The sequence below is a fragment of the Martes martes genome, assembly GCF_963455335.1.
Source record: "Martes martes genome assembly, chromosome: 10".
NCBI lineage: Eukaryota > Metazoa > Chordata > Mammalia > Carnivora > Mustelidae > Martes > Martes martes.
Window position 1 is genome coordinate 13,585,631 of NC_137898.1, and position 144,179 is coordinate 13,729,809.

A 144,179-nucleotide genomic window follows, 5' to 3' on the forward strand; every position below is an offset into this window, starting at 1 on the left:
GGTGAAGTAAAAGCTAGAATTAAATTTAAAACACAACATAAAAGGAATGATGCATTTCAAGATATATGATAGGATCCAAATCTGAACTACAATCTCAAATAGTTATCATTACTAATAGGAAAAAAAATGTAAATTGATCAATTAAACATATAATTCCAAGTGTTAGAAAGATGAAAAAGTAAATATAAAACATATTTTTATATAAAGCAATTTTGTTTTATATATTTGTTTTATATAAAACAAATAAAGTGAGATTCACAAACATAAAAGCAAAAATTGATAAAGGAAAGAGTAGGATTGATATTTGATGAAATCAAAGATCTTGTTCTTGAGTATCTGGGGTTGGACATTTACACATAGGGACAAATTGCCAGGTAGAATTATCAACATTAAGTGGAATTATGAAACATAATATTAGAATTTTGCTTCTTTCATAAAATTTGCAAGAGGTATTCCAATTCATGGCAGGAGGCTCCTTTTCATGCAGTCATGCAGAGTTTCTAATTTTCAGTCCTCTGCCCTCAACAAAGTCACTTTAAGCATCTAGATGCAGCTGTCAGAAGTTGGAGAAATAATAGGGAAGTCATCCATACTTTTTTAAAACAGTCTCTCGGTTGCACACTTCCAATCCATTGGTGAGAACTAGTCATGTTGTAGCACCTAAACCAGAATTGGTGGTGCTCTAACTTCCAAGCAACAACCCCACCTTAAGGACCCAGAGATCTATACTGAACATATTCCCCAAATCTGAGGACCTCTCCCCACCTTTCCTGCTCTACCCTGGTCCTAGCAACCATCTCTCTTGCCTGAATTATGTGATAATTCATAATAATAATACATAATAATTATGTAACTTCCCCCTGTCCAAGTGCCTCTACACTTCATTCTAAATTCAAAAACAGAAGTGGGTGTTTTAAAATGCAAGTAATCATATTGCTACTGAACATGGAAACCTTCCACAGCTTCTCATTTTTCCTCAAAGGAAAAAACCTCCCAATGGCACACACATCTTAAATAATTGGCCAGTGTGACCCTATTATGCCTTTAATCTCATATTCCCTCAATTATCTCATTGACCTGGGCTTCAGCAGCAATGGCTTCTAATCAGTCCTTGAAACACAGCCCTTTTCACCAGCAGTTCTCTGTGCCTACAGCACCCACCCCCCACCCCCATACACACAACACACACCTGCTCGGCTAATATCTAGACAACCTTCATGAAGTTTTTTTTACTATCATCTGCTCAATAAAATTTACCCCGGTTCTATGCCTGAGCCAGAGACCCTCCTGTGCTCCTTTATCCTACAGTATTTTTTTTTCAGATTTTGCCATACAGTCACTAACATATGATTCACTTGTGTATTATGATAATTGCGTATGTATGTCTCACACCACAAGAATACAAGCCTAATGAGACCTGTGCCTGACACACTGCTCATCTCCTGGTTGAAATTTATGTGATAAAAATCAGATGGAGATGGACAACACAAGAGATGGCTTTCGTCCTTCCTAGACTATTGGGAGAGACTGAGGCAAAGGGAAAGTGTTGCACGATACGTCCTCTCTGCCAAAATGGCATTTTCAGAGAGGTGTTACTTCATCTAACCACAAATTTGTAAAAGAGGAATAGAAGGCATTATCAACTCTGTAGGAGATCAGCTTTGCTCTGCAGGGAGATTTACATGATCCACTCACCTTCTTCCAAATAATTAGTCATTTTCCACACATTAGACAAGAAAGCTGCTTATGCTCTCAGCCTAACTACCCAAGCATTCTTAAGAAACATTTTTCACAAAGTTATTGATTTACTGGATGATAAATAAACCACACGATTAAGATATAATGAAAACATTTTAATTGCTTCTTTTTCAGTTATGGCAAATGTAATCAAGACATAGAAGAAAAAGATAAATCGTTTTAGGAAGTGAGGAGAGTATCAGTGAGTAAATCATACCATACGAGCTGAGTCTCCAGCTCCAAAAGGTCTCAAATTTTGGTAGCTGTTTAACGATAAATTTGGACAGAATGAGATTCAAATTGTTAATACTAAGGACATCCATCTATGTCTGCCAACTCAGTCTGTGGCAGGATATATGTAGCAGGATCAACTGTCACCCAGTTTGTTCAAGAGTTTCCTGGTCTAGGAATGGAAGTTGTGCATTTATCAGTCAAAAAGTTTTCACCTTAGTTTTAAGTTATAAGGTTAGAGAAATGTGTGCAGGAAACATTGAGCTGGATAGCAGAAAAGTCCATTAAGTGTTCCATAAACTGATATTTGCTGACTCAACACAATATTTATTTTAAAAAGAGGAAAAAGAAAAAACTCGATGAAACAAACTACTACTTCCCATTCTGCCTTATCTGAGGGGCCATGGACCACCTAACATATGGCAGCAACCAAAGTGTGGACATGAACACAAACTAGTACAGTCTGTTTACCTTGTCAACTATGGCAATGCACAGTGCCTTCCAGTAAAGAAGGGAACCACTTATTTGGCATCAGCTTTTCCCATCGTTTCTCCCATTTATTACACTTCAGCCACATGTCTTTCCTTCTGTGTCTTCAACATGCCAGGCTTCACCCTGAAACTTCGGACTTAGTGATTCTCCAGGTTACAGTTCCCAACAATCTGTGTATGTTTGTCTTCTGATCCAAGAGGCTGAGATTCAAAGTGTCACCTTTTCCAAGGGTCCTTTCCCAGCCCCTGAAATTGCCACATAAGCAACAACCCCCAGTTTTGAAGCTGCAAGTCACTGTCTTCCACATTGCCTTGCTGTACTTTCTCCATTGTGCTTACCAGTGCCTGAAATACTTTATCTGTATGCATGCTTTGCTTTTGAAATATCCCCACCTCTAAAACATAATGAAGGACATTTCCTGCCTTGTGTATACCTGAATCTCTAGTCTGTAGCATTTTTGCCCAGTAATCAACATAGTTTGAATGAATGAGACATTTTAAACCAAGACTAGCGATCAGTATCTCCAGATAACAGCTCTGCAACAAACCTAGAGAGCAACCACTGCAGAATCCAACCTGAGGAGAGAAAGTTCCTAGGGAGAAAATGAGTAAATTATAGATCACCTATGGTTTTTCTCTATAAAAGGGGCTTTATAGTTCAGTGTGAATTTGGATAGAAATAGCAAATTTTTAAAGAAAGTAAAAACAACTAATAACTTTGACAATCAAACTATTGTGCAAAATTTGAATTATGGGAGCCATTCATAATGTCATTCATAGTGTTGGTAGTCAGTTTTTATAATGTTCATAGGGCTACTCTTATTATCTTCCAATACTACCAGTGATACATTTAGAGTTATTTTAACCACATATATCAATCGAAGGAAACCTTCGAATGTGACCATATCGGAAAGATGAGGAGAAAGAAGTGGTGGTTCTTGGGTAGGAATGCAGGGATTGGCAGAAGAAGGTTTATAATTTAACTTTAGTAAAAAGTTGTCAATAAACCATGCACGAGTTTGAAAATCAATACATAGACATATAAACCGATAATGTAAAATGAGTTAATGCCCAAAGACAGGAATAAGGTGTTTATATATGGGGAGGTAGGGAGGGGAGAAGTGAGACAGGAGTGTGTATAACCCTGTAGTACTATTTGATATTTTAAACGAGATATATGCTTTATATTAACAATTTTAAATAATTACAATAAGAAATTTTAACTCAAACGCACATATTTGTAGAAACAGAAAAAAACAAAACACAAAATCTCAAATATGATTTTTTGAGGGCTGTAGTGCTTAATTTCCGTTATATGCATTCACATGTTTGAGTTTTGTATAGTTACTATAGTATCAGTCAGAAGAGGGTACTCACTGCCATGGAAATGAGTAACTCAACATATGGTTATAGCTTGTAAGACAGAGGGCACTTCTCATCCATTCCACATTTCTAATGTGAGTTGGTGGAGGGAGCATTTCCACATGTCCTCACTCAAGAACCCATCCTTACATCTTAAATATTAAATACTGCTTGTCACCAGGACAAGGAAAAAAAAAAAAAAACACTGAAAGGTTTTCTCATGAACAATTAAATGCTCAGCTTGGAAGTGATGAGTATGAATTCTAATCTAACTCATTGTCTAGAAATACTTCCACCTAAACCCAAAACAGGAGAAATAAAATGCCATCATGTGCACAAAAGGCAAAGAAATTACAATAACCAGTGAGTATAATGAATAACTACAAACATGCCAGTTTTTGTAATGAAATTTTACTTCTCGTGTTTAAATCTCTAAAAATTATTAGAAGCTTTAAAAATGCAATGTCCCCTTTTGATGTACCATATTTCTCATTTCATTATCAATTCTACCCTGTAAATTTGGAAAAAGTTTTAGAAAAATTTTGGGAACCAGAAGAATAATGATAGATTCTAAGAAAATCTCTGTTTTCTTAACAACTCTTTGGTCAATGCTTCTTTCACATCTTTATTCCTAAGGCTATAAATCATGGGATTCAACATGGGGATGACCGTTGTATAAAATACAGCTACCATTTTACCTTGTTCCACAGATTCCTTTGAGGGACGTCTGAGATACATGACGAACAGGGTCACATAGAATATGGTGACAGCTGTGAGATGGGAGCCACAGGTAGAGAAGGCTTTGTGCCTGCCTTCTGTGGAACGAATCCTCAGGATAGTAGGAAAAATATAAAGGTAGGAAATCAGGATGATGAGCAGAGAAAAGGAGAGGTTGCATCCAGCCACAACAAACATCGACAGCTCCTTGTTGGAAGTGTCAGAACAGGCCAGCTTAATCAGTGGTGGGTCAGCACAGTAGAAGTGGTTAATTTCATTGGGGCCACAGAAGGCAAGGCTGTAGGTCCACATGGTCTCCATGAGGCCCGTGAGTGCCCCATACACGTAAGGCCCCATGATGAGGGTCGTGCACACACTCTTGGACATCTTGCTGCCATACAGCAGAGGGTTGCAGATGGCCATGTACCGATCAAAGGCCATCGCAGCCAGGATGTACATCTCCACATGGACCAAGGCGATAAAGAAGTAACACTGCACCAGACAAGCAGGATAGGAAATGGTTTCCTTCTCCAACAAGAAGATCTCCAGCATCTTGGGAGTCACGTTGGAAGAGAAGCACAGATCCACAAAGGACAAGTGGCTCAGGAAAAAGTACATGGGTTTGTGGAGCCGGGCATTGACCTGGATGAGGACAATCATGCCAACATTCCCTGTGACCGTGACCATGTAAATGGCCAGAAACAGCAGGAAGAGGACAATCTGCAGTTCCAGGCGACTGGTCAGTCCAAGGAGAATGAACTCAGTCACTGAGGTGAAGTTTCTCCTCATCACTTCCTTCAGTGGGAAATGAGAACATTGGATCAGTAAAAAATGGAAAATTTTTTAAAGGCAAAAGAGAAAGTCATATTTTCTTAGAACATCATTTTGGACCTTTTTTCTCTACATTTTTTCTTTCCTTTTCTATGACTCGTTGTCCCTGGGGACACTAGAAATAGTATTTCACTTGAAACAGTATCCAATTAAACACTAGTGACTGCAAACTTCTGGGTTCCAGTCACTAGTGGGCTTGAAGTCTTCTTCTTTGTTAATTATCCTCTTATTTCTCTACTTACATTTTTGGTGTCTGTCAGGATATTTCGTACCCACCTGCACTTCTACTTTGTCTATCTTCAATACTTAACCTAACCTCACATTTATTTTCTTCACCCCAGATTTTGCCAATCAGTATCAATCAACAAACAAAAATCCACCACTGAAAAATGAATTTACCCGATAACTTAATTAGAAGTTCAGAATCTTGTACCAGAAGTTCTTTTCCTGATAACAGTGATTTCTTCCAGAAGATGCCACATTAACTCCTTAGGTTCTTTGTAAAAGGGAACGAAGTGATACATTAGAAGATGCATCTTAATTCATTCTTTGTGAGATATAAGGAATCAGTACTTCCTACTTTAGACTAGATGTTATATGAGGGGGATGTGAAAGGAAAGAAATCTTTGAGAAGTTGAGTGATTGTACATGTTTTACCATGAATGGCTACAGATATAATGCACAGGAAAGCTTTCAGAAAGTCTTCTAACATTTTCCAGTCAATTCAGTACATTGAGAGAAGCTAATTTTTCAGTCTATCAGATCTGAATTAGACAACAGAAATGACTTGGACCAGTATGTTTGTCTAGACTGGAGAAAGCAGGTGGAACTTCAAAGTGACAGCCACGAGGCAGAGACGGCTTTGACAGAGCCGGGGCCAGAAGCAGTACCTCCCCTCTATCCATGTTAGTGCTGTTGGAGCCAGAGTGGGTCTTTATGGAACAGTACTTCAAACAAACAAATAAGCAAAAACAAAGCAAGACCAAAGTAAATAAAACATCACAACCACAAAGTTTCCCTTCTCTTTGTTTATTCTCAAACTAGATTTTCTATGACCAAAGAGTATGCTCTAGGCAAGAGAATGTGGTGAAAGAGAAGTGTACAATTTTTATCCATCCCTTTATGGCATAGGATTGCCCTTCCCTTCCTCCTTTCTGCTTCCTACTGGCAGCTCATATGGATGTAGTGCTGAACTATCCTGGAACCCACAGATGAGATGGCAGAAAAATGAGGGAGTCATGACTCCTAAAATCGTGGCTGACCTCAACTGACATACCAGCTCAGAATTTGATAGCAGTGAGAGTTGGACTTCTAACTTAACTATTACTTTGTTTTGCTGTTGTAGGAGTTGAAATCATTATCCAACTAATAGAGACCTCTAGGATCAGTGCCAAAGATTATCATAAGACTCTATAGAGCTTGTCCTGGTTTTCAGATTTGCATTCATCAGTACTACTTTCTTATAGGTTTTTAAGGTACAGGCAATCTAGAATCTATACTCTTGTTGGACCAAACTTACTTAAAATCTGTGACAAACACAACTCTTAAGAGTTGGAAACATCAGTCATTAATTAATTCAATCCGAATGCATTCAAAAAATTTCCCCTTCCATAACTAAAAAAAAAAAAAAAACCGTTATTAAACTATAACCAGAAAATAAATGTAAATTCCCAGACAAATCTATATGTAATTTTGAATTTTATTTTCCACTCAATCAACAAGATCCTTCTTGAAAAAAGAAAGTTTTATCTATATAAGAAAAAACTCTATCAGGTGATAATTATTAGTTAGAATTTAATTAATTCCTCAGAGGTGATGCCCAAAGCAATTTTATGACTTAAAAACTGTGATGACAGTGTTTAAATAATCACAAGCCTCTTGAGACCTTTTAAATTTGTCATAAACCTGCTTCACATCCATTCCATGATCACACACACACACACACACACACACACACACACATCACAACTCTATCAAATGAAGATGAAAGCTATTGAATATAAAATAATTTAAAAATAAAATTAGTCATATGTATTCTTTAAGCTGTCCTCCTGCACCCTAACCACAGAGGATTTTTTCCAGAACTATTGTACAGTACTTAATCCCCAGCTTCCGAACGCATGTCTGATTTCTCTAATTTCCTCCCTACTCATATGTCTCAGCTCTACCGCTTCTCTCCTGGAATAACCTCAGGACCTCCATTTTTCCTGAGCTGTCCACCTTTTGCTGGCTCCTATCCTTGAGCTCAGCTCTAAACTGATGGTTACCTAGTGAATACATCAAGATGTTTTGCAAAGCTAAAAGGCTTGTCATATAATAGGAACCATCATCTCTAGAAAGATGGTTATTTGGGAGCACCTGGGTGGCACAGTTTGTTGCATGTTGGACTCCTGATTTCAGCTCCGGTGGTAATCTCAGGGTTGTGAGATCAAGCTCCCCATTGGGCACAGTGCTCAGCGTGGAGTCTGCTTGAGATTCTTTCTCCGTCTCCTTTTGCCTCTCTGCCCTGCCCTTTCTCTCTCTCTAAAATAAATAAATAAATCTTAAGAAAAAGAGAGAGAAGAAAAATGGTTATTTGTTGTATCTATGTATGGGGTGGCTCACTATCTTTTTCTCACCTTTTACTGGAGAACAGTGAAACATCATGTTGCCCCCTTCTATGTATTCATGCCCCCCTTCTATGTATTCATTCATCCTTCCTTCCTGCCTTCTGTAAAAATAATCTACTAAGGTATCTTTGGGCTTTCCAAAACTTTAGAAAATCATTTTCATGTTAAAATATTCTCAGTATCCTTAATACTGATGTTCATCTCACAGGTTTTGCAACTGCGCAGATTCAATTTGAAAAAATATAACTGTGCTGCCTATTTATTCTGTGATGACGGATATCTTAATCTTTATGAGACTGAGTTTTCTCACATTGAAAATATTGCTGCAGGATTGTTCTCTGAAGATTTTAAAACTTAGAGTATATGTAAATATCTGGCCATGTGGAAAGCATGTAAGTCTATCACAAAAAAATTTTAGTGTCTAACACCCCTTTGTTTATTATTGAGAAAAATAAAAAATTCCCCAATTTTGCACTTTGGTATTTATCATGTGACCAGCTCTAGTTTTTGTCTAAGTAGCCATTTACCTATTTCTAACCATGCACTTATTCCTACTAAATAAGAAGTTGGAATCCAAGTATAAGTAGTAATACTTTGCTCACTCGTAAAACACAAAATAAACAGCCCTACCTACAAAAAAGTTGGAAAACCAATACACTTTCAAAAAGTAAGTAAGGGGAATTGTTTCTTGTATTTATAAGGGTGATTATTTTTCCCTATGGTATTTTTAAAATATCAAGATGAAGCAATCAATTCTGCTAATTAAAAGTTTCCTGAAGACAACTCTCAAGGATTAACAACAGGAGAGCTAGGAGTGGTGTAAGCTTCCCTTCTGTGTCTTCTTTGTCTCTCTCAGTAATGGCCTTACTGACTACTTACCATGCATTGCCTGGTCCTTTCTCCCTCACTGACTCCAAGACTCAGCAGAACAAGTTGCACTCTAAAGAAAGTCAGTTAGTTACTCATTAATTGTACCTTTCCACCAATGTGGCACAGGCACATTCTACCGTATGGTATTACTGCAGCAATCATACATTCCTTTGATAAAAATGGGTATTTTAGACGCCTTTTTTGGTTGTTTTATATTTTTTTTTGTGTTTTTGTTTTGTTTTGTTTTTTGGTTTTTTGTTCTTTAGAAAAGCCTGAGAGGAAACGAAAGTAATTGGAACAAAAGTAATTGGAGACACCAGTTCACAGGATGGATAGTGCTTCCAATTCCTTACTTTTCTAGGCCACGATGTACTTTGTATAGCTGTTGAATTTCTTAGTGGTCATGTGTTTTTCATGTGTTTGATTAATAAAGTAACTAAATTCATTAAATTTGACATACTGAACCTTTTTCATATAAGATTTTTTCAAAAACTCATTTAAAAATATCAGGTTAATATTATTAAACCTATCTCACAGCTGAAGGAACTGAGCCTTAGAAAAGATAATTAATTCTCTCAAAATCAAGGAGCTACTGAGTGACCAGGATGCGATGAGAAAGCAGATCTGACTGCAACCCTCTGTCCTTAACCACTAACACCCATGGCTTTCCTCAGAGTTAGTTCATGTCGTTTCACGAGGTGGATTGAACATCATCTCATTTCACAAAGGGATTGAACATCTACAACAATGCATCAAAAGTGCCCATGCTTTCTAGGTTAAGGGAAGCAATTTCTAATAAATTTATTACAACATTTGGCTAGAGAAAGAACCAAGTAAAGTGGGTTTAGTTCCACTGAGGAATTCTGTTTACAAAGGTTAGTCCTGGGGCGCCTGGGTGGCTCAGTGGGTTAAAGCCTCTGCCTTCGGCTTGGGTCTTGGTCCCAGGGTCCTGGGATCGAGCCCCACATCTGGCTCTCTGCTCAGCGGGGAGCCTGCTTCCCCTCTCTCTCTCTGCCTGCCTCTCTGCCTACTTGTGATCTCTGTCTGTCAAATAAATAAATAAAATCTTAAAAAAAAAAAGGTTAGTCCTTTAGTGCTAGGCAAGTTATTGTCCTTTAAGTTCTTCATCTTTAAAACGCATGAATGTCAGGGCCCTGGGATTGAGCCCCACATCAGGCTCCATGCTCAGTGGGGAGACTGCTTATCCCTCTCCCTCTGCCCCTCCCCCTCTCTTTCTCTCTTCCTCTCTCCCTCTCTCTTTCTCTCAATAAATAAGTAAAATCTTCTTTAAAAAATAAAATGCATGAGTGTATACTACAGTATATCTTAGGTCATTTCCAATTCAAATGTTCTGCACTTTGAATATCATAATATCAATAAAATTGAGAAAATCATATACAAATGACTTCCTCTATTAGTAAGCTTTTTCTTTTCTTTTTTCCCCTGAGAGCTTAGTGAAACTCAGCTTTTGCTCAGCAACTTGGGGAACAAGGAGCGATTTACCACCATGCACTTTGGGATCTTGATAGTAGGGAAGTGGGCAGGAGAACACTAAATGCATAAGGAAATAGGGTGCTAGGAAGGTAGCAAGGACATAGGAATAGATAAATTCATGACCAGTTCAAATATTCCTCCTAAAGTCAACCTCAAGATGGAAGGAAAGAGCTAGAAATTTTGGTTTGGGAAGAAGACTCTCATTTGCTGGATTGATAATGATCATGTCCAGTCATGCAGTCTCTCTCTATCTTGGTTAAAACAAGATTATTGCTCTTCATGGAATTCTTGACTCCAAGTCACATGCTGAATCATGACTGGAAGTCATATTGCCTTCATATCACTAAGATTAGGAAATGTTAGTTCTTCCTCTCCTATTCCAAATTGAATCTAAGTACGCTAGCAAAGCATTCCTTCTCTCCTCATCTAATCTAGTTTACTATTCAACCGCATATTTTCTCACTTTCTTATCTGTGACTGGTGTCCCAGGTACAACCAAGTTATCCTCCATGGACCAGCTGGTTCCTTCTGCAGGAAATGACTTTCCCCATTCCCTGCCTTTGAAGATCTACTCAGCTTCCAAAGCTCAGATCAATGGTTACTTCCTCTGGGAGAACTACCTTAATAGCCTTGAGCAGAGTGGATACTTCTCTTCCTCTGTGCCCAGAAAACAATTTAAACAAATACTTCAACTGTTTCCCTTATCAAAGCAAGTCTTATGGTAAAATAGTTTTGAAGTTTCTCCATAAATAAGTTTTACTCTTCAGAAGGAGTGGAAATATATTTTAAAACCTACCATGCCTTGCCTTTGATAGACCTCAATAACTTTTTGTTGAGCTGAGTTAAATTAACATGTGACCACAAATACACTAAGATATTTCTATCAGTTGAATTGTAAAGCAAGAGGTAACTTGTCCTCAACATTGTCTTGCTTGTGTGAAAATATTACCAATAAGGTCACTAAATGAAGCAAGTCTTCTAGGGGGAAAAAAGTCCATTTTATTATAACAGATCTTCCAATTCAAGGTCATCAGAATAAGTAATGATTTTAAAGGTATTATAACCCCAGGACATCTGGGTGGCAAAGTCAGTTGTGCATCCAACTCTTTTTTTTTTTTTTTAATTTTATTTATTTATTTTGACAGAGAGAGAGAGAACACAAGTAGGCAGAGAGGCAGGGGGAAGCAGGCTCCCGCTGAGCAGAGAGACTGATGTGGGGCTCCATCCCAGGACCCTGAGATCATGAGCTGAGCTGAAGGCAGAGGCTTAACCCACTGAGCCACCCAGGCCCCCAAGCATTCAACTCTTGATTTCAGCTCAGGTCCTGATCTCAGGGTCCTGGGATTTAGCCCTATGCTGGGCTCCATGCTTAGCTGTGAGTTCTTCTTGAGAATTCTCTGTCTCTCTTTCAGCCCCTTGCCCTGCCCATGTGCACTCTCTAAAACAATAAATAAACATTTAAAGAGATAAATGCATTACAATTCTCAAATCAATGGCTACTTCCATATGCATTCTGATTTCCTAAGCTTATTCATCAGAGCATCACACCAATTTTTTTTTATTTAATTTTATTATTATTTATTTGACAGAGAGAGAGAGAGCAAGAGAGGGAACACAAAGCAGGGGGAGTGGGATAGGGAGAAGCAGGCTTCTCACCGAGCAGGGAGCTCGATACGGGGCTCAATCCCAGGACCCTAGGAACATGACCTGAGCTGAAAGCAGATGTTTAATGACTAAGCCACCAATCACATCATTTCTTAAATGCTCCTTAAAACTCAAGAAAATTACTTCAACGATGAAATCAAACATACTTGTAAGATATGAGACAGTTAGGATTTATAAAGAGAGGAATCAGGTTTCCAAGCCAAAGATTTGCCATAAGTCACATATATAGCTATCATTCTTCACTTTTGATTGGACATTCTTTGGAAATTTACTCTACAATATTTTTATTCTGTTGGTTAAATAAGAAATCACTTTGGGGCACCTGGGTGGCTCAGTCCATTAAGCATCCAACTCTTGATTTCAGCCCATGTCATGAACTCAGGGTTGTCAGATCAAGCCCCATGTTAGGCTCCATGCTGTGCTTGGGTCTATTTGAGTTCTCTCTCTCTCCCTGTGCCTCCCCTCACCCCCTGCTCATGGTCTTTCTCTCTCAAAAAAAAAAAAATTAAATCACTTTCCCTATAGAAAGGCAAACAAAAAACACTTTTTTACATTACATAATAAAAATTCAATCCATATAAGACTTTCAAATTATTCATGTGGTGATTCTTCATGGTATGACTAAAAAAGATTCGTGTAGTAACTCAACTTTAGGTTTCCTCATATTTTCAGATATTACATTCTTTCTCTTTATTATTTGATAGTTCAAAAGAAGAGGCACAACATATTAGAGAGATACAGTTTTAATTTTGCTACTGATTTTTTCAAGGAGGTGCCATTGCCCAGGGTATTTCTAAGATAGAATTCAAAAGCAGAGAGGTTTCTCTGGCTTACAGTGACTGGAAAGATTGAAAATTTGCTCATAAAAGTGGTAACTTGAGACTCCCATATACTCCTAAGCATGTTCTGGAGTTTCCATTTGGTCTATAGTAAAGTCTAATTTTTTCAGAAGCTATGAAGCAGCAGGATGTGATGATAATGTTCCATGTTGCCAGCACTTGAGAAAACAGCTGTGATGTTACACAAATCTAGATGAAACCGATAAATAGACAATGGCAGCCGTATAAATGTAGAGCACTTTGAATCTGATCTTGTAAATACATGAAAAGCAAATGATCATGTGGCTGTGATTGTCAGAGATAGCATCAGAGACAAAATATCGAGTTAACAGGAAAGTGACCATGTTATACTGTTCAAATAAAGTGATCAAGGAAATGATCTTCTTAAATAAAAAGTTAACCAGAGTATGTGGGATGGGCAGATCAGTGAAGAGATCGTATGAGGATGTGATCCGCAGTGTTAGGCTCAAGACTTCCGGAAGAAAGAGAATACAAATAACTAGAAACAAGACAAAAAAGAAAAGCTGCCACACTGGATAACTGGTCCACCCCAGGAGGATAAATTCCTTCTCTCTGGTCTGATTTATCCGGAACATGCCAGATGAATTCTTCTGTTGGAGGAAATAAAAAGAGATTGACTAACTGTACATGAGTAAATCATACACAACTAAGGTTCCATCAGTGTGTGTCATGTTTTCTGATTGTTGTCACCTTTCACAACTGATCTAATTTCCAATTTGAAAGAATCCTTTAATTTCGATCTATCTATCTATCTATCTATCATCTATCATCTGTCAATCACCTTTCTAGTGTTTAAGGGGGCACAGACAATGTACCAAGCTGAACAACAGAGAAATAATTGCTTTCAAATTTTAGATATGACCTTGTGGTATTTACAAGATGTGGAACACAGGAATTAATTAAGTAACCAAAACTATAAGGGCATTATATCTGAAGAATGATAAATGTAATAACAGAAAAATATTGAAACCTATGAGAGTAAACCAAGTCTCAAAATGGTGAAGGAACTTTCTAGTTAATAATACAAATCAGTTCACTTTTATTAAGTGAACACTATGTATTGGACATTGTGCTAAGTACTTTATAGGTATTTCTTAAATGTTTTTATTTAAGTAGAGTTGACACACAATGTTACCTTAGTTTCAGGTGTACAACATAGGTATTAATCCATTTTTCCACCCAGCTTCTCTATGAGAAAGTACTATATATATTTATTTTATAAAAGAAAATACTGAGGCAGAGAGAGATTAATTTGATCAATAAATCTGATCCTAGAATTTATGTTCATGACTATTAATTTGGCTGATAAATGATGGAGTCAGGATCTGACTACAAAGTTCACTTTATTGAAAAATATGAATTTGTATAAACACTATAAAATAGGATCTTTTCTCATAGTAGATTATATTGGTCAGTGTGCATTCAGCTTTCAAATACCCAATCAACAGTATTTTTAGAATACAGAAAATGATAGTTTTACTCATTCCATGGCTTTTCCCTTCAAAAAAGTATAGTGAAAAACAGTATATCATAGTAGAAAAAAGAAACAATAAATGTCAAAGCCGGACACATTTGGATTTCTCTTCACAGCTATGTGATTTTAGGCAAGCAATTATTTGTGAGTTTCTGCTAAACTTTAAAATGGGATGACAATTCTATAATCATGGTATTGATGGGCAGATTAAGTGAAACAACATATGTTAAAACAGGGCCTGAACTTTGGTGAACATTGTTATTCCCTTCTCTCCCCTTCATGTGTGCGTGTATGAGTGTCAGAGTCTAAACATTCTTCAGATTTCCAGTGCTCCAAGGAAATATATGAGATATGAAGAAAAATATTAGATTTACAGCATTATCATTCCCTGGGATATTTGTTTATTTTTTTAAGGACACATCGATCGGATTTCCTGAGAAAACGACCAATTGGATTCATGACCTTTAGATAGGTGGGAAGAAAAGTATAAAATATCTTATAATTATTGTTCCTTAAGGAAGTGTGGAAAATATTCTCTATTTTCTCATAGATTCTTCCAATATCACCTTGCTTAATTTGTTCAATGAATCTAGAATCCAGCAAAATCAACTTTAAAAGAAGAAGAGCAAGAGTTTAAGAGCTTGTTCTTAAAATTCCTCACGGGAGATGTTTTCATTAATAAGGGAATTCAAATAATTCATACACAAAGCACTGCAAAAGCACAAACTTACTCTATCTCCAGCACAGCACAATATGAACTAAAAAATAGATTCTCTATGGTGTAATTCCTAACAGCCAACCAATTCATGAAAGCACTTGGTGAAATCCCTCTTTATTTTAGATGTTCATACATGTAGTCAAAACTATGGCTTCATGTTGCTAATACCAGTCATAAATGTCAATGACATCATGGTCACAGGTATTTCTGAAAAATACTGTTAGCTTATAGCTCACATATTTCCACAAAGTCCTTTGTTGGTTCATTCAAAGACATTCTCCGACATGTGCAAACTGGAGGTACTTTGTTCACGTTCAAAATGGAGGGTCACTTAATTTTTTTCTATGTTGCAATCATTAAGAAAGCTTCATTTAGGGCCAAGCTAGTCTGTAAAACTACAGACATGGACCCTGAAATTAGAATATTGGAAAAATAAGGGAGCTGGTTTTGTATAATTGCATATGTGTGTGTGCTTAAACAGCAAAAGATCCTAGGATTTGTTTAAGTATAATCCAACACACTATTAATTGGATGTTAAAATTTACAAAAAAAAAAAAAACAATTTGTTTAGATGTGTATTTTACCAGCATTCATAGACAATTTGACTTTTTTTTTAAGGTTTTTATTTATTTATTTGAGAGAGAGAGAGAGAGAGAGACAGTGACAGAGATAGCGAGAAAGAGCACAAGCAAGGAGAAGTGGTAGAAGCAGGCTCCCACTAAGCAGGGAGCCTCATGCAGGGCACATCCCAGGACTCTGGGATCATGACCTGAGCTGAAGGCAGATGCTTAACCCACTAAGCCACCCAGGTGCCCCGACAATTTGACTCTCAAAATAAAAATATTTAAAGAACAACATCTAGTAATAGAAAAGTTGCAATAATTATATGGAATAACAGAGAATTAATAAATATGAAAATGTTATCTTATAGAAAACATTGAGGAGAAATAAGGTCTTGGGTAGAAAAGAAGCTTTGAAATACAACTGAGAAATACATGTCCAGGGGTGAGTGAATAATTACAGTTCTGTGGCTTTTCCTTTCTCATTGAAAGCAACATGTACACATGTGATCACGAATCACATCTAATACTTATTTTGTTCAGACCCTGCCTGTTCTGATATCACATTGTACTAGTAGCTATGAGTATGCTGGAACAGGTGCACAAAGGATGAACAAGTTCTCTTCTTGTACAATCCTATGAGACCAACTTCAATTTAGAATACATTCTTTCTTTCCTCTGTTGCATTAGCAATTTCATTTTCTTGTATTACAGCACTTAACAAATTGTATTGATTCTTCTCTTTACAGTTTCATGAATTCTACAAAACTATACAGTCCTAGAGCTCCTCGGGGAATCTTTGGTAATGGAGCAGTACTTGGCTTATAGATACTCTGTAAACATTTCATCAACTCTGCTTATGCTTTGTAGCTGCAAAGTCACCTGAAAAGTTAACATCTTAAAAATTAACTTGTCTTTTGAATTCTTTAGCATCAAAATATTTACAAATAAGTCACAATGTTGAATTCTAAAATTAGATATGTAGTACCTAATTGTGGCAAAGGGCAACTTTTGTGGATAAAATTAGCATTATGCTGAGATAGATAGATATATATATATTATATATATATATATATATAATATATATATATATCTGTCCCACCCTGAAAATAGGTTAACAGGCAAAGATGAAGGAAGGCGTAAAAACCGCAGAGCCTAGGAGTCTGTGATGTCACAGATAAACTCCACAGAGTCACGATTTCTTTTGAGGCAAGCCATGTGTTTTTGTAAGAGACATCCGTTGCCTGCTTCAAGAGTTAATATCTAAAAACTAATTGGAAGTTTTTGTGTACTGTTATGGCAGAAGGAAGTAAGTGTCTTATTAAAAATGATTCTTTTAAGCAGGGAGGAATAAATGGACATCAGGCATGGACATGGAGCTGTTATCTTGACTTTTTTCTACCAGAGGTGACAGCAAGTCTCAATCAGCAGTTGTGGTCACAATGCTCTAGACCATGCAGTGGAAACCACTGCATAGCAAATGCTACAGAATTACAAACTACTAAAAGTTAACTCATAAGAGTCAACGTGTGTATTGACAAATGTGTGTGTGTGTGTGTGTGTGTGTGTGTGTGTGTGTGCATATATAGCCATACATTGGTTTGTAGATGCAGAGAAATTTTCCACAAACATAAGAAACTGTTAATAATAGTAACCTTAAAAGGAGACAATGGAAGATCAGGGTGGGAGAAGAAAAAGGGAAAAATCTTTTATTTTTTATTTTTTATTTATTTATTATTTATTTTATTTATATTTTACTATAAGAATGTATAATTTTATAGTGTGAAAGTAACAAATGATGTAAAAGTGTTTAAGAGAAATTATCCACTATACCTACATATCTGACCTCCAACCCTTTGCACACTCGATGCACACTCACACATCACCTGTAAAACTATAAATCTCCTGTACCTACGTCTTGAATGTTTTGTCATTAGATTTTAGCTTTTCATTATAGATTTAAAATAACTTTACTGTAAATGCAGTTAAAGTTGGATCCAGTTCTTATGAATATAGCTTTTATTTAATTTATAATGAAAGATACATTGTAATTTTACTTCAAAAGTACATTTTTTCTGATCAGTTTCCAAAAAGCTTGTTTCACATTCTTGTTCCTCAGACTGTAAATGATGGGGTTCAACATAGGGCTTATAAAAGTGTAGAAAACAGCAATAACTTTAGACTGCTCCACTGACTTGTCCGTGGGAGGTCTAACATACATGCAGAACAATGTCCCATAAAATACAGTCACTGCCACCAGATGGGACCCACAGGTGGAAAAAGCTTTGTGCCTGCCTTCAGCAGACTGCATCCTCAGGATGGCAGTGAGTATAAAGATATAGGAGATGAGGATTATAAGGAGGGAGTTGGAGAGGTTAAATCCTGCTACCACAAACATGGATGTCTCCTTAATGAAAGTGTCAGAGCAGGAGAGCTGGATAAGAGGAGGGTCAGCACAGTAGAAGTGATTAATAATATTGGAGTCACAGAAGGTCAAGCGGCAGGTCCACATGGTTTCCATCAGGCCACTAAGGAACCCATAGACATACGGACCAACGATCAGGCGGATACATACCCCTCTGGACATCTTGCTGCTGTAAAGCAAAGGGTTACAGATGGCCATGTATCTATCATAAGCCATTACAGCTAGCATGTAATATTCGGTAATAACCATGGCAATGAAGAAATAACACTGGACTAAACAAGCAGCATAGGAAATGGTTTTCTTCTCCGATAAGAAGTTCACCAACATCTTGGGAGTCACATTCGTGGAATAGCACAAATCCAAGCAAGACAAACTGGCGAGAAAGTAGTACATGGGGGTATGGAGGCGTGAATCTATCCTGATCAATACCAACATCCCAAGGTTCCCCCCCACAGTGATCAAATAGATCACCAGAAACAGCACAAAGAGGACGGGCTGAAGCTCTGGACGATCTGTTAATCCCAAGAGAACAAATTCAGTCACCAGGGTGGAATTTCCTCCGACCATTTTCTTAGCTGCCAGCGTGTTCACTTAGATGAATAAAATAAAGAAGTGAGTCAGAAATCCATTATATATTTCTTTCTTTCTCTCATTCTCCATTCTCACACTCTCCATCATCCTCACACAAAACTGTTATCAGTGTCTGCAGTTGGAAAAGCTGAGACTTTTAAGAAGGTCAGAGCCCTTATGAGCTGGGTGTGTAACGTGCAGATGATTCCCAAGACAACAGACCCTGTGACACAGTCTGTTCTGGAATGGGGAGCCTTATGACCCAAAAAGTTTGTCTACAAATGGATTGAATGACCAGTTGTCACTTACAGTTCACTGTAAAATCATGGGCTTCATCACTGATCCCGGGAATGGTGCCCGACAAAATGGCGACATGTGTTTGAAAATACTCAACAGTCAACGGTGTTTGAATATTTAGAAGCTCAACTCTTGAGACTTGCACCCCCTACTGGCTGTATTAAAGAGCCCCAAATTATAGCGGTTTGAAGGAAATTCTCTGGAACCTGTTTCGCTGCTCTATCAATAAAATACAGGGAAATGTGGTATTCCTATGCAAGTAGACCAAAGATAAAGATCCCAAATTTGAAAATAACAAAGCCCAATATAAATTACTAATGAAGGGACTTTCATTCAGAAGCACTTGTATGAATAAAGAAAGGGAGACACGGGTTTTGGGGGGAAGAGAAGTAGCCAAAACTTATAGTTTTGTTTGTTTATCCATTTTTTTAAATTTATCTCAGGAAGCATTTAAGGGGTTCACAGCATAGTTGGCTGTGTGTGCTACTGAGACAACACAAATTGGACTCTAAACTTTTTAGCAGCATTATGTAAATAGTTCAACCTTCTTCACCACAGAATTACAATGCCCAGAAATTATAAAGCAAAAATCAATTAGAAGAGATAGAATCATTCTTAGCACAGAGTTCAGGTGATGCTAATTATAAAAAAAGGATTACACTTTTAGATAAAATTATCAGTTCATTATAATATGAATTATAATTTAAAAATTAAATGATGAATTATTTTTCTGGAGTCTGGAGAATGTATTTTGATCATGGATTCTCTGTGTTTTCCTGTGTTATTTTTTAAGTGATAGACTAAATAAGATAAGGGATCAGAACTCAAATGACTCTGGGAGCCATTTGGATAATAAGAATGAGTGATGTGGGCTGGGTCTAAAGGTGAACAGAAGTGAACCAAAAAGCCAGCAGCCACTCAGGTTACTATACAGTGATGTGGTCTCCATGTTCCAAGATCTTAAGAGTTCCAGATTTAAACAGGTATCAGAATTCACTTTTTAATGTGAAACTTACCACATGCAATGTTGGCAAATAATTCCATTTGTAAACCTATCCTTACCAGAGTGCCACAAAAGAAGTCTGTAAGACTGATCCACTGAGATGCAAATAGTAATATCATTCAATGTCAATGTCAACCGACTATATTTCTATTCTAGTATCTGAGCTGTTCCTGAAGATTGAAGCAAGTACCCTCCAAAGTTAGCTACTTTGGCTCAGTGATGTTTAGGCAGATTAAGTAGTGGGTAATAGTGCTTCTCCTGAGAACACTGGTTGGTATCTTCATGGTAAAGGAGGCATATGAAGAGAAAGTTAAGGTTATAATGGGATCAATAATAAATATTTTAACATAGTAAATGTGTTCAGAAATCAGGATAGCATCAAAGATTGATAACGTTTAACTGGCACTTGCTGGATAACTAAGAAGTTTCTAGAAGGGAGGACTTCAAGAGAAGGGAAGCAAGAGAAGGGAGGACTTTCAGAGGATGTGACTACATACAGAGACAGGAGGCTTGCCAGAGAAATCAAAGATATTGCACATAGATGCAGAGGTGGGTCTTCTATTGTGCCAAATAAAACATTTAAGAAGTGGTAAGCAGCCAAACTAAAGTCCCTATCCCAAGCCAAGAAGTATGATCACTCCTGAAATCTACACGGTAGCGTATCTTTGGGATATATATCTGAGAGGGTGTGTGTGTCTATATCCACCACACCTAAATTATGGTGATGGGTTAGAACCAACATTCCCTGTTAAGTTGAAGTGGAAGTAAGTTGCAGGGCTTAAGTCTACAACTTTGGCCGTTGAGAAGAAAAATCACTCTAATTTGAGAATCTGGATTTGTATAAATAGCATAAGTGCTTTTTCCTCACTCACCAGAAAGATGACTCTACTTGGAAAATATTCACTTCCACATGTAAATCTTCCATTTTGATGGCATTATGAGACTCATCTAATCTTTAAATCTGTATAACTATGCCCTAAATACTAGCACCTGCTTGGCCATCATATTACATTTAACAACTAATAAGGACAATAAAAATATAAAGGAGAGGGCACCTAGGTGGCTCAGTGGGTTAAGCTTCTGCCTTCAGCTCAGGTTATGATCTCAGGGTCCTGGGATCGAGCCCCGCATAAGGCTCTCTTCTCAGGGGGGAGCCTGCTTCCCCTCTCTCTCTGCCTGCTTCTCTGCCTACTTGTGATTTCTCTCTCTGTGTCAAATAAATAAATAAAGTATTTAAATATATATATAAAGGAGAGATGGGAATTTAACTTGCCTGTTTCAATTCCCCTTAAATAGTGTAGCAACCATGTTCTACACTTTAGGAAGAAAAGACTACATTCTGATTACAGTACTTTTTTCCATGCACATAGGCACTTCCGGTTTACAAAGCAATGACACTATTCTATTTTATTTTACCTTTAGAAGAATGCTACAACTCATATAGAGCAAGTACAATTAGAAACGAGGCCCCCACATATCTTAAGTTTGCTGGCACCTGAGTTTTTAGATTAGTATTTTCAAAACTATGTGCAGCAGAATAACTGGATATCAGGCAACAAAATAGGTCTACGGTAAAATTAAGTTTGAAAAATGCTGAGTGAAATAAGTCAGGCAGAGAGAGTCAATTATCATATGGTTTCACTTACTTGTGGAGCATAAGGAATAACACGGAGGACATTGGGAGGGAAGGAGAAGTGAGTTGGGGAAAATCGGAGGGGAGAGAAACTATGAGAGACTGTGGACTCTGAGAAACAAACTGAGGGTTTTGGAGGGGAGAAGGGTGGAGGGATGGGTGAGTCTGGTGGTGGGTATTAAGGAGGGCATGTATTGCATGGAGCGCTGGGTGTGGCACGTAAACAACGAATCTTGGAACACTGAAAAAAAAATAAAATTACCAAAAAAAACCCCAAAAACTTAAAAAAAAAAAAGATATACTTTATAGGAAATAACCAGGAACAGAAGGAAAGATGCAAAGAGAGGAAAAACTGTACTTTCTTTTTCATAAGAAGATTAAGTATGTAAAGAAAAATCATCCTATCTGAATGACTGGATGAATTAATATGCTCACAATCAAACCAACTAAAAAAATGTTTGTGGTGCTTTGATTTTTAATAAAATGATTCTTAATTTAAAAAAAAATGCTGAGTTTTGCAAAAGAAAAGGAAAATGGGTTTCTGGATTGCAGGGAATCTCAGGTCTCAGAGCCTTTTACATGCCCACAATCCATTGTGAAGCTTCAGAAGGTGGGCAAGAACATGCAGCCTTTCCCAAGCTTACCAGTTCAAAGAGCCTGGAGCATCTCAAGTGTTTTCTTAGAAACCCTAATTCCACACTGAGTACCAGAGATTGCTAAAATCCTTGCACCTCAGCACCAAAACAAAATACAGGGATGTAAGATCTATTTTGCTCTATTTGGAAAACACCTTCCTTCAGTAGTGCCCCTGGTAGAATATTAAAGCACTTTTGAATTTATCACTGACTCACGGTCTCAAAAAAAAAACAAAAACAAAAACAAACAAACAAAAAAACACAACTGTTTGAAGGACTACAGAGCATGGAAGAGGAACTCTGTAAATGGGAAGGAATAGAAGCAAGCAGAAAAACATCTAAGCGCTCCCAGGGCAATAGAATGCAATGTGACAACAGAGCTCTGTATATCAATCACAGGTGAGCACAGGACTTTTCTACTCCCAAACGCATATCTCTACAGCAGGACCCCAAGCATGAGCACCTATTCGCACATCATATCATATCAAACAAATTAATAATGGTTGCTTATTAAGTGTTTGGGATAAGGTATATAATAATTTACATATATATGGATATAAAATAAGTTCCAAATATTTTAAATACCCTCATATAATTTGCACATATTTTAACTTTTTTGTGTTGAAACTACTACATGTTCTTTTAAAGTCATGCCTCCCTAGTAGCTCTTCCTGTCTTTTTATAACTCTATCTTGCCATCCATGACTCTAATTTCCAAAACCAATTTAACTGAGTTTCTTGCCTGATTCAAATTTTATAAAGACCAGAAATATCTGAGAACATGATTCTCAATATCTCAAAAAAAAGAAGACATTTGAGATCGGAAATGTGTATTTGACAAATACTGTTGGCAAATTTAAATCTCTTTGGTAGACCTCAATGGTAAATTCAAATTTGCTGCATTAGAACTAAAGCCTTTTTTCCACTGGAAGTAAGTACCTGAATGATTTGGGGATACTTGCTAGAGATTCAACTGAAGGTTATTTCCATCTCTATAAACAAAAGTTTGTAGAGCTTGCACTTCTAGTGGGAACTGCCTTAGATATCTTCCTATTTAAGTTTACTGGACCCAGCAAGCCCCATAGTTGGAAAGATGGTTCACTTATTTGATAATTATTCAAGGAGTAGCAAAATTTATCCTCCATGACTCTTATTTTCTGACTCCTATTTCAATGCAGAGTGCCAAGTAATTCATACTGAATTACTGGAGAGATTGCTCATGCATATTTTGCTGCCTGTTATGAGAAATATCACACAGAAAAATAATTAAATTTCAGTGAGGAAAGGAACCAGACATCCTCCCAAACAAGTGGCTCCTTATGACATTGGCATCCAATTTGAAACTTCTGGGTAATTAGAAGTCAGTGTAAGTAGCAATGATTTTTTTATCTATGTCCTTTATTTAAAAAAAAAATGTAATGAAAATAAAACTCAGCATAAGGTTTCACTGCCTCAATAATGTCAAATTGCTTTTCTCTGGATTGGAATGCTCATAGATAAACAAGATAATAGACTACACAGATTTTTTTCATGCCGATGAGGTTGATTCACAAGGATATTGATACGCATATGTATTTTTATTACATAAAAATGCAAGAAAACAAAACATTACTTTGTAAATTAGTAGGGATTATTGAGCAAAAAAACGCGTCCTATGGGGTAAATTGGTAAACATGATGAATATATGGTGAAAATGTGGAGTTCCAAGAATTTCCTATTTTCCCACTTAAAATCAAAGTGCAAAGCTCATTTCTGTAAGTTATCACTGGTTCTGGACACCCTGCATGTTGAAATGTTCATTTGGGGAAAAGTTTGCCCTCTTCAGGGTCCAGTTAAAATGCACATGTCCAAGGGAGCAGGATAAGGTTGAGCTGCCGTTATACTTAGGAACTATTCCATGTGCATAACGTCACCATTTTGTTGTCTTATAAGATGGATTGAGTGTGAGACTAGGAGATAATTGAAGCCAAGGAAAGGACCACAGACAATAGAAATAAGGATTATTGAACTATAGGGTCAGTAATCCAGCATACACACAACCTCAATGGGTCATAGAGATAGGTAAATATTCAGGAATATCTGGAAAAATAGTGATATTTTAAGGTAGGAAATGAAAAAAACAGGTAAACAAGTCAGTTAGTTGATGGAGCCATCAATCATCTCGTGTGAATATTAATTTCCCTTCCTTGTCTCCTCCACCATAATGAGCTCCAGCATCTTCCCCTCTCAATTTCCATTCCGAAGTCTCACAAATTTAAGAGCAGGGTACATTACCTGATTACAATGAATGAACCTAAATTTTGGATCATGTTACATAGGATGGCTTCGTACCAATGAATACTATCAGTAAAAACTCTTTTGAGTCTTCATTTAGAAAACAACTTTTTTTTACCTTGACATAGTGAGTTTCCTTGTTTGGACTTTGGCCCCTATTAATTCAATATCAGGACTTTGACTAAATAAATTCTAAAATGTCCATCATTGATAACATTCTGACTCAACATGTTGTTACAAATGTAGTTACAAATCCTACACTCACTACTAGCCATGTGTCTCTTAGTTAATATTAAATTTTCCCCAAAAGTTTCTCTCTCAAATAATTTTTGAAAAGATTTATGAAGTTCTATAAGAGCTTTATTTTTTCTAGAATGAGTATAACAATTCCTGTTTCTGTCTCTTTTCAATTATTTAAGTTTTTGGGGGGTATTCATTCAACAGATACTATTCTTAAAAATTATGAGATTATCAGGTGCTTCGTCGAACATGTTTATTCAGTGTGTGTTAAATTATTGAATGACTGGAGAGAACAATATATTTAAAGTAAAATGATTAGTGTAAACCCATAATTTCAATGAGACTTTTATGTTTTCTAGTGAATAATTAAAAAAAAAATACACACCAACTCATTCTAACTGGCCAAGAAATTAAGCTAACATTCAAAGTTGCTTTTGTTGTCACCTAACTCTTACTGATTAAAATCCAAAACTGAAACAAGAAGAGAAAGTGCAGGTATAGAAGTCAGAGTTGTCATTCCTACCTGACCCCAGGAAAGATTCAGACACTAGTGGTCCAAGGGATGAGTTCCTGGGAGTGATTTATACCCAAACTGTAATTTGAAGCTCTTATTCCAAAAATATTTTTACCTACCCTGAAGAACTAATTACAGTATTACTAAAGTAGAAAACTCCAGGGAAATAGTTATTTATATAGATACACTAATTAGCATCTTGGGATTTTCACAATGTGTTTGCATCAGTTAGTAGTAATTTTTTTGAAAGATTTATTTATTTATTTTGAGAGAGAGAGAGCATGTGGTGGGGAAAGGGCAGAAGAAAAGGGGGAAAGAGAGAGAAAATCTGCAGCAGACTCCCTGCTGAGCACAGGTCCCATGGTGGGGCTGGATCTCATAATCCTGAGATCATGACCCTGAGATCATGACCTGAGCCAAAATCAAGAGCTGGATGTTTAAACAACTGAGCCACCCAGGCACCCCGAGTTTGTAATCATTTTGAGCTGATTGCTTTGAGTGATCAGAAGTTTATTCTCATGGAATCTTTGCATTATGGATCACCATTTATTTTGGTCAGGTAAATAAGACAATTAATAAAGACATAAAATAATAATGTAATCCATGGGATTCATGTTTTTGTGCATTTTGCCACACAGTTGCTATTGAATGAATGTTTGCTGAAAGGACTTTGATATCTAGAATAAAGCGGTGAGGTTATTAAACCCAGTGAGTAAAACCATTTGGATAAGATATCATAATAAGCCATGGCAGATTTCATTCAGTGTTAGAAGATAATATCTCGTGAAAAACTTGGTGAACATATCATTTAACAACAAGTTGTTCATCTGCCCACAAGTGAAAACAAACACACTAAATGTGAAAATAGTATGTCTATCTTTTCTTACCATTTACCAAGCGTCCAATTATCCACTCATCCACCAGATACAAAGACAAAATGATATGGTCCATGTGCTCATAGTCCTTAATCTAACTGTGAAGTCTTCAGTTGTGGCACATTCCTCAAATGATGTATTGAAATCAAAGTTCCTAATATCATCTGCCTCTACGTTTTCTGTCAATCTCTCCCTCATCTACTGGTTTAGCCATGCTGGTCTCATGACAACCTTTTTTTCAAATTCAGAAATTTCTGGTAAGCTGTGTCCCTGCTTTGAATACCACTTCTCCCAAACGTCCTAGGGTTCATGCCTGCTCATACTTTAGACTGCAGCTTCAATGTCAATTTCTGAGAGAGGAATTCCTCCACCTAATTAAGCCTCCTCACCACAGTAACTGTTCTCACTTATGTCACCTCGTTCAGTTCCTTTATGATATTCATTACAATGCTAATTGTAAATGGAATGTCTGTTGGCTCAAGATTTGTCTTTCCTTCCAGGCCATGAATTCCGAGAGGATCAGAGACTGAAATTTTATATTCACTCTATACACAACACTGAGCACAGGGATTCAAACATGCTAAGTGCTCCATACATATATTTTGAGTGAATTTGCTGGAAAAATAGAGCAGTATTTCACCTACCAATGCCTTTGGGTTGACATAGCATTTTTAAATTGATAAATTTTGCACTAATTACAAAATCATGAAATTCCTCTAAAGATCAGTATAATCTGACTCTGCATGGCTTGCATTCTAGCATGGAAGCACATGAGAGCTGAGGAGAAGCTTCCTACATTACAGGACAAGTGCTCTGTGGTTTGCTGAAGATCCCTAAACTTATTATTCTCTTCTAATGCCCCATCCCAATGTCACAACCTAATTTAATTTTTTGGCCCTATTATGGAATATAGTGGAAATGCACCCAAAATTTTAGTTACAAAGTAGAATAGGAACATTAGTATGGAAAATGATCAGTTCTGCCTACAAAAGTCTAGCAAGGTGACTCATAGGTGATGAATTTATATCCATGCTGCCTTGATCAGTTGAGGAAGAAAGAAAAAGGTACCCTTTACATAAGAAGGTAGAAAGTCATGGTTTTTCATTGAATCACATCTGTTCCATGTGAGTTTATATCAAGTTGGTGGGAGAATCTTATTTTGCCCTTGAAATCACTCCTTTGTTAAGACTGACACTTACGACAGTCTGATACTTAATGAAATGACTCAGATTCCAATAACGGAAGGGTGGATAAACACATTGTGGTAAATTTTAAAAATGCAATCCTATTCATTAATAGAAAATATATCAAATTATGGATTCATAGAGTAACTGTAGATGATTCTCAAAAATATTTTGTTAAGTCCAAGAATATGCACACAAAATACTGTATATAGCTTCATTCCATTTATACGAAATATAGTTAGGAAAGTACATTGTGATTATCAAAAGCTAGGTATGCAAGAAAGTAACTGTCAGCAAAGGATAAAAAGGAAATTTTGTAAGTGATAAAATGTTCTATATATCAATTGTGGTGGCAGTTATAAGGATATACATATTTGTCAAAATACATTGAGTTGTGCTTAAAATGGACACATTTTATTGCATGTAAATTACACAACAATAAAGTAATATTTTTAAAAACCTATAATATTTTATTATTATTACCAAATAAAAGTAAGTTAAGGATAAAAAAAGTTAAATCCCTTGTTCAGAGTACACATATCAAACTTTAAAAGCAAAATTCAAATATATTTGTACCCATTATCTATTATATAGTACACTTTATCTATAGGGATTTGTTATTTGTGAAGAAAAAGATGTATCCATTAATAGAATAAAATATTAAAATTATATGATCATTTCAATAGATGCATAAAAAGTATTTTACAATACTCACCGTCCTATCATAAAAACTCTCAACAAATTGGGTATAGAAAAAGCCTACATGAATATAATAGAGGCTATATTTGACAAGCCCACAACTAATATCATATTTCATGGTGAAAACTTGAAAGTTTTCCTCTATGGTCAGAAATTAGACAAAGGTGACCACTATTGCCACTCTTATTCAACATAATACTGGAAGTCCAAGCTAGAACAATTAGGCAAGAAAAAAGGGTCCAATATCAGAAAGAAAGAAGTAAAATTGTCTCTACAGATGATATGATCTTATACAGAAAAAACCCTAAAAACACTATTAAACAACTGTTAGAATAAATGAATTCAGTAAGTTTATGCAGAATTAAAAATTAAAATGCAAAAATAAGTTACATCTTTATATAGTAATAACAATGGGCTATTTGAGGAAGAAATAAAGAAAAAATCCCTTTTAAAATAACATGAAGAAAAATAAAATACTTAGGAATAAATTTAACCAAAACATAAAGATCTTGGGGCACCTGGGTGACTCAGTGGGTTAAGCCTTTGCTTTCAGCTCGGGTCATGATCTCAGGGTCCTGGAATCGAGCCACATTGGGCTCTCTGCTCGGCAGGGAGCCTCCTTCCCCCCTCTCTCTCTCTGCCTGCCTCTCTGCCTAGTTGTGATCTCTCTGTTAAAGAAATAAATAAAATCTTTAAAAAAGCATAAAGATCTGTACACTAAAAACAAGTCTTTGGTGAAAGAAATTGAAAAAGACATAAATAAAAAAGATACCAAGTGTTTATGGATTCAAAGAAAGTTAAAATTGTTAAAATGTCCATACTCCCCAAACCCATCTGTGAGTTCAATGCCATTAAAAAAAAAAAAAAAGTCCTAAAATTCATATGGAACCACAAAAGACCTCAAATAGCCAAGACAAACATGAGAAAGGACAAAGCCAGAGGCATCACACTTCCTAGTTTCAAATTATTTTACAAAGCTATAATAATGAAAACAACATGGTACTGGCATAAAACAAAACAAAACAAAACAAAACAGAAAAAAAAAAAAAAAAAAACACCGACACATAGACCAATGAAACAGAATTGTGAGCCTAGAAATAAACCCATGCATATAAGGTCAACTGATATTTGACAAGGGAGTCAAAAATACTCAATGTGGAAAGGATAGTTTCTTCAGTGAGTGGTGATGAGAAAACTGGATAACCACATGCCGAACAATTACATTGGACCTCTATCTTATACCACACACAGACAAATTAACTTGAAATGGATTAAGGACTTAAATCTAAGACCTGCCATAGGAAATAAGTTATTTGACATTGATCTTGGCAGTGGTTCTCTGTTTTGACACCAAAAGCACAAGCAACAAAAGAAAAATCAGACTACATCAAATTTAAAAGCTTCTGCACAGCAAAAGAAACAATCAACAAAATGAAAACACAACCTATGGATTGGGAGACAATATTTGCAAACAATGTATCCAAGAAGAGGTTAACGTCCAAAATATATGAAGAACTTATACAACTCAATACAAAAAACAAAGAACCAATTAAGGAGTGGACAAGGGATCTGAATAAATTTTTCCCAAGAAAACATGCAAATAACCAACAGGTAATGAAAAAGTGTTTCAGAGAAATGCAAATGAAAGCCACAGTGAGCTATAACTTCACAACTATTAGAATGGCTATTATCAAAAAGACGAAAGATAACAAGTTCTGGAGAAGACATGGAGAAAAAGCAACCCATGTGCATTTGCTGATGGAAATGTAAATCGGTACAGTCAATATGGAAACAGTAGGGAACTTGCTCAAAAAATCAAAAATAGAACGATGATGCAATCCAGTAAGCCCTCTTTCTGGGGATATATCCAGAGGAAATGAAATCATGATCTTGTAGAGATATCTGCACCCTCACATGCACTGCAGCATTAATCACAATAGTCAAGACATGGAAACAAGTGTCCATTTGCAGATAGATGAAGGAACAAAGATGATATACAATGGAAGATTATCCCATCATTAGAAAGTGGAAATTGCCATTGGTGTCAACATGGAAGAGCCTTGAGGGTATTAGGTTAAGTGAAATAAGTCAGAGAGACTAAGACTATATGATCTAACTTTTATGTGGAATCTAAAAAAGTCAGACTCACAGAAACAGAGTACAACGCTGCTTGGCAGGGCTGGGGATGTGAGAAATGGGGAGATGTTTGTCAAAGACAACAAGCCTTCAGTTATAAGATGAATAAGTTCTGGGGAATCTAATGTATTACACGGTGACTACAGTTAACAATACTGTCCTATATACTGGAAAGTGCTAAGAGAAGAGATCTTCAGTGTTTTCACCACTACCACCACTACACACAAACAAATCATGCTTATATGACACAATTCATGTGTTAACTAATAGTCTTTTGATAATCATTTCACAACATATATGTGTATCAAATCATCAAATTGTACACCTTAAGCTGCTACAGTGTTATATGTCAATTATATCTCAATACAGCTAGAAAAAAACACTAGACTTAGTAAATTTCCAAGGTTAAAATCATAAGGCATATGCTCTCAGACAACAAAACTAAATTGCAAATAAATAACAATGAAATATCTTCTAAAGTTCCAAATACATGGTAATTAAGCACGGTCTTCTGAATGACCTATAGGCTAAGAAGGCGGCACTGGGAAAATAAGAAAATTTTGCAAACTGAATGTAAAAAGTACCAAATTTAGTGGTTTTCAACTAAAGTCGTGTTTAGGTAAAATGCATAAACATTTATATGAGAAAAGAAGTGAAACTCAAATCAATAACCTAAACTTTCACTTAAAAATCTGGGAAAGAAGATAAACGATAATGCCAAGTAATTTTCAATTTTTAAAATTCAAGTGACACAGAGAGTATTCTTCCTTTTCCTAGACCTGAGTATGTAAATTCAGGCTTGCAGGTCAGAAGGAAGAAGTCAGTCTCTATAGTTCAGAGGCCACAGACAGGATCCACAAACTCTGATGCAGGCAAAAAAAAAAAAAAAAAAAAAAAAAAAAAAAATCGCTGTATTCCTCTCTTCCCATTCCCTTATTGACCTTTTCTAAAAGCATATTCACAAGAAACAAGAATCACTCTCGTGACTCATGGTTTTTAGCTTTACTTAGTAGGTCAGAGAAGTATAGAAAGATGTTTCATAAAGACTCCTAGTTCCAAAAGACAGATGGTGATAAGAATAAAATAAATCCAAGGAACTGAGCTAAGAGCATTTTTATCCTGTTTATCATTGTAAACTATAAGAACACAGGAATGTCCTATGACATATTAAGTGGGAATTTTCTCTTAGAACAGTGCTTCTCAAATTTAATATGCTTTCAAATCACCTATGATGTGATTAAAACCCATATTTGGATGTAGTGGATCTAAGTGCAGAATGTGGTGCTTAATTTCTAACAAACCCCAAGATGATGTTGTTGCTGCTGATCTGTGGACCACATGTTGAGGGACAAGAGCCTAGATTAATAAGTGAAACTCATTTTTTCCCAGACTTGAGATTTTTAGCTGAGATATTTGAGACATATTCATAGAAAATATCAAAATACATCATCAGGATGCAAAGATATTTGAGCCAAAGGTTCACTTATGATTTACTGGAAACTGGAGGCAGTTCCATTTTAGTGACTGTATTTCTTCTGAGGACATTCTTCAAGGCTTGCTTTACATCTTTGTTCCGTAGACTGTATATCAGTGGATTAAGCAGCGGACTTACAAAGGTGTAGAAGACAGCTATGATTTTGGATTCCTCAACAGTCTTATCTGTTGGTGGTCTTACATACATGCAGAAGAGTGTCCCATAAAATAGGGTCACGGCCATCATGTGGGAACCACAGGTGGAGAATGCCTTGTGCCTTCCCTCTGCTGATTTGATCCGGAAGATGGCAGCAATAATGAAGGTGTAGGACACCAGGATGATGCTGAGGGAGTTGGAGAGGTTGAAGCCAGCTGATATGAGCATGGCATGCTCTTTGACATAAGTATCGGAGCAAGAAAGCTTAATCAGTGGTGGGTCAGCACAGTAGAAGTGGTTGATGACATTGGATCTACAGAAGTTCAAGCGGAAGGTCAGGATGGCCTGCAAGAGCCCATCTGAGAAGCCGTAGACGTAAGGAAATGTGACCAAGCAGATGCAGATGCACCTGGACATTTTCGTACTATAGCGTAAAGGGTTACATATGGCCACATAGCGGTCATAGGCCATTGCTGCCAGCATGTAAAACTCGGTGAGGAGAAGTGCGATGAAAATGTAACACTGTGTAAAGCAGCCAGCAAAGGTGATGGTCTTCTTCTCTGACAAGAAATGACTCAACATCTGCGGGGTGGCATTTGAGGTGTAGCACAAGTCTACAAAGGCCAAATTAGTGAGGAAGAAGTACATGGGCGTGTGAAGGTGGGAGTCCAGCCTGATCAATAGTATCAGGCCCAGGTTGCCCAAGAGGGTGGCGAGGTACACACCCAGAAACAGCACAAAGAGGAGAGGCTGGAGTTCGCGGCGATCTGTAAGCCCCAAGAGTATGAATTCTGTTATTGCACTCTCATTTGTGATGGACATTTTCTCAGAGTCTGGACCTGTGCTAGAAACAATAGAAATGAAGCAGACAAGGAGATACAAATCATACTAATGACTATTGAAATGATTTTTCTCAGTATCTCCATGTATCATTCATATTATACTACCCTAAACAAATTCTTTACTTCTACTAATCCATTATTTCATTTGTCTTTGTATTGAATTACTATTATATTTCTCTATATAGACACCTACATTTATACCTATAGCTATACCTAAGGATAACAATATTTATATCTATTCCTATATCCATATATACAATTGAGCTACCTATCCTCTTTTTCTCTGCAATATTTTTGGCGTCTCAAACTCTACTTATCCTATAAGGCTTGGTATGTTCTATGCTTCCAGCACAAGCTGCCTACTTCTCATTCATTCTGTAGCCATTACATCACCATAATGTGTCTCCTTTCCACTCCTCATATACTCCTTCCTCAGGGACAGGGACAAAGTCTAGCTCATTATTGCACTGTGATTTCTTTCTTTCTTTTTTTTTTTTTTTTTAGATTTTATTTATTTATTTAGAGAGAATGTGTGTGAGTTGGGGGACAGATGGGCAAGGGGCAGAAGGAGATTAAACAATCTCTGGCAGACTCTGTGCTGAGCTCAGAACTGGGTGGGGGACTTAATCCCACAAACACTGAGACATGACGTGAACCGAAATCAAGAGTTGGATGCTCCGCCAACAGAGCCACCCAGATGCCCTGCGTACTCTGACTTCTAAATACTTTATATGGACTGAATTTTAAAAATAAAAAAAAAATAGGGTAAGCATGAAAAATGAATTACTTATAAGTGTTTTACTCATCTCTGTAACCCCACGGAGCTTGACATGACAGCATGTCCTTAGGAAAATTAAGAGCTTTTGAATTTTAGTGTACAAAGATATTTCTTAGAAAGCTTCTTAATCAAGAAAAGTCACAGAAAGTTTGTTTAAGAATCTCTTACGTGGGATATGGGTATCTTCATATGTAGCAAATTATCCAGGAGATTATAAAGCAGATGTTCCCAGATTCACAATTTTAAAAGACGCAGTCATAGAGTTCTCAGAAACTTACGGCAAATAAATGAACAAAGAATCATCAAGTCACATTAATTCTCACTCAGTATTTTGCAAACAGTCTACAGTAATGATATAATGTGCCAATAAAGAAACAAGTTTTGCATAGTCAGTATTTATGTTGTTAATCACAACTTCTTTCTATCTGTAGGTATGACAATCCCCATGGCTTTTTTAACTCTCCTTTACATCATTACTGGTGTTGAATTTCCTCTTCCTTCCTCTCAAATGCCTTTTTTTGCCTTCTCCCTTCTCTCATACTCAATTTTTTTAAAAAACTTGCCTGATTCTTATCTCATTTCAAAATGAGTCACTGAAACATAGTTTAGTCTAAGTTTTAGAAAGCCAATGATGGTGTCTTTTTGTGCTTTATCTCCTTTACCAGAAGGGTAAGTACTTAACATTTGTTGAATGCACTAGTAACAGCTACTGATAATGACCAAGGATCCTTAAGCATGAGTTTTCATTTCCCCATTTGTAAATGGGAATGAGAACATCTGTTCTGCCTGCCCCTAAAGTCATTGTGGACATCACACTAGATGTTCATAAAGTAAGTGTGTATTTATACTCCACATATCATGTGGATAAGACCCTGCAGATGCCAAAATGAACAGAACCTTCAAAAATCCCTGCCCTTCTAGCATTTGCATCCAGTAGACAGAGACAAAGAGGAATGCAACTAAGTAAATGGTGATTCAAATGGCAGTGTTAGAGAGAAAAATTAAGAAAATGGAGTTTTGGAGGGGAGGAGAGTGGGGGTTTGGGTGAGCCTGGCAGCAGCTATTAAGGAGGGCACATATTGCATGGAGCACTGGGTGTGGTGCGTAAACAGTGAATCTTGGAACACTGAAAAAATAAAATAAAATTTTTAAAAAAGAAAGAAAAAGAATGCAAATGGAGTTTTGTGGAGAGGGTGTTCAACTTTTAAATAGTAACATCACTGAAGTACTCGTGAAAAGTTGACATTTTTTAGCAACAAACTGAAGGAGGATGAGCACAAGCAGTGAGCTTATTTTAAGAAGGTATTCTAGGAAGAATAAAGAACAGAGACAAAGGCACCATATGTGATCTTTCTTTGGAACTGCTAAGGATGTGTGTATGTGTACAGGTTTCATGCAGAGGAGTGCAAAAATCCCAGGTTAGATGTTCCCTAAAATGTAAATGATTCACTTCTTTGGAAGCCTGATTCATCTCCACTTATGAGTTTCCTACCAAGAATAAAAATGACCTTCACTGCAGAACAAAAGTCAGTAGAGAGTTGCAGCTACACTTCTGGAAGTGTCTAGCAGGAAATTACCCATTAAACAGCATATCTCTTTAAATGACATCAAAAGGGTGGCAAAGGAGATAATTTCATATTCATTTGCACCCAGGAAACCCTAGAAAGAGTGTAGACAGTGTTCCCAGGACTGAGAAAAAAGGAAAGAAAGAGATCAGGATTTCATACAAAATTTCAGATTTATAAAACGCATGGCAGGAAATTGGACTTGAAAGTCTCAGTTGCAGAAAAACTCATTTATTGCATATCACTTTAATGACTACCTGTGGGATCTGAAATAGTCTGGACCCATGAACTCAGTGACTTGTTGGGATCCAGAAATATCCACTCAAAAGTGGCACAGAAGTCCTTATTAGACAGGCACAAAAAAGACAATGAATAACATGTGTTTGCAGAGAAAGAAGATCACAGACGACCCAGGTGCCTGTGTCAAGCCAGAGTGAAAGGTGAGCATCTTCTGAACAAGTTGTGGGTTTAGTAGTTTACAACCAAGCAAAGTCCCTAACTAATGAGGAAAGAACCAAGAAAGGAGTTGCAAAAGGACAGTACAAAGTTGCATGTGGTAAAACCTGGAACTAGGATTAGCTAATAAATAGGGTCCAGTACAAAATAAGAATGTTAGTTATCTATGTTCAAAAATTATCAAGCATTTCAGGATGGTGACTGCTGAGCATGAAACCTAGCTTAACATGCTTCTGAAATCAGGTGAGGTCAACTGCACAAGATACTTGCCCATGAAGCCAGGCGTTTCTGGAACACAGAGACTAACAGAGCTGGTAATGGGGATATAGAAGGAGGATAGCACCCCTGTGAAAAGAGGAAGTGAACAGAAGAAAAAGGATAAAAGGGAAAAAAAAGTCAGGCAAGGATTCAGCCCTGGTGAGAATGTGCTAGAGGGCAACACGATTCAATGGGTTAGCTGTCTAGATCAATTTTGTAGCCTATTCAGTTACAAGAGAATGAGAAAACATATCGTTTCTGAAAATAAAATAATAATAATAATAAAAAGAAAGTAAGTTAAGGAGAACTCTTAGCAGGAATTCAGTGGAAGAATGGTCCTTAGGCTGCCTCCTTTTTTTTTTTCTAATACAAATTTCATAAAAATCTAATGAAACCACCGTAACTATGGATCCACAAAGAGGATAAATGTACACACTCAAAATCTTGCCAAAAAGTAAAGAAATAGATAGATAGGTGATGCTGGATAGATAGATACATAGATAAATAAATAGATAAATAGATAATAGATGATGATGATAAATGAAATATCAATTGATAGATAGTGGATAGATGATAGATGATAGAGAGATGATAGAGAGATAGATGATAGCTGGTGATGACAGATGATAGATAGATGATAGATAGATAGATAGATAGATAGATAGAGATAGATAGATAGATGGATGATAGGTGATAGATAGATAAAAGTAAAGGGCTTTTAGATCCCCTGGCTCCAGCTCTAAGAACTTTATGTTAGGGTAAACGCTAACCCATGCCTGAAAATGTCCTCATGTTTTTCTATAACAAGTAGAACTTTTGCCTTTTTTTTCTTCTGTACCTGTGACAGATCTGTAAAATATTATCAAGGGAGATCAATAGAAATTTCAAAAACCTGTTTTTTAAGGAAATTAGTTGAGGTTCAAACTCAGGAACTGAGAACAGAAGGGTTTGCCTGGGCATATTTCACGCAAACAAGGTGCAAATTACTGTGCCTCAGTTTGAGACGTTTTGCAATCTCCTCTTGGCTAAAAATAAAGAACATGAAAACACAAACACTTACTTCTAGTTCTGAAATGCACCTATTTTCTCGTCTCTGATTAAGGAACTTCACTGGGGCCTTTCTAGGCTATGAAAAGTAGCTACCTTTATACTAGGATGTGGGAGGTACAGACAGGTCGTCAAGCAAGTCTCAGAAGATCTTGAGAATAACATCAATGAGTGTTACATGGGGAATCAGGTCTCTGCGGAATAATTAGGACACTCTGGGATCAGAAAGCTAATCAAATGTCACAATCTTGTTTTCCATCATTCAAAATTTCCTATTTGCCCTAAGATCTCTGGGGAAGGCACACCAGAAAAGCTCCATCTCAAAATTTTGATGATCATCTGATTTTTCCATTTCTTTCTTTCACACTAAGACTGTTTTCTCCCCTAAACTCCAGAGCTCTCAGAATGGCCCTGAGAGGAACATCCAAGTCTTGGAGAGGGTCAGTCATAGGTAACACTGTGAAACACACAGGGTTTTGGCAATGGCTTGGTGAGCACTTCCTGTGTGTGGACAACTTTCACGTAGGTAATTGAATGTCCTCAAAATAACCCTAAGAGGCAAGGACTCCATCCTGAATGTTGAGCTGAAGAGACAGAGTCTCCACGAAAGCAGCTGTGATGGACTCACTCCCCCAGTGCCACAGAACCATCACGTGGCAGGGTAGAACTCGATGCCCCTCTGCACATGCCCAGCGGACTCTCTTTTCTTTTTTTTTTTTTTTTTTTTTAATTTTTTATTTATTTTCAGCGTAACAGTATTCATTGTTTTTTCACCACACCCAGTGCTCCATGCAATCTGTGCCCTCCCTAATACCCACCACCTGGTTCCCCCACCCTCCCACCCCGCCCCTTCAAAACCCTCAGGTTGTTTTTCAGAGTCCATAGTCTCTCATGGTTCACCTCCCCTTCCAATTTCCCTCAACTCCCTTCTCCTCTCCATCTACCCTTGTCCTCTATATTATTTGTTATGCTCCACCAATAAGTGAAACCATATGATACTTGACTTTCTCTGTTTGACTTATTTCACTCAACATAATCTCTTCCAGTCCTGTCCATGTTGCTACAAAAGTTGGGTATTCGTCCTTTCTGATGGAGGCATAATACTCCATAGTGTATATGGACCACATCTTCCTTATCCATTCATCCGTTGAAGGGCATCTTGGTTCTTTCCACAGTTTGGTGACCGTGGCCATTCTCTTTTCAATGGTAGGTAGCTGCCGTGCCTCAACCTGCAGTCACACTTTGTCCTGTTCAAATCTGGCTTTAAATATTCCCTGAGCTTCCCCTCTGCTCAGCACCTTCCTCATTCCCATCAGATTCATGCTGCTTCTAGCAGAAGGAAAGGCTCAAATAGATGTCTCTCAACAGATGCTTTCTCTGCCTTCACAGGACAAAGACCTTAGCGCATTGTCATGTGCTTTAAGAGCTCTGCCTCCATCCCTGTTTCATTACCTGCCAATATCTCTCTTGCCACCATGACACTGCAAACCCTTACAGGCAAGGACTGTGATCTCAGCATCTAGTCCAGTCCCTGCATGATAGTAGTTCATCAACAGATACTTGCTGAGTAATACAAGGTGTGAAATGTATGCTTAATTCTGTGAACACACAACAAATCTTGGTTATCCACCCCCTCCCAAGTAACTTTGTGTTTTATGAAGCATACTTCTTTCTCCCTCACACATGAAATCTGTAGGGAGATGAAATGGAATCAGTGACTAATTAGTTTAAGAATCCACGGGAAAGACATCAGAATGGGTGTGATTAATCATAGGTGACGGGCATTGCACACTCAGTGTGGGCCAGGTATTAGGCTTAGCACCTTGCAAGCATTAGTTCAGTAATTTCTCACGCCACTCCACGGGGCATTGGTACTCTCATCTTCAGTTAACAGATGGGAAACTGAGGCTAAGAGAGATTAAGTAACTTTGCCTGGTTGAAGCAAATTATAAATCATGAGCCTGGGATTCAAACAGGCCAACGGATAGTCCTTGATACCACATTGTTGACAGTTAAGCAAAGAAATGTGACAAGCTCACACCATGCTAAACATTCTGTGGGTTTACTGACACTCATTCATTCATCCGCAAGGTTAAAAACATTCAGGGAAAGCCTTGTATTTACCCCTGTACTGTCAACATAGAGAGTATAAGAGAAAGTGAAAATATTTGTGTCCTTAAACAGTTTCTGTTCTGGAGCAAGGATATGTAAAGTTTAGTTTCACAGTAGGGTTTTCAATTGGTTAGAATTCATGAAGACCATGGTGGAAAGTAGTGCAGAGTAGTGTTTTCCATCAAATAATTATAATGCAAAAGACATAATGATAGTTTATTAACTCTATATCTATCTATTGAGAATCACCTATATTCTAGGTTTGGGAAAAATACAGGCTTTAAAATAGCAAGCAAAACTAGATATGGACCCTGCCCTCTGGAGCTGACAATCTGGGGATGACACAATCATGAATAAATCATACAAATATCATACAAATGTAAACTTACAGTTGTGAAAGTTCCTGTACATTAAAGTTCCATTATACCATGAAAACATAAATTCGGAGGATAGAACTAATTTGGAGAAATCAGCCAAGGAGCCACCAAAGACGGAGCAGGATAAATATAGTGAATACCAACAAAGACAAAAACTGAAACTAAAAATACACCAAATTTAAAATGAGAAGCAAATTTACCTATGGAGAAATAAGAGATAATCCAGTAATACGTTCCTCTCTAAAAGAAATTAATACAGGCCAGTAAATGAACTGTTTTATGTGTATTGAAAGGAAACACCACTCTATCTAGATCCATATCTGAATGAATTCCTCTTGGAGAGTTAAGGTTAAAATGAGACAGTTTCAGACAAATAAAAAACAGACTTTCTCTCACAGATTCTGTCACTGAGAACTTATAATTAAGAGTATAAGTCATGTACAAGAAAACTAGACTCAGGATGAAAAGTGGTTGCAAAAGGAATAGTGAGAGAGTCATTAACAAAAATGGCTAATATTAAAGGAACATTAATTTCAAATAAATATTCAGTAAAGTTATAATTACAGTCATATATAACAATATTTAAACAGTTTAGTATTAAGTGATAATTTATTACCAACCATATATTATATACTTCTTCGTGATACCATATGATATAGAAGCAGGAGTACTCAGAATTAAAATATTCCATAACCTTTTAAAAAAATAAAATAAAATAACAAAATAAAATATTCCATAACCCTTTATTATTCCAAGCAAATATGACTAATGAAGACTTAGTGAAGGGGCACCTGGGTGGCTCAGTAGGTTAAGCCTCTGCCTTCGGCTCAGGTCATGATCCCAGGGTCCTGGGATCGAGCCCCGCATCGGGCTCTCTGCTCAGCAGGAAGCCTGCTACCCCCTCTCTCTCTGCCTGCCTCTCTGCCTACTTGTGATCTCACTTTCTGTAAAATAAATAAATAAAATCTTAAAAAAATAAATAAATAAAAAATAAAACAACAAAGGTGAGCAGGAGGGTATCATGATACGGATGAGTGTGCAAACTGTCCAGCAAGAAATGAACCACCTGTAATACCTGAAGAGATAAAAACATTAATGCCCCACTTTTCTTGCCATGTTCTTTCTGAACACTTACATCTAGATGTGGCAGATTGAGGTTTGGGAATTAGACTAGTTTACAAAAGAGAGAAAAGCTGAGCATGGCATGCAGAACTGACGACAGATTGCAACATATGCTAAATCCTAGGTCAGGAACACTTGTAATCACAAGTCCTGAACAAAAGGGTGGGCACAGACCTCAGCGTACACTATGAATAGCTTTTTCTCTTGCTCATTCTCGCAGCCACTGCCATTGGTTCATTGAAGTGGGTATCACCTGTCTCCTGGGAAAATAACAGACATGACCTCTGGGGAATAAAGTATTTCTATGCATCTTAATCGTATCTTCTCTCAGAGACCCTTCAGGAAAATTCTCCAATGTTCAAACTTCGAAAAGAAGGGTGGTAAAATTATTTTTATAAAAATAGTCAACATTGATGAAGGAATTCATAGATTGGTCTCACAATAGAGAACCGGACTGATACAAATCCAAAATTTGATACATGACAGAATTTTCACTAAAACCTTAATGAGAAACATATGCTGTATTGAAGAAACAGACAATGTATTACTTTCATTAAAAATCAGGATGAAAGACTGTTTTGCAACATTTAGGATATCAACAAAAAGACTTAAATATGCAAAACTGTAAAGCCATTGAAAGAAAATATAAGAGAACATCTTTATATTAAGAAAGAATTGTTTAGACAAGACATACAAGGCACAAGCACAAAGAGAAGATTAAATTTTGAACTATGTTAGAATGAAAAATTTCCATCCCACCATGTCTATCAGGCATAAACGGGAAGTACAAGCTAAAATCAAGTTGAAATATAGACATTGCAGATATGATTTAAAGGTTAGTACCTAGTTAGAATATATAAAGAGCTATTACAAATATACAAAATAAAGATAAAATAACCCAGCTGAACAATCAACAGAGAATACAGACATACAACCAAAGAAAAGAAAACTCTGCAAGTAGCATCAAAGCACTTAAAAACACTTCTCTCCACTTAAAACGACAATGCAAAAGCTTAAACAAAAAAGGAGAATCCCTTAAACCCATCAGACCTGAAAGCATTCTGGAAGTCTGATAATATATATTATTGACGAGACTATGGAGTAAAGACCAATCTTACACTGTTTGCAGGAGAGCAGATTGATAGAGTAATTTGGCCCTTTTCTCTAAATTTAAAGATTTTTTTTTTCTTATAACACAGAAATTACCTTCCAGGGAGTGTACCTGAGAGGATCTCTTGAACTGCTACACACTCAGGATTCCTAAGGAAAATGCATAGCTAGATTTTCATATTATCCAGAACAGGAAAAATAGATTCATCTATCAATAATAGCATGGATAGATAATGTGTGGTATGTGTATACACTCACACAGACTCTCTCAGTGAAAACTGACACTGCATGAACCAGCAGGGAAGATTCTAACCATATATACTGAAAATAGAATAATTTGCAGAAGGAGAACATAATTCATTTATACCAAATTTTAATTCTTGCTAAATAACATTATTTAATTCTGTGAATACATAAATACCAGCAAATATTAGAACCCTCCATGGGGATAAGAACATTAAATTCAATGACAGTTGAATGCAGGCAATGGAGAGAGGAACAGAATCAGGCAGGGAGGGCTCAATTTGAGAAGATCTGAGTATGTGAAATGTCAGAAGCAAAGTGGCAAAGATGAAGACTTAATGATGATCACTTATGCTTGAACGGGTGGTCTTTACACTATTTTCTATTTTTGCATATGTGTTGGAAACGGTCCATAATAAAAAATTAACAAGTGAAACCACAAAGCCACTTTTATCATGAGGGTGACTTTTGATTTTTAAAAAAAAAACTTCTATGTAAACTATGTTGTTCCATCAAAACCTTTATGAATGAGGATTCCATCAAACCAGGATTATCACTGTAAAGGTATTTCTTATGGTACCCACAGATCTGCATCACTATGTGATCTGTACAAAGTGATACCCACAGTTCTGCATCACTATATGATCTGTATAAAGACAAAAAGAAACAAGAAAAAAATGCTTACAGTTTAGAAGTTTCTGTATATTAGTGTCAAATTATTAATCACTATGAAAATCGAACAGATGATTGTTGACATAGCATTCATTTGTAAATTCTGTCTTTTATAACTTTGTACCAGTACAAGTGTATTGATAGAATCTTTTGTAGTTTGTTGATATATAGAGCAATAGCAAAGACCTCAGTCTTGTCTTTCAATTTCTATGTAATGTTTATTATTATTATTATTATTATTCACTGAGGTGGCACTTTAAATGTTAGCAAATATTTTGATATCTTCTTCTAACTCTCATAGGCAAATTATGAAAGACAAAAAAAATAATGACAGAAAGTGACTTGCTAACTTTAAATGCACATTAGTTGGTCAGTTAATAAGATATACTATGTACCTGTGACCAAAGTGTCTACTTAATATAACAACTTCTTTTGGAAAACTTTCCTGATTGCACTTTTAACATCTTTGTTCCGCAGGCTATAGATCAAAGGGTTTAACATAGGACTCACAAAGATATAAAACACTGCGACAATTTTCCCCTGTTCTACAGATGTCTCAGAAGGGGGTCTCAGGTACATGCAGAACAGCGTCCCATAAAAGATGGTGACAGCCGTCAAATGGGACCCGCAGGTGGAGAAGGCTTTCCGCCTCCCCTCAGCAGAGCGGATACGCAGAATGGCCGAGAAAATGAAAATGTAGGAGATGAGAATGATGGCCAGAGAACAGGTGAGATTAAAACCAGCCACCACGAACATGGCAGTTTCTTTGATGTAAGTATCTGAACATGCAAGGACTAAGAGAGGTGGGTCTGCACAGTAAAAGTGGTTGATTTCATTGGGTCCACAGAAGGAGAGGCGAAGCATCAGGATGGTCTGTGCCAGACCATTTGCAAAGCCATAAACGTAAGGGGTAGCCACGAGAGAGAAGCAGACGCATTGGGACATCTTGCTGCTATACAACAAGGGTTTGCAGATGGCCATGTAGCGGTCATAGGCCATCACTGTGAGCATATAATAATCAGTGATCACCAGGGCAATGAAAAAGTGGAATTGTATAAGGCAACCCAGAAAGGAAATGGATTTTCTCTTGGATAAGAAATGAACCAGCATCTGCGGACTGACGTTGGTGGTATAACAGAGATCCACAAAGGAGAGGTGACTGAGGAAGAAATACATTGGAGTGTGAAGTTTGGAGTCACTTCTGATCAGCAAAATCATGCTCACGTTGCCGATCACCGTGACAAGGTAGATGACTAGGAAGACTACAAAAAGGACAGGCTGCAACTCAGCTCGATCTGTCAGTCCCAGGAGAATAAACTCAGTCACCACTGTGTTGTTTCTCTTTAACATTGTGTGTCCTTGGCTTCAAATGAGGGCTGAAAGAAAGGAAATAAAATGTATGTCTTTTGTCACGTGTCCCTTACCCCCATCGTATCAACTGATCCGTCTTCTCTAAAACTTGTAAGAACACTTGTGACACAAAGAAATAGCTGAGGAAGCGTGCAATTGATACTTTAAACCTCTAAAATAGTATAGCGCTCCTTTTAGGGGGGCAGTCATATTTTAAATGTTTTTCTGCAAGTCCCCTCATGTTGAAAAGACTTTATATTCTCTGCAAGATTTATTACATTAGTTCACTTACAATTTCCCTAAATGCTATTGTGTTTTGAACATTGCAGTCCTTTGTTTCTCGGTACATTTTTGATGTCGTATATAAATCCTCATCTATTTTGCACAACTGAAAGGAATGACACACATCCCTGTAGAACTTGTTCTCCTGCCCCTCTGAACTTAAGACCATGTCAAGCTGTTTGTTACCTAACTCTGCAACGCATGTCCTTTCTCTTTGTGTCCCCCTACTCAGAAGGCCCTCATATCACCAAATCCTACTTAACTTTTAAGGCTCAGCCTAGGATCTCCTTTGCTTTGTTGTATTAATGTCAAATATCAGGGCCAAAAATTGGTTCATGAGACACAAAACTCAATCATATTTTTGGTATAAAAAAGATACATGTAGAGTATACACACACACACACACACACACACACACATATATATATATATATATAATATACACACACAGAATTTATACGATATCAAGTATTCATTAAGAGAGAGATAAGGGAAAACAATGCATTAAAAGTCTCCCTGATGATGAGGAGGAAACAATAATAAAGAAAAGATTGGGGGTGCCTGGGTGGCTCAGGGGGTTAAAGCCTCTGCCTTCGACTCAGGTCATGATCCCAGGGTCCTGGGATCGAGCCCCGCATCGGGATCTCTGCTTGGCAGGGAGCCTGCTTCCCCCTCTCTCTATGCTTGCCTCTCTGCCTACTTGTGATCTCTATCTGTCAAATAAATAAATAAATAAATCTTTAAAAAAATAAAAATAAAAAAAATAAAGAAAAGATTGACAAACATATCCATACTTTATAATAATTTTATTGTAGCTCTATCTCCTTTTCCCTCTTGTAAAAATTAAGAAAAATTATATAACATAAAGTCTATCTAAGTTTTTCAATAGATGTGAATGATCTTACTGAAATAATAATCATTGATCATACCACTGAATTGAGACATAAAATACCTTCAAATGCATCTCCCCACATTTCTGCAGTTTAAATGTACCATAAAGGCCATCATGGGAAACCTACACCTCCCTTCAAAAACACACACTGCCTCCTACTGATAGCTGTCAGGCCAAGGAGACAAGGATCATTTTGTAAGGCACTTCATAGATGCCTCGATGTTCTTGTCCATTGTGTTGTCCATGCATTGTCCCATGTGCATTATTATACACTTGTGGATTTTGGACTTACTGACCAGGATAATAAAATGCAAGACTAATCACCTGAATCAATATAATCATACTTATTTAGTATATTTCAAATACTCTTTGATTCTGGGGTAGTATTTTTAATAAATATCTACTGATTGACACATAAATCATGTGTCAAGATAATTAATGTCTCTATTTGTTACTGTGGATTAATGATGCAACACAAGCTCGAACATTTCAGATAATTTAACTGAATACTTTATGACAATACTTTCTCTTAAAGAAACAAAACACAACATCCTACATGATTTGAACAAAGAAAACTCAGAGAGAGACATTTGTAGGAAGACAGAAGTGACTCTGGGGACACCTGAGTCTCTGCACTCTTGAGAGGGGACACCTGAGACTCTCTCAAGTAGATGCTTGCTGGCCCTATGCAAACACCCAAAGAATCTAGAAGATTGGTCTTTATTTTAAGAAGGCTGATGTCTCCTGATAGGTGGTCATCATTCAGTTTGAGGTAGAAAAAGATTTAGTGAAGGCATCTGCATGAAATGCATTTTTAATTAACTTTAAATAACTAATGTAGATCATAAACCTAAGAGTGGCTGATTCTCTATGAAGGGACATAGGGCATTATACAATAGGATGTTCATAATTATGAAGAGTAGCATTGTTAACTTGGAAGGAACAAGAACAATATTCAACATCACTCACTAATTTTCTTCATGAAGTAAGAGACAGTATACATGGTTAGGTCTTAAGAATCATCAATGTGAGGGGTGCCTGGGTGGCTCAGTGTGTTAAAGCCTCTGCCTTCAGCTCAGGTCATGATCTCAGGGTCCTGGGATCGCACATTGGGCTCTCTGCTCAGCGGGGAACCTGCTTCCCGCTCTCTCTCTCTGCCTGCTTGTGATGTCTGTCAAATAAATAAATAAAATCTTAAAAAAAAATCATCAATGTGAAAAAGTACTGGGAGTATGCAGAGAGACTTCCTGGCCAGAAAGCCCACATCCTCCAATTCCTAGCTATGGGGCTTGACCAAGTTTCTTTATCTCTCCGTGTCTAATTTTCCTCACGCATAAAATTTGGTTCTCATACCAACTCCCTCGATTTAATTCAGGTAAAAACTTTAAAATGTGCCTGACATATAGAAAGCACTTAATAAGTCATAGCTATTGTTATATTGGGTGGAAAATCCAGGTCTATTCTAAAATAACACTCAACATCAGTGTGCCTGGGTGTCTTAATCATTTAAGTGTCTACATTTGGCTCAGGTCATGATCTCAGGATTCTGGGATCGAGCCCCAATTCAGGATTCCTGCTCAGTGGGGCATCTGCTTCTCCTTCTCCCTCTGTCCTACTACCCCACTGCTCCTGCTTGCTCTTTCTCAAATAAATAAACAAAATCTTTAAAATAATAATAATAATAAAATAAAATAAAATGACACTCAACAACTACATGTGAGTCTCAAAGACAAGAGTTTATCTAATCATTATTTACAGCCTCAGTGGCACCTAGAACAATGCTTTCCCAAATGGAGACAATCAGTCATTATATGTGGAATGAATGTTCTTTCTAGTCTAGTTCTGTTTCCATTTGAACTTTTGCTCTATTGACCATTTACAAATACTTCTATTTTTAGAAGATCGTTAGAATTTAAATCAAGATATTTGCTAATTCCTCAGTCCATAATTTTATTTTTATTCACTAAAGTATTTATTTCTACATTTCAAAATATATTTTCACAATATCAAATCCTACCTGTGAAAGAAGCATGATTTCCCAATGATAGAGTGGATAGAAGAACCTGAAAAGTTTATAGCAGAAATGTCATACAGGGACCAAATCCCTATGGTTTAATTATTTCTAGCAACAAATCATTCAGACTACGTATAACCACTCTCTTATCCTCTGGCAAATCCTAACTAAGCTCATTGAGGACATGATTTTGTCCCATTCCCCAATGTCAATAGGAAATCAAATCTCCCAGGAATCATGAAGGATTGGGATTCATCATTTATTTTAAATTATGTTTGAATATCTTAATATTTGTTCACTGGGGGCATAATAGGTTCTTCTGTTTACAACATGTAAGGTAGAATGGTGGTTGGTAAACAGAGAAAATTTTGGAGTCTGTCAACGTGCCATTGGAAGATCAATTAACTTCTGTTGAACTTGGGCTAGTTATCTACTAATTCTGAGCCTTGTGCTTTATCTTTATTTTTTATTTTTTATTTTTTATTTTTTTAAGAAAGAGAGACAGAGACAGAGAGCATAGGGGAATGGGCAGAAGGAGAGGAAGAGAGAGAATTTCAAATAGGCTCCACGCTCAGCAGTGAGCCCAAGGTGGGGCTCCGTTACAGGACCTTGAGATCACAACCTGAACTGCAATTGAGAGTCAGATGCTTAACAAAGTGAGCCATCCAGGTGCCACATGTTTTATGTTTTTTAATAAGAATTATAATGCATACAGCTATGCATGTACTGTGGAAACCTGACAGATATACAGGCAATATAGATGTGCTGGTGATTCTCCCTTTGTCACCGCACCCCACCGAGACTTTTGCCTATTCTTCTCTACCTTCCTTTGTCTCCCTGGAGCTTAACCCTTATGGATCACATCAACAGAGTTCCTTTGGTGTCCAGTTTCAGCAGAGTTTGGCCAATGGGAGAAACCAACAGGATATCAGAAGTGGGAAAAAGAGAAAAGTAGCTCCATTTATTTCTCATTTTCTTCCAGATTCACAGTGAAGGTGCTAGAGTGGCTGCATCTTTCCAAGCAAAACTCCTGCTGAGCTGCGTGTTGGGGAAGAAGGTGGTCACGGACATGCTTCCTGCTTCTAGCTCTCCTTGGATCTGGGGATTATAGTCACTTCCTGGTCATTTCAGAACAAGGAGTGGCCGCTCCTTCTTGCTGCTAGCTTCCAGATGCTTCAACTTCTCTGACTGATTTCTATAATTTTGCCTGTAATCTGTATATCCTTTCGCTAAACTCTCTTCATGTAAATAGTCTGAGTGAAATGTTGTTTTGTGCCATATCCCTAGAGAAACACAGGCCAGAGCAACACACAGCAGTTATTCAATAATGTTGCAGTGGGAGTAGGAGCAACAAGAACAGCTGTGGTAAGAATAATCAATCCTTTTCTTAAAGTTTTGGGATATATCTGGGTTTTGAAGATTCTGGCCTGGAGCTCAAAAGGACCATTGAGTTACTCTGCTTTTGGATCCTGAATCAACTGAGGACCACACGTATGAGTCAGATATTGTCATTACTAGAAGTACTGCAGGCAGACTGGGATTTGACAATGTGGCTGAGTCATGATTATGTGTTCCTTTCCACTGAATTGAAGTCACCCAGCATACTCTTGGTCCTTCCTTCCCTTTCCAGAGCCATGGCCCATCAGCACACCTGATGGAGAGGATACATGTTCATTAATCACATAGAGAATTGGATGACTTGTATTGTTGGGCAGACAGCACACAGCAAGGATCCTTTGCATAATCTCACCAATCTCCACTCACCCTAATTGGATAAGCATGTGGTGTCCTTCAGAACTTCTTCCCCAATAAATAAATAAATTTATTTATTTAAATAAATAAATAAAATATTTTAAAAAGATTAGTTAAGTCAAATGTTTCAACTTGCATAGGGGTAAACTGAGGCTGAGAGGGGAAAGTTAATTGTTCAAAGTCACAGTGAATTAAAGGATGCTTTCATATCCATATGGCTAGGTGTGTCTAGTTGCTAGTTTTCAGAAACCACTAAAGACAGCATTTCAATTATCTCTAGCTAGTGCAAAATTAAATTTGTCTTTCACATTGGTATTTTCTCTTTTTAAATAATTTTTATATTGTTATGTTAGTCACCATACAGTATATCATTCATTTCTTTTTCACATCTTAATTTTAAATTTTTTTTTCAGTGTTTCGAGATTCATCATTTATGCACCACACCCAGTGCTCCATGCAATACGTGCCCTCCTTAATACTCACTACCAGACTCACCCATCCTACCACCACCTCCCCTCCAAAATCCTGTTTGTTTCTCAGAGTCCACAGTCTCTCATGGTTCATTGCCCCCTCTGATTTACACCAATTCACTTTTCCTTTCCTTCTCCTAATGTCCTCCATGTCATTCCTTATGCTCCACAAGTAAGTGAACATCATTTTTTTGATGTAGTGTCCCATGATTCATTGTTTGCATATAACGCCCTGTGCTCTCTGCAATACATGCCGTCCTTAATATCCATCACTGTACTTTCATATTTTGTTATTCCTTCTTAAATTGTTACTCCTATTTAGTGCAAGTAAAATAACTTATATTCATTAATACTGTTCTATTTTATATTATATATATATAATATATATGAGTATGTATATGTGTGTATGTGTGTGTATATTATGTATATATATGTATATATACATATGCCTATATGATTGACACATATAATGTAATGAACATATAATGTGATACAATGTTACATTAGTTTCAGGTATACAAAATACTGGTTTGACAGCTTTTCTACATTATGCTATACTCATCCTAAGTGTAGCCATTTCCTGTCACCATAAAACACTACTATAGTATAATTAACTATGTTCCCTATGATGTACCTCTTTTCCCCATGATTCATTCATTCCATAACTGGAAGCCTGTATCTCCAATTTGCTTTCCCCCATTTGGTTCCTCTCCCACCACCTTCCCCACTGGCAACCATTAGTTTGTTCTTTGTTTTTAAGGGACTATCTCTGCTTTTTGTGTATTTATTCATTTCTTTTGTTTTTTTAGATCCATGTAATGAAATCATATGGTATTTGTCTTTTTTTGTCTGACTTATTTCACAAGCATATTATCCTCTAGGTCCATCCATGTTGTCACAAATGACAAGATCTCATCCTTTTTAGTGGCCAAGTAATATTCTATAATATAAATGTATGCTTCTTCTTTACCATTCATCTATGAACACTTGAGTTGCTTCCATATTTTGGCTATTTTAAAAATGCTACAATGAACATAGGTATCCATATGTGTTTTTGAATTAGTGCTTTTGTTTTCTTTGGGTAAACACCAAGTAGTGAAATTACTAGATTATATAGTATTTCTATCTTTAATTTTTTGAGGAACCTTCATACTGTTTTCTACAGTCGTGGCACCAATTACTTACCCACCAACAATGAATAAGTGTTTCTTTTTCTCCACATCCTTGCCAACACTTATTTCTAGCTTTTGGATTCCAGCCATTCTGACAGGTATAAGGGGTCTTCTCATTGTAACTTTGATTTACATTTCCTTGATGGTTAGTGATGTTGAGCATCTTCATATGCCTATTGGTCATCTGGGGATATAGAAGGAGATGGAAAACACCCAACGCCTACAAAATGAAGACGGAAAAAAGAGAATGAGAAGGAGAAAGAAACACAATGCAATGCTTATGTTCCAGTAAGAATGTACTAGAGGGTAAAACAGCTCAAAAGACTAGCTGTCTGGGGACATCTGGGTGGCTCAGTGGGTTAAAGCCTCCACCTTCAGCTCAGGTCATGATCTCAGGGTCCTGGGATCGAGCCCCGTGTTGGGCTCTCTGCTCAGCAGGGAGCCTGTTTCCCTTCCTCTCTCTCTCTGCCTACCTCTCTGCCTACTTTTGATCTCTGTCAAATAAATAAAATCTTAAAAAAAAAAAAAAGGACTAGCTGTCTGGATGAATTTTATCGTCCATTCCATTATAACCAAATGACAGAAGACTTTGTATCCAAAATAAAGGAAGAAAAATTAACAAAACTTTTAGCAAGTATTCATTGTAAGCATGGTCTTTCAGCTTCTTTATTTTTTCATAAGTTCTGTGAAAAAACTAAGAAACCAAGAATTCTAAACCAAGTTGAATGAATACACTCACAATCCTACCAAAAAACAAAGTAAGGGGCTCATAGATCTCCCGGCTCTCACTATAAGGATGCTTCTGTTAGGGTAAGCTCAATCCCATGCTTAAAAATGTCCATGCATCTTTCTATGGTAGTAGAACTATTGTTTGTCTTTCTTAGTTCTTTTGCACCCACATGCTCCAGGGAGATCAATGGAAAATTGAAAAGCCTGTTTTTAGGAAAATTAATTGAGGTTCAAACTCAGAAACTGAGAACAGAAAACATTGCTTGGGCATATTTCACACAAACAAAGTGCCAATTACCGTGCCTCAGTTTGAGACATTTTGCAATCTCCTCTTGACTAAAAATAAAGAACATAAAAACACAAACACATACTTCTGGTTCTGAAATGCACCTATTTTCTCATCTCTGATTAAGGAACTTCACTGAGGCCTTTCTAAGCTATGAAATGTACCTGCATTTATACCAAAATGTGAGAAGTACAGACAGGTCATCAAGCAAGTCTCAGAAGATCTTGGGAATAACATCAATGAGTGTTACATGGGGAATCAGGCCTCTGCAGATTAATTAGGACACCCTGGGATCAGAAAGCTAATCAAATGTCACGATCTTGTTTTCCATCATTCAAAATTTCCTATTTGCCCTAAGATCTCTGGGGAAGGCACACCGAAAATGTTCATCTCAAATTTTTTTTATTTAATTTTATTTTTTCAGTGTTCCAAGATTCATTGTTTATGCACCACACCCAGTGATCAAAATTTTGATGATCATCTGATTTTTCCATTTCTTTCTTTCACACTAAGACTGTTTTCTCCCCTAAACTCCAGAGCTCTCAGAATGGCCCTGAGAGGAACATCCAAGTCTTGGAGAGGGTCAGTCATAGGTAACACTGTGAAACACACAGGGTTTTGGCAATGGCTTGGTGAGCACTTCCTGTGTGTGGACAACTTTCACGTAGGTAATTGAATGTCCTCAAAATAACCCTAAGAGGCAAGGACTCCATCCTGAATGTTGAGCTGAAGAGACAGAGTCTCCACGAAGGCAGCTGTGATGGACTCACTCCCCCAGTGCCACAGAACCATCACGTGGCAGGGTAGAACTCGATGCCCCTCTGCACATGCCCAGCGGACTCTCTTTTCAATGGTAGGTAGCTGCCGTGCCTCAACCTGCAGTCACACTTTGTCCTGTTCAAATCTGGCTTTAAATATTCCTTGAGCTTCCCCTCTGCTCAGCACCTTCCTCATTCCCATCAGATTCATGCTGCTTCTAGCAGAAGGAAAGGCTCAAATAGATGTCTCTCAACAGATGCTTTCTCTGCCTTCACAGGACAAAGACCTTAGCGCATTGTCATTTGCTTTAAGAGCTCTGCCTCCATCCCTGCCTAACACACTCTGTTTCATTACCTGCCAATATCTCTCTTGCCACCATGACACTGCAAACCCTTACAGGCAAGGACTGTGATCTCAGCATCTAGTCCAGTCCCTGCATGATAGTAGTTCATCAACAGATACTTGCTGAGTAATACAAGGTGTGAAATGTATGCTTAATTCTGTGAACACACAACAAATCTTGGTTATCCACCCCCTCCCAAGTAACTTTGTGTTTTATGAAGCATACTTCTTTCTCCCTCACACATGAAATCTGTAGGGAGATGAAATGGAATCAGTGACTAATTAGTTTAAGAATCCACGGGAAAGACATCAGAATGGGTGTGATTAATCATAGGTGACGGGCATTGCACACTCAGTGTGGGCCAGGTATTAGGCTTAGCACCTTGCAAGCATTAGTTCAGTAATTTCTCACGCCACTCCACGGGGCATTGGTACTCTCATCTTCAGTTAACAGATGGGAAACTGAGGCTAAGAGAGATTAAGTAACTTTGCCTGGTTGAAGCAAATTATAAATCATGAGCCTGGGATTCAAACAGGCCAACGGATAGTCCTTGATACCACATTGTTGACAGTTAAACAAAGAAATGTGACAAGCTCACACCATGCTAAACATTCTGTGGGTTTACTGACACTCATTCATTCATCCGCAAGGTTAAAAACATTCAGGGAAAGCCTTGTATTTACCCCTGTACTGTCAACATAGAGACTATAAGAGAAAGTGAAAAGACTTGTTCTTAAACAGTTTCTGCTTCATGGTGGGAGGGATGAGGCAAGGATATGTGAAGTTTCACAGAAGGGTTTTCAAATGGTAAGAATTCATAAAGATCATGGTGGAAAGTAGTGCAGAGTTTTCCATCAAATAATTATAATGCAAAGAGCATAATGTCAGTTTATTAGTCAATACAGACTTATTGAGAACCACCTATATTCTACATTTGGGGAATATACTGGCTTTAAAATAATAAGCAATAATACCTCAGTCAGTTAAGCGTCCAACTCTTGGTTTCAGCTCAGGTCATGAGCTGAGGGTCCTGGGATTGAGCCCCACATAGGACTCCATGCCTTGTGGGGAGTCTGCTTGAAGATTATTTCCTTCTCCCTCTTCCCCTCTCTCTGCTCACACACACACTCTCTCTCTAAAATAAATAATCTTGAAAAAACAAAATAAAAAATAAACTAACGAGCAAAAACAGACATGGACCTTGCTTCCTGGAGCTGACAATCTGGGGATAATAAAATCATGAATCAAAGTTGTTTAGAAAACATAATTTAATTCATGCTAGGGAAAGGGGGGAAAGATAGATAAAATTTTTTAAAAATACAAAATGAGTTGTTAGGAAATACCTCTAAGTATATATATTCACAGTAAACTGAGAAACTCAGTAATTAAAGGACTCAGAACTTGCAGCAAAAAGGTACAAATATATATAATATGCATCAACTAACAAAAACAATGAAAAATGCTGCTGGTGACCTATGACTATCAGTAAAAACATTTCAAATTTTAATCATCCAAGATGGGATAGAAAATACAAAAGGATGAAAAGAATAATACTAGTTCATTACTGGATAGAGATGATAAAGCAGAAAAATTACAAAGAGAAATAAACAAATTTATATGCATCTCTCTCAGTTTTTATATACGAAGCAATAAAACATTTGTAGGGTTACTGAAGATACTAAAAAAAAATTAGCTAGATTTACCTGGACTTCAAAGAACTGTGCTCCGCTCACCCAATCTCTTCTGAGAGGGTTTTTTCAACATTATTGACTTCAGAACTTTTAATATCAGTAGAAGAAGCCAAAAATGAGAAGTAGGTCCCATGACATGGATAGGTGTGCAAACTAGCCATCAGGAATGGAACACCTGTAATGCCTGAAGAGGAAAAAACCCAATACTCTACTTTTGTTGCTGTTTTCTCTGTGAAATGTGGCAGATTCAAGTTTGGGAGTTGAATCAGTTTACAAAAGAAGGAAACAAAAAGGAAAGGAAACAAAAGGAAAGGGAGGGGAAGGGAAGAACGAAGGAGGGGAGAGAGAAAGGGAAGGAAGGAAGGAAGGAAGGAAAGCTGAACATGGCACGCAGAACTGAGGACAAATTGCAACATATGCTAACCCCTAGGTCAGGAACACTTGTAATCGCAAGTCTCAAACAAAAGGGTGGGCACAGACCTCAGTGTACACTATGAATACATTTTTCTCTTGCTCATTCTCGCAGCCACTGCCCTTGGTTCATTGAAGTGGGTATCACCTGCCTTCTGGGAAAATAACAGACATGACCTCTGGGGAATAAAGTATTTCTATGCATCTTAATCGTATCTTCTGTCAGAGACCCTTCAGGAAAATTCTCCAATGTTCAAACTTCGAGAAGAAGGGTGGTAAAATTATTTTTATAAAAATAGTCAACATTGATGAAGGAATTCATAGATTGGTCCCACAATAGAGAACCGGACTGATACAAATCCAAAACTTGATACATGACAGAATTTTCACTAAAACCTTAATGAGAAACATATGCAGTATTGAAGAAACAGACAATGTATTACTTTCATTAAAAATCAGGATGAAAGACTGTTTTGCAACATTTAGGATATCAACAAAAATGAAGACTTAAATATGCAAAACTGTAAAGCTATTGAAAGAAAATATAAGAGAACATCTTTATATTAAGAAAGAATTGTTTAGACAAGACATACAAAGCACAAGCACAAAGAGAAGATTAAATTTTGAACTATGTTAGAATGAAAAATTTCCATCCCACCACATCTATCAGGCACAAAACTGAAGTACAAGCTAAAATCAGGTTGAAATATAGACATTGCAGATATGATTTAAAGGTTAGTACCTAGTTAGAATATATAAAGAGCTATTACAAATGTACAAAATAAAGATAAAATAACCCAGCTGAACAATCAACAGAGAATACAGACATACAACCAAAGAAAAGAAAACTCTGCAAGTAGCATCAAAGCACTTAAAAACACTTCTCTCCACTTAAAACGACAATGCAAAAGCTTAAACAAGAAAGGAGAACCCCTTAAACCCATCAGACCTAAAAGCATTTTGGAAGTCTGATAATATATATTATTGACAAGACTATGGAGTAAAGACCAATCTTGCACTGTTTGCAGGAGAGCAGATTGATAGAGTAATTTGGCCCTTTTCTCTAAATTTAAAGATATCCTTTTCTTTTGATACAGAAATTACCTTCCAGGGAGTGTACCTGAGAGGATCTCTTGAACTGGTACACACTCAGAATTCCAGAGGAAAATGCATTGCTAGATTTTCATATTATCCAGAACAGGAAAAATAGATTCATTTATCAATAATAGAATGGATAGAGGGGCACCTGGGTGGCTCAGTGGGTTAAAGCCTTTGCCTTTGGCTCAGGTCATGGTCTCAGGGTCCTGGAATCGAGCCCCACATCAGGCTCTCTGCTCAGCGGGGAGCCTGCTTCCTCCTCTCTCTGCCTGCTTCTCTGCCTACTTGTGATCTCCTTCTGTCAAATAAATAAATAAAATTTTTAAAAAAATAATAGAATGGATAGATAGTTTGTGGTATGTATATACACTCACGTAGACTCTCTCAGTGAAAACTGACGCTACATGAACCAGCAGGGAAGAATCTAACCATATTTACTGAAAATAGAATAATTTGCAGAAGGAGAGCATAATTCATTTATACCAAATTTTAAATCTTGCTAAATAACATTATTTAATTCTGTGAGTACATAAACACCAGCAAATGTTAGAACTCTCCATGGGGATAAAAACATTAAATTCAATGACAGTTGAATGCAGGCAATGGAGAGAGGAACAGAATCAGGCAGGGAGGGCTCAATTTGAGAAGATCTGTGTATGTGAAATGTCTGAAACAAAGTGGCAAAGGTGAAGACTTAATGATGATCACGTATGCTTGAATAGGTGGTCTTTACACTATTTTCTATTTTTGCATATGTGTTGGAAACGGTCCATAATAAAAAATTAACTAGTGAAACTGCTAAATTAGCTTTATTATGGGAATGATTGATATAAAGTCAACCTACTTAACGAAAGTTGCCGTTCCACCTGAATCCTTATGAATGAGGACACCATGGAACCAGTAGCATACTTCTACATATTGCCTAGAGTAATAATCTGAGATTCAGAAAGATAATCATTGTTATATGATTTCTATAAAAAGAAAAAGGGGAAAAAAATCCTTACAGACGATGGTAGAGATGTTTCCAGAAATTAGTTTGGAAATTATTAAAAACTATAAAAGCAAAGAGACAGTCATTGACATAGCATTATTTGGTAATAATTTTATAACTTAGTATCAATATGAGTGTATATATGGAATCATCTTTCTTGAATTCATGGAGCAGTAAGAACGCCAGCTCGTTTTTTCTTTCAATTTCTGAGTTATTTTTAATTTATTGAACTGAAACTATCAATATTAGCAAATAATTTGACACTTTTTTCTCAACTTCCATATGTGAATAAGTAAGACAAAAAACATGTAACAACAGGAAGTGATTTGCTAATTATAAATGTTCATTAATTGGCCAGATAATAAAATATCCTACATATATACACTTGTGACCAAAGTGTCTATTTAAGAAATAACTTCTCTTTGACAACTTTCCTGATTGCACTTTTAACATCTTTGTTCCGCAGGCTATAGATCAAAGGGTTTAACATAGGACTCACAAAGATATAAAACACTGCGACAATTTTCCCCTGTTCTACAGATGTCTCAGAAGGGGGTCTCAGGTGCATACAGAACAGCGTCCCATAAAAGATGGTGACAGCCGTCAAATGGGACCCGCAGGTGGAGAAGGCTTTCCGCCTCCCCTCAGCAGAGCGGATACGCAGAATGGCCGAGAAAATGAAAATGTAGGAGATGAGAATGATGGCCAGAGAACAGGTGAGATTAAAACCAGCCACCACGAACATGGCAGTTTCTTTGACATAAGTATCTGAACATGCAAGGACTATGAGAGGTGGGTCTGCACAGTAAAAGTGGTTGATTTCATTGGGTCCACAGAAGGAGAGGCGAAGCATCAGGATGGTCTGTGCCAGACCATTTGCAAAGCCATAAACGTAAGGGGTAGCCACAAGAGAGGAGCAGACGCATCGGGACATCTTGCTGCTATACAACAAGGGTTTGCAGATGGCCATGTAGCGGTCATAGGCCATCACTGTGAGCATATAATAATCAGTGATCACCAGGGCAATGAAAAAGTGGAATTGTATCATGCAACCCAGAAAGGAAATGGATTTTCTCTTGGATAAGAAATGAACCAGCATCTGAGGAGCGACACTGGTGGCGTAACAGAGATCCACAAAGGAGAGGTGACTGAGGAAGAAATACATTGGAGTGTGAAGTTTGGAGTCACTTCTGATCAGCAAAATCATGCTCACGTTGCCGATCACCGTGACAAGGTAGATGACTAGGAAGACTACAAAAAGGACAGGCTGCAACTCAGCTCGATCTGTCAGTCCCAGAAGAATAAACTCAGTCACCACTGTGTCGTTTCTCTTTAACATTGTGTGTCCTTGGCTTCAAATGAGGGCTGAAAGAAAGGAAATAAAATGTATGTCTTTTGTCACGTGTCCCTTACCCCCATCGTATCAACTGATCCGTCTTCTCTAAAACTTGTAAGAACACTTGTGACACAAAGAAATAGCTGAGGAAGCGTGCAATTGATACTTTAAACCTCTAAAATAGTATAGCGCTCCTTTTAGGGGGGCAGTCATATTTTAAATGTTTTTCTGCAAGTCCCCTCATGTTGAAAAGACTTTATATTCTCTGCAAAATGTATTACATTAGTTCACTTACAATTTCCTTAAATGCTACTGTGCTTTTTTTTTTTTTTCTAAATTTATTTTACAGACAGAGATCACAAGTAGGCAGAGAGGCACGCAGAGAGAGAGGGAAGCAGGCTCCCTGCTGAGAAGAGAGCCAGATGCGGAGCTCAATCCCAGGACTCTGGGATCATGACCTGAGCCGTAGGCAGAGGCTTTAACCCATTGAGCCAGCCAGGTGCCCCTGCTATTGTGTTTTGAACATTGCAGTCCTTTGTTTCTCGGTGTATTTTTGATGTCATATATAAATCCTCATCTATTTTGCACAACTGAATGGAACGACACACATCCCTGCAGAACTTGTCCTCCTGCCCCTCTGAACTCAAGACCAAGTCAAGCCGTTTGTTCCCTAACTCTGCAACGCATGTCCTTTCTCTTTGTGTCCCTCTACTCAGAAGGCCCTCATATCACCAAATCCTACTTAACTTTTAAGACTCAGCCTAGGATCTCCTTTGCTTTGTGTATTAATGCCAAATATCAGGGCCAAAAATTGGTTCATGAGACACAAAAATCAATTATATACTTGGTATAAGAAAAGATACATGTACAGTAACATAAACTATATATATGTATGTATATAATATATACACCAATATATATGTATGTGTATATATTTTATATATACACATATATATATATAGGTGACACTGAGTATTCATTGGAGGAGTGATTAGGGAAAACATATTAAAATGTTCCCTGGTGTAGGGAAGGAGACAGTAAAGAAAAGATTAACAAGGATTTCTCACTTTATAACAACCTTATTGTAACTCTGCCACCTTTTAACGCTTGTAAAAATTAAGAAAAATTCTATTTAAGTTTTACAGGACATGGAAATGGTCTTACTGGAATAATATTCATATTAATTATACAACTGAACAAGACATAAGATACCCTCACATGCATCTCCTCCCATTTTTCAGGATAAAATACCATAAAGACCATCATGGGAAACCTACACTGTCCTTCAATAACACACACTGCCTCTTACTAATAGCTACAAGGCCAAGGACAGACAAAGGGATTACTTTGTAAATGCCTCTGACATTCTTGTCCATTGCACTATCCCATTGCACATGTGGACTTAGAATTTATTGATCGGGATAATAAAATGCAGGACAAATCACCTAAATCAATGTAACCATAATTATTTTGTATGTTTCCAAGTTCTTAAGATTAGAGTAATTATCATTAGTAATTATCATTATATTAGAGAGTCTCTGCACTCTTGAGAGGGGACACCTGAGACTCTCTCAAGTAGATGCTTGCTGGCCCTATGCAAGCACCCAAAGAACTTAGAAGGTTGGTCTTTATTTTAAGAAGGCTGATGTCTCCTGATAGGTGGTCACCATTTGGTCTGAAGTGGAAAAGCGTTTAGTGAAGGAATCTGCATGAAATGCATTTTTAATTAACTTTATTTTTATTTAAATTCAATTTAAATAATTAATGTAGATCATAAACCTAAGAGTGGCTGATTTTCTATGAAGGGGTATAGAGCATTATACAGTAGGATTCTTGTAGTCAGAAAGAGTAGCATCATTAACTTGGAAGGAACTAGAAAGATTATTTGACACCACTCCCTAATTTTCTTCATGAATTAAGAGACAGTATACATGGCTGGGTTTTGAGTGTCCTCAACGTGAACAGATACTGGGAGTCTTCAGTGAGACCTCCTTACCAGAAAACCCCCATATCTAATTCCTAGCTATGGAGTTTGCCCAAGTTACTCATCTCTCTGTGACTAATTTTTCTCATGCTTAGAATCTGGTTCTCATAGCAACTCCTTCATATGAGGGATTTAATTCAGGTAAAACCTCAAATATATCTGACATGTAGCAAGCATTCAATAAGTTGTAGCCTGTATTATATTGGTGAAAAATCCAGGTCTAGTATAAAATAACACTCAACATCAAAGTGTTAATCTCAAGGACTAGAGTTCATCTAATCATTAGTTACAGACTCACTGTCACCTAGAACAATGCTTTCCCAAATGGAGACAGTCAATCATTATATGTGGAATGAATGTTTTTTCTGGTCTATTGAACATTTACAAATACTTCTACTTTTAGATCATTAGAATTTAAATCAAGATATTTACTAATTCATCAGTCCGAAATTTTATTTTATTCATTAACATATTTATTTCTACATGCCAAAATGTATTTTTACAATATCAAATCCTACCTTTGAAAGTAGTGTGATTTCCTAATAACAGTATGGATAGAAAAACCTGAAGAGTTTATAACAGAATTGTCATATAGGGACCAAATCCCTATGGTTTAATTATTTCTAGCATCAAATCATTCAGACTATGTACAGCTACTATCTTATTCTCTTGCAAATCCAAACTAAGCTCATCAAAGACATAATTTTGGCCCATTCCCCAATGCCAACAGGGAATCAAATCTCCCAAGAATCATGAAGGAATGGGATTCATCATTTATTTTAAATTATGCTTGAATATTTTTCTAATATTTTAATATTTCATCTTAATATTTCTTCACTGGGGGCATACTAGGTTCTTCTGTTTATAACACGTAAGGTAGCACCATGCTACCTCAGCACATGTAAGGTAGCATGGTGCTACCTTACATGTTTTGGAGTCTGGGATGCATGCCATTGGAAGATCAACTAACTTCTGTTGAAGGTTGGTCCTGGGATGGAACCCCTCATTGGGCTCCTTGCTCAGCAGGGAGTCTGCTTCTCTCTCTCCTCTGCCCCTCCTCCCTCCCCACTTGTGTTCTCTTTCTCTCTCTCTCAAATAAATAAAATCTTCAAAAAAACAAAAATAAATAAACATAATTTCTTTTTACTAACATATTTCATGAAGGATTTGATGGTAGCATGGATTTAGGACTAAGTGTTATAAAATATAGGGGATAATTATAATAATATACTAGAGCTTCTACCCATCTCAACAAACCAACTAGAGAGAAAAGCATTTTCAGAATGACAGAAACTATATATAGGGGTTTTGTTTGTTTGTTTATTGTTTGTTTATTTGTTTAACTAGGGATTTTTGCCCATCTGACAAGATTTTTTATTTAGTCTTTGCATGTTCATGGCAAATGATATATAAATATTCTGCATGTTTCTCTCATATTTTCAGAAGAAAATTTAATGACAAGATATCTTTAATTGTCATATTACTTGGGACTTATGTTGAGACATAATTACATATCACATAGACTTGTGAAATATGACTTTCTTTTAAAGAACAGCTTTGGACTTAGAGCCATCAGAATTTAAATAAACCCTTTGATCTTTCTCTTTAGGTAAAAGCCCAGTCCTTCATATTTTAATCTTTTTTTTTTTTCTTTTATGACTTATAAGGCCCCTTATCACTGGGGAAGAGAGGCTTTGATCTGCATCCATTTTGCTTCTGCTTCTCTTTGGCCTTTTTTGACCTCTGATCTGCATGGTTCCTCTGTTGTCCCACACCAGGAAAACTGCATCTTGCAGTCATTAACCCCTCTCAGCCTAACACAGCCTGCTAAGTCTTCCCTGCTGACCCAGCTGCACCTTGGCTCTTGGGCAAACTATAGGCCCTCCCCTACCTTAGATTCGTTCAGACATGGCCCAGGAACCCCCCTGTGTAGTACTCAGCTTCACTGATGCAACACATTTCAGGTTCACATCTTAGATATTTTCATATTCCCCTAATAGAGGATGCAGAAAATTTTGAAATTTGGTTGCTGCCCATGCCCCATGGAAACCAAAGAAACTGTGGAAACATTAAGTCAAATCCAAGGAGCAAGTGTTTAAGTATGCTGAACCCAAAGTTTTCCTTGTTTTGGCGACCTAACATGTCGATTCAGGGACAAAGCCCACAGTAAGGAGACAAGGAGAGCCAGTCTCAGAGTGATCCCTGAAGGCCTTAAATCTTCTTTTCTTTTTCTTTTTTTTTTTAATCCACTCATTAATCTGCCCATATTAAAGGGCCAGGCTTTGGCTCTTTCTTTTCCCTCCGTCATAATCTACATTTTTCTATGTCAAGCATTCATGGTAGACCTCAGAGGAGGAAAATCAGCTCAAAGAAAGATATAATACAATTTTTTTGCTATTCATAGTCATAATGGTATTATTATGAACCTGGTCCAGAACTACTAGGACTTTACTCTTATTTCAAATTCTAATGTAGACAAGACCCAAAGAGGAAATATTATATATGCGTTAATGTGTATCAGGATCATGAACTAAACATATTGTATAAGCAAGCAGTCCACGCTAACAAGCTTACTTGAACCAGTTTCATTCAAACTAACCTTTCAATGAGATCGGAGAATCTAAAAACTTACTCCCTGCAACCTGCAATCTAATTCACAAGGAGAAATGATCTTAAGTTACTAATGAAAACGAGATTAGGTGCTGTGGACATGGAAGACCACGAAATCACAACCTTCTGTTTAGCATCACTGTTCGGGTACTCATTAGTAACTCTTCACTACACATAAACTGTGCACCCAAAATGTTGTATAGATCTCCTTAGGAGATGTCAAATGAAATGACATTAATTCTGTCCTCAGAACACTGACTGTTCTGTAAAAGAAATGGGAAAAAAGGAAACAAGAACCACAATAGAGACAGAGAAAAACCCCGGTACTATTCACAAGGGGAAAAACTATTCGAGCTGAAGATATGATGAGCAGAGTCATGGCAAAGACCTCTTCAATGTAAAGAACAATTTGTACCTTAGAATTAATCTCAATATCATAATTGGTACTCCGTGTTTTTGCATTTAATAAGACACTGCATGCATCTAAAGATTAACCCATAGGGGCACCTGGGTGGCTCAGTGGGTTAAGCCTCTGCCTTCGGCTCAGGTCATGATCTCGGGGTCCTGGGATCAAGCCCCACATCAGGCTCTCTGGGGAGCCTGCTTTCCTCTCTCTCTCTGCCTGCCTCTCTGCCTACTTGTGATCTCTGTCTGTCAAATGAATAAATAAAATCTTAAAAAAAAAACAAAACAAAACTCTGGAATGAGATTCACCAGTGTTACTGTTATCCCTAGAAAGAAGGATTAAGAATTTAAAAAAAAAAAAAAAAAAAGATTAACCCATAAATTAGGATACCATCCATTAAGAAATGACTTTCATCTTTTGTAAACATCACCAGAGGGAGTCCTAAAGATATCCCATAGGTGATTTCCTGATGAATGTTTCAGGGATGATTCATCCAGAATTAATCACGCAGGTATAAAACCTTCTACTTTGGGGACCTTCCAGGAGCCTAGGAAATCACAGGTAAGTTTGACAATTCTGAAAATCAAGAACTTCTAATTAATATTGTTTGATTTCCTACTATCTTCTCTGTTGAACATAAAATGGAATTAGTAGTGATTATAATTATCACATTAAGACAAAACCATAGGCAGGCAGACAAAGACAGCAGATGATTGGTAATGCATTAGAAGATCAACCCTTGCAATCATCCCAAACTTAGTTACAGATCCATTTCACAACTCAGCTAAGATTTAGAATAAGCTTCAATGTTAACTTTAGCCAGTCCCTGGATTTCAAGAAGTCCATACATCTAACTTCCCTTCTAATTCTTCCACCTCCAAGCCTAAAGCCTTAGAATTTGGCACAGGAAAATATACTCCATTCCATACACCTTTATTGATTTCATACACTTTCTATTAAGAGAAACATTTATCTTTTTGTGTCTTCTTCAATTTCTTTCATAAGTGTTCTATAGTTTCTAGAGTATAGATCCTTTAACTCTGGTTTATTCCAAGGTATCTTATGGTTTTTGGTGCTATTGTAAATGGAACTGATTCCCTAATTTCTCTTTCTACAGTTACATTGTTAGCATATAGGAAAACAATGATTTCTGGGCATTGGTTTTGTATCCCGCCACATTACTGAATTGCTGTATGAGTTCTAGTAATTTGGGGGTGTAGTCTTTTGATTTTTCACATAAAGTATCAAGTCATTTACGAAGAGAGTTTGACTTCTTCTTTGCCAATTTGAATACGTTTTATTTCCTTTTGTTGTCTGATTGATGTTGTTAGGACTCCTAGGACTATGCTGAAAAATAGTGGTAAGGGTGGACATCCTTGTCGTGTTCCTGATCTTAAGGGAAATGCTCTTAGCTTTTCCCCATTGAGAATGATGTTCACTGTGGGCTTTTCATAGATGGTTTTATGAAATTGAGGAATGTGCCCTCTATCCCTACACTCAAGAGTTTTAATCGGGAAACTATGCTATATTTTGTCAGATTTTTTTTTTCTTCACCAATTGAGAGGACCATATATTTCTTGTCTCTTTTCTTATTAATGTGTTCTATTTCACTGATTTGTGAATGTTGAACTACTCCTGCATCCCAGGGATAAATCCCACCTGGTCATGATGGGTAATCCTTTTAATGTACTGTTGTATCCTATTAGCTAGGATCCTGTTGAAAATTTTGGCATCCATATTCATCAGGGATATTGGTATGTAATTCTCCTTTTTAATGGGGTCTTTGTCTGGTTTTGGTATCAAGATAATGGTGGCCTCATAGAATGAATTTGAAAGTTTTCCTTCCATTTCTATTTTTTGAAACAGCTTCAGGAGAATAGGTATTATTTTTTCTTTGAATGTTTGGTAGAATTCCCTAGGGAATACATCAGACCCTGGATTCTTATTTTGGGGGAGGTTTTTGATCACTGCTTCAATCCTCTTACTGGTTATTGGTCTATTCAAGTTGTCAGTTTCTTCCTGATTCATTATATTCTCATAGATCTGAAGAATAAACATTCTTAAAATGTCTATACTGCCCAGAGAAATCTCTACTTTTAATACAATCCCAATCAAAATGCCACGGCATTTTTCAAAGTGTTGGAACAAACAATCCTAAAACTTGTATGGAACTAAAAAAGACTGTGAACCACCAAGGGAATGTTGAAAAAGAAAAACAAAGTTGGGGCATCACATTGCCTGATACCAAGCTCTATTACAAAGCTTGATCACCAAGACATCATGGTACTGGCACAAAAACAGACACATAGATCAACGGAACAGAACAGAGAGCCCTAAGAGTTGGGCTAAGAGTTGACCCTGCGGTCAACTAATCTTCAACAAAGCAGGAAAAATTATCCAGTGGAAAAAAGACAGTCTCCTCAATAAATGGTGCTGGGAAAACTGGACAGCTATATACAGAAAAATGAAACTCAACCTTTCTCTTACACCATACACAAAGATAAACTCTGAATGGATGAAAGACCTCAGTGTGAGACAGAAATCCATCAAAATCCTAGAGGAGAACATAGGCAGTAACCTCTTCGACATCGGCCACAGCAACTTCTTTTAAGACACATCTCCAGAGGAGTCAAGATGGCGGAGAAGTAGCAGGCTGAGACGACATCGGGTAGCAGGAGATCAGCTAGATAGCTTATCTAACCATTGTGAACACCTATAAATCCAACGGGAAATCGAAGAGAAGAAGAGCAACAATCCCAGAAACAGAAAATCGATCACTTTCTGAAAGGTAGGACCTGCGGAGAAGTGAATCCAAAGCGACGGGAAGATAGACCCTGGGGGGAGGGGCCGGCACCCGGCAAGCGGCGGAGCGACGGAGCACAAAATCGGGACTTTTAAAACTCTGCTCCACTGGGAGACATCGCTCCAGAGGCTAAACTGGGGGGAAACCCAGGCGGGGTCAGCATAACCCCAGGACCCGCGGGGTCACAGAAGGACTGGGGGTGTCTGAGTGCCGCAGAGCTCGCAGGTATTAGAGCGGGGAAGCCGGCTATAGCGACAAAGCCGAGGAGTGAGCTCTAAGCCGGGGGTTACCTTGTGCCGGTCGCAGGCTGGGTGGGCTCGGAGCGCGGCCGGAGGCCACGGAGACAAAAGCGACCCGGCGCTTTTCTCCAGCTCCAACAATTGACTGCTTTCCTCAAGGCGCGACCGCAAGCCAGGGAGGCGGGGCTATTGGGCGCTTTGCTCTGAGAGCGCACTGAGGAGCGGAACCCCAAGCTCTCGGCTCCTCTGGGCCGAGAGATTGGGAGGCCGCCATCTTCATTCCCGTCCTCCGGAACTCTACGGAAAGCGCTCAGGGAACAAAAGCTCCCGAAAGCAAACCCGAGCGGATTACTTAGCCCGGCCCCTGGCAAGGGCGGTGCAATTCCGCCTGCGGCAAAGACACTTGAGAATCACTACAACAGGCCCCTCCCCCAGAAGATCAACAAGAAACCATCCAAAACCAACTTCAGTCACCAAGAACAGCGGAATTCCACAGCAGGAGAAAGCAAATCCTACCTGGACAAAATGCCAAGGCGGAAAAACTCACCTCAAAAAAAAGAACAAGAGGCCGTACCGAAGGCTGGAGACCTAATCAATACAGACATAGGTAGCATGACAGATCTAGAGTTCAGAATGACAATTCTCAAGGTTCTAGCCGGGCTCGAAAAAGGCATAGAAGATATTAGAGAAACCCTCTCCGGAGAGATAAAAGCCCTTTCTGGAGAAATAAAAGAACTAAAATCTAACCAAGTTGAAATCAAAAAAGCTATTCATGAGGTGCAATCAAAAATGGAAGCTCTCACTGCCAGGATAAATGAGGCAGAAGAAAGAATTAGTGACATAGAAGACCAAATGACAGAGAATAAAGAAGCTGAGCAAAAGAGAGACAAACAACTACTGGAACACGAGGAGAGGATTCGAGAGATAAGTAACACCATAAGACGACACAACATTAGAATAATTGGGATTCCAGAAGAAGAAGAAAGAGAGAGGGGAGCAGAAGGTATATTGGAGACAATTATTGGAGAGAATTTCCCTAATATGGCAAAGGGAACAAACATCAAAATCCAGGAGATGCTAAGAACACCCCTCAAAATCAATAAAAATAGGTCCACACCTCGTCACCTGATAGTAAAATTTACAAGTCTTAGCGACAAAGAGAAAATCCTGAAAGCAGCCCGGGAAAAGAAGTCTGTAACATACAAGGGTAAAAACATTAGATTGGCAGCGGACCTATCCACAGAGACCTGGCAGGCCAGAAAGAACTGGCATGATATATTCAGAGCACTAAACGAGAAAAACATGCAGCCAAGAATACTATATCCGGCTAGGCTATCATTGAAAATAGAAGGAGAGATAAAGAGCTTCCAGGACAAACAAAAGCTGAAAGAATTTGCAAACACCAAACCAGCTCTACAGGAAATATTGAAAGGGGTCCTCTAAGCAAAGAGAGACCCTAAAAGTAGTAGATCAGAAAGAAACAGAAACAATATACAGTAACAATCATCTTACAGGCAATACAATGGCACTAAATTCATATCTCTCAATAGTTACCCTGAATGTTAATGGGCTAAATGCCCCAATCAAAAGACACAGGGTATCAGAATGGATAAAAAAACAAAACCCATCCATATGCTGCCTACAAGAAACTCATTTTAGACCCGAAGACACCTCCAGATTTAAAGTGAGGGGGTGGAAAACAATGTACCATGCTAATGGACATCAGAAGAAAGCTGGGGTGGCAATCCTTATATCAGATCAATTAGATTTTAAGCCAAAGACTATAATAAGAGATGAGGAAGGACACTATATCATACTCAAAGGGTCTGTCCAACAAGAAGATCTAACAATCTTAAATATCTATGCCCCTAACATGGGAGCAGCCAACTATATAAACCAATTAATAACAAAATCAAAGAAATACATCGACAGTAATACAATAATAGCAGGGGACTTTAACACTCCCCTCACTGAAATGGACAGATCATCTAAGCAAAAGATCAACAAGGAAATAAAGGCCTTAAATGACACACTGGACCAGATGGACATCACAGATATATTCAGAACATTCCATTCCAAAGCAACAGAATATACATTCTTCTCTAGTGCACATGGAACATTCTCCAGAATAGACCACATCCTGGGTCATAAATCAGGTCTCAATCGGTACCAAAAGATCGAGATCATTCCCTGCATATTTTCAGACCACAATGCTCTGAAGCTCGAACTCAATCACAAGAGGAAATTTGGAAAGAACGCAAATACATGGAGACTAAACAGCATCCTTCTAAAAAATGAATGGGTCAACCAGGAAATTAAAGAAGAATTGAAAAAATTCATGGAAACAAATGATAATGAAAACACAACAGTTCAAAATCTGTGGGACACAACAAAGGCAGTCCTGAGAGGAAAATATATAGCAGTGCAAGCCTTTCTCAAGAAACAAGAAAGGTCTCAAATACACAACCTAACCCTACACCTAAAGGAGCTGGAGAGAGAACAACAAAGAAAGCCTAAACCCAGCAGGAGAAGAGAAATCATAAAGATCAGAGCAGAAATCAATGAAATAGAAACTAAAAAAACAATAGAACAAATCAACAAAACTAGGAGCTGGTTCTTTGAAAGAATTAATAAGATTGATAAGCCCCTGGCCAGACTTATCAAAAAGAAAAGAGAAAGGACGCAAATAAATAAAATCATGAATGAAAGAGGAGAGATCACAACCAACACCAAAGAAATACAAACAATTATAAGAACATACTACGAGCAACTCTATGGCAACAAATTTGACAACCTGGAAGAAATGGATACATTTCTAGAGATGTATAAACTACCACAACTGAACCAGGAAGAAATAGATAACCTGAACAGACCCATAACCAGTAAGGAGATTGAAACAGTCATCAAAAATCTCCAAACAAACAAAAGTCCAGGACCAGACGGCTTCCCAGGGGAATTCTACCAAACATTTAAAGAAGAATTAATTCCTATTCTCCTGAAACTGTTCCAAAAAATAGAAATGGAAGGAAAACTTCCAAACTCATTCTATGAGGCCAGCATCACCTTGATCCCAAAACCAGACAAGGATCCCACCAAAAAAGAGAATTACAGACCAATATCCTTGATGAACACAGATGCGAAAATTCTCACCAAAATACTGGCCAATAGGATCCAACAGTACATTAAAAGGATTATTCACCACGACCAAGTGGGATTTATTCCAGGGCTGCAAGGTTGGTTCAACATCCGCAAATCCATCAATGTGATACAATACATTAATAAAAGAAAGAGTAAGAACCGTATGATACTCTCAATAGATGCTGAAAAAGCGTTTGACAAAGTGCAGCATCCCTTCCTAATTAAAACTCTTCAAAGTGTAGGGATAGAAGGCACATACCTCAACATTATCAAAGCCATCTATGAAAAACCCACCGCAAATATCATTCTCAATGGAGAAAAACTGAAAGCTTTTCCGCTAAGGTCAGGAACACGGCAGGGATGTCCGTTATCACCACTGCTGTTCAATATAGTACTAGAAGTCCTAGCCTCAGCAATCAGACAACAAAAAGAAATTAAAGGCATCCAAATCGGCAAAGAAGAAGTCAAACTATCACTCTTTGCAGATGATATGATACTATATGTGGAAAACCCAAAAGGCTCCACTCCAAAACTGCTAGAACTTATACAGGAATTCAGTAAAGTGTCAGGATATAAAGTCAATGCACAGAAATCAGTCGCATTTCTTTACACTAACAACAAGACAGAAGAAAGAGAAATTGAGGAGTCAGTCCCATTTACAATCGTACCCAAAACCATAAGATACCTAGGAATAAATCTAACCAAAGAGGCAAAGAATCTATACTCAGAAAACTATAAAGTACTCATGAAAGAAATTGAGGAAGACACAAAGAAATGGAAAAATATTCCATGCTCATGGATTGGAAGAACAAATATTGTGAAAATGTCTATTTTACCTAAAGCAATCTACACATTTAATGCAATCCCTATCAAAATCCCATCCATTTTTTTTAAAGAAATAGAACAAATAATCCTAAAATTTATATGGAACCAGAAAAGACCTCGAATAGCCAAAGGAATATTGAAAAAGAAAGCCAAAGTCGGTGGTATCACAATTCCAGACTTCAAGCTCTATTACAAAGCTGTCATCATCAAGACAGTATGGTACTGGCACAAAAACAGACATATAGACCAATGGAACAGAATAGAGAGCCCAGAAATAGACCCTCAACTCTATGGTCAACTAATCTTCGACAAAGCAGGAAAGAATATCCAATGGAAAAAAGACAGCCTCTTCAACAAATGGTGCTGGGAAAATTGGACAGCCACATGCAGAAAAATGAAATTGGACTATTTCCTTACACCACACACGAAAATAGACTCAAAGTGGATGAAGGACCTCAATGTGCGAAAGGAATCTATCAAAATCCTTGAGGACAATGCAGGCAGCAACCCCTTTGACCTCCACCGCAGCAACTTCTTCCTAGGAACATCGCCAAAGGCAACAGAAGCAAGGGCAAAAATGAACTATTGGGATTTCATCAAGATCAAAAGCTTTTGCACAGCAAAGGAAACAGTTAACAAAACCAAAAGACAACTGACAGAATGGGAGAAGATATTTGCAAACGACATATCAGATAAAGGGCTCGTATCCAAAATCTATAAAGAGCTTATCAAACTCAATACCCAAAGAACAAATAATCCAGTCAAGAAATGGGCAGAGGACATGAACAGACATTTCTGCAAGGAAGACATCCAGATGGCCAACAGACACATGAAAAAATGCTCCACATCACTCGGCATCAGGGAAATACAAATCAAAACCACAATGAGATACCACCTCACACCAGTCAGAATGGCTAAAATTAACAAGTCAAGAAATGACAGATGCTGGCGAGGATGCGGAGAGAGGGGAACCCTCCTACACTGTTGGTGGGAATGCAAGCTGGTGCAACCACTCTGGAAAACAGTGTGGAGGTTCCTCAAAAAACTGAAAATAGAGCTACCCTACGACCCAGCAATTGCACTCCTGGGTATATATCCTAAAGATACAAACGTGGTGCTCCGAAGGGGCACGTGCACCCGAATGTTTATAGCAGCAATGTCCACAATAGCCAAACTGTGGAAAGCGCCTAGATGTCCATCAACAGATGAATGGATAAAGAAGATGTGGTATATATACACAATGGAATACTATGCAGCCATCAAAAGACATGAAATCTTGCCATTTGCGACGACGTGGATGGAACTAGAGGGTATCATGCTTAGCGAAGTAAGTCAATCGGAGAAATATAACTATCATATGATCTCTTTGATATGAGGAAGTGGAGATGCAAGGTGGGGGGGGTTTGGGGGGAGGTAGGAAAAGAAAAAATGAAAAGATGGGATTGGGAGGGAGACAAATCATAAAAGACTCAATCTCAAGAAACAGACTGAGGGTTGCGGGGGGGAAGGGGGATGGGAGAGGGTGGTGGGGAAATGGACATTGGGGAGGGTATGTGCTATGATGAGTGCTGTGAAATGTGTAAACCAGACGATTCACAGACCTGTACCCCTGGGGATAAAAATACATTATATGTTTATTAAAATAAAAAAAATTAAAAAAAAAAAAAAAAAAGACACATCTCCAAAGGCAAAGGAAACAAAAGCAAAAATAAACTTTTGGGACTTCATCAAGATAAAAAGCAAAGGAAAAAGTCAACAAAGCAAAGAGGCAACCCACAGAATGGGAGAAGATATTTGCAAATAACACTACAGATAAAGAGCTGGTACCCAAGATCTATAAATAAATTATCAAATTCAGTACCCAAAAAACAAATATTCCAGCCAAAAAATGGGCAGAAGACATGAATAGATACTTCTCCAAAGAAGACATATGAATGGTTAACAGACACATGGAAAAATGTTCAACATCATTAGCCATCAGGGAAATTCAAGTCAAAACCACATTGAGGGACACCTGGGTGGCTCAGTTGGTTAAGTGGCTGCCTTCAGCTCAGGTCATGATCCCAGGGTCCTGGGATTGAGTCCCACATCGGGCTCCTTGCTCACCGGGGAGCCTGCTTCTCCCTCTGCCTCTGCCTGCCTCTCTGTCTGCCTGTGCTCATTCTCTCTGACAAATAAATAAATAAAATCTTAAAAAAAAAAAAACACATTGAGATACCACTTTACACCTGTTAGAATGGCAAAAATTGACAAGGCAAGAAACAACAGATGTCGGAGAGGTTGTGCAATTGCACTACTGGGTATTTACCCCAAAGATACAGATATAGTGAAAAGAAGAGCCGCATGCACCCCAATGTTCATAGCAGCGATGTCCACAATAGCCAAACTGTGGAAAGAGCGGAGATGCCCTTTAACAGAAGAGTGAATAAAGAAGATGTGGTCCATATATACAATGGAATATTACTTAGCCATCAGAAAGGATGAATACCCAACATTTGCATCAACACGGATGGAACTAGAGGAGATTATGCTAGGTGAAATAAGCCAAGCAGAGAAAGACAATTATCATATGGTTTTACTTATTTGTGGAACATAAGGAGTAGCATGGAGGACATTAAGAGAAGGAAGGGAACATGGAGGGAGGAGAATCAGAGGGGGAGATGAACCATGAGAGACTGCGGACTGCAAGAAACAAACTGAGGGTTTTAGAGGAGAGGGGATTGGGATGGCTAGCAGGATAATGGGTATTAAGGAGGGCACGGATTGCATGGAGCACTGGGTGTTATACACAAACAATGAATTATGGAATACTACATCAAAAACTAATGGTGTACCACATGGTGACTAACGTAACATAATTTAAAAAAAAAAGAACATTTAAAGGGATTTGGGTAAATAAATGTAAGGTTAAAGGTGAGAAAGAAAAAAAAATGTGAACTCCTCCCTTTCCTCATTTGAAGGAGCTTCTCATAAACTTTTCCAATTCAAGTTTGCACTAAATATGATGACAGTTTATAACCAGGATGGTCAAAACAGGTTTACATTGTTTATTAAAGGGAAATACACTTTTCTTTACTGTTTCTTTTTTTAATATACATATATATGTTTTTACATATATGTATATAAATATATATATGTATATATTTTTAATAAAGTAAACTCTACACCCAATGTGGTGCTGGAACTCACAACCCTGACATCAAGAGTTATATGTTCTACCCACCAAGCCAGCCAAGTGCTCCTTCTTTACTGTGTCCCTTCCCAACATTGCAATAGATTTTATTGACTTTTCAGCTGAAGCATCCCATTTAGATAAAGTTCTCAGAAAAGATTCTTTTGGGTTTAATCTTTTGTTGTTGTTTTCTTCCCCCTGCATTGTTCATGGACCTTTGATTCCTACCTACACTAAGCATAACTATGATTCTTTTCAGTAATTCTGTTATTTGAACTGTAATGATTTTATACATTTAATCATTATCTTCTTTGGGATTATCCTCATTCCTCTCATTTTCTCACTAATCTTTCTCTTGGCATAAGAAAAAAACAGTGAATGACGAGGTGTGGGGGTCTCCTAACAACTTGGAATGCATCTGGCTGGTGGAGGTCCCATGGCATGGCAGGCTCTGAGGTGTGATGTGTGACTGAAAAAAAAATGTTTTTTTTGAAAAAATTTTTGATGCCATTCAACATGACCTGTGCTGGCATTTTTGAAACACTGAACATTTTAGTGAGAAGAGGAACACACGAGTTTTTCTCTCCCACTCCTTCACTTCAGCTCATAATTTGCAATATAATGATAACAAATTTACTTCTGCAAGAGACGTTTCTCCATGTGTACCCCAGAAAGGAAACCCTGGGTTATGTGTAGTAAATAATATAATGCTGTAATCATTAATAAGAAAGTTTACTTCTTTTTCCTTCTATTTCTGAATGCAAGAAAACCTAAGTTAGGGTCTTGGAAAGATTCTCTTTTTTCAAGCTTCCAAAAATCAACAGAATGTTGTCAAGGTTACAGTCAGAGGATGGAGTACTTCCTTCTTCACACTAATGGGGAAATATTTCGTGTGCATTGATGATGGCAAGTTTTATATGCAAGTAAATTCTCTGGTAATACCTCAAGATCCTCTGCAAAGGGAAGGTGTAAACTCTCAGAGCGTAAAACCGTGTGATAAACCTCTTTTATTTAGTTTAAACTGTCTCTTTCAGTGCTTCAACCCCGACTGTGCAGTAAAATCATATGAAAAGTTTGTTCAAAAATATGCCAATATGTGTACCCCACCTGAGTACAGCTTTGACCCAAATATTGGTGCCCTCAATACTTCTACACTGGAACCCAGTTTGAAGCCAGAGTTGATAGATAACCACTGATCTAAGTGTGATATTTGTGAACGTATTATTTAATAAGCCGTAGAGTTATTCTTTAAAAGGTATGGACTTTTCATATCCTCCTGGCCTTTCAAAATTAGAGGTAACTAATTTTTTTCAGTCCTCAGTCAACTTCCATCTGTTTCCAACAGTCCACCCTCCAAATTTTCATTGCCAGTTTCCAAGGTTTTAGGTCAGTAGTACCATTATCATTAGCTCATGTTATAAAAGTAAACCCATAATTGTGCTTTGTGCTGTACATTGTTTACTTGGCAGCTATAATCTTTGTAGTAACTCAGTCTCCACTGATACATCAGGAAGGTAAGACATCTACACATCATGAAAAAAATCAGCTGATGTGAGTTGGCAAAGTTACCATTACCTCTTTGGTTCATCCATTTTTTCAACTAATGGTTATTGTGTATCCACTGATTCAGGCACTGGCCCAGGTTCTAGGAATAGGGCACACATAAAGTTCTTGCCCTCCTGTGATTAACAGTTAATGAAGGATAGGCAACAAAATATGTAAATAAAAACTATTTATGTAAATAAATAATGCTTTCAGAAGTGGTAAATGAACAAAAATAGATCATGGGCCACAACTAAGAGCTATTTGGTATGGAGCTTAACTTGAGGTATCTAAATGAAGTGATGAAGTAAGTCAAAGTCCTGGTAGAAGAACTTTCAAAGCAGAGATCAATATATGCAAAGGTCCTGAGGTAGGATTGTGTTCAACATGTTCAAAAATGCTAGGAGGACAATGGGGCATGAGAAAAAGGACTGGAAGGAGACTTTTATCTTAGTCCTAACTGGTAGCAGAGGAAGCTGACAAGTTGTTCTCAGATTCAATATGCAATCTTTTGAAGGTACAGCAGATAAGACTTCCTGATAGTTTAGATATCAGATGTGAAGTCAAGGGCAGGAGATGAAATAAAATATGAATATGAGATATATAATAAAAAATAAATTGGATACTGTGAGATAAAGAGACCATGAGATTGAAGATGATATTAGGTGAAAAACAACTGAGACCTTAAGTGACTGGTTTGGAACAAAGGAGATAAAAGGGACAGATCACCAAAGAGCCAGGAGACTAATGTTGCTGTAGGGGGTTAAGGAAGAAATTAGGGAGAAACCGAACATCAGTAAATGTACAACAGGGTCTCAAGAGTATAGGCTACTCCAATTACAAAAGGTTGGTCCTTGCAGACAATAATACAATCAGTCTACAGAGCATCACTCCTTCTTCCCATTCCCTGATGAAGCATTTATGTCATGATCAGACTATGGCAGTAGTCACCTTTGAGTATCAAAGTTTCTGATCCTATACCCTAATTACTGACACCAATGAGCTAAGTCAAAGTCCATATGTTCAAGGCGAGGGAAAGTGAAAGCAGCAAAGCAGTCAGCACAGCAGGTGTATGGACTTCAAATATATCGTCCACTTCACCAGCACCACCAGCCTCCTGACGGCAGCTCCTGAAACCCTTCCATCTTCTGGAGGAAGTAACAACCTATTTAAACCAATCCTTTCAAAACTGCCTTGTGTTAGTGACCATTTACTTTGTCTATTCTTGAAATGTCTACAATTTATTTCTGTTTTTATACCTGAAAAAATTGTTCCCTTATCAGAGAATATGAAGATGGCCCTACTTCCCCCACACAACGGCACCGAGGCAACTGAGTTCATCCTGCTGGGACTGACCAGCCAACGAGAGGTGCAGCCTATCCTTTTTGTGGTGTTTCTCCTGATTTACGTCATCACCCTGACAGGGAACTTCGGCTTGATTGCATTAATCAGACTCACTCCCCGGCTGCAAACACCCATGTACTTTTTCCTCACCCACTTAGCATGTGTGGATATTTTTTATTCTACTAATGTCTCTCCTCAGATGCTTGTTAATTTCCTCTCTGAGAAGAAAACCATTTCCTACACGGGGTGTCTGGCCCAGTGTTTTGTTTTTGTGACTCTGCTCCTTACTGAGTATTACATGCTTGGTGCCATGGCCTATGACAGGTACATGGCTATCTGCCATCCCCTGCATTATAAGAGCAGAATGTCCAGGCCACTTTGCATCTGCCTTGTCACTTTTCCCTACCTCTGGGGTTCTCTGGTGGGCACAATGCAGGTAATACTGACCTCTCGCTTGTCCTTTTGTGGACCCAACATCATCAACCATTTCTACTGTGCTGACCCACCCCTCCTCATGCTGACGTGTTCTGACACTTACATAAAGCAGACTGCCCTGTTTGTGTCTGCGGGGATTAACCTCACTGGTTCCCTACTCATCATCCTCATCTCCTATGTTTTCATTTTCATCACCATCATGAGGATCCGTTCCAGTGAAGGGCAGTGCAAAGCCTTCTCCACCTGTGGCTCTCACCTGACCGCCGTCACCATGTTCTATGGGTCCCTATTCTGCATGTATCTGAGACCAGCAAATGAGCAGTCTGTAGAACAAGGGAAAATTGTGGCCGTGGTTTGCATCTTTGTGAATCCTATGTTGAATCCATTTATCTACAGCCTGAGGAACAAAGATGTGAAACAGGCTTTGAGAGCACTGTTTATGAGAAACCTTCGTACAGTGGAGAAAAGGTCTATTTTGACGGTCTCCCAATGAAAAACTCAAAAACAATTGAAAAGCCACCCATGTTGGTTATATCCAAATGCAGTTCTTTGGAGTAACAGTAACTTTTTTTAATGTACACATAGCTTGGACCCAAATGATAATCCTAATGGAAACAATAAATGGGAATATTGTATGGATAGAGTGACTGTTGGGAAGAACACCAGAAGTCGTCACCAGAAGTCAGCTATTTACAATTAAGCAGGGCCTGTGTTCAGTCTCACTGAAGAACTCACTTACACTTGATTTGTAGGCAGAGAAGTTCTTCCTTTCAGTTCATAAGTCAACAATATTGGCCATCACTGAGCTATTCTTATCAGCAAAGTGAGGTGTTTTGTAGTAGGTTTTCTGAATATGAAAATGATTTGCATCCATATGATATATTACATAGTTTCCTTTAACTGAAAGCTGAATATCGTCTCAAAAAAAGCTTAAAGTTCTAGTTTCAGATGTATGTTCTCAATACACTTTTGGTGCATTGTTATGTCAACTGAGCCAAATTGAAAACCATCTGTGTTTTACTATTTTCAAAAATAACCAAATCTTTTACACTTTAATTACCCAAATGATTTGTTTCATTAGTTTCCCCTAATCAAAACAGATACCTATATGAGTGGGAGATACCCATTCTGGATATAGAATTTTCATTGCTTATGTAAGAGGTTTTTATTATTTTGTTCCTACAATATTGACAATTATTTGCTCTATACTTCTACATATTACCATTCAGTTCTTGTCTACCCACAAACTATTTTATTTTATTTATTTTTTAAATACTTCTTGGGTTCTGACATACTCAAGTTAGCACTTTATTTTTTTTAAGATTTTATTTATTTATTTGACAGACAGAGATCACAAGTAGGCAGAGAGACAGGCAGAGAGAGGGGAAGAGGCAGGCTCCCCACTGAGCAGAGAGCCTGATGCGGGGCTCGATCCCAGGACCCTGAGATCATGACCTGAGCGGAAGGCAGGGACTTTAACCCACTGAGCTGCCCAGGTGCCCCTCCCACAAATTATTTTAAAATAACAGCTTCTCTAGGGGTGCCTGGGTGGCTCAGTCAGTTAAGTGTCTGACTCTTCATTTCAGCTCATATCATGATCTCGGGGTCATGAGATCGAGTCCTGCATTGGGCTCTGTGCTCAGCAGGGAGTCTGTTTAAGATTCTCTCTCTCCCTGTTCCCTACTCCCTCCTGCTCACGTTCTCTCTCAAATAAATAAGTTAATAAAAAAATAAATAAAACATATTCCTTTCCTAAGACTCTCAGTTGATACCACAAAGAAACAAACGATCTTAAATGATATGTCCTAATATGAATAAAGGCACAGTGCGATGGTTACTCTCAAACACAACCATCCCTAAGTGCAAATGGTTGCTACTTCCTGGAGAAACATTACCCCTAGAAAAAGTTAACCAAAGCTTTAAAATTGTTCAGAGCATTTAATTCAGCAATTCCCCATCCTAAAGAAACAATTAGGTATGTTCATAGAAATATCAGTCAATCATGACAATAATGGATACAAAGATATGACAGAATAATGGCTTGCAAGACAAAGTATGTAAAAATAAAGTGCACCAAATGCATTTTTAACAAGAGGTTACAAGTAACTTTTGTTCTTATTCCAAAATTGAAACACTATTTAGTGTATTTCAATTTGCTTTTCTACAACTGGTATGTAATATTTTTGTAACTAAGTTCAAGTATGATTTAATTTTGTGTATAATACTACTTTAAAAGTGATGTTCACTAAAAATAGTCTGTATGAAAATACAAACATTATACCATCAAGTGGATATCAATGTTTAAACTTATAAATGGCAAATGATTCCCATTTTGTTTCATGAGTTATAAGAATATGCATACATATCAATTCATTGAGTAAAATATAACAAAATATGAACAGCAGTTGCCCATTGGTTTAGAACATATCACCAATGTCACTCCGTCACATCTGTTTATATTTTTATGTATGTATAGTGAACATGTTTGACAGAATCAGCCTTATTCAATTGACTGAGATATAAGAATGGAGCCTAGGAGCGCCTGGGTGACTCAGTGGGTTAAGCCTCTGTCTTGGGCTCAGGTCATGATCCCAGGGTTCTGGGATCAAGTCCCACACTGAGCTCTCTGTTCACTGGGGACCCTGCTTCCCTTCCCCTCTCTCTGCCTGCCTCTCTGCCTACTTGTGATCTCTGTCTGTCAAATAAATAATAAATAAAATCTTAAAAAAAAAAAAAAAAGAATGGAACCTAACTGCAGGTCCTTTAGGTGATGTTCTAGAAAATCATATGAATACATTATAGTGAATATAGGAATTGATTTCATATAAATGTTTAGTAGAGCACACAATATTAGGGGTGCCTGGGTGGCTCAGTTGGTTAACCTTAAGCATGTGTCTTCAGCTCTGGTCATGACCACAGGGTCCTGGGATCAAGTTCCCTGCTCAGTGGAGAGCCTGCGTCTTTCTCTTCTCCTTGGTCCTGCTCTCTCTCACTATCTCTGTCTCTCTCTCTCTCTCTCCAATAAGTAAATAAAATCTTTTAAAAAAACACACAATATTAGATACAAAACATTTAAGGCAACTTAAACAAATTTAATATATATTTTAATATGCAGCTATCTACTTGACTAATAATGCATAGATAGGTTAATGTGGATGAATTATGCATCTCTTCATATAATCTTTTTACTATAATTTGCACAATAGAAATTTGAGAACTACTGTAACAGCCTTATCTACAAAATAATGAGTCACAGACACTTTTATGAACCAAAGTAAACATTGGATGTTTTCCTCCAGAAAGATACAGAAGCTACTCTCATTTGTGTACTGTTTCAGGGAATTCTTAGGCCTACAGAGCCAATTGATAGACTCTATTAACTCTGAATAAATTAGATCTAAGTCAGAACTAGTACCTGAAAAATATACCTAGATTGCTATTACACTAAATTTATAAGCAGGTGTTGACAGTTTATTTTTAAAATCAAAGAGCATAAATAATATTCACAATAAGACAAAAACTCTCTCAGGATGTCTGCAATATTGGTTGGGAAAAATTTATTGAGTGCTTAAACCTAGGAGGGATCCATATATTTAAATTTCCCTAACATGATTTCAGTGATTACTCAGACACCAGAACCATCATTCTATATCACTCATTGGAGAATAGATTATTTCATAATATTTTAAAGTATAAAATTGATCACCCTATTTTGAAACTCACTGTAACTCTGTAGACCACATAATTCAGAAAAATGGATTTCCGGTGTTCTTATTGACTGAATTAATTCTAATACTTACTCCCAAGTAAGTAATGAAACTAAAGTATTTTATGAAATTATTGGACACCACTAATTTATAATCTGACATTTTTTTGCTAAATAAATTATTGTTTAACTTCAATGAAACAGTTTTTATTAAAACAAGTTGTCTTGGAGCTATTAATTTTGAGAGGAATTTGCTATTAGCATTATGAGTTTATGAAGAGACTCTATCATGACCATAGAGTGGTGGGTTTGCCCTGTGAAGGGATTTACTATGTTATTACAAACATTTAGTAATTACAATGAACAGATGCCTACACTACAGTTTTATAAAAGAGATTTCCCTTAATGATTTGCTGCATAGCATGCATCACATCCCTGTTCCTTAGACTATAAATCAGTGGGTTCAACATTGGGCTCAAAAAAGTATAAAAGACTGCAAATATTTTGGACTCCTCTACTGACTTCTCAGATGGACTCCTTAAGTACATGCAGAAGAGGGTTCCATAAAATAGGGTGACTGTTGTCAAGTGGGAGCCACAAGTAGAAAAGGCCTTGCGCCTGCCTTCAGCAGAACGGATCCTCAAGATGGCTGCAATAATGAAAAGGTAGGATAGCACAATGATGAAGAGAGAGCTTGACAGAGTCAAACCGGCAACTACCAGCATCGCCATCTTCTTGACATAGGTGTCAGAGCAGGCCAGCAGTAGAAGAGGAGGATCTGCACAGTAGAAATGATTGATTTCAAGGGAGCCACAGAAGGACAAGTGAAAAGTCAGCAGGGTCTGGGAGAGTCCGTTAAGGTAACCACAAGTATAAGAGACTGTGACTAGACAGAGGCAGATGTTCTTAGACATTCTGGTACTGTAATGCAAAGGGCTACAGATGGCCACATAGCGATCCAATGCCATTGAAGCAAGGATGTAAAACTCAGTGATCACCAGGGCAATGAAGAGAAGACACTGGGTGAAGCATCCGGCATAGGAGATGGTTTTCTGGTCTGAGAGGAAATCGTGCAGCATATTGGGAGTGATATTGGAGGAATAGCAAATGTCTACAAAGGAGAGGTGGCTCAGGAAGAAATACATGGGCGTCTGGAGGTGGCAGTTGGTCCTGATCAGCACAATCATACACAGATTCCCTGCCAGCGTGACTAGGTAGATCACCAGAAACACCGCAAACAGGATCTTCTCTAATACTGGGTCATCTGTGAGTCCCAAGAGAATGAATTCCGTCACTGTGGTGTGGTTTTGAGAAGACATTTTCTTATTCCTTGAAAACTGAGAGTGGCAGAGAAATGAGGAATCCTGTCTGATTAAGATTCTGCACTTATTACATGCATTTTATCTTTTACTTATTGATATACTCAGCCACTGGGACATTTCCCTATTCAAAAAACGTATCAGTGGGTGGCTCAGTGGGTTAAGCCTCTGCCTTCGGCTCAGGTCATCTCAGGGTCTTCGGATCGAGCCCCGCATCAGGCTCTCTGCTAAGCAGAGGGCCTGCTTCCCCCTCCCCATCTGCCTGCCTTTCTGCCTACTTGTGATTTCTCTCTCCCTGTCAGATAAATAGATAATATCTTAAAAAAAAAAAAACAGAATATCTACATATTTTTATTCTGTCTTTGCATTATCTCTTTCTTTTGTATCTCAAATGCACAAATACACAAACATACTCACACTTTTGTGTGTGTATATATATATATTCATATATATATGTATACCTTATATTGTGTAATAATGTAATAATATTGCATATTTTATGTGTATACTTATTCACACATTTATACCTGTCTTCTTGAGGAACTCCATATTTAATTTTTTTTCACCCTTAAGAAATAAAAAACAAAGGAACAAAATTCAGATATGAAAGTCACTAGTAATTGGCATCATTCAAGTGGGCAAAAAAGGAATTCGGGTATCTAGGATCCCACCAACTATGATACACTGTTGTTTCAGAAATTTTGTAACAGAAAAATCTTCAGTACAGCATTTTACTTTAAAAAATTCTAACTGTCGGGGCTCCTGGGTGGCTCAGTGGGTTAAGCCTCTGCCTTCAACTCAGGTCATGATCCCAGGGTCCTGGGATCGAGCCCCGCATTGGGCTCTCTGCTCGGTGGGGAGCCTGCTTCCCCGTCTCTCTCTGCCTGTGTCTCCACCTACTTGTGACCTCTCTCTGCCAAATAAATAAAATCCTTTAAAAAAAAAAAAATTTCTAACTGTCTGGCTTAATTTCATTCAGAAACATTTATTCGGTGAAATTTAACTTCTGATATTTAACTAAGAGGTTACAGAATGAAGAATTCTTTCTGTTTTGTCGATTCACACATTCATTTATTCATTTACACTGTAAAAACTGATTTTTCTTCTGTTCTAGTTTCTGTGGTTACAGCAACTACCAACCTCATGGAGCATACAGAGTAGGAGAAGGAACAGATTTAAACACATAGACAAAAAAATATATCTTTATGTTAGTTAGAAACAAGTGCTATGAAGAAAAAATGAAGAGGAGGTACATTTAGATGCAATTTTTCCCACACTGTTGGGATATTAAGGTCCACACAAAAGAACATAACATATTTTGGTGAACAAATGTAGAAAGTGACCTACCTGTAAGTAGCCGATTTACCATGTTTTGTAAAGACAAAGTGGGAAGATTTATAATGTATTTCTTAAGTATATTCCATAGAGTATTTAAAAAATAATTCTAAGAAAACAATTAAAAGAGTCTTTGCTCCTCACGGGCATAACCTTAATTTGATGCTCTGGGAACTGGATTCTCCTGTGAGCCCAGTATCCCTACCTAACCTACACATACATGACTTAGTTCTGTCTGTGAAAGCTTTAGCATGATTTAAAAATTTAGCCATCTGTTTTAACACTATGGAAGGAGTAAAATAAAGGTAGATAAGTTTTGTTTTTTTGATATAGTAAAGTGGGAATTCCAATTAGAAAGCCTGTTTTTCCCTGTAAACACTGAGGGGGCATCATGTCATGATGGTCCAGAAGAGGAAAGTAAGTCCATGAGAGATCTGAGGAGGACAAAGACAAAACAAACCACAGACTAGGAAAAATTATTCACATCAAGTAATTCTGACAAAGGATCTACATTCAGAATATGTGCACATCCTCCACAACTCAGGGATGAAAATATAAACAGTTCAATTAACAAAGAAATCAGAATTGAACAGACACTTCATAAAAGATATCTGAGCAGTCAATAAAGACAGGAAAAGAATGTCAACATCTATAATTGTCAAGAAAATGCAAATTACGACTACAGCTGGATACCACTTCACACAACCTCAGTGCTAGGAATTAAAAGATCAGCAGTGACTTCCAAGGAAGATGGTACATAAGAGGGTCCTAGGCTCTCCTCAGCCCATGGATACACCTAGATCACAGCCTCATCAGTGTAAATAACCCAGAAAATGATCCAAAGACTGCCAGAATAGACTCTCCACAGGTTAATGTGGAGAAGAGGCCACACTGGAGAAGGTAGGAGAGGTGGAAAATGCAGTCCAGAGCCAACAGACCTGTTGGACTGGCCACAAGATAGAGGGACATGGCAGATGTGGGTAGGGGAGAGGAGTAGACCCCCACACCAGGCACCTCAGATATGGAGGTTCCACATGGGGAAGACGAATCCCTATAACATTGGGCTTTGAAAATCTAAGGGGCCCCTCTTCACAAGTTCTTACAGTCCATGGCCCTTAACATCTAGAACTTTAAAACAGTGGGCTCAATTCTGGGAGAGTTGAAGGCAAGAAGAAAATGACTCCCCACCTTTAAAAAGACAACAAAACAAACAGCCCTGCTGAGATATAGTGTAGAAGCAACAATCTGAAATATGCCTGGGGTCTAAGGTAATATTTATTTATTAATCTCAGAGCATGTACTGGAGGAGCAGGGATATTTGGGAGATGTGTCCCAAAACCAAAGAGCTGGCAGGTGCCATTTCCCAATCCCCCAACACATCCAGCCTATACATGGACACCTGTAGGAACCAGTGCAGCAGGAACACTATCCACCTCACTTGCTAACAGCATTCCCATCCCCCTACGAGGCAGGGAGCAAGCAGCCTGATGCGCTGGCACCACACCACAGTGACTCCTGCCCCTAAGAGAGGGCAAGATATCCATACACACCAGTCTGACTGCAGCCCCAGCAGTGGGCTGGGAACAGACACTGGGTCTAACCACAGGCCCTGCTCACCAACGAAGGCCTCTCAGGGGACAACATGGAAAGTGCTCAGTAGTTTGGGGCTACCCAAGTACATAAAGCAACTAGTAACAAACGTAAAGGAAGGAATCAATAGTAATACAATAATAGTAGAAGACTTTACACCCCACTTACATCAATGGGTAGATCATTCACACAGAAAATCAACAAGGACACAGTGGCTTTGAATGACACACTGGAACAGATGGGTTTAACAGCTATATTCAGAGGATTCCATCCAAAAACAACAGAATACATATTCTTTTCAAGGGCTCATGGAACATTCTCCAGAACAGATCATATGTCAGGCCACAGAAGAGGCTTCAACAAGTTCAAAATGACTGAAGTCCTATCATGCATCTTTTCTGACCACAACTTTATGAAACTAGGAATCAACCACAAGAAAAAAATCTGGTAAGAACACGATGAAACTAGTTAACGTGCTACTAAACCGTAAACGGCTCGACAAAACAAACAAAAAAACAAAAAAAAACAAACAAAACCCCAAACCAGTAGTAGGAAGGAAAGAGTAAAGATCAAAGCAGAAATAAATGATATAGAAACTGAAAAAAAAAAAAATAGAACAGATTGATGAAACCACGAGAGGGTTCTTTGGAAAGATCAACAAAATGGACAAACCTTTAGCCAGACTCATCCAAAAAGAGAGAGAGAGAGAAAGAGAGAACTCAAATAAAATCAGAAGTGAAAGAGGAGAAATAACGACACCATAGAAATACAAAGGATTATAAGAGAATATTATGAAAAATTATATGCCAGCAAATTGGACAACCCAGAAGAAATGGATGAATTCCTAGAAACATGTAACCTCTCCAAACTGAATCAGGAAGAGATAGAAAATTTGAAAAAAAACAATTACCAGCCATGAAATTGAATGAATAACCATAAACTTTCAACAAACTAAAGTCTGGGACCAGACGCTTTTACAGGTGAATTCTACCAAACACTTAAAAAAGAGTTAATATCTAGTCTCCGCAAACTATTTAAAAATAAATAAATAAATAAAAGAGGAAGGAAAGTTTCCAGATTCATTCTATGAGGTCAGCATTACCCTGGTACCAAAACCTGATAAACACACTACAAAAAAAGAGAACTGCAGGCCAATATCTCTGATAAACATAAATGCAAAAATCCTCAACAAAATATTAGCAAACTGAATCCAACAATACATTAAAAAAAATCATTCACCACAATCAAGTGGGATTTATTTCTGGGTGCAAGTGTAGGTCAATTCTTGCAAATCAATCAATGTAATCAGCAAGAGAAAGGATAAAAACCATATAATCATTTGAATAGATGCAGAAAAATTATTTGACAAAAGTACAACATCCATTCACAATAAAAATCTGAACAAAGAAGGTCTAGAGAGAACACACCCTCAACATAATAAAGGCCATATATGAACACCCCAGCCTAACATTCTATGCTGAAAAACTGAGAAATTTTCCCCTGAGATCAGGAAAAAGACAAGGATGTCCATTCTCACCCCTTTTATTCAACATAGTACTGGAAATCCTAGCCACAACGATCAGACAAGAATAAGAAATAAAAGGCATCCAAATTGGTAAGGAAGAACTTTCACTATTTGCAGATAACATGACACTATATATAGAAAACAATAAAGACCACCAAAAAGCCAGTAGAACTGATAGGAAAATTCAGTAAGGCCACAGGATAGAAAAATCAATACACAGATATCCATTGTATTTCTATATACTAATAATGAAGTAGCTGAGATAGACTAAGTGAGTTCTAATGGAAACAATACTCATTTCCTGATTTAGAATTTTTGTTGCTTACATAAGAGGTTTTTATCATTCCTTCCCTATGATATTGACCATAATTTGTTCTATAATTCCACATTTTTACCTTTCAGGTCTTGTCTATCTACAATCTATTTTAAAATAATAGCTAATCTAATAATCATGGAAATTTGGTTTTAATATTTTACAACTAAATTGTAGCATAGGATTATTCCAGATTGCTTGATGCTTTGTGAAATTGGTCTTTACTAGGTGCATAATGTAGCTAGATATTGGTACGACACATAATATATCTTTTCCCTTTTTTTCTTTTTTTATTTCAATTCAATTAGCCAACATATAGTACCTCTGTAGTTTTTGATATAGTGTTCAAGGATTCAATATTTGCGTATAACACGAGTGGTCACATCACATGCTCTCCTTATTGTCCATTACCGAGTTACCCCATCCCCCCCACCCACCTCCCTTTCCACAAAACATCTCTTCCTTTCTAATATTTTTTCGGTTTTTATTTTTTCTCTTGAAGAAAATTTTTTAAGTTACAGCTTCTGACCAGTTATTAATATAGAATTTCACAATTTTATTCCTACTTTTTTAAATTTCTTGCCTATTGGGTGCACTAATGTGTACAGTAGCCATCAATGAATGAATAACAATTTTTCCTTCATCCCCAATGGCACTAGGAGTGTTCGTTTAATTGTGTATGTGTGAATAAAGTAGACATAAAGGCATCATAAAAAACATTGATCAGATATGATTTTTTGGAACTGAAATTTGTTTCATTTCATCTCAATGTCACAGTATGATGATGATGTTCCCCCACAAGAAGAAGAAAAAAAAATCCTTTATTTAAAGGAACTGTCTTTTAAGAAGTAAACTTCAGAAGGAAATAAAACTTCTGTTTCCATATTACAACATTGTCGATACTGATACTGACTTGCTGCAACCCCCCTCCTAACAAACAAATAAGCATTGTTCTATTTATCACTGCAGAATCTCAATATATTCAGAAGCACACTTTTAAGGGGAAAAATAATAAGACTTGAATTAGAAGGAACTAGATGACCATCCAGTTCAATGACATAACAGTTTGACCTCTGCCTTTTCCTACTTTTACTTCTACATTCTAACTATTAATAAACCCAATCCTTTAATTTTACATCTTGGGATCTGAATCATACTGGAAATATGCAGGTTTTCTGTTTGCTTGTTTTCTTGCTTATAAAAGAGATAACTGTTCATCATGGAAAACTGATACATAGATACAAAGAACAAGATTTACTTTTCCTCAATCCCACCACAATACAATTATCATAATGTATGTATCGATGCATCCTTCTTTTTTCATAAAAGGCTATACAAAATCATTTGCCCTGTCCTTAACTGGTCACTTCTTCATTTTAATATTGGCAGAACATTCTAATTTAAAAAATCAGTTCCATGATATTCACACTCTCCTTTTTGACCTCAGCCAACACTCCCTTGCAGAGGCTCTGTCTATAGTTAGCTCCTGCTCTGTTTCCTAGGAGCATCTGCTTGTGTCTATTACAAAAGGCAGGCAGCAGCCATAACAGATTCAGGCAAAGCGGACACATTGGAATTCAGCACAAGTTTCAGTTAACACAGTACTGTGCAAACTGAGGGCAGCCTGTACATCATAGATCATTCATTTCTTTTTTTCTCAATTTTTTTAAAAGATTTTATTTATTTATTTGACAGACAGAGATCACAAGTAGGCAGAGAGGCAGGCAGAGAGAGAGGAGGAAATAGGCTCCCCGCTGAGCAGAGAGCCCGATGCAGGGCTCGATCCCAGGACCCTGGGATCATGACCTGAGCCGAAAGCAGAGGCTTTAACCCACTGAGCCACCCAGGTGCCCCTTTTTTCTCAATTATAAAACAAAGATCACAATGAAAAATCTTCACCCACATGTTTTATTATGCTTTGGCACATTCTTAAAATTAGAAGAGCTGATTAAAATTACACAAACATTTTTTTAAGACTCCTGAAAACATCCTGTTAAATTTATTTCCAGAAAAGCTATATATTATTGTTTTCTTGACATCCATGATATAGAATGTACCAGTCTTTTGGAACTCAAATATAAATACACAAAAGTCTCTTGTTTCAAAGGTGGTTTTTTTGTTTGTTTGTTTGTTTGTTTGAAATTATCACTAATTATTTAGTGGTGATTGGTTTTTGCCTTAGGTTTATTTATGGACATTTAGGACCAAGATCCCTTGAACTACACATTATATAAGATTAATCTGATAATTACTGGAAGGATAAACCAGTGGTATAATAGTAAGCTGGAGGGAGCCCTGTTAGGTAGCATTTGCCATTTTCATTGTTATAAACACTTCCACACTGGCCAATTTCAAGACAATCCCTTTAACAACTGGCTTGCAAACCTGAATATTTAAGAGTTGGCTCTGTGGAGTCAGCTGAAATTCATCCTTAAAGAAAACCCTATCTAAACTAAACTGGTAAATTCTCTAAATCTCCACGTTATTTGAATGCTGGAAAGGGAGTTCCTATGAAAAAGATAAACCCCAGTTCCAGTATCTTAACATATTGTTGCATTTCAAGTATGAATTTGTCAAGTTGGAACACTTATTTCATATTTTTAATTATTAATATTTTTATTCATTAATTTTAGTATATTTGTACTTTTTTTTAGATTTCATTCCTTTTTTTAAGATTTTATTTTATTTTAAAAAAAGATTTTATTTTATTTATTTGATAGAGAGAGAGATCACAAGTAGGCAGAGAGGCAGGAAAGCAGGCTCCCTGCTGGGCAGAGAGCCCAAAGCGGGGCTCAATCCCAGGACCCTGGGACCATGACCTGAGCTGAAGGAAGAAGCTTAAGCCACTGAGCCACCCAGGCGCCCTGATGTATTTGTACTTTTATCAATCTTCTTATTGATAAAATACTTTTATCAATTTTCTACACATAGCCTTCAATATTTATGGTGTTTTAATGCTTTGAATCATATCTTTATAAGTTTACCACTTTATCTTATCTGAGACAAATACTTCCCAAAATATAATATGCTTCTTAATTTTAAATAGTTTTATGGTCATATTCCAGCAACTCTTCCATTGTGAATTTTTCCACTCGAATTGACCTCAGAAATATTTCTTTCTGATTATTTAAAAGCTTAGTATTTACTTTAATTCAAATCAACATAGTTTTGGTATTTTTTTTTTCAGTGTTTGAAATGATGCACAATTGAGGAGTATGTGTGGGCACATCAGTCTTTTGGGGGACATTTGCTAGCAAAAACAACTTAGTTGGAAATAAGATTCTATATTTAGATAGCATTGCTGAATAATAATGTTACATTATGGACACTGGTGTGACACAAAAATAAATGTTTGTGTAACATGTTAATAAATATACCACATTAATATGAGTTCAACGTTTTGCTCTTGATTTACAAGGCACAACATACCTTTGCTTTCCTGAAAAAAAAAAAAAAAAAAAACCTTAATTCACCCATCTGGAAATATGGCCATGATTCCATACATCTCCCTGTCAGATGTGGGGACCAAACTATAACAATACTAAGACTAAAATATTTCTCCATATTTTTAAAATAATTTACAAGGAGTACATATTATAAATACAGCCATATTTGATTTGTGTGTGCATCTGCTATCCAAATTGAGCTATAACTTACATAATTTCTTGGTTAAAAATATTAGATGGTGGGGCACCTGGGTGGCTCAGTGGGTTAAGCCTCTGCCTTCAGCTCAGGTCATGATCCCAGAGTCCTGGAATTGAGCCCCACACTGGCTCTCTGCTCAGCAGGGATCCTGCTTCCCTCTCTCTCTCTGCCTGCCTCTCTGCCTAGTTGTGATCTGTCTGCCAAATAAATAAACTCTTAAAAAAAAAAAAAGAAAAAATATTAGATGGTTAGAAGCATTCAATTTGTATTATCTACTATACATTGGAATATCTCTACCAAAAATTAACACTTTTTAAAATCTATATTAATTATGTGAATTTGGTTTAAAATATATGTGTAAATTGGTCAAAGGAATAGAACCAGCCAGAAATAGATTCACTTAGTGTACAATAAAGGTGATGTCACAGACCAATAGAAAAACAAAGGGTTACTTAATAATTAGTAGGGAAAAATAGTTTAAAAATGTGCAGAAAAGAGTTACATACAATATTACAACATATAACAGAATCGTATCTAAAATAATTCAAGATACTCCTATAATAAATGGTAATGAAAAACATAACATAGATACCTCCTTATTTAAATACGAGATGGAGAAAAGCTACAAAACCAAAATATGAATAAGTTTTTTCCAAATAAGAATGTAAATATTCTTCGTGAGACCAATCGTCAGAAATGAAAGACAATCAGCAAATTGATATGTTCTCCTTACTTGTTAAATATATATTTCAAATTATTTCTCTGTCACAATAAACAGACTCTTTTCCTAAGAATTTCCTTTGAGATACAAAGAACCAAATACCCTTAGAGGATATTTTCTAATCTTAATAACAATATAGTGAAATGCTTACTCTCAAACATGATTAGTCATACATGTAAATGGCTGATGCTTTCTGGAGAAAAAAGATTATCCATAAAAAAATTTAGCAAGAGCTTTCAAAATGTTCAAAACATTTAATTCAACAATTACACTTCTAAGACTGATCCTAAAGAAACAATCAGAAAAATATGTACATAAAGATACAGGTCAATCTTAAAAATAATAGGATGCATAGATAAGGTAATATAATGGTTTGCAAGATAAACCAAATGAAAGAAAATACACCAAAATGTTGAAAGCAGTTGTCTTTGGATAGGAGATCATAGGTAAATTTTGCTTTTATTCCATAGACATTTCAGCTTATTTATGTATTTATTTACTTATTTATTTTAGACAAAGAGAGGGAGAAAGAGCATGAGCAGGAGGCACAGAAAGAGAGGGAGAGAAAGAATCTCAAGCAGACTCCCCACTGAACCTGGAGCCTAACACGGGGCTCAGTCTCACAACCCCGAGATCATGGCCTGAGCCTAAAATAAGAGTTGGACACTTAACCGACTGTGCCACTCAGGCGCCCCAGACATTTCAGAATTTTTCAACTTGTTTTTCTATAATCAACATGTTATTTTTGTGATTAAGTTCAAGGATAATTTAATTATAAAGTATTAAGTCACATTAAAAATTGTGTTCACTAAAAGTATTTAGTCTGTATTGAATGTAAACATTACATTATCAGGTGAAAATCAATATTCATATTTGTATTTGGCATATGATTACAGTTTGTTTTATGAATGATCATAATATACATGCATATAAAATCACTGAGAAGAAATATAGAAAAACATAAATTGTCCATTGGTTAAGACATTACTGATACAAGTTATTCCTTCACATCTGTCTGTATTTTCTAGTTGTTCCTAATGAATATGTGTGCTTTTATAATCTGGAAAACATATTCATAAAACACAGTCTAAATATATCTATTATATATCAAAATTGTCTGCTTTACATGAAACAGTAAGACAGTTCTACTTTGCACACAAACTATCATGTTTACCTGAAATGTCAGAGGAATTACACAGTCGCTATTACACCCTCAGCACAATAACCAAGATTTCATGTGGAGCAGTAACCTCCTCCCTTCATTATCCCCACCATTCCCCCCAGCACTGCAGCATGCTGAATTTAGCCTCAGTAAATTGGAGAGAGAGAATTTGGAAAAAAGAGATTTGCCTTCTTGATACTTAGTAGCTGAATGACTGTAGACAGTCATTTGATCCCTCTATGCCTAAGACTCCAAACGTTACAAATAGAGATACTAATTTTGAGGGTCAAAATAAATAGTGATAGGGCACGTGGGGGCTCAGTCGTTAAGTGTCTGACTCTTGATTTTGGCTCAGGTCATGATCTCAGGGTTGTAGGATTTAGCCCCACATGGGGCTCCATGGTGAGTACGGAGCCTTAAGAGTCTCCCTCTTTCCCTCTCCCTCTGCTTCTCCCTCCTGTTCATGCTCTCTCTCTCTAGAAATAAATAAATAAATAAATAAATAAATAAATAAATAAATAACAGTTATATAAAAGCGAGCATTCACTATAGGGTGACACGTTTATTTTTGTGCACATCGATTTTTGTTGTATCATATCTCTAAAGAATTTCTGAGGTGGCCTTCACCCAAGGAGTTATACAATGGAAAAAACTAGATCACAAATAGAAGTAAATAAATAGAATATAAAGAAAGACTACAAAGAGGTCAACCATTTGGTTTAAAAGACTTGCCAAGATTAAGTTTAAAGATTGGTTCTTGGACGAGGTGCCTGAGTGGCTCAGTGGGTTAAGCCTCTGCCTTCAGCTCAGGTCATGATCCCAGGGTCCTGGGATCGAGCCCCACACCGAGCTCTCTGCTCGGCAGAGAGCCTGCTTCCCCCCTCTCTCTGCCTGCTTCTCTGCTTACTTGTGATCTCTCTCTGTCAAATAAAGAAAATCTTTAAAAGAAAAAAAAAAAGATTGGTTCTGGGAAGCCCCAGTGGTCTTAGAACTAAAAAATAAAAGGAAGCATATGATTATTTAGACAAAATATAAAGCACTTGTATAATGATCCTCAAGTACATTTTTCAGTTAGGATTTTAAATCTGGATATTACCACATTTTGATTGCTAAAATAGGAATACAACTCCTTGCTTAGCAAAAAAAAAAAAAAGAAAGAAAGAAATTTTATTATAAGTTAAGGGAATGAACTAAATGATGATAATCCTCAAAAAGAAATTAGAACATAAACTGTATAACAGGTAGCACCTCTCTGTTATTTATTTCTAATCACTGTATTATCATAGGCAATTAGTCATTTCAAAAGAACAGAGATTCAAATTTCAATTTTATAAAAGATATTTCCCTTAATCACTTGCTGCATAGCATGGATCACATCCTTATTCCTTAGACTATAAATCAGTGGGTTCAACATTGGGCTCAAAAAAGCATAAAAGACTGCAAATATTTTGGACTCCTCTACTGACTTCTCAGATGGACTCCTTAAGTACATGCAGAAGAGGGTTCCATAAAATAGGGTGACTGTTGTCAAGTGGGAGCCACAAGTAGAAAAGGCCTTGCGCCTGCCTTCAGCAGAACGGATCCTCAAGATGGCTGCAATAATGAAAAGGTAGGATAGCACAATGATGAAGAGAGAGCTTGACAGAGTCAAACCGGCAACTACCAGCATCGCCATCTTCTTGACATAGGTGTCAGAGCAGGCCAGCAGTAGAAGAGGAGGATCTGCACAGTAGAAATGATTGATTTCAAGGGAGCCACAGAAGGACAAGTGAAAAGTCAGCAGGGTCTGGGAGAGTCCGTTAAGGTAACCACAAGTATAAGAGACTGTGACTAGACAGAGGCAGATGTTCTTAGACATTCTGGTACTGTAATGCAAAGGGCTACAGATGGCCACATAGCGATCCAATGCCATTGAAGCAAGGATGTAAAACTCAGTGATCACCAGGGCAATGAAGAGAAGACACTGGGTGAAGCATCCGGCATAGGAGATGGTTTTCTGGTCTGAGAGGAAATCGTGCAGCATATTGGGAGTGATATTGGAGGAATAGCAAATGTCTACAAAGGAGAGGTGGCTCAGGAAGAAATACATGGGCGTCTGGAGGTGGGAGTTGACGCTGATCAGCACAATCATACACAGATTCCCTGCCAGCGTGACTAAGTAGATCACCAGAAACACCGCAAACAGGATCTTCTCTAATACTGGGTCATCTGTGAGTCCCAAGAGAATGAATTCCGTCACGATAGTGTGGTTATGAGAAGACATTTTCTTATTCCTTGAAAACTGAGAGTGGCAGAGAAATGAGGATTCTGCATTTATTCCATCCATTTTATCATTTACTCATTGAAGAATTACTAGGAAATTTCTCTTCTCTTTTATGAAATTCTTCAGAATGTCTATATAAGTATTTTTGTCCTGTGTCTCTCTGTTACCTCCTTCTCTTTATCTCTCTATCTCTTGTTCTTGCTCTTGCTCTCACCTGTGTGTGCGTGTGTGTGTATAAAATCACATCTATACTTGCCTTCTTAGAGAACTCCATATGTGGTATTTTTTTTTTCAAATTTTATAAAAAGAAAAGTATAGGAATTAAAAGCAGGTATGAAAAGCAGGGGGTTATTTGTATCATTCAAATGGAAAGATAAAGGTAGTTAGATTTCCAGGGTCTCTGTAGATCGGATACCCTGTATTTCAGATACAAAGTAGAAGAAATAGGGGCACCTGGGTGGCTCAGTTGGTCAAGTGTCTGCCTTCAGCTCAGGTCATGATCTCAGGGTGCAGGTATGGAACCCCTCTTTGTGCTCCCTGCTGAATGCAGAGTCTGCTCCTCCCTCTCCCTCCCCGTGCTCCCCACCCCAGCTCATGCTTTCCCTCACACTACCTCTCTATCTCAAATAAATAAATAAAATCTAAAAAAACAACAAATAAACAAAATGAAAGAAATAATTATTACAGAATTTTCACCTGAAACCCATAGTAGTCTTTCTTAATTTTATTCAGAAGGCAATGAATCAGTAAATTTATCTCTTGACATATGACTAAGAAGGTACTGAATGAAGAATTATTCTCTGTGTTTTGTAAATCTACTCACTCATTTACGTGTACATATATGTGTACACTGAAAATATTTTTTTCTGTTGTAAGTCTGGGTTTATAGCCTTGAACAAATTCCCCATCCTCATGAATCATATGTTGTAGGAGAAGTAACAAATATCCACACATAGACAAAGCTATAGAATGTGATGCCAGAAGCAAACACTATGAAGAAAAATGAAGGTAGGATGCTTTCAGGTAAACATTCAGAGAAGACTCTTCCAAGAAAGTATCACTTAAACAGTAAATACAGTATCTAAGTATCTGGAGAAGAATGCGGAGATTTTTTTCCCCATTTTTTGAGCAACTAACACTTACATGAACATATTTGTTTTGAAAAGCACAGATGATGTTTAAATGTAGTCCTAGGTTTCAGCTGGAGCCGCTCTCTTGATGCTTTATGAAAATAAGTTATGACAGGAAAACAACGTGGCTCAAAAGCTGTGCCTAAAGCTATTTTTATTTAGTTTTCACATATACATCAGAAGGGCTTGCACATAATATTGACCTTTTAGAGATGCTATAAATCATTAACATATGAATAGAAAAATCAAGTACAGTTGAGAAAATTAATTTTGTCCACATTGGTAGGATATTCATCTTCATACAAAAGAACAAGTCTATTCTTAGTGAAAAAATATAGAAAATGACCTACCTGTAAAAGTTGACTTACCCTCATTTTGTAAAAACATGGTGAAAACATTTATAATGTATTTCTCAGGAACATTCTCTAGAGTATTTTAGAAAAAATTCTGAATGACTAATCAAAACAGTCTTTATTCATCAAGGGTACAACCTTGATTTGGTGCCTTGAGATCCTAGATTCTCCTTGGAGGCCAATATCTCCATCTATTATCTAGGTACATGCTTGGTACTGAATGCATGAGATCATAAGCACAGATAGTGTAATTAGCCATCACCTCTAATTACCATGGAAGAAGGAAAATGTGAATATATAAGTTTTTTATATTTTGCATAGTAAAGGCGAGAGAATTCTCATCAGAAAGCCTTCAGTGTTTCTCTGTATATACTGAAGTTAGGTTATCTAATGAAGAAAGGTGGTGTGAGAGATTTGAGGAGCAGAAAGAATGTACTAAGCAGAAGAACAATGTAGCCAATGAAAGGAAGCAGCATAGATCAGGGGTGAGGACCCTTTAAAGAGCTGACACCATTTTTTTATACTGGAACCAATCTGCCCCACTGTGATAATTTCATCAACATGCTAAAAATCGAAGATGAGAATGAAAGCCAGGATCATTCATAAAATGGCTCATTCATAAAACTGGTGATTTAAGAGGAGGGTTGAAAGTAGGATAAAGAATGTTTGAACATTGGCACTGCACTTGGTAGAGAATAAAAGAATCTAGAGATATTTTCTCTGGTCTGTATCTTCTAGGGCATGGATAGTTCCAGGTTAATACAATCCAAGGAATCAAAGTGTAGGCTGCCCCAGACAACACTCGATCTTAGCCAAAAGGCCGAGAAGCGATTGGGCTGCCCCAGACAAGAGAGCCATCTGATTTTGTTAGATCTCTAAATGGTGGTGTAAACCTTCAAAATGGACACTGCTAGTTATTTTACCAGCAAGGAAAACAAAAGAGTTTATTTGGGAATAAAAGAGAATTACAATCCAGGACAAACTGGTAAAATTTGGGGCAAATCCAAGGAACAAAGGAGAAGAGCACATCTTAAGGAGAAAAGAGGTACGTTGGGAAGGGTGTTAGAACTAAAAGTCCATTGGAGGAAAGTGGGAGTAGAGTGTGATGGCTTTTCATTGGTGGAGCTGTTGCTAGGGTGGGCATAAAAGGAGCTGCTGAAGAGGACAGTGTCTCTTCCTCAGCCTGTAGTAGTAGAGTAGTGTCCATGTGCTAGGTCAAGCCCATGGTGAAGTCCATCCCTTCTTGTTGGGTCTGCAACTGACTAGAGAATTGGGACATGAGAGCTCTACCTGTGGAAACCCCCCAACTCCATTTTAGATGAAGCAGTTCTGTTCAGAGATCAGTTGGGCAGCACCTTTGGCAGTGGCTGCCTTTTTTAAGTGTTCAGACGTAGAGGGGTCATGTCTGAAGAGTCTGACGGTTGCTGCCAAAGTGTTCCCATTTTTAAAGGAATTTAATTGGCTTCAGGTCTACAAAGACCTCCTCTGGTTCTGCTCCTTATCAGTTCTGGGGTGTCTGCTGATGCTGGTGCCGGTGATATCTCCTAGAGCCATTACATTCAGCTGCTTGTGCCATTGTCAGTAACAGGCTCCTGCTTGACATGAGAGACTCCATTTTGCTCTCTACAACATCATGCTCCAAAACTCCAATATTAATGTGTGTGGATCACAGGAATAAATATAAACACGAAATCTACAAGTCCTCTAGGGACAAAAATAAAAGAATGTCTTCATGACTTTGAGGTAACCAAAGTTTTCTTAGAAAAGACAGAAAAATCATTCATTGTGAAATAAATACATAAATTTTATGTCATCAGTTTCAAAACATGCACTTTTCAAAAATAATGTTAAGATAATGAAAAGGTGAGCCACAGAGTAGAAAAAAAGATATTCTTATGGAGTTATTCTGATAAAGACTTGTATTCAGAATAGATGAAGATCATCCAAAGCTCACTGATCAAAATGCAACAACAAAAGGTAACAGATGCTTCATAAAGGAAGATACATGAATGGTCAAAAACCACATGAAAGTAGTTTCAGTATCCGTAAGTGTCAAAGATGGGTAAACTATAACTACGACAGGTAACGCTTCACATCCGGCCTCCACAGCAAGAATTGAACCAACTGTAAAAAAAGGAAGCAACTGGAACTCTCATAATGTTAAAGGATTACAAGGTTCTTGTCTCATGGTTTCAAAGAATGAATCTTGGGGACACAAAAGGGTGAAGGGAAATGGAAGTTTATTAAGTGAAAGTGAGAGCAGAATGGAAAGAAAAAGCTCTCTAGAGTGAGAGAGGTCCCTGAATGGGCTGCCATGGAGGGTTTCCAGGGCAGGTCCTTTATTGAAAACAAGACCAGGGAGCTTGTGGTCTTGAGATTCTTGTGCCATCTTGGTTTGAGCAAGGACTATTGGCAACACCCTTAATGACTTACTTCTTTCAGGTCTGGTCATTTTCTGTGATTACACTGTGGTGTAATCCCTAACATCCAGGGCCATGTAGTCTGGTCCATTCCCTTATCTCTTATTCACTCTGGCTTAGTTCTTTTGCCCGCCAGGGTTTCAGAGCCTGGTCAGGGGCCCTCTCCCTCTCCCTGTCTATACCTTAACCTTTTTCTTACTCAATAATATACCACTTAATGGAATGTAAAATAATTTTTAACTATTTTAGAAAACTGATTATTTCTTATAAAATTTCTTAGAAAGTTATACCTTCTTACAAAACCATGACCCAGCAATTCCACTCTCAACTATGTACCCAAGACAAAAGAGAACACATGCCCTCAAAGAAGCTCAAATGTGTTGGCAAATGCATAGATTCATATGTCCATATAGTGGAACACTGCACAGAAATAAAAATGAACATACTACTCATACATGTAAATGAATCTCAGAAATATTTTAGATGGGGGGCTGGGGGGTGCGGGATCAACTTCCAGGATGGTAGAGTAAAGTCTCCTCCATAAAAGAAAAAAGAACACTGGCAAAAGGTATCTAAGTCAACTTTTTCAGAATTCTGGGAATTAACCAAAGGCTTGCAGCAATCCCAGGAAAATGGCAGGGAATCCTGCTAAGAAGGGTGAGGCTTGTGGCATTTCTACTTGCTCTATTCCCACACACTTTCCCCAGTTATATAGGAGCCTTGAAAACTGGAATTAGGACTACCTGGCCGTACACGTTAGTCAGACTGCATTGGGCTTTACATTTAAAATTTCTACATTTTAAATTGTGCCTTCCTCAGAGTCCAGCAGATCAAATTATTTACTGTTAATTCTGGGGTACAATGTTATAAGAGCTCTTTTATACTGGAATTATATGCGATAGATTAACATGCAGAGCAAAAATTTAAGCACTGAGAGCTAAGGTTTTCCTCAAACTCATTCTTTAGTAGAGATTTTTTAAACAGTTATATCAAGCATGGAACCCAGAAAGCTATCTGGCTTATCTATTAGCTCTTCTCTTGTCTTCGTTTCTATTGTCACTGAAGCCTGGGAGGAAAAGCGGTGTGAGGTATGAAAAAGAGAGAAGGAAGAGAAGTGGTTAAATGAAGAATTCTCAGTTAGTGAATAGGGGTTGTCAAGGCAACCACTTTTGGACTTTCTCTATACAATACGGGCCCAAAGAGTTTTTACCCAGCCTGCTGGGACCATTTACTTTTTGAAATCCCATCATCACAAATAGCATATTCTTAGAGAATCAAGTACACTGAATGATCAGTACAGTAAAGGATGATGTTTATATGTTTATATACAATCTGACAAAAGCAGAAAAGGGAAAGCACATAAAACCCTCAAATCTAAAAACTATAGAAAAACCAAAGGAGCAAAAGCTGCATTTTACAAGTTTTGCCCTAAAGGTCCTGTGTCTGTAATGCTTTGTGGCCTGATTTTTTTTTTCCTGATCCTGTACCCCATAAGGAGAGCCTGGCTGCTAGTCTAATCCAAACATTCATGTGTAACTATCACAAACATACTAAGAAGCTTCTGACTTCTGGGATTTGTTGTTAAATATATTAGAGTAAGTAGTAGTCAGCAGGCTAAGTAAGCCAGAATGTAGTAGCTTTAATACTCTTAGTTGAGGGGACCCTGATCATTTCATTATGTGAAAAGTAAGCTCAAATCAATCATTTTCAATATAATAATATTACTCATCATTGCAACCGAGTGTACTTTTAACAACACTGCACATACTTGTATTTTTCTACAAGCAGACTTCTATGTGCTGTGATAGGCACGGTAGAAAATAGGCAGGAATTCACAAGTTGCATCACATGGGAGAACATCTAACCCATCTACTATTAAAATTAACACTAGTTTTAACATTTCTGTTGAGGTGTAAGCAGCATAAAGTGCCATTTCCCAAACTAGGAGTCCGTAAATGAGCAGTAAGTAGGCAAGGAATTTAATTATACTGAGTAAATATACAGTGGACTGCACTAGCTATTATAAAGCAAGATTTCTTCTGGTAGTTCATAATTCCACCCTTACTGCCAACGTACACACACATACACAAATACATACATACCCAACTTGCATGCACATGACGAATATCTGAGCCATTTCAGGCAATGCTGTTCTTTCTAAAGAGATACAGCCTTGCCTGTAATGCAATTGTCCTGAAAGTAGGTAAAACTGAGGCCACCATGTGAAAAGTCTGTGCAAGACAATGAGTGAATTCCTAGTAGGAGCGAGGAAACAACAGACAGAAAGACAGAAGGAGAGAGAGAAAAAACACAGAAACCTCATGGCACTGAGACCTCTAGGCCTGGGTGAGTTTGAATTAGCTTTGTGTTCCTCCATTGAAAAAGTCCTGAATACTCTATTGATGTACTAAAATCACATTTACTTTACATAATATGAAAGATATATGATGCTGAAATAATCATGCTTATTAAAATGTTTAAATTCAAAGAAGACAAGACAATTTGTTTCAAAAAGAATGAAACGATATCCAATACTTCATCCTACCAGCTACCAGGGAACTTCTCTAACGCTGACTTTCTAAAATCGTGGTTCTAGACGACTTTTAGTTCCAGATGCCAGAAGACATTTTGTCTTCCATCACCCTGTGTCTTCAGTTGGAATGATCTCTTTCTTAATTTTTTAAACTTTTCCTGATGGCCTGCTTATAAAGGCATGGAGATGTGTAGGTTGATATAAAGAGCTTTTGCTTCTTAAGGACCTCTTAGTCTATGTGTCTTTTTTAAAGATTTATTAATTTATTTGAGAGTGAGAGTGAACAAGAACAGGGACAAAGGGAGAGACAGAGAGAGAGAGAGAGAGAGAGAGAGAGAGAGAATCTTTAAGCAGACTCCCCAATAAGCGTGGAGCCTGATATGGGGTTAAATCTCACGGTCCTGAGATCACAACTTGAGCTAAAACCAGGAGTCAGCCACTTAACCTACTGAGCCACCCGGGTGCCCCTAGTCTCTATATATTACACTGTATTTTTACAATTTGTTTCTCTAACCAAGAGCTTGATTAGAGCTGCAATATCTACAGGATCACAAGAATGGGCAAGGTAAGTGTCTACCTTGGGAGGGATGACGAAGGGTCAGGGCAATCGTAAAGGAGGTAAAATTTGTCCTGTGTCTTGAACTATGAAGACCTCTCCAGAAAAAGAATGATGAGATAGAAAATGTGTTTTTGTTATGCAATGCCTGAAATAAAGAATAAAGGAAGATAAAAGGATAAGATTTGGATTCAGTTTCTTAACAAAAACTCTATGCTATAATGAAAGCAAAAATTATTTTTTCATCTTGTTTAAGTGCCTACTTTTCTATTATGATCACTAGTCTTTCCACGGCAAATTGATACAACAGGGTCACACTTAGTATACTTTACCCAGTTCCAAACAGTTTGAAACACTTCCTGCTAACATGTCAGTCATCACTATAAAGAAAATCTAGTCCTACTGTGGAGATACCCCCAAGGAAGAAAACACCAGTCAAACCAACTGAAAGCTTTAAATATATCCCAATGAAATTCCTGCCAGTGTTAAAACAGATATGTATGATTATTTGCTAAGGCACTAGGCAAAGTCTATCTATTGTGCTCTAGCTCTTTAAGCTTAAACTGCTTACAACATGACACTTTACCTACAGGATTTATAAGGAATACATCCTTTCTAAGTTCAGAAACCTCTGGTATACAGATCCTTGGTGTTCTTGTTCTATGATCCCTGCTTATATTTCCCTTATCACTTGTTCCCTCAGGGATCCAGATTACTTGTCCAGGTTAGAAATGCTTGACATGGTGGGGGGCATCTACGTGGTGCTGTCAATTAAGTGTCCCACTCTTGGTTTCAACTCAGGTCATGATCTTAGGGTCATGAAATTAAGCCCCATGTTGGCTCTATGTTCAGCATTGAGTCTGCTTGAGATTTTCTCTTCTTCTCCCTCTGCCCCTCCTGCTCATGCTCTCTCTCCCTCTTTCTCTCTCTCTCTCTCTCTAAAAATAAATAAATAAATCTTAAAAAAAAGAAAGAAAGAAAGAAAAATGCTTAACTTCAGCACCTCTGACAGGATTAAGTTCTGATTTTTTTTTCCTGGTTCGCTGAGGATAAGAAGCAGTCTCTAAGCCTATTTGGGTCCTCTGGACAAGTTCTGGGTCAGTCTACTCCTTATTGCCTGTCCTCTAGCAGTTTTCGTACACCACCATTCAATCATGGAGCCATCAAATGGGGGAAGATGGAGTCATCCCTCCTGTATTCAGTCTTTCTCTATCTCATCCACTTTTTATACCATGTCTTGAGCCTATGAACAGGGAGTTGAGATGCAATCTTTGATTATTTCCAAGCATATATGTTCTGTGGAATTAGTGGGATTTATACAGAGTCACCACATTCCCTGGGATGCCAACATGCTTGGTCCATCTCCACTATCAAAAACAACAATAACAAAACTGATGATGCAGTGAAATAGAGCCAGTGTGAATGGAGGTGGGTTTGGTTATTTCTATGTTTCCCCCAGAGTCCTAAAATCCCATTCTTTTCCTAATTCTAAACACAGAAGTAAAAAGAGTTTGTTTTAAAAATTTTACCTAAGGAAGTTTTGACCTCCTTGTTTCTCAGACTATAGATGAGAGGATTTAACATGGGGATAATCACTGTATAAAACACGGATACCACTTTGTCTTGGTCCATTGCATAGCTGGTGCTGGGGCGCAGATACATGAACAGAATTGTGCCAAAGAAGATAGTGACCACCATCAGGTGTGAAGCGCAGGTGGAGAAGGCTTTGTGCCTTCCTTCAGCAGAACGGATCCTCAAGATGGCAACAAGAATGTACAGATAAGAAATGAGAATAATCAGGAGGCAGCTCAGTTCATTAAAACTGGCAAAAGCAAAAATGACTACTTCATTAACATGTGTATCGGAACAAGAGAGTTTCAGGAGGGGCGGAGTGTCACAGAAAAAGTGGTTGATGACATTTGAGTGGCAGAAAGACAACTGAAAGGTGAAGCCAGTGTGAATGGCAGCATTCAGAAAGCCTGCAAGATATGTGACCAACACCAGAAGGACATTAAGATGAGGGGACATAGTAACGGTGTAAAGAAGAGGCTTGCAGACGGCCACATAGCGGTCATAGGCCATCACAGCCAACAGGAAGCCCTCAATGCCAGCAAAGGAACCAAAAAAGAAGAATTGAGTGGCACATCCGTTAAATGAAATGACTGGGTTCTCCACCCAGAAATTCACTAGCATATTAGGGGTAATGACAGAAGAATAACAGAAGTCAACAAGGGACAAGTTACTGAGGAAAAAGTACATTGGAGTGTGGAGGCGTGTGTCAATCTTGATTAATAGGATCATGCCAAGATTTCCAAACACGGTGATCATATAGATGACTAGAAACACCATAAAAAGAAGGCACTGTAGTTCTGGATGATCCCCAAATCCCACAAGAATAAATTCAGTCACTGTTGTGTGGTTGTTCATATCTTTGTCTCAGAATGGATGATTCTTTTGCTAGGATAAGAAAGAAATCAAAGGAATCAATTGGACAAAGAAAAAAATACCAGGAAAGTAAAATAGTTTATTCTCTGCTATAAGTAAGATTAGCTCTATGAATGCCCTGAGAATATGTGTATTAAAGCTCTTTATTTTCTTATGGCAGCAGAAAAAAATTCCTTAAGTAAATCAGTAACCCATTTTATTTAAAATTAATATATGTGTGTGTGTGTATATGGGTGTGAAGTCTTTGATGATTGATCCTATTTGTCCATCTCCTATCTGACCTCCCAACTTTTCTCTCCTTCTCCCTTTGTCCTACAGCCTTCACCTCCAATGATCCAATTCCTCGCACTCATCTTAACAATTAAACATACAATACAGTTGAATACCCTTGCTGTGTGCAGTTCTGCTCTGCCTATTTTCTCTCAAGCACACTCTGATCAGGCTTGCAACCTGTCATTCCACAAAATGTCTCTTGTCTAAGGCATCAGGAATCTTTACTTTGCCAAATCCCATGGTCAGTTCTCATTCCTCATCTTTTTGATCTATCAGTAACAATTGACACAGTTGATTTCTTACTCTTCCTCGAAAGATTTTCTTATCTTCCAGGAAACCAGACTCTGAGTTTTCCTCCTACCATGTGGGTCCCTCCTCCGCAGTCTCTGCTTACTCCTCCTCTTCTCTCTGACTGTTAAGGTTAGAGTAGCTCAGTTTACACTCTACCGTGGTGATTATTTGATTTTGTAAATTGAATTACCATCTATATATCTAAAAATCCTAAATTTATATCTCCCGTCCTGACCTTTTTTTTTACAAATTCCAGACTTAAAATTCAACCCCTTACTCACATCTTCATATTAGTATCAAACAACAGTTCAGCATGACCCAAAGCTGAATTCCTCATGCACGACCCTAATTTGCACCAAACACAGCATTCCTTATCTCAAGTTAATTACAACTCTATACTTTCATTTGCCCAGATGAAATTAAATAAATAGATAAATATTGAAGAATTTGATCTCTTCTCTTTCTCACACACTATATAACCAGTCTATCAGATAATTATGTTGGCTCTACCTTCAAAATATCTGTATCAACCATGTCCTACCACCTCCATTCCTACAAAAACCAAGCCAACATTATCTTTCACCTAGATTACTGCAATAGTCTTTTAATGGATCTATCTTCAAAATTAGCTAAAACCTTACCCTGTAAGATAACCAATTTTAAAATTTTGTAGAGCTCAACTTTATGCATATATATACAAATGTACTTGTATTATATATGGCATTCTTGCTACAAAAAGTTCACTAAATTTCCCTGTTTTGCACACAGACACATATGTGTATATGTATATGCATGTGTGTGTGTATATATATATATACACACACACATATATACACACATAGATATACATGTATATACATTCAAGTATGTATGTGTCTGTATATGCTGAATATTCTATAAAATTCTCATTTGTTTTTAGTGATCCTAAATCCCTGTCATATAAAGACAAAAATCCCAATTAGTTTAGTTGGGAACCTTAAATTTAGTGTTTCAGACATATCCTAATGGAGATCTGTAATTACTTTATACTTTTTTAGTCCTCTTGGAAACTTTCTATATATGAACACTTTGAGATCAATTAAGTCTTCTTACCTTTGTTCTTAATATTCACCTGTAGTGGTTATTAGTGTAGTTTTGTTTTATTGCTTTTTGGGAGAACACAAGATTTATGTCTTACAATGCAATGAAAATGGAAGTGGTAGAAGAGATCCAACTACGACAGAATTAAGACATGGTTAATTAATTCAACAAAGAGTAGCAAATGCTACTTCTGAATCTGAAGCAGTCAGCCTTATTAAGTCTGTGACGATCCTCTTGAGATTTTGTCTCTGCAAAACACTAAAAATCTAAAGCTTGAAATGTGTTAATCCAAAATTAAAACATGCATTTATTTTCCGCTGAGGTAATTGAACTATGTTCTCCCCAGTGAACCACTTATACCCTGGAGAGTAACAGGCATTTAGGGAAGTACAAAAATTATTTCATGGTCTTGAGACTCCATTGAGCATAACATTGAATTAAATGTATGAGACTGAGGAGATCCTGCTTCCAAACTTCAGAATTCCATTAATTCCATTAAAATGCGATCCCTATTCATTTCTACTAGAATATGGCTCTCAGTGCATTAACTGATTAATTCAACAAATGATTTACTAGACTTGTGTTGTGGAGCATACAACAATCCTTGGTACTGGTCGGGTAGCCAAAACATTGATCTTGTTTATTACTTCATGCAGCTTGCATTCTGGAGTTGGGGTTGGATGGCTATTGCAGGATGATAGGGAAAAGTAAAGTCCAAAGCCTACTCATGAACTACCAGACTTATTTGATCAGTCACTCCTCCCCAAACACCTTGATTGCAATTCTTTCCCTTCTTTTCATTTGTTCATGTCAACCCACATATATGTTGTCTCCTTACTACTCTTTTAACAAACCAGGGAAGATCTTGCCTCAGGGCCTTTATATTTACTGTAACTATACCTGGAATGCACTTCCACAGACATTCAGATGATATCATCATTAGTCCTTCTCAAATGTCATTTCCACAGAAAGCCTGTGTCTGATGTTACCATTCCGTATTCTATTGCCTGCTTTACTGTTCTTCAAAACACCACTCATACCCATGCCAAACACACACACACACACACACACACACACACACACCTAACAGCTCTATACACACACAAGCATATTTGGTATAGACGATAAAGTCTTCACTCAAATATAAGGAGATGGGAAGAAGTTTCAGGAGATCAGAAACTTTAATTTTTTACCCACTAAATCTCCAGTACAGGTTATATGCTGGTTTTTCCATTAGTAGTTCACCAGTTTTATTGAAGTATGTGTATGCCCAAATGCAACAATTACAGACATTAAATGTATGCAGGGTTTTGTATATTTATGAATAATCTTTGAATGGATGATGGATAAAGATATAAAGGATGTCTATTTTCTTATTTTAAACATAAACTGAGGTATATGGCAAAAGACACAATTTATAACACAACGTGAAAAGGGATTATTTTAAGGTCAATAACACATAAGTGTGATGCTAAGATACAGACTGCCCTCATAGTACAAAAGGTGTGATCATTCTATAGATGTCTGAGTATGATAACTAAGTGGAGGAAGCTAATTTTGTAATCCTTTCATGTGTCCAGACTCCCTAGATACTAGGTTGTCAATTCAGTGTATGAATCTGGAACCCAAATAAGAAGTCAGGGCTAGACATGTGGATTTTGGAATCATTGCAGACCTCTCAGATCATCTAAGAAGTGGGTACAGATGGAGAACCAAAGTACCATGAACTAATATATAGGATTAAGACTTTGGCTCCAAGATTTGGAGAATAGCCTGAGGAGGAGGAAGAAAAGCTATCACAGTTACCTGGGGAAAAGTGACAGCAGAAGGAGAAGGAAAATCAGAAGACTGAAGTGACATAGAAATCTTAAAATGTGTGTTTTGGGGGGTAGTTGAAGAAATTAATGATGGAAAATCCTCTTGAGATACCAAGTACAAGTATGATAAAAGGGCAATCTTTAGAGGCAATAATGTTAAACTCTCATGTGTCCATGACAAGATTGGGTTCAATGGAGAAGTGGCACAGAAATGCAACTGGAACATGTAATGGGATTTGAGGAAATAAGGACAAAGATCAGAGGTAGTTCTTCTGAAAGATTTATTGTAAATAGAGCAGAGAAATGGGTCAATGACTGGACGGGACTTTCAGCCAAAGAAAATGTTAAGAAGGGTGATATTAGATGATGTTTATTTACAAATGAGAACACTACAGTAGAGTTTGAGAAACCAGTGCTTGGGGAGAGTAAAGATATGATTTCAGAACTAAAATTCATGGAAAGCTCCAAAGGTGTGAAAGAAGCAAGGGACACATTATCCATATGATAAATGGGAACAAAAGTATGTGTATAGGGGCGCCTGGGTGGCTCAGTGGGTTAAAGCCTCTGCCTTCAGCTCAGGTCATGATCCCAGGGTCCTGGGATCGAGCCCCACTTCGGGCTCCCTGCTCACCAGGGAGCCTGCTTCCTCCTCTCTCTCTGTCTGCCTCTCTGCCTACTTGCGATCTCTGTCTGTCAAATAAATAAATAAAATCTTTTTTTAAAAAATTATATGTATAAAGATTATAGATGGTAAGATGGGGATAATCTTATATAATTGTTTTTATTTTGGAGGAAAAGTATGACACAAGATCAGCAAAAGACAGTAGCATGCTGAGAGCTTTTCTCTAATTGCACTAAGCAGCTTCAGTGTAGGACAGAACAAAGAAACAATCAAGTTTCCCTAAGTTATAATTTAATCAGAGGAGCAGAATGGAGAGAAAGTAGAACCATGGATGTGAGGGTGATTTAGAATGAGTCATTATTTGATGGACCACGAAATTTTAGTTGGACAATGAGTTAGTGATGAATATTGATCAAGTGCCACTTTTCTTAGGTTTGTGAATAAGAAGCAGATACTACAGCCTATGAGTTAGAATAAAAGGGAACATGAAGAAAGATATCAAGCATGATACAATTTTGAATGTCTTTGAGAGAAACCTTGATTAACAGTTGAAAGTGGAGCAGCACCTGAGTGGTTCATTTAGTAAGCAGCTGCTTTTGACTCAGGTCATGATTGCAGGGTCCTGGGACTGAGCCAGGTCTGGCTCTCTGCTCAGTGGAGAGTCTGCTCCTCCCTCTCACACTCCTTCTCTGCTCTCCCTCCACCTCTATCTTTCTCAAATAAACAAATAATATTTTAAGAAAAATCTTTAAAAAAAACAGTTGAAAGTGGAAGTTATAAGGTGATGGAAATATTCAGAGTGGAAAATATGAGTTAACACATCCTTTGTGGTCTCTAACCAATTTGGTGGGGGGAAGGTGTTCTTATGTGGAGCATGAGAAGTACCGGTGTTCTTCCTCAAGGTCTGCAGTGGATAGCGGGATGGAAAGAAATAAGGGGTAGACATGTACGTGATTGCAAATCATCAGGCCTCCTTTGACATGCCATCTCACTGAAGAACACGGTTCTCCCTTCCTCCCACATTGACAACCCCCTGTTCCACTACAGCGAGCAATAGATAGATAATTTACGTTCCGTAAATGTTTATTGACAATTATGTGAAACTCTGAAAATTATGTGAAAGATTAAAAGTTAAGGTACAGGGGGGGAGACAAGATGGCGGGGAAGTAGGAGGAGGCGCCTTTTCAACCTGCACCCTAAAGTGAGCTGATTACCTACCAAAGAACTCCGATCACCCATGAAATCAGCCTGAGATCAGAATTATACACGTCTGGATCTCTACGGGGGCCAGAAGACGCCAGTGGGCAGGTAAAGTGGAGTGGGAACGTCGGACTGATATCTGAAGATAAACAAAAGGGGGAGGGAGCCACCAGAGGCGACCCACTGGAAAATAATACCCCAATACGAGAGTGCCCGGCATCTGGGGACCAGCATTAACTTGGAGTCTTGTTGAAAGCACTCAAAAGAGCAAAGACTCGCGCAGGGAAATTGTGGGAATCAGGGCGGATAGGGATAGGGGCTTAAGTCCCCAGACCCAGGGCAGCATCCCCTGGCGCTGAGCCGGAGAGTGCGGCGGAGAAACCTGGTCTTTGTCCCGGAGCCGCCAGTGCGCCCGAGAACGGGTGGAGTCCGGCTCCCGTGAGGGACTGGGAGCCACACCAGACGGCAGAACGCGCACCTTACTGGAGATGCGCGCGTGCCTCAACCTCCCCTGAGAGAGGTGCACGAACGCCCAGCCTGGTGTTCTGGGACCCACGCGGTGATAGACCCACGCGGCGATAGAGCCGATAGAGCTGGAGGCGCCGCGCCCCAAACCATCCCCTGGGAGAGGTGCGCGCAAGCCCTGAGCTCTCAGCCCCAGCCAGCGGGAAAATCTCAGTGTGCGATTGCTGCTTGGAACCTCTCTGGCGGTCTGGAGCTGCCCAGACAGCCACAGCTGCCTTGGTTTTGCGTACAAGCAGGAGATCCTGCGTCCCCAGGGACCGCGACTCAGAACCTGCTCTGCCAGCGGCCCAGCGGCTGCAGCACCTGCAGGGGAGCAGACTGAGGCTTCTCTCTGAGAGGGAGGTTGGGGTGCAGTTTTCTTTCCTCTAAACCTCCAAAAACCATCAAAAGCTGTCAAGGCGAGAGAAAAGAAGTGAACAAACATAAAAACCTCCAGAGAACAAAAACCTGAAAAAAAAAACGTTTTTCTCAGAGCCCACCCCCTTGAGGGGGTCGGGAGGACTTAACTCAGGGAACATCATTGACTGAAAACCCATGTGGCAGCCCTCTCCCCCAGAAAACAAATCAGGAAAAAAAAAAAAAAAAAGACTACAAGAGAACAACCACCACTACTTCATAGATACAACTTTTATTTTTAATTCTTTCCCACTATTCTGGTTCATTTTTTTTCTTTTTTTATATAGATAACTTTTTAACCTATTTACCATCACAGTGAGATGTCCAGTACATCAAATTCCATGATAAACTTCTAACCTGAATTTTTTTTGATACATACACATGTGTTTTTCTTTTGCTTTTCTATTTTCTTAATTTTTAAAAAAATTTTTAATTTAGTTTAGTCCAGTTTATTCCTTTTTTATTTTTATTTTCTAATATTCATATAGAGTTAAACTTCAAGGTAACCCCCTTTCTCCAAGCAATGCTACCCCTATAGGTGAACCAATTTTTAATCCCCCTTTTTCTTAGGAAAGTTGAGTCCTTTAACAAAGATATCAAGATACATCCAGGAAGAATCAAAATAACCTTCCTCGCCCACACCGAGAATCTATAACCATGCTCCCATCTTTTTCTTCTGCCAGTGTCTCTGTGTATTTATGTTTGTCTGGATAGTATATAAATCTTATACTTGGGGTTCTTCTTGACGAGGCTCCTCCTTTTTTTTTTGCTTATATATATATATTTTTTCTCTCGTCATATACTTTTATCAGTCTTTTTGTTTGTCTGTTTTTGTTCGTATACGTCATAAACCTTACCCTGGGGCCCATTTGGGCTGAACCTTCACTTTTATCTTCCCTTTTTTTCCTGTCTCTCTCTCTCCCTCTTTTTTCTTTTTCTTTTCTTTTTTCTCTCATTTGGGTGGGGAATCCTGAGTGCTCAGAAGCGTTCCAGGGTGCACCTTGACTGCACCACGGTCAATACATCCAGCTACATCTGTCCAGTCATCTCTCACCAAAATGACTAGGAGGAGGAATCCCCAACAGAAGAAAAATACAGAGGATGGGCCTTCTGCAACAGAGCTAACGGCTATCAACATAGACAATATGTCAGAAAGAGAATTCAGGCTAACAATTATCCAGGCAATAGCTAGGTTGGAGAAAGCCATGGATGACCAAACAGAATTGATTAGGGCAGAATTGAAAGCGACCAGAGAGGAGGTTCATAATGTTAGGGCAGAGCTGAAGGCCACCAGGGATGAGGCTCACAACGCTCTCAATGAGTTCCAATCTAATCTAAATTCTCTAAAAGCTAGGGTAACTGAGACAGAAGATAGAATTAGTGATCTGGAGGACAAACAAATAGAGAGAAAGGATCAGGAGGAAGCCTGGAACAAACAGCTTAGAAGCCACGAAAACAGAATCAGGGAAATAAATGATGCCATGAAACGTTCCAACGTCAGAATTATTGGAATCCCTGAAGGGGAGGAGAAAGAAAGAAGTCTAGAAGATATAGTGGAACAAGTTTTTCATGAAAATTTTCCCAATCTTGCGAATGGAACAAGTGTTCATGTACTAGAAGTAGAAAGGTCCCCCCCCAAGATTATAAATTCAAAAAAAAACATCCAGGCACCTCATAGTAAAATTGAGGAATCATAATTGTAGATACAATCTCTTGAAAGCCGCTAGGACAAAGAACCTCCTTACATACAGAGGAAAGCCCATCAGAATAACGTCAGACCTGTCCACAGAGACCTGGCAAGCCAGAAAGGGCTGGCAAGATATATTCAGGGCACTAAATGAGAAGAACATGCAGCCAAGAATACTTTATCCAGCAAGACTGACATTCAAAATGGATGGAGAGATAAAGAGTTTCCAAGACCGGCAAGGTTTGAAAGACTATGCAACCACCAAGCCGACACTGCAGGAAATATTAAGGGGGGTTCTATAAAAGAGGAAAAATCCTAAGAATAGCATTGAACAGAAATATAGAGACAATCGACAGAAAGAAAGACTTCAAAGATAACACAATGTCAATAAAAACGTATCTCTCAATAATCACTCTCAATGTGAATGGCCTAAATGCACCCATAAAACGACACAGGGTTGCAGATTGGATAAAACGACAGGACCCATCCATATGTTGTCTACAAGAGACCCATTTTGAACCTAAAGATACACCCAGACTGAAAGTGAAGGGATGGAGAAGCATCTTTCACGCCAATGGGCCTCAAAAGAAGGCCGGGGTAGCGATTCTCATCTCAGATAAATTAGATTTTAAACTAAAGACGGTAGTCAGGGATACAGAAGGACACTACATCATTCTTAAAGGGACTATCCACCAAGATGATCTAACAATTGTAAATATCTATGCCCCCAATATGGGAGCAGCCAATTACATAAGAAAACTATTAATCAAGATAAAGAGTCATATTGATATGAATACATTAATAGTAGGAGATCTTAACACGCCTCTCTCAGAAATAGACAGATCACCGAAGCAGAAAATCAATAAAGAAATAAGAGCATTGAATGACACATTGGACCAGATGGACCTCATAGATATATACAGAACATTCCACCCTAAAACAACAGAATACTCATTCTTCTCAAGTGCCCATGGAACCTTCTCCAGAATAGACCACATACTGGGTCACAAATCAGGGCTCAACTGATACCAAAAGACTGAGATGATTCCCTGCATATTCTCAGATCACAATGCTTTGAAACTGGAGCTCAATCACAAGGAAAAGTTCAGAAGGAACTCAAATACCTGGAAGCTAAAGACCACCTTGCTTAAGAATGCTTGGATCAACCAGGAGATCAAAGAAGAACTTAAACAATTTATGGAAACCAATGAGAACGAAGACACTTCACTCCAAAACCTATGGGATACAGCAAAGGCGGTCCTAAGGGGGAAATTCATAGCCATCCAAGCCTCCCTCAAAAAAATTGAAAAATCCAGAATACACCAGCTGTCTCTACACCTTAAAGAACTGGAGAATCAACAACAAATCAAACCAACTCCACACGTAAGAAGGGAAATAATCAAGATTAGAGCAGAGATCAACGAGGTAGAAACCAGAGATACAGTAGAACGTATCAACGAAACTAGAAGCTGGTTTTTTGAAAGAATCAATAAGATCGATAAACCATTGGCCACACTAATCCAAAAGAAAAGAGAGAAAGCCCAAATTAATAAAATTAAGAATGAAAAGGGAGAGATCACAACTAACACCAAGGAAGTAGAAACAATCATCAGAAGCTATTATCAACAGTTATATGCCAATAAGCTAAGCAACCTAGATGAAATGGATGCATTCCTGGAAAACTATAAACTCCCAAAATTGAACCAGGAAGAAATTGACAACCTGAATAGACCGATATCTAGTAACGAGATTGAAGCAGTGATCAAAAACCTCCCAAAAAACAAGAGCCCAGGACCTGACGGATTCCCTGGGGAATTCTATCAAACTTTCAAAGAAGAAATAATACCTATTCTCCTGAAGCTGTTTCAAAAAATTGAAGCAGAAGGAAAACTTCCAGACTCTTTTTATGAAGCCAGCATCACCCTGATCCCCAAACCAGGCAAAGACCCTACCAAAAAGGAGAATTTCAGACCGATATCACTGATGAATATGGATGCTAAGATTCTCAACAAGATCCTAGCAAACAGGATCCAACAGCACATTAAAAAGATTATCCACCATGACCAGGTAGGATTCATCCCTGGGTTACAAGGATGGTTCAACATTCGCAAATCAATCAATGTGATAGAACAAATCAATAAGAGAAGAGAGAAGAACCACATGATCCTCTCCATTGATGCAGAAAAAGCTTTTGACAAAATCCAGCATCCGTTCCTGATTAAAACGCTTCAAAGTATAGGGATAGAGGGAACATTCCTGAACTTCATCAAATCTATCTATGAAAAACCCACAGCAAATATCATCCTCAATGGGAAAAAGCTTGCAGCCTTCCCATTGAGATCAGGAACACGACAAGGATGCCCACTCTCACCACTCTTGTTCAACATAGTATTAGAAGTCCTAGCAACAGCAATCAGACAACAAAGAGAAATAAAAGGTATCCAAATTGGCAAGGAAGAAGTCAAACTCTCTCTCTTCGCAGATGACATGATTCTTTATATGGAAAACCCGAAAGACTCCACCTCCAAACTACTAGAACTCATACAGCAATTCAGTAATGTAGCAGGATACAAAGTCAATGTCCAGAAATCAGTGGCTTTCTTATACACTAACAATGAAAATACAGAAAGGCAAATTAGAGAATCGATTCCATTTACTATAGCACCAAAAACCATAAGATACCTCGGAATAAACCTAACCAAAGAGGTTAAAGATCTGTACTCGAGGAACTACAGAACACTCCTAAAAGAAATTGAAGAAGACACAAAAAGATGGAAGACCATTCCATGCTCTTGGATGGGAAGAATAAACATCGTTAAAATGTCTATACTGCCCAGAGCAATCTATACTTTTAATGCCATTCCAATCAAAATTCCACCAGTATTTTTCAAAGAGCTGGAGCAAATAATACTAAAATTTGTATGGAATCAGAAGAGACCCCGAATTGCTAAGGAAATGTTGAAAAACAAAAATAAAACTGGTGGCATCACGTTACCTGATTTCAAGCTTTACTACAAAGCTGTGATCACCAAGACAGCATGGTACTGGCATAAAAACAGACACATGGACCAGTGGAACAGAGTAGAGAGCCCAGATATGGACCCTCAACTCTATGGTCAAATAATCTTTGACAAAACAGGAAAAAATATCCAGTGGAAAAAAGACAGTCTCTTCAATAAATGGTGCTGGGAAAACTGGACAGCTATATGTAGAAGAATGAAACTTGACCATTCTCTTACACCGTACACAAAGATAAACTCAAAATGGATAAAAGACCTCAACGTGAGACAGGAATCCATCAGAATCCTCGAGGAGAACATAGGGAGTAACCTCTTTGATATCAGCCATAGCAACTTCTTTCAAGATATGTCTCCAAAGGCGAAGGAAATAAAGGCAAAGATGAACTTCTGGGACTTCATCAAGATAAAAAGCTTCTGCACAGCAAAAGAAACAGTCATCAAAACAAAGAGGCAACCCACGGAATGGGAGAAGATATTTGCAAATGACAGTACAGATAAAAGGTTGATATCCAGGATCTATAAAGAACTCCTCAAACTCAACACACACAAAACAGATAATCATAATAAAAAATGGGCAGAAGATATGAACAGACACTTCTCCAAGGAAGACATACAAATGGCTACCAGACACATGAAAAAATGTTCATCATCACTAGCCATCAGGGAGATTCAAATCAAAACCACATTGAGATACCACCTTACACCAGTTAGAATGGCCAAAATTAGCAAGACAGGAAACAACGTGTGTTGGAGAGGATGTGGAGAAAGGGGAACCCTCTTACACTGTTGGTGGGAATGCAAACTGGTGCAGCCACTTTGGAGAACAGTGTGGAGATTCCTCAGGAAATTAAAAATAGATCTTCCCTATGACCCTGCAATTGCACTGCTGGGTATTTACCCCAAAGATACAGATGTAGTGAAAAGAAGGGCCATCTGTACCCCAATGTTTATAGCAGCAATGGCCACGGTCGCCAAACTGTGGAAAGAACCAAGATGCCCTTCAACGGATGAATGGATAAGGAAGATGTGGTCCATATACACTATGGAGTATTATGCCTCCATCAGAAAGGACGAATACCCAACTTTTGTAGCAACATGGACAGGACTGGAAGAGATTATGCTGAGTGAAATAAGTCAAACAGAGAAAGTCAAGTATCATATGGTTTCACTTATTGGTGGAGCATAACAAATAATATAGAGGACAAGGGTAGATGGAGAGGAGAAGGGAGTTGAGGGAAATTGGAAGGGGAGGTGAACCATGAGAGACTATGGACTCTGAAAAACAACCTGAGGGTTTTGAAGGGGCGGGGTGGGAGGGTGGGGGAACCAGGTGGTGGGTATTAGGGAGGGCACAGATTGCATGGAGCACTGGGTGTGGTGAAAAAACTATGAATACTGTTACGCTGAAAATAAATAAATAAAAAAAAAAAAGTTAAGGTACATTGATCACTACCCTCATAATATTCCAATTAATTTACAAAATCAGTAAAACACACATTATTGCTGTGGTACCCATATTATAATCCCTTATAAGACTCCTTCTTGTATCTTGTTTGGTATTCTTGACACCCATGGGAGTAGAGTAGTATTATTATTTATGATGGATGCTGTGGCATACCATCCAGATTTGCCTTTCAAGATTGAAATGTTTATTTTCTCAGTTTCCAAGTGCAATGGCAACTGACCCTTCACAGTTGAGTTCCACTCTGGGAATTGCTTCTGCTGAAAGAAATTACCATGCCCAAATGAGTGAGCCATTTCCAAAACTTGTCATTTTGAAGGACAAACACTTTATACTTTTCCCACAATTTGGGGTATCTCTGAAGGATCATCTTGGCCACAGAGCTCCAAGTGGAATTGGATGACTACTCAATTGCAACTTCATCACTGTTCAATATCTATCAACTCAGCCCTGCTTCCCTGATTCCCTTCTAGCCTTCTAGGTATTATTCCTGGGAATGTTCTCCACTACAATTCCTGCATGCATACAGATATCTGTCTCAGAATCTGTTTGCTCAGATCCCAAAAACAATATTATTCAAGAAAAGCTAAATATTGAAATTAGAACTTAAACCACGTCAGCCAAAACCAAGTATTTTGATACTTTACCAAGCACCAACCTTCCCATTATGTTTATTCATCATGTAGGCCCATGGATACACATTGAAGACACCAGAAGATTTAGAAGTATACCCCATTTTAAGCAATCTACTTTAACATACATATACATACACACACACACACAGAGTGTAAGCAGCCAGACAATAAAATTAATATGAAAGCATATTTTCTTCTGCCTAACAGGATGATATGTAGCATGGCTTTACAGTATGTGTTTCTGTAAGATCTTCTTTAAGGCACCTTTCACATCCTTATTTTTCAAACTGTAGATGAGGGGGTTTAGCATAGGGATCACCACTGTATAAAAGACAGATACAATCTTGTCCTGTTCCATTGAATAGCTAGATGTAGGGCGCAAATACATGAAGAGAATTGTCCCAAAGAATATGGTGACAGCCATGAGGTGGGAGGCACAGGTGGAGAAGGCTTTGTGCCTGCCTTCTAAAGAGGGCATCCTCAAAATGGCAATGAGGATACACAGGTAGGAAATGAGAACAATCATAACACAACTGATGACATTAAAACTGGAGAAAGCCATGATCACAATGCCATTGATGCGAGTATCAGAGCAAGAGAGTTTGAGCAGGGGTGGGGTGTCACAGTAGAAATGGTTGATCCTGTTAGAGCCACAAAAGGACAATCTGAAAGTCATTCCTGTGTGTATGGCTGCATTCCCAAAGCCTGCTAGGAAAGAGGTAGCTACTAGCAAAACGCAAATTTTCCCAGACATGAGAACCGAATATAGCAGAGGGTTCCAAATGGCTGCATAGCGGTCGTATGCCATCATGGCCAACAGAAAGCATTCAGTCCCCAAGAAGGAGCCAAAGAAGTAGAACTGGGCAGCACATCCATTAAAAGAAATGGCTTTATTCTCAGCCAAAAGGTTCACCAGCATCTTAGGAGTGACGGAAGAAGAGTAAGAGGCATCAACAAAAGACAGGCTACTGAGAAAGAAGTACATGGGGGTGTGGAGACGGGGATCAATCTTAATTAACACAATCATCCCCAAATTACCCACCATGGTCACCATATAGATTAACAGAAACAATCCAAAGAGGACAATTTGTAGATCTGAATTGTCCGAGAGTCCTAAGAGGATAAATTCTGTCACTTCTGTTTGATTTCTGCCTTGGACCTCCTTCATATATCTTATCATTTCAGCTGCAATAAGAAAGAAGGGGGAACATGGCAATTTGGTCAGATTAATACATGATAGAGCCATAAACATCTTTTATTGACATATATACATAGAAATTCTACAAGTGTTTTGGACATGATGTCAAGTTAAAAGATATCAAAAGACTGTGCTAAGTTCTAGGTGTACTGTCCACTAACTAATAACCTTGAGATGAGTGACTTAATATATCCATTAAGTAAGAGCACTTCTAGCATTAATCATTTATTGGATAATTACAGGAACTTATCTTTAAGATGTATCTCACTTCATTATTTATGACAAATAAATTAGTTGATAAATATATTAGCATATTAGTTGATATATTAATATATTAATATATTAATATATACCCTCTGGGGGTGGGTATGTATGTATGTATATGTGTGTGTGTGTGTGTGTGTGTGTGTGTATATATATAAACACACATCTTTCTCCAGAATATATTCTGAATATATTCTGAATATGCCAGAATATATGGCAAATAAATTCAAGCCTCTGCCTGTTCTTTTACAGTATTAATGGAATAAGTAAAAAATAGCAAAAGTTAGTAAAATTAGTCAAAAGTACCAAACAAGAAGAAAAGAGTTGAATCTTCTGGGGATGGGGGGATCTTTAAAAATTGATATTCCAAGGAAAGAAACAGAGGAAATTCACATGCAACTAGCACTATTGCAACCTTGCTGGAATTTCCCAGTATCAGCATCTACAGAAGGGGAAAAATTGTTGGTTAAATATTGAGAACGTTGAATAATTCCCTCCAATATATAAAGAATGTGATTGCAGGAACGAGGTGAAAGGAATAAAATAAGCCACAGCAATGAGAACCTCTACTTAATACTCAGATTCACAGGATCACATCAGACCCAGAAAACAGCAGCAGCAGCACATGGTATATCCCAGTCACAAGGCTGAACTGGGGGAATAACGCACTGCCAGGTCATCTAAATGAAAATTAGATTCACCCCACGCAAAGTGTAAAAAAGCCAAATACAGGGCAAAAGTAAGAAAGGAAGGCAGCGAGAGGGGGAGAGGGAGGGGAAGGAAAAAAAAAAACCCAGCATAGAGCTTCCAAGTAAAAGTTTAGACAACAGCTCCAGTGGAATTCTTCCACACTTCAAACCCAATCCCCTACCCCTTCCACAACCTCAGATTATTGAACAGTAGATAATACTGTCCTGGGTTAGCTGTCCAGTCATAGCTCAAAGTGTTAAATCCTTTAACATTCACAACAGGAAGTTATTTGATATTGTCTAAAATTAAAACATGGGACCAAAGTAACCCAATGTTACTCTGTGCTAATTCTGGAGATCATGGATCTCTTGAGCCCAGTTGGGGAGAAGAGTGGCAAGAAACTGGTTCCATTCTCATAGACACTGCCATACTCAGAAGTGCCTATCCATGCTCTGCTCCAGCTGGTTTCCACTGGGATAGGGACTCCATATCCTCACCAGTGATCAAACCCGCCATTGTTATACAGTATTGTAATGCTTTCAAACTATCAGTATACCCATTATCTTACCCTAGCTGCATGGCAAATCAGTGTGGGAGATAAGCAGCTATTACCCTAAAATGTTAACAAGATTATCTTTTGTTAAATGAGGTCAGTGAAGTGTATGTAGGGCCTTCTTGGCTATTAGTCAAGAATGGTGAATTTGGGACTAGAACAATCCTGGGTTTGAGGCCAAATTATGGTGGTTCCTCAATACTGCATTGCCCCTCTCCCTGTTTCATAGGACAGGTGTACAGCCCCGGTATTATCTTGTTGTCTGAATTTCAAAGAAGAGCATCTCCAGAAGGAAATAAAAAGAAGGAATGGATCTTTTTCTCTCATCTTCAATCAGAAACTTTCCCTGAGAGAGGACTATTCTATCAGCAATAGTGAAAAATAAATAAATGAAATGCAGTACACATTGCACGTGTGTGTGTGCGTGCGTGCGCACTAGAAACACAAAGAAAGGTAATGATGAATTAAGTACTAAAGTATGTTGTGCATTCCCTGTGCTCTACAGGCACTGTGTTAAGTACTTTTCCTGCAATATTTTATTTAAATCCTGTGAGACAGGCAGTGTTATAATCCTCATTTTGCACATGAGGAATGGGAGCTACAAAAGATCTGTGACTCTCCCAGTTACAGAATTAACCTAATGGAATCTAATTTATACTCAATTAATGCAATTCTCATTCTCTTAGCATTTGAGATTATTAAGAATGGCCCCATCAATAACAAATGTGAGCACTAATACACAGAATAATTGCTATTATAATCATTAGGGCTTCATTAATATACTAGAATACATTTAGTTACAGAAAGAAAAAAAAAAACTGTAAATCTCCTAGAGAGAAAATTTAGTTGCAGTAGCTGACAATTGTCTTTCTTAGAACTTGCATTCATTATTTGCATTATTAGCAAAATACCACTTGTTTTGCACCTGCTGCTATGAATTGCATGCTACCATCTCTACTTTCCCCTGGAAAATATACCCGCCCCATAACCCCCTTGCTGAGATTTTGCAGTCATTAGTCCAGAGATTCTTAACGAAGGTTTTCAATTCCTAGGAGTTTCTGAAAACGATAGTGAGATCTGAGAATTTCTAGCTTTTAAAAAGGGCTTCAAATCATATTATTTATTGCTGCTTATATTTCTCTTAATGACTTACAAATATTATTGCAACAAAAATAGAACTTATTTAACATACCTTCTTAGCCTCTCAGTGCTCTTAGTGCTTTGGGTCTGTAGGTAGTTGGAGAAAGGTGCAGCCTTGTGGATTTTTCTTCAGGTCAGTCAGTTACTTGGGCAGAACGCTTTATATTTTTTCCTGACCTTTCTTGACTGCTTGCCGTCTTTTTGGTACTTTGCTCGTTTCTGTCCAATGCTTAAACTCACCAAAAACAAAACAAAACACACAAATCAAACCTTCTTCTCAGAGAAGGCACTGATCAATTCTCCTACATCAAGAAGTAGATACTGGAAGGGATTTAAGGCATCACCCATTACAGAGATAAGACAACTAAAACCCTTTACACCTTCCCTGTCAAAAGAGAATTACTTTGCCTTCTTTCTTACTTTTCCTTGAAAATAAAAATCCTAATTTGTTATACCAGAGTGTAATACATTTTAAAATATGGAATACATCACCGCAGTGCAACTGTAATATTGTTTACCATTATTTCCAATTGTAGAGTCTCTGGACCAGACTCGGGAGTAAGCATTCTGAAGTATCTTAAATAGGATATATTGCTTGTTCTTTAGTGCCTGGGGACTGCATCCCTCATGTCATCTCATTTTAATCTACTTGTTTTTCCCCCTGAAGCTAAGGAAATCTTACGTCCTCTTCACATTTCTCTCCTTTGCCCTAGGGACACCAGTGGAAAATGAATTTCCAGTTCCATATTTCTAGCCCTCACTAAACATCCCTGTTATGTCTCCCCTAACAGCTGGTGGTCTGATTCCCTTAGGAGCATTGAAAGAATCCACAAAATAGCAGGTTAGCTCTACCTCCACCTTCTAGAAGGCCTTTGTATACATCTAAGAAATTATGCTCCCTGGATCATGGTGGGGGGGGTCTGATTGGAAGAAATGCACAGAGGTAGCTATAGAGTGGGAAATCTCAACTATCTTCAGAATAAGAAGGGAACTCATTTCTAATCCTAGCTTGAGTGTCACTGAAGGAGGTACCAGATGTTGCTCTATCTCCCTGCCACCAAGATGGGGACCATCAGAAATTAGGGTACAATGTGATCCTCATGGAGCACTGAGAATTCACACCAGGTACTGGAATATAAACTTGGTGTCATAAAAGATAACTCACTGACAGCTTGCAATGAACTTTTGTGAAGAACTATGGGACTCTAGGGGTTGCCTGGGTGGCTCAGTTGCTTAAGTGTCTGCCTTCAGCTCAGGTCATGATCCCAGGGTCCTGGGATCGAGCCCCGCATTGGGCTTTCTGCACAGCGGGGAGCCTGCTTCTCCCTCTCTCTGCCTGCCTCTCTGCCTGCTTGTGATCTCTCTCTCTCTCTCTCTCTCTCTGTCAAATAAATAAAAAAAGAAATCTAAAAAAAAAAAAAAAAAAAAAAAGAACCATGGGACTATAAAGCCCAAGGAGGCAGGCAATAAGCATTAACGATCAACTAATAGATACCACACTAACTTGTAAAGATGGGACCTCCCCTTTAGAGGGGCTTATATATTAATATGAATTACAACCAGCTGGTCATCTCCCAGGCCATAATTAGAAGAGAGTAGGGCTAAGCAATAATAGCAACTAATAGATTAACTGAGTGTGTACTGTTTGCTGCGTGCCCTCCTAAACACATGCATTTTCAGACTGCTGTTAAGCGCCTTCACCAAAGATAAGTAAACTGGGGCCTTGAGAAGTCACTTCTCCAAATAGCTAATACACTCGAACTGGGACTCGAACATGATTTTTTCTCACTCCAGAATGAGCACTGCTGACCATTTTGTATTACCGCAGCCCAAAAGTAGCAAAGAGTTTGTGAAAAAATCCCTCTGTTAAATACAAAGAACACATCAACCATAATAATAACTAATGACTTCTCTGATGTCCTCTGGACAAAACTGATTAATTGGGAGGAATAGCTATGGTACTTGTGATGGGTAATTTTACATGCCAACTTGACTGATCTAAGGGATGCCCAGAGAGCTAATAAAACACTGTGTTTGGATATGTCTGTGAGAGTGCCCCAGGAAGACATTAGCATGTGCATCAGCAAAGTAAAGAAGATCGCCCTCATCAGTGTGGGTGGGCAGGATCCACTCCTTTGAGGGCCCATCCAGATCTGCATATCCAGCTCCCATTGGGTCTGCTTCTCTGGGGAATTCTGACTAATATGGAAATCTTGGTGGTGCTGGTTGCTAAGAAAAGAATGCATCTAAATATCAGTAGAGATATTCGGGGTGGAAATGTGGAACAGCTAGATGTTTAACTTAGAAAACTATATCACCCCTTAACTGAGAACTACTATTTAATAACAGATGCCTAGCATTTCAGAAAGTTCTCCATGGAGGTGGTGTTTTTCCTCCAGGGGACATTATTGAAACTGATGATTGTCACGGTGAAGGGGCTACACTACAGAATCTGGTGGGTAAGGGGCAAGAGTGCAGTACGTTCCCCAACAACGAAGAACTCTTCATGCCCCACAGAATGCAAGTATATCTCAAATATAAAATAAAAAAATCAATCAATCAATCAATCAATACTAAAGTATTGTATTGTAAATTATTTTATTTTTATTTCTTCTCTTTAAATTAGGTGCGCAGGTAAATCATCTATGAATGCCATTTCAGGGACATAGAGGAACAGCATAAACTATTTGCTATAAAACTGTCATTTCGTTTCTGGAAGAATACATGTCCACTGTCCTAGGGGATAGTTACATACCACTCACTAGCCACCAAGAGTTTCATCCAAACAGATCTTACATAATCTGGCAAAACGGAGATGAGAATTCTCTTGTTAAGCTTTGGAGGCTCATTTCATTTTAACTAAAGATTTATTTGGACAGCAGAAGATGCAACTACCTTATAACACAGCATACATAAACATGCTACTTTGACTACTACTGTACTATGAATATTAAAAAATGGAAAATTTACTGAATTAATAAAATGTAAAATTAACCTAATAACCTCACATAGACAAACAAATCTCCAGTTAGAAAATGTATGTGGAAGAGAAGATCCTCATTTTTCATTGCCAAACATAAAAGATCTAAGCGTAAACCAAGCTAAGAAATATTCAAAACTTCTGTGAAGAAAAAGAGTAAAAGATAGAGAAATAGACTTGAACAGTATGAAGACAGGCACACTATCTGATAGCAAGACCTGATGGCATAAACGTGGCAATTCTCCCTAAGTTAATTTATAAATGTAATGTAGTCCCAATAATATCCTCAGATTTGTTTCCCAAATAAGTTGACTATAAAGTTTACATAAAAGATTAAAAACAGGGAAACTTGGGTGGCTCAGTGGGGTTAAGCCTCTGCCTTCAGCTTGGGTCATGATCTCAGGGTCCTGGGATCGAGCCCCGCATCGGGCTCTCTGCTCAGCAGGAAGCCTGCTTCCCTTCCTCTCTCTCTGCCTGCCTCTCTGCCTGCCTCTCTGCCTGCCTCTCTGCCTACTTGTGATCTCTGTCTGTCAAATAAATAAATAAAAATCGTTTAAAAAAAGATTGAAAACAATATTCCATTATAGCCATGAAAGTCCTGGAATAAAACAAAAGAGAACAAGTGGACATGGGGACTAGATTACACTGATGTTTAAGGGCACTTATAATTGAAAAAATTATTGATGAATGAATTGTATGAAATGGTGAAAGAACAAGGGAACAGAATAGAACAATACACATATAGACAATATGAAATGAAGTGAAAATTCAATTCAAAACAGTAGGGAAAAGATCATTGACAGCTGGGTAAGGCCAAGGTTATTTATTGCCGCATTTTTTAAAAGATTTTATTTATTTATTTGAAAGACCGAGAGAGAGAGCACATGGGTGCTCCAGAGAGAGAAAGAGAGCATGAGCAGGGGGAGGGGCAGAAGGAGAGGAAGAAGCAGACTCCGCACTGAGCAGGGAGCCCTACAAGAGGCTGGATCCCAGGACCCTGAGATCATGACCTGAGCTGAAGGCAGACACTTAACCAACTGAGCCATCTAGGTGCCCCTGCATTGTTTTCTTCTTATCGCAAAAGATTAGAACCAACTTAAATGTCTATCAATAGGGTACTTGATAGATAGACAATGGTACCTCCACACAATAGATTATTATGCAGTTGGAGAAAAGTCTGACTTGACAATAAAAATTATAAGTGAATATGTCAATGGCATTAGGCATTAACTTTTCATCCTAAAATAAGATTTAAGAATACAGATTTAAAAAGTCAGATGAAAAAAACGAGATCCACCATCTTCTCCTTACAAGAGCTCACTTCAGGATTAAGGATTGAAAAGTGAAAGAATAGGGAAACGTATCACAAGAGGTTTTTTTTTTAAATACGCATTTTTTATTTTATTCTTGAATCTCTTCTTTTAGGATGAAACTTTATCTCAAGTCAAACATTTCCAAATTAAGCACCTTTAAAAAAAAAAAATGCCGTGTAGGCAGTGAGAATCTTACCACTGCTCATTTTCCTTCTTCTTCATGTAATGGGAAGGTAAACCGATTCATGTGTCATCTCTCATATGCATTTCATGTACTGGTATGCCACCCTTATGCCAGACTCTCTCAGAGAAAAATCTGCTTTAAACATGGCTAATCCAGGGGCACCAGGGTGGCTCAGTCATATGAGCTTCTGCCTTCAGCACGGGTCATGATCCCAGGGTCCTGGGCTCAAGTTCCACATCAGGATCTCTGCTAAGGGGATAGTCTGCTTCTCCCTCTGCCTCTTCTGTTCCCCCTGCTTATGTGCTCTCTCTCTCTCTCTCTCAAATTAATTGATTAATTGATTGATTCTTTAAATAAATAAATAAAGATGGCTAATCCATACAACATGGGAAGTATCACCCTCTGTGAAAGGACTTTCAGGCATCAACAACAGACCTTTCTAAATTATCATCGAAATCACACCCATTAGGGAGCTTTTAGGGGCCAGAAAACCAGCGCTGTGCTGCTCTTCTTCTCAATCACCACCACTCCCTGGAGTGGTGGGAAAGAATTCCTTTGTGTTTCCCTCTTTCACATTAAGGTTCAAGGCCCAGGGAGTGAATTCCTCAGGGGTGACCGTTCATCAGCTCTTCCAGGCTCCCGTGAGAGCAGAAATCATGTCATCTCTTTTCCTCTGGGGATAACATGGGACTCTGAAACTTAATAAAGCTCCTGCACACCGAAGCAAAGGTGGGTGAGCAAGGAGCTCAGGCACAGCTACCTGAGTGAGTCACTGTCTTCAGATCCTTCTCAGAATATGTGTTCACTCTAACTCATCAAGCGAAGAGGAGACAGTCAACCTCTCACCATCAGGTAGAAAACACGTCAGAGCACAGGTCAGCACTGGAACACAGAGAAAGAGATGACCTCTTAGGAGTGGAGCATGACCCTGTCCCTGCTCCTCTCAGCATGGCTTTGCCTGGCTTCAGGTCCATGCAGTTCCAAAATTTCAAGAGGAGATATGGACTCTGGGTCTGGCTTTTAGGTACCTCATAAGGAGTACGAACTCAGAAAAGGCTAGAATTGGAAAGTTACACAGAGTTTGAATTCTTCACCCCAGTTATTTCAGAGATAAGTAAGTTGCATCTAATGCAACAATTCATCAGCTCAAACACTACTTAGTGGAAAAAATTGGACAACAACCAGGATTCCAGTTTTTTACTCCAGAATTCTTTTCATAGAAACATGCAAAAGCAGGTGATGCATAGAAATCTAAAATATATTTGTCCTGTATTTGCTTCTATAAGACAATACTTTTGTTGGCCTTTTTTTTTTAATATTAGAGTTTAACAAGTTTGGAATATACGTATTTATTCACTATTCTACTATTTCTTCAAGAGTCAGGCCAGTTGACATTTAGCTACACGAAACTAAAAATCTACATATGAAGATTTTCTTTTAACTCTGATTTTGAATTTGATAGCCTCATCTCTCTTTGTTTTGTCATTTAATAGGAGTGCTGTGGAATTAAAATCACACCCTCACTAAAGCCTAAAGCAGTCCATCATACCTCACGTGTATGGAATAAGCACGGGAACTTTTTTTCTGAAAGCCGTGAGCACACAATCATCTACTGAGTTAAATCTTACACAGTTATAACTGCACTGACACAACTGCCAAGTGAATTAAGCATTTAGCACATGACAGTCACTGAATGTACCACCAGATGATTGTTGGATTATTGATTGACTGATTGATCGATGGTAGACAGATGATAGAATATACGTACATACTCTAACCAATTTTTTTGAAGAAAGTTACTAAGTAAGACATTAATCTTATCCATAGGTGAAAAGCTGAGACTCTAAATAGAGGCACAGTGTGCTAGAATTCAAAAGTAGTAAGTGGTAAAGCCTGAATTTGTGCACTATCAGCGAGAACGGGCAGGGTGCTTTATGACTGGTGAAACACCTTCTCATACACATCCTCTTTAAACTGGAACTTTAATTTATAAGGGAGGAAAGAATGATTTTCTGATCCCATTTTCCAATTGACTGAAATGAATTAGTAGGCACATGCTGCCCTTCAGATCATCCCTGAGCCCCATGCTGCGTCCTAACCAGGAGTCTCTTACTCCTAAAACGGCTGCAGCCTGGTATCCCCCTGCACTTTCAAGCTGGATGTTTGGGTCTGTCTCCTCCTCTATAAAATTGAGGTTAGACAGAATGAGTCCTCCCAATTGCAATAATAGCAATATTTTCCCTTTTTGCTGAAGGGAAAGAACAAGCTGAGAAGTGGGAAGACTGAGGTAGACCCTTTATAGCCTTCTCATGATGGGTTATTTCCCTATTTCTAGGTTAAGCAGTGAGAGAAAGAATGAACACAGTGCTGTGGATGAAATCGGTAGTCCCAGACTCAACTGCCAGTTCTGCTCCCAACTCACTGTATGATTTCACAGGTCTCCTCATTAATTTAACCTGTGAAGTGACATGTAGAGTGACAGAGAGAACTGAAGTAGGGACAAGTACTTTGTTGCTGGTTTGGTTTTGTTTTAATAGCTTTGTTGAGCTGTAGCTGAAATACACTGTTCCTCCCACACACACCTCTACCCAGGCAATCACTGATTGGCTGTCACTATCAATTAGCTTGCAGTTTCTAGATTTTCAGAAATGAGATAACATGAGGTTTACTCTTATCTAGCTCTCTTCTCTCAACCTAGTTATTTTGAGATTCGTCCATCATATTGCATGTATCAATCGTTTTTTTCGTTTAATTGTTGAGTAGTAGTCTATTTTATGGACATACTAAAATTGGTTTATCTTATTATTTATGGACGGGCCTTTGGGTTGTTCCCAGGTTTGGTGTTTTGTGGGGGAAATGGCTGGATCATACAGTAGATATGTGTGTTTTTAGATTATGTACTCCCATGATGTTTTCCAAAGTGGTTGTAGTATTTTATATTCCTAGCAACAGTGATGCAATTTCCAGTTCCTCCACTCCCAGGTCAACCCTTGGTATGGTTCATCTTTTTAAATTTTAACCATTCTAATAAATGTGTAGTAATATCTCATTGTGGTTTTAATTCAATGTGTGCCTAATACAAAAGATTTGAGCATTTTTCGTGCATTTATTTGCTATCCATATATCTTCTTTGGTGAAGCGTCTGTCTAAGTCTGGCCCATTCCTTTTGGGTTGTTTGTTTTCTCATTAATGAGTTTTAAAGTTCCTTCCATAGTACGGGTACAAATTCATTATGAGAAATGTATTTTTCAGATAATTTCTCCAAGATTTCTCTTTTTATTCTCTTTCCTAATTGACCTGATGTATGAAATGATGCATACGTTCACAATATATTAAGAATGAGTCTGGAAGTATTTTATAAACTATATACACTCTCAGGCAAATATATGGTATTGATTATCCACTATTAGACCCCTTCTTCATTGCAGTTGATTATATTCTATGCAGAAACTTAAAGATGGGAGCACTACTTTCAACTGTGCTAGGATTTAAGATAGCCTGTTTTAAATGTCCACACCCCCTGAAAGACACATTATACTACTCTGCTTTCCTGGCTTTCTTAAGCAGTAAACCAGATAGAGGAGATACAGCTGACTTCTCCCTCAGATTTAATAAAGAATGCTACTTATTTCTAAAGTACTGCATGTTCTGGCCTGACTTGGTTTGGTATGGTGTGGTTTTGCCCACTTTCTTGTTACAACTCTTCAGTGGACTGGATATTCATCCAACCACAAAGGAAAAAGCTAATATAGGCTTCTGTCTGACCACAGAGTTAGATAATGCTTTCACTATCCCCTCTAAGTGAGGAATCCTGAATCTTAACTCTGAACTAAGCTATGGAACAACCTGTTGGCTAAGCCATAGAATTGTCCAAAGACTCAGCTGTTTTTTCATCCTGATTATGCCCCACGCCAAATCCCTGGGTGCTTCTAAGTATTAGGGAAATGAAAGGACTAATTCTCTGTCCATGCCTGATAAGCAAGACAGGAAGACAAAATACAGGTGCAAAAATAAAGAGGTATAACCTTCATCAAACCACATATACACAGAAGACAATAAAGTGAAGTGAACCCTAGAGTTCAGACAGACCCAGCTCTGCTGCTTACTGGCTCCTGACATTGTTGACATTACTTAATGTCTAGCCTTATTCTTTTCAGGTATAAGATAGAGACAAGGGTGATACCTATTTCACGGAGTTGTGAGGATGAAATTATGTAATGTGTAGAAGCACTCAAAGGTCTGGCAAAGAGTTAACATTCAGTAAATCCTGTTTTGTTTTGTTTTGTTTTTTAATTATTACTACCCACTACCTTTTCCAATATTGCTCACCTTTTGCTCCAAGTATTTTACTTTCTCCATGTGAGTGTATGTTTGTGTGCATGTGTGTGTGTGTCATATGCTATAATTTGAGATTTGAAGGTTTTTCAGTTTTCATTTTTGTGCCTACCTGCAAAGAGAATTAATGTTTATTCATGATTTGTGTCCATTATTTGCTTTGTTTTAGAAAGGAGGAAGGGATGCTCAAAACAGTCCTTTACTAATTAATAAGGCAGATAATTGCACAGATAACATCAAACACTTGGTAGCATGTGATAAACTGCCTCAGAGAATCAAGGTCTATGGAGAAGCAGAATTTGCCATCCCTACAATCCTAACATCTTCTATTTTGACTGGGCACCTAGAGAGGACACATATCCATCACTTTCACTAAAGTCATTTGAGTTACCCTATGAGTCACAGAATCTGATTTCTGGGAAGATTTTGAAAAATCATTTCAGACAATAAATCAAATCCAGGCACACATAAATTGAAAAGATGGATAAGGAAAACCACTCAGTGGTGACGGAGTTCATCTTTATGGGCATCACTCAAGACTCTCAGCTACAGATCATCTTCTTCGTGGTCTTCCTCTTGGTCTATCTGATCAATGTGGTAGGGAACGTTGGTATGATTATCCTGATCGTAACAGACTCTCAGCTTCACACACCCATGTACTTCTTCCTCTGCAACCTCTCTTTTGTTGACCTGGGCTACTCCTCAGCCATTGCCCCCAGGATGCTGGCTGACTTCTTAACAGAGCACAAAGTCATCTCCTTCTCCAGCTGTGCCACCCAGTTTGCTTTCTTTGTAGGTTTTGTGGATGCTGAGTGCTATGTCCTGGCTGCCATGGCCTATGACCGTTTCGTAGCCATCTGCCGACCCCTCCACTACAGCACGCTCATGTCCAAGCGAGTCTGCTTGGCTCTCATGCTGGGCTCTTACCTGGCTGGCCTGGTGAGTTTAGTGGCCCACACTTCCCTCACCTTCAGTTTGAGTTATTGTGGTTCCAATATTATCAACCACTTCTTCTGTGAAATCCCACCTCTCTTAGCCCTCTCTTGCTCAGACACCTACATCAGCGAGATCTTGCTGTTTAGTCTGTGTGGCTTCATTGAATTCAGCACCATCCTCATCATCTTCATCTCCTATGCTTTCATCCTCATCGCCATCATCAGAATGCACTCCACCGAAGGCCGCCTCAAGGCTTTCTCCACCTGTGGGTCTCACCTTACTGGTGTCACCCTTTTTTATGGCACAGTCATGTTTATGTACCTGAGGCCAACATCCAGCTACTCCCTGGACCAAGACAAGTGGGCCTCTGTGTTCTACACTATTATCATCCCCATGCTGAATCCCTTGATCTACAGTTTACGGAACAAGGATGTGAAAGCTGCTTTCAAGAAACTAATTGGAAAAAAATGTCAAGAGTAACAAAATATGAAAATTTCTTATTACCACAGGTAAAAATGGTAGTGGCCAAAGGGTGGTGGTAAGAGATAGAAAATGCGGGTAGCTTTCTAAGAAACTACTCAGCTACCATCTACTTGCAGTGTCGATCTTAAATTCTGTAGGGTTTTCTATAACCCTTAATATTCTGATATGAAGGAAACATAAGTTAATATTTTTGAAAAGCATGCTGAGCTAGATGCATTTGTATTTTACTTGACTTTGGCTCACCTATTGCTTAGAAACTAAGACAAAACTTGAAAGGGGAAATAAATGGCCACCCTAAGTTATAGTTTTGCAAAGTCATGAAGTGTGACAGATCCAAATGTTGAAAGTTTCTCTACTCTAAAAACAAGTCAGAGAAAATACAGTTAAATATGTAGGGAATGGAACTTGTATGAGAGATGACCTAGCTAGCCCAGGAGCTGAGCTATATATATTCCTATATTCAACAAAAACTTCTAAGTGCTAAATATGGGCCAGGTTCTGGAGGATACAATTGTAAGACATGCATTTGCCAATGAGGAGTTTGTTGTGCTTCCAGTTACTGTGCTATCTGAAGCGGCTGCCACCAATGACCAAATCGTGAGCTATGCAAAGCCAAGAATAAGAGGTGCAGACTTAGGCTCTGTTGTTCACTGCGTGTCCTCAGTTTTCCCTTCTGTCTAGCGGTTGGTTTCACCTAATAATGACTGGATCTCCTTGGTCTCCCTTGCCTAATATCCAAAAGAGATGGGCATCTGGGTTTTGTTAACTTCGCATATTGACATCATTTTAACCTTCAGGGAAGCCCAGGGACTCTGGGATCCTAAGAAAGATACAGTTTGGATAAATCCCTGAGGCCAATTTTAGTTGAATTGTAATGTCTGTAAGATTAGTAGGATTAGTGTCCTATTCCTCACATTCTAAATCCCTCATGCCCCACCACCCTCTCTTCTATACTACCTTTTTAAAGATTTTATTTATTTATTAAAGAGAGAGAGAGAGTACAAGCAGGAGGACTGGCTGAAGGAGAGGGAGAAGCAGACTCCCCACTGATCAGGGAAACTGACACAGGGCTGGATCCCAGGACCCTGAGATCATGACCTGAGCTGAAGGCAGATGCTTAACTGACTGAACCACCCAGGTGCCCCCTCTCCCTCTCTTCTAATAAGAGTTAAACCCTAGCCTTTTCCTAGGGCACCAGGACTCTTCCTGCTTTCCACCATTATCTCCAGGCCCTTATCCAAGAATAGTTTCATTAACCCTGAGATATCAATGACCAACAATAGAGGAGACAAACTCCTCTCTGCATGTTCTCAAGGCTACAAATCTTGACTTAAAAAACAAGAGTGTCAGGGATCAGCAACAGGTAAAGTGGGCAGACTGAGATGGAGGAAAGCTAAGTTTTTCTCAGATATGCTAAAATTCCATCACACCATCAGTTACAAATACTTCCAAGCAATAATGTTCCTGTCTGTCTCCTTCTCCCAGCGCAATATAGTCAAAGGTCAAGGAAACACAAGAACTATCCTAAAGTGTATAGTGTCCCCATTCATTGTGAAAGGTACAAAAGAGTTTTAGTGATAAAAGACCCAGGCTTTCTAATAGATATTATTATACATGTGATGAAATTTACCTGGTGCAAAATTGCACAGCCCTATCATAAATTTCTAAAAACATATTTCTGGTGTCACGTTATGAAGTAAGTACAGCAACTAATGGACAGATGTAGAGCTGGTGGTCCAGAAATAGTTCAGAGATTCAGGTTTTGGTGTCTTTTTTTTTTTTTTCAATAATCTAATGTGCAAATCTACATGATGTGTGAAAAATTTAAAAATAGAGCTTTCCTATCTCATTAACTACATTAGCAACTATAGTATAAACCAAGTATACATTATAATTGAAAGAGTAGTTGATTTAGAATCAGGAAGACCTTTGTATCCCATTTCTGCAACTCTAGTCAGTGACCCTCCTGCTGGAGGACATCTTTTTTTCTTAAACGATTGCTGTATCCAAAGTTAATGATAAAATCTAAAAACTGATCCTAGGGCTACCCTTGCCACTCTGACTAATAATGGCAAGTATTCAGGCTTTAGACTATTTAGAAAGAAGCCCTCATGTAGGTTCTGCTATTTTCTTGCTCTGTGCCCGTGGGCAAGTTACTGAATCTCTATCAGACTGTTTCTTCATTTATTAAATGAGAATAATAATGCTTACTTTCTAGCATTTTTCAAAGGATGTGATGTAATCTCTGTAAAGAATCTGTCACGTAAAAGATAATAAACATTAGTTGTTTCTATTTTTCCTTCACTTATATCTTAACTATTTATGATTCTGCTGTCAATGTGATGCGATATAGTGAGGAAACTCATTTTTCCCAAGTAATTGGTAATGGAGGTATGCATATCAAATTTATAATGGCAAGAAAAAGATGGGTAGAAGTTGGGTCACCTTAGTCTCCATTCCCACTCCCATCAATAATTATATCAGATAAATCCCCTAACAATCTCTGTTCCTGAGTCTCCTCATTAATAAAGTAAGCACTAGTATTTATACCTTATCAATCCTATTAGTTTTCCCAAATAAGTGAATATTATTACAAACTGCAAATATCACATTTTCTTTTTATTTTATTTTATTTATTTATTTGAGAGAGAGAAAAAAAATGAACGATGGGGAGGGAGAGGGAGAGAGAGAGAGAAACAGACTCTCTGCTGAGCAGGAAGCCTGATGTGGGGTTTAATCCCAGAACCCAGAGATCATGACCTGAACAGAAGGCATATGTTTAACCAACTGAGCCACCCAGGTGTCCCAAAAATTACATCTTCTATAACTAAAATAACTTCCTATTCATTCTACTGGGAGCTTTGAAAAGCAGAAATTGATGCAGAAGTGTATTAAGAGGGGAGATACCAGAATGAGATAAAGCTGAGACTAAATTCTTTCCTTTCGGGGGCACCTCGCAGAGAGGGCTTCTCCCTTTCCTGCTTCCCCTGCTTGTGTTCCCTCTCTCACTGTCTGTCTCTTTTAAATAAATAAATAAAATCTTTTAAAAAAATAAAAAATAATAATAATAAATTCTTCTCCCTCCACTTTCAAGCTATGTGACCTCAGCTGAGATTTTTTTAAACAATCTGTGCTTAAGACTTGGTACACTATATATATATATATATATATATATATATATATATATATATATAACATATATATCCTGGCTTCATGGATTTGCTATCCATAGGGAGATAAAATAAATGCAAATGTCTTGTACTACTGGGGAAAAAACTGCCAAAAGAGAACTGCAGACAATAGGTTGTGGAGACTCACAGGCAACATTCCCTCTTGGGAGATCAGGGAATTTCTATGGAGAAGGGAGCTTGTGAGTTATTTTGGGAAGCAGAGCCTAGAAATTAAAGAAGGAAGCACCTGGCAGAAGGAAGAAACATAGTGAACAAAGGCAAAGAGATTGGAAACCAGGGGACATTTCCCTGGGCCATTTGCCTGGGTGTCCGTGGAAGGATTTTGTGGTGAAGCTGGAATGTAGGTCAAGATCAGACACTAATTTAGGAAATGGGACTTTATTGCTTGGGGAGTAGGGAGTTTATCACTTGTGGATTCAAGGTTCCTCTTCATTCCTTGAAATTCCGTCCCTTATTCATCACCAGAGCAACCTTTGGGGAAACCAGTATAACCACATGACCTTTAGGTTGGTAAATTCAAGTAGCTTCCGACAACTTCAGGCAGGTTTACTGACCTAAGATAGCATGCTTTTCTTAATGGAGCTTGGATAAATCTCATATTTAGCTTTATATCTCCTAAGGGAGGAACCCAAAATGAACTCCCTGCCTTCATTCTCTGCCTTAGCGAGAACACCAGGAATAACTAGGGTCTGAGATCCCTTATCTATCCCAGAGTTATCCCTCTTCCTTAATTCAGGAGCTGTAGCATTGCCAGAGTCCTTTGTTTGGCATTCCAGGCCCTCTCCCTTAAATCGCCTCTCTGGAATGATTTCTTCCTGTTCTTTTTGTTCAAGAGATTCTCTGCAAAACTATTTCTTGAGTGACACTCTCCTTTTTCTCCCTCTGAAATCCTTCTAAATGCCTTCTCCTCTCCACTCTGTGCTTCCTTAATAGTCCCAGCTCCACATCTCAGACCGTCCAAATCTCTCTCTTTCAAGGACCAACTCAAATACCACTCCTTGAAATGCCCTCTTTCTGACCTACTGGACTGCTAATAAACCCCACTCTTCAGAAGCTTGTGAAAAGAAAAGTGTGAGATGAACTATTGGTTTGACTGATCCTCACCAGCTACATGCACTGCAAAAACGTGCAGCCATTTGAGGGCTCTGGAAGTTGCTGTATTGAGATCTGTGTGTTTAACTCTGATCAGGTGTTAATGAGAATAGGACACTAGAGGAGAAGTCCATAATAAAATCCACACTACAAACGGCTTCCTCACATGACATCGGAAATTCTACATTTTCAGCCTCATCCCAGCCATCTCCCTCCACATCCCACCTCCCAAAAGTTCAAGTCATATTGAAATGAAGAATATCATGAAATCTCTCCCTTTGTGTACTTTTGCTAATGCCAGTCCTATACTTCAAAGGCCACTAAGCCACCTAGAAAACACTGTTTTATATCACAAATCAATCATCACTTCAGGAAATTCCTGGACTCCCCTCTTCTCATTTGCAAAATGGCACCAATTATACCTGCTTCACGGGGTTGCAGTAAGAATGAAGAATAATCATCTAACTGTGACCAGTTGTTCCTCTTGTGCAAGACTATTTTGTTTTTGCCTAGAGTAAGTATGAGTACTTCTGCTCCTCACTCTTAAAAAATAGTCAGATATTAAAATATAAGAAAAACCTAAGTAATGCATTTAAGCACTTTGGGGCTTAATAAATGGCAGCTTTCCTCTGTGCTAGAGAAGTATTGGGCCCATACTGCTTTGATATAAAGCCTTCTTTGGTAGACTGCCAAACTTTAAGGTAGTCTCATTTTTTGTCCTCAAGTCCTGGGAATATAATAAGTGAGTAATAAATGCTCATTGAACAAATGAATGACCATGCCTCCCTGGACTAGAGAACTACCTGAACCTAGTCCCAACTCTGGGCCTTGGGAAACCTACCGAAAATATATCTGAGATCTTGAAATTCTTAGGACAACAAGCATATTTAAAGATGATGAAACCGGAGTTATAAAAGTTTAAATGGCATGCTGATGTTCTCTTGGCTTATAAGGAGTAGACCTGGGATTGGAACAAAATTTTCTGATTCTTAGTCCAGTGTTCTATAAAAGAGGGAAAAGTGCAGCCTTAAAGAAAGTGATAGGCATAATCAGAACTGGGGAACCTGTATAAAGGTCTTGTCTGTGGCTATATTCAGTCTGATGATTATATAGATAGATTAGATAGATCAGTCAGGATTGTATTCTGACACATTTGTTAAAAGTTTCACATTTGCCTATGACCGTAGTGAGCTGAACCCTTGCAAGATCAGATGGGCTGGACAAGTCACTATATCCTAAAGAAGTGAGGGAGAGAGGCAAAATAGGAGATGTTATAAAAGAAATAGATCAGCTTTCAGATCATGTTGAAAGAATGGTATCAAGGAGGAATGATAAGTTTCACCATGGCTTTCTTCTCCTTCAATATTTTACAATCCTCATACTTACTGACTGGAATACTAAATTAATGTTTTTCACTTTAAGGGGGAAGATACTCATTAAGAAAGTTGGTGACATGACATATGACCACAATGTGTATTTTATCCTCTATACCTTATGGTAATGACATTAAAACCTTTCAACATTGCATTATTATCCTTAAAATTAATTAACCAAATCCAAAAAGTAAAACTATAAAAACATTTCAAAAGAAATTTTCACAGGTTTATGATTTATAAATCTGGTTACAATTTTTTAATACATCTATTTTATTAGATTTAGTCCTATTAGACTAGGACAGAGATACCTAGATATAGGTAAAAACATGATTGATTGATACTTAGAGATGATCTAATCCAACAGCAATCTCATTTTGTAAATGGAGGAAATGAGGTTCACAGAAATGGAATGACTTCTTCATAGTAACATAGCTAAATTAAAATCGTGAAATTATAACTGCATTATTCTCGTTCCAAATGTAGTCTCTTATAATACACAATAATACTGATTAGTCAAGCTCTGAGAGAACACATTTTATGGCAACAGTCTATTCTCTAATTATTTTATTTACTCTAGGACTTAATTTTATTGCAATATGAACAAAATGCTAGTTAGTACTTACCCTAGCTATACTGTCAATCTCATTAGCATAATCCCAAACAAATGTAGGAAGGAAATAATTCAAAAGGACATTTGATGTTGTGAAAGATCAATAATTGCTGAGTTCCCCATTATTTGTGTTAATCTTAAAATTAATTGTCTTTTGTTCTAGCAATGATCCTCACATACAGTACATAGAATTATCAGTTAAATGTCTTTAAGTGTCACATTTTCCTTTTCTGTCCAAAGAAGCAAGTCTAGGAAAGGACAAAAGTTCGCTTGAAAAGGTTGAGCTGGATGGGAAACAAACTGAGGGTTGCTGGAGTTACTGTCCCCCCAGTGGGGGGATAGGGTAACTGGGTGATGGGCATTAAGGAGGGCACTTGCTGTGATGAGCACTGGGTGTTGTATGCAGCTGATGAATCACCAAATTCTACTCCTGAAACTAACAATACAGTATATGTTAACTAAATTGAATTTAAATAAAAAATTTAAAAAAGAAACCAAAAGACAAGTTCTAGCTAGGCACTAGGATAGGGCATGGGCTGCTTGAATTGCCTTATTATTCTTCATTCACTCAACTCCAAGTCACTACTGATCAAAACAAACTAGTCAGAATGAATCAATTAAGTCAAGCATTTCATCTAAATAAACATTTTTAGAAAAAATACACAAAAATATTTACTTCAGTTTGTTTGCATATTCTGGTATGTGTCCCCCCCTCCATGAGAAAGACTTTGCAATTTTTTTCTGCATTTTTAACTAATTCATTCATTTATAGAGCTGAGAGGCAAGATGGATTAGTAATTTTTGTGAAACAAAAGATAAACTTTCTATTTGTTGTACCTTCAGGCATTTCATGTCTCTTCTTCAAAACTAATTTAATGTTGTTTCTACTTCATTAATACCCAACTAAGTATGTATTTCTTGTTTGATAGTAAATGAGAGCATTTTAAATGTTACTTTTCACTTTAAATTGTTCAGAAGAAAGTTGGTTAGAAGTATATGTTTCATCTTTGTCCGTGTATTAAGCAAATATATGATATATAAAGTCATCTGTATATTAAGGCAAATAGACGAGAAAAGCACCTGCTATATAGTGAATTTGACTAGTTGGTTAGTGATTTTGCTTTTTACTTTTTAAAATTTAATTTAATTTAATTTAATTTGTGTGTGTGTTCCAAAATTCATTTTACTTTTTTTTAATTTAATTTATGTGTGTGTGTTCTAAAATTCATTGTGCTCCATGCAATACCTGCCCTCCTTAATACTTTTTTTTAAAGATTTCGTTTATTTATTTGATAGAGAGACAGATCACAAGTAGGCAGAGAGGTAGGCAGAGAGAAAGAAGGAGAAGCAGGCTCCCTGTTGATCAGTGAGCCGGATATGGGGCTCGATCCCAGGACCCTGAGATCATGACCTGAGCTGAAGGCAGAGGCTTAACCCACTGAGCTACCCAGATGCCCCACCTTATTACTTTTTAAGTCAATTTTAAACTAGTGGAGTCCACTTTACCTATCTTCCATCAGAGGTCCTTTATTTACTGATTGCATGTTGCATTCATATTTAGGTGGGAGAAATGGTTACATTTTAGTTGTTGAATATCTGTGAAAGTGAATAACCCTTTTTTTATTTTATTCTAAATCATAAAACAACAAGAGAAAATTTTAGAAATAGGGTAACTAGCTTAATAACATGTTAATCAAAGGCTATATTTAAGCTTATTAAGTATAATAATGCTAAATTATATTTTCTATTCTCCTAATTCAAAAAATAATTCTTTTTAAAGATAACACTGGTTGAAAAGCTTCAAAACACAAGAAATATTCATTTCCATAAATTTGTGAGATAGATATATTTATACAGATATATAGATAGATAGATTCCACACAGCAACCGGAAAACCTTTCCAAAAATGTAAGTTATGTCATACCACCCTCCTTTATAATACTTACATTTTACTAAGAATAAATCTTTACTCCTAACTCAGTCATCTCAGCTCTGCATGGTCGGGCTGCTGCATGAAATTTAAATGAAGCGATATTTCAATAGATTTGTTGCAAAACAGGGCTATATGTAAGGGGTCAAAATCGGTCTCACACAAAGTAAATGCAGTTTTGTTTCCTTGTAAACTACAAAATTAAGACAGATGTAGGGGCGCCTGGGTGGCTAAGTTGGTTGGGGAACTGCCTTCGGCTCAGATCATGATCCCGGAGTCCCGGGATCAGTCCCACATCTGGCTCTCTGCTCTCCAGAGAGTCTGTTTCTCCCACTGACCTCTCTCCTCTCATTCTCTCTCTCTCTCGAATAAATAAAATATTAAAAAAAAAAAAGACAGATGTAAAATGTTACATCCAAAAACCCTTATCTGAAGTTCTCTACTTGAGTTAAAAATTCAGAATGTTTCTCTATATGAAGATGATTTAGATCCTCCAGATAGGAGTAAGATCTTTCATCTTACAGTTATAATTTCAAACAGTTAATTTCAGACAGTCTGTGATTTTAGAGACCCAAGATTTCTCAAGGAGTAAGCAAACAGTCATTCAATAAAGGGAGTTGTTTTCACACATTAAAGCCATCATTTGTCCTTGGGGAAATGTGTTTCCTGATGAGTTTGCAGCTGATTTTATGAGTCCGTTATGAATGGCAAGAGAAACATCGGCTGTCCAAGGTTTTATTTTCGCACTTCAGATTCCGAAGTCAATTATCTTAGGTTAACAATGAACTCTAGTGTCCCATTAAGACCCTTCATGTCCTCTGCTTTGCAATAGCTCTCCTTAAAGCTCCTTTCACATCCTGATTCCTTAGGCTGTAGATCAAGGGGTTGAGCATGGGTGTGATCACAGTGTAGAACACTGCAATGATCTTGCCCCCAGCCCTGGAGGACTTCGACTGGGGTCTCATGTACATGAAAATGGCAGTTCCATAGAATAAGGCCACCACCGTCAGATGGGAGGCACAGGTGGACAGTGCCTTATGCCTCCCGGAGGCTGACCGTATCCTGAGAACTGATACAAGGATTTGGGCGTAGGAAACAACAATGAGGAGAAAAGGGATGAAGACAATGATGATACTGAAGATAAAAACAACCAGCTCAGTAAATGAGGTGTCAGTGCAAGCCAACCTCAATATGGAAGGGACCTCACAAAAAAAATGATTCAGGACGTTGGGCCCACAGTAGGGCAAACTCAAGGTAAGGACATTGATAACCATGGAACTCAGGAAGCTGCTGGACCAAGAAATGGCTGCCAATTGGACACAGATGTTTTGGTTCATAATGACAGTATAATGGAGAGGATGACAAATGGCTACATATCTGTCATAAGCCATGACCCCAAGGAGAACGCATTCAATCATTCCAAAGGAGAGGGAGAAGTACATCTGAGTAGCACAACTAGAGAACGGGATGGTCTTTTTCCCCATCATGTTGGAAAGCATTTGTGGGACATTAGTGGATGTGTAGCAGATATCCAGAAAGGATAAATTAGTGAGGAAGAAGTACATGGGGGTTTGGAGACGAGGTTCTATCCGAATAATAGTGATAATTATAATATTCCCCACCACTGTTAATAAATAAAAGAACAAGAACATAATAAAAAGAATGAGCTGCACCTTTGGCTGAGATGAGAGCCCCAGGAACACAAATTCAGTCACAGTGAAGTTTGTTTTTATCATATTCACTTTTCAGGCCACCTCCCTCCCTCTCACAGAACCATCCACCTGAAGAAAAACTTCAAACGTCCTATATCGGTAGCACAGTGTCGGAAACTCAAAACAAATAAGAAAGCAAAGAGACGTCTTGATCTGAAATTATATCTTGAGTATCTGAGTTGTATTACAAATGGAAAGCTTTTCTTCTACTTTTGGAGGGCATATTCTCTTGATGAGACTAAGAATTTCACATGCAGTTACTGATTGAGTTAAGCAGATATTCTTGACTTTTCTCCAAGGGTATGCTTTTTTGCCTGTTCATAATCTGTCCAAAACCTATTCATTCTTCATTCTTCAAAGCTTTACTCATGGCTCACCTCTTTAAAAAGATCCAATTATGTCTTTGCTCCACACCTAATAACAGAGCAACATGATGTAGAACTTAAGTGAAAAACAGTGAAGGGCATTACTTCATGCATTAACCTAAAAGTAAAGGCAGAAGAGCAGCTTGTGCTTCTTCTCACTCTGAGGCAAACTTCTCATGCTTGGACACCCTGATACCCTAAAGAACAAAGACTGCACATACCACCAACAAAACCAGTCATGGGTCACACTAATGACCAGTTCGACCAGCCTCACCATTTCCATACTGTGGTGTCTTGGATAGTTTCATCATATATAAAGAGGGAATAATTGATAGAATAATGGGAATAAATTTTTGCAGATTACATTGAATAATGTGAATAAAGAATTTAAGGCAATGTCTACGTGTAGGAAATAATCCACAAATAACATTTATTATTACTAGTCCTACTAATGTACCATGATATCTAGAATTCAGTTTTCTAATAAAAATTGTTTCAGAGAAATATTAATAAAAAAGATCCAGAAAACTAAAGTTATCAGGTCTATTCATTGAGAACTCCTTAGCCCTGACCCTGTGCCTACTTACCCTAAGTTTATTTATGCACCAAGTTAGCATGTTCCTTTAATGACTTACAGCCGTGAACAGCTTAAAAGCAGTGAGAACACAGGTAGGTACCATTACAGCAGCCAGAAAAAGCTGACAATCATTCATTTGTCCATTTGTTCACCCTTTTTGTGTCTTTCTTTTTCATCCTTTCTTTCAAAAATATCTTTATGATAATCTAATATGTACCAGATGCTGTGTATACACTGGTAAATACAACAAATACTTTCCACACTCTCAGAACTTACGTTCCAGTGGAAAGGTGTGATGAAGGAAACAGCCCCAAACCTGAGAGCATGGGGAATCTTATCAGGAAAACATTTAAGAACCAAGTAGTTGTGGGTCATGAAAAAGACTACTTTAGGTAACACATCCTTTCTCAACAATATCGATTTCCATGTAGTATCTTTTAAAGGGCTTTCTTATGGGGCGTCAGGGTGGCTCAGTCAGTTAAGTGTCTGCCTTCGGCTCAGGTCATGATCCCAGACCCCTGGGATGGAGCCCCCTGTTGGGTTCCCTGCTCAGTGGGGAGTCTGCTCCTTCTTCCTCTACCCCTGCCCCTGGTACTCATGCATTTGCTCTCTCTCTCTCTCTCAAATAGATATATACAATCTTTAAAAAAAGGGGGGGGCTTTCTTATATTTTGATTTAAATCAGGGCTTTTCAAATCAAATAATTCAGTGAACTGATAAAACTAAATTATCTAAAATCTGAAGTCCAGGGATAAAGGAGGGATGGGCCTGGAAAGAGGAGAGAGAGGTTAGGTTACAGTCCTGTTTTCACCAGGAGCAGCAGGAAAGGACGCGAGCAAGGAGGTTATACAGCTCCCTTCCAGGCCCTTCAATCAGCACTAACCAAGTTCTGCTGCAAATAAGAAATGTTTTGGTGATTTTAGAAATGATTATAATGACAAGTGACATCCCCAATGAGTTTCTCAGTTGACAAGATGGCACACAATCAGATCACACCACTGGTGGTGCAGTACACGGAATTGACCACAGGAGAGAAAGATGACATGCCTGCGGGCTTTGTGCAAACCTGACACGAACCTGTAGCAACTGTCCTTCTCTGTAGGGTAGGGGCAGGGTAGCCTCAGAATTGATACACAAGATAAATGAGATAATGCATGTAAAGCACCTAAAATAGAGTTAGACATATATAGTAAGGGCTCAATATATGTTAACTATTATCATTACGATTCATATATGATCCTCATTAGAGGATCTTTAAGTGCACAAATGTGAAATATTTGTATCCTCACCCACTCCCTTATAGGGCAGAGAGACTAAGTCTTTAAGACAGTAAATAACTCATCCTAAATCACTGAATTACTGAATCTATATGCAAACACCTACAACACACATATATATAATATAGCTATATCTACAGTAATAAAGCCACACCAAATGAAATAGTCCTGGTCCCCTATGCATGTATGTATGCATAGAATTGTGTTCACATGAAGGAACATAAATATATTGGTTCAACATTTAAACTGTCTATTTTGAAGGCTCAATGAAGGAGGACATTCCCTTAGTTCCTCTAAAAGTACAAGTTACCTTTAAAACATTTTTAGTCACTTGATGGCTGAAGCCGCTGAAATGAGTTAGAACCCACTCAGCTGTCAGTTTCCAGGTTACAAATCTGTTTCTATTCCTATCAGAACACAGAGTTGCAAATCCATTATAAGGATAAGAGGAATAAAGAGACTTTATAAATGAATGTATCTCCCATAATATGAAGCAAACTCACCAAATTAAATACAGGTTGTAAAGTTCTGGATGGTTTGTAATTACCTGTAATTCTACACAGGCATCTCAATCAAGCAAGCAACACCTAGCAAACTGCACACCCTTTGTGTTACCTCACAAGGCAAAAGCTACTGTTACTAATTGCCTCTTCCACTCCCCTGCCTGGGACACTCATATTCAAGCATGCATGAAGTCCTCTTGGAAACCCTAATCTAATTCATCCAGACAGAGTTAATCAGAGTCCCTTCTGCTGAACCATTTCCATCCTTTGAACATACTCAATTTTTATACTTATATGTGTGTATATTAGTTATGAGTCCATCTCTCCAACGGCTTTGGGTTTCTAGTGATCCTGCCGTATTTGTTTTTCCATTGCCTACCACATAATAAGCACCATTAAACATTGATTAAAAACTCGGGATGCCTGGGTGGCTCAGTTGGTTAAGCCGCTGCCTTCAGCTTGGGTCATGATCCCAGGGTCTTGGGATCAAGTCCCACATCAGGCTCCTTGCTTGGTGAGGAGCCTGCCTGCCTCTCTGCTTGCTTGAGTTCTCTCTCTCTCTCTCTCTGACAAGTAAATAAATAAATAAAATCTTAAAAAAAAAAAACCCTCAAATAAACCTTCCTATTTCCTATTTTTCTTAAGGTTTAAGCTCAGATTAAGAAAAAATTCACCCTCATGCTAGCCATAATTTTAGTCAAAGAATATAGTCCAGCAAAATCATTTACTCTCTAATTGCTTCTTTTTTCTAAACAACACTTTTTATGGCTCAGAAAGCCATCTAATTCAGTTTGGGAAAAAGGGTGGGGGGAATGGTTAATGTGGCTTGATGCCAAAAAGGTATGATGTGTGCTGACAAACTTTACTCAGCTCAGGGTATTTTTGGCATCATATAGACACTGCATATCAGGCATTTTATGTGTTCACAGAAAAATGACTCCTCTTTCTGTTCTGCAAGTCACAGGAAGAAATCTAAGATAGATTTTACACCAAACTAGAGAAATCTAGTGTTCCTTCATAAATTCAGGATTTTCGAAAGCTAAACCTTTAATCATT

The 144,179-nt window shown here is 37.9% G+C and overlaps 10 protein-coding genes across 10 annotated transcripts; 2 read left to right on the forward strand and 8 right to left on the reverse strand.

Annotated features, from left to right (window-relative positions):
• Positions 1-4,391: 4,391 nt before the first annotated feature.
• LOC308351114 (olfactory receptor 5M8) lies at positions 4,392-5,327 on the reverse strand (the record flags this gene model as incomplete). Its single annotated transcript, XM_080816595.1, has 1 exon — positions 4,392-5,327. One exon carries the CDS (start codon positions 5,325-5,327, stop codon positions 4,392-4,394), a length of 936 nt encoding a protein of 311 aa, XP_080672721.1.
• A 12,345-nt stretch (positions 5,328-17,672) lies between these two features.
• Positions 17,673-18,620, reverse strand: LOC308351188 (olfactory receptor 5M5; the record flags this gene model as incomplete). The annotated part of the gene is made up of 1 exon (XM_080816651.1): positions 17,673-18,620. The coding sequence occupies exon 1, from the start codon at positions 18,609-18,611 to the stop codon at positions 17,673-17,675; it is 939 nt and encodes a 312-aa protein (XP_080672777.1). The 5' UTR covers positions 18,612-18,620.
• Positions 18,621-31,587: 12,967 nt separating this feature from the next.
• On the reverse strand, positions 31,588-43,666 carry LOC308350694 (olfactory receptor 5M11-like; the record flags this gene model as incomplete). Its single annotated transcript, XM_080816204.1, has 2 exons — positions 31,588-32,316; positions 43,421-43,666. 2 exons carry the CDS (start codon positions 43,664-43,666, stop codon positions 31,588-31,590), a joined length of 975 nt encoding a protein of 324 aa, XP_080672330.1.
• A 13,290-nt stretch (positions 43,667-56,956) lies between these two features.
• LOC308351105 (olfactory receptor 5M5-like) lies at positions 56,957-57,895 on the reverse strand (the record flags this gene model as incomplete). Its single annotated transcript, XM_080816584.1, has 1 exon — positions 56,957-57,895. The coding sequence occupies one exon, from the start codon at positions 57,893-57,895 to the stop codon at positions 56,957-56,959; it is 939 nt and encodes a 312-aa protein (XP_080672710.1).
• An 18,010-nt stretch (positions 57,896-75,905) lies between these two features.
• LOC308350695 (olfactory receptor 5M5-like) lies at positions 75,906-76,883 on the forward strand (the record flags this gene model as incomplete). The annotated part of the gene is made up of 1 exon (XM_080816205.1): positions 75,906-76,883. One exon carries the CDS (start codon positions 75,906-75,908, stop codon positions 76,881-76,883), a length of 978 nt encoding a protein of 325 aa, XP_080672331.1.
• Positions 76,884-80,467: 3,584 nt separating this feature from the next.
• LOC308351065 (olfactory receptor 5M10) lies at positions 80,468-81,415 on the reverse strand (the record flags this gene model as incomplete). Its single annotated transcript, XM_080816548.1, has 1 exon — positions 80,468-81,415. One exon carries the CDS (start codon positions 81,413-81,415, stop codon positions 80,468-80,470), a length of 948 nt encoding a protein of 315 aa, XP_080672674.1.
• Positions 81,416-93,021: 11,606 nt separating this feature from the next.
• Positions 93,022-103,388, reverse strand: LOC308350697 (uncharacterized protein; the record flags this gene model as incomplete). The annotated part of the gene is made up of 3 exons (XM_080816208.1): positions 93,022-93,987; positions 97,458-97,576; positions 102,458-103,388. 3 exons carry the CDS (start codon positions 103,386-103,388, stop codon positions 93,022-93,024), a joined length of 2,016 nt encoding a protein of 671 aa, XP_080672334.1.
• A 13,252-nt stretch (positions 103,389-116,640) lies between these two features.
• On the reverse strand, positions 116,641-117,594 carry OR5AP2 (olfactory receptor family 5 subfamily AP member 2; the record flags this gene model as incomplete). The annotated part of the gene is made up of 1 exon (XM_080816537.1): positions 116,641-117,594. One exon carries the CDS (start codon positions 117,592-117,594, stop codon positions 116,641-116,643), a length of 954 nt encoding a protein of 317 aa, XP_080672663.1.
• An 11,957-nt stretch (positions 117,595-129,551) lies between these two features.
• On the forward strand, positions 129,552-130,487 carry OR5AR1 (olfactory receptor family 5 subfamily AR member 1; the record flags this gene model as incomplete). The annotated part of the gene is made up of 1 exon (XM_080816596.1): positions 129,552-130,487. The coding sequence occupies one exon, from the start codon at positions 129,552-129,554 to the stop codon at positions 130,485-130,487; it is 936 nt and encodes a 311-aa protein (XP_080672722.1).
• Positions 130,488-139,498: 9,011 nt separating this feature from the next.
• LOC308351154 (olfactory receptor 2G3-like) lies at positions 139,499-140,425 on the reverse strand (the record flags this gene model as incomplete). The annotated part of the gene is made up of 1 exon (XM_080816620.1): positions 139,499-140,425. One exon carries the CDS (start codon positions 140,423-140,425, stop codon positions 139,499-139,501), a length of 927 nt encoding a protein of 308 aa, XP_080672746.1.
• Between the last annotated feature and the right edge of the window lie 3,754 nt (positions 140,426-144,179).